The sequence below is a fragment of the Xyrauchen texanus genome, chromosome 1 (assembly GCF_025860055.1).
Source record: "Xyrauchen texanus isolate HMW12.3.18 chromosome 1, RBS_HiC_50CHRs, whole genome shotgun sequence".
NCBI classification, from domain to species: domain Eukaryota; kingdom Metazoa; phylum Chordata; class Actinopteri; order Cypriniformes; family Catostomidae; genus Xyrauchen; species Xyrauchen texanus.
The window spans coordinates 17,183,609-17,301,664 of record NC_068276.1 but is presented as its reverse complement, the minus strand read 5'-3'; the positions used below and the strand labels follow the sequence as shown (position 1 = coordinate 17,301,664).

The window sequence follows — 118,056 nt, the reverse complement described above, 5'->3', positions numbered from 1 at the left end:
AAACTTTTCTTTATGAAAATTTAAACATAACATGAAACAATTTGTATAGTGTAACTCAGAGCCATGGAGAGAATGTAAAGATTAATATCTTTCCTTCATGTTCTTCTTCTCTATCTTTTTTATTTATTTTAGTTTTCAGCTCATTGTTCTTTTCTCATTTCTGATGATATTGAACATATTGTTAATACATTTTGTATATTGTATACAAGTTGTATGTCATAAAAAATTAATATCTGTATGTTTTGCGGAAAAAAAAGTTAAAATAAATAAAATAAAATAAAGTAGAATTTTGAGCTGTAAGCAAAGAGTAGAAGAACTATAAAAAAGAATAATATTACAATATAATATTATAATATTATTTCTATATACAATATATTACAATATTATTTTAATATTATAGTTTATTTATAAAAAAAAAAAAATATATATAGGCTTTCACTTCTTGTCAATATCAGTTCTTTGCTGTAAGCACGTCCCAGCCGGGTTCGTCACTTTTCCATTGTGGTCTGTGTTACTTGCAGCGCGTTTCTGTATTTGGTTGTGTTGTGAGCTTTTGCAGCGCGTTTCTGTATTTGGTTGTGTTGTGAACTTTTGCAGGGCGTTTCTGTATTTGGTTGTGTTGTGAACTTTTGCAGCGCGTTTCTGTATTTGGTTGTGTTGTGAAACTGATGAAGATGTTTTCTTAATTTGCAGGTGTTTTTTTATTTGCATGCGTTTTTTTTCTATTTGCATGCGTCTTCTTTAGGTTGCAGCACGTTGAGCTCTCTCGGCCACCGTAGTTTAAGTCTCTTGGCAGGAACAAGCGCCTCTTTCCTCTGTCCTTGGTAAAAAATACCTGGAAAGGACCTTTAGAAAACAAGCGTGTAAAAACATGAACTATCACTATTATCCTATTAGCTGTTTTTTCTTTTCTAATTACATTAATAGACGACAATATTAGGACAGGCATATTTGAACATTGCCTTGCATGACACAGATGAAAATAGAAAAATGTGGCACTTCAAAAAACACTATTTTTTTATTTTCATAAACAAATTTCACATCAGCCTAAAGTGAAACAAGTCTTTGTTTATTTTACTGATGGTCACAAAACATCGAATGCTTTATTCCACAGTTTACTAACTTATATTTCAATTGTCTACAATATTGGTAAGAAGTAAAGCATGCAACGCAACACAACACTATATGTATCATTACTTGCTGCAAGTAACAGGTGGAATTTTGCCTGTACAAATCAACCGTATGCTAAAATATGTATACATACTGCTTACATTTCAAAAAGCTAACTTGTCCTTTAAATCTGGTTGTTTACATTTGATGTGATGGTCTTTCTGGCTGAACTGCTGTGACCTCTGTTCTCTGCGGAATACAGTAATATATATTAACCATCAATAAGTCTACAATTGATAAGTAGGCTAATGACCTGTTACTGAATCTTAATAAAACAGTTAATACACTCAGCGAAGCCTCGTCGTTTGGAGTTGTTGTGATTCCTGTCATTTCAAGCATCAGCGTCATGTGACCAACGGAGCGTAACTTGACTGGATGTTGTTGGTTCCATAGATATTATATAGAGACTAGATGCCCTATTGGCCCCTTCGCACTAAGAAATACGGCCGCCATCTTAAACCGGTCGTACTCCTAGTTTCGTTGCGCTGCAGCAGTTAAGATGCCAGAGCACTGTGGAGCATTTTCCTGTTCTAATCGGCGGACCATCGCAAATAGGGCCCGGGGGATTACTTTTCACAAGTAAGTTTTAACATTACCGTACTATTGGTTGTATTTTGTGAATAGAATATTACCAGATAATTGAGGAGCAAGGATTTTTGATATTACTGTACTGAAATCGTAGCCAGCTAACGTTAGCTAGGCTATGTTTACTGCACCAGCCGGTGTTAACCCGGCTTGGAGAGGTGGGGTAAAGTAATAATTACAAGAGCTTCTCGGTTATCAAAATACAAGCATTGTATAAACATAGGTTATTTGTGTTTGCGCACGTGATATCAGGAAGCAATGTAACTTAATACACGCATGACGGCGATGCGCAAATCAAGTTACCCCTCCCACTTCTGCTAGTTTTATTGATAAACTATATTTATTATCCTGTGCGAATTGGCCATTAATATTACAGACGTCCTGTGGTAAAATTACATTATTACTCCATCTAACGTTACCATAAAGTTAATCCCGAATCCGAATAGGGCTTTAGATTACAATTGACACAATAATTATATGTAGGAATAAAACAATTATTATTGGTATAATAACAGTGGCCAGTGAATTTTACACAAGTGTCATAGACTGTATTATCAGTGTTGGCAGTCACTACTTGTAGCTTGGCTAGTAAGAGCCACAATGTTTTTCCATCAATGCTTTACAAATAACCTACATTATTTAACTAACAGTCGCCTTTGGCTTGTTCCCTGGGGACATAAATACAATAATGCTGAATAAAGCTCTTCTAATGAAGCTTTAAATGAAGTACTAAATATGGACTTTTACTACATTTTCACTGATATATTTTATCTGTTAAGCAGCTTTAAAACGATGTGCATTGTGAAATAAATTTGACTTTGACCTAATTTCATTGTACTAGTAGGCTACTAATATTTTTTTAAATCAGTAAGTTGTAATCAATATCATAGAAATGCACATGAAACCAGAAAAGTTATGGATTATGCCAAGCATGTATGTATGATGCTTAGCAAGGTGCAATACTGTCAACACAAACTGTTTCTGTCTTTATTTTAGGTGCGCCATCAGTGGACCCATGCCATCCAGATTATGTTCCATCAATTTTTGCTCATAAAAACAATCAATCACAACTTCCTAAAATACAGGTGAAACTCAAAAAATTAGAATATTGTGCAAAAGTTATAATTTTGATGATTATGGCTTACAGCTTATGAAAACCCCAAATTCAAAATCTCAGAAAATTAGAATATTACATGAAATCAATAAAAAAAAAAGGATTTTAAATACAGAAATGTCGGCCCTCTGATAAGTATAATCATGCATATATTTACTAAATATATTAATTTCACCTTTTAATTTGAATTACTTAAGTACATGAACTTTTTTTCATGAATTTTTCTAGTTTCACCTGTAAATGGTGAAAAGACCTTACCTACACTGCCATATATATATATATATATATATATATATATATATATATATATGTATATGTACTGAATCTTTTACATTAGACTAGTTGATTTGTTAGAGATATATGAACTATAACTTACTTTCAGGGCTTTAAAAAGCGTTTTTGGTGACCCATCTGGATTTTGTTTCTTTTACTGTCTATGGTTTCTACAGATGAACTCTGTTGTTATTGATTCTACCGGAAGTTAAGTTTGGGCCACTAAAGCGCGCATGCGCAGTAACGTTTGTTAATGTTGTTGCCGTTGAAACCGCCTATATTGTTGTTAGCTATAAATAGTTTCTTTAACTTATTAAAATACCGTATATACCTGAATATAAGACGAGGTTTTTGTCCTAAAAATAGGCTGAAAAATGGGGGGTCGTCATGATATACGTCGATATAGACAAAATCACGGGGGAAAAGGGAGAAAGCAGGGGGAAACAGTAGAGGGCGCCAACACTACCCCACAAGGTAGTGTGGGGCAGGCGCCACGGTGCGCTTCATAAGAAGAGAAATATGCTCGTTTTGGATGCATTCCGCGGACACTTGACGGAGCCCGTCAAAACTCAGTTGCGGAAAATGAACGGCGATCTAGTGATCATACCGGGGGGGATGACAAGCCAGCTACAGGTATTGGATGTAGAGTAGTCGTCAACAAGCCATTCAAGGATAATCTGCGCAAGAGGTACACAGAGTGGCTCCTGTCAGGCGATCACTCACTGACGCCTACTGGAAAACTTAAGAAGCCAGCAGTGCATCTGCTCTGTACATGGGATGGGATGCCATAAGGCAGGAGAGCATCATTCATGGATTTAAGAAATGCTGCATATCAAATGCCCTTGATGGGAGCGAGGATGACATTCTGTGGGAGGGGCTCGTGGAGCATCATGATAGTAATGACAGCGAGAGTGAGCATAGCGATGCAGGGGATCTCTGTGAGGAATAGGCCTAGTTTAATGTGCAGCATAAAGCTCCATTTGCACTGCTGTTCGTATTGCAACCCCACAGTTTGGTTTGTTTCAAGACTTGAATGTCAGATGTGTTTGATTAAAAGCAGATGGTTATTTTCTATTTATCTTCACAGTACGACAATTACATACATACATAGGCCTACATAATTATTGCATTTTTGTGAAAAGGTTATTCATTTTTGTCGCTCATTCATTAATTTCTGAACTCATTGACAAAGTGCACTTTATTTTGTGACAAATTAATCCAAATATTTAATGAATGGTGTTAAAATGTTTTTTCCAATGAATTATCACTAGAATTTTCAAATAAAATTATTTTCTGTTGAAAACCAGATTTTTTCCACAAAAATCTATTTTTTTCCCCCAAAATAAGTCTGGAAAATGGGGGGGGTCGTCTTATATTCAGTGTCGTCTTATATTCAGGTATATACGGTATCTTACTTTACTGCAACTATCTGTTTCTGATTCTTTATCATATTTATAGTGTGTGATTTATTAAATACCTTATATCCTACATCACATATTTTGATTTTGGACGTCTGGTCACTTTATATCTTATATCAGAATATTATATTACTGTTAAGCCTACTATGAATATTAAAATACGCCGAACCATGTGTCCTGTATCATAGCTACATGAATGACCTTTGTAGCAAAAAAAACTCTGTGTGAAAATCAGTTCGGTATTCTGTGAGGTATGATTAATTAAATGCACTGACAGTTCATTGCACCTGCCATACAGATTACACTGAGTGGAGCGGGTGACCGGTCTAAGATGGCGGCGCCGCGGCTCGTCCGCGCCAGTAGGCAGTAGCGGTCGATAGGGCATCTATATGATGTCTATGGTTGGTTCGATTTCATCCAGAATCGATTGTTTATCCTTGGTGTCCCGGATGTTTCATTTGAAATTTTTAACACCGAATTTTGAATTTGGAGGAGTCTACAATTAGAACAGCTTGGTTACATTATAACAGCAGCCTCGAGCTGAAATAAAAACAATCACGTGGGGATTTGCTGTATCTAAATCTTTCATTACAATGTTCACCCATCATACTTTATTCTTGAATGCATATTTTGTTATTTTGATTTGATAATCATGTGTTCTAAATTGATGTGGGGCATGTAAAGAAAATGTGACTATATGGAAACGTGCCTCGTACCTACATCTTGACACCAACTTCATATATTTATATATATATATATATACACACACACAAACTATATATACCGCCACCAGCAGAGGAGAGAGAGAGAGTCTGGCACAAGGCAGGCCATGGTGCTCCTGAAGCTGTTGTGATTAATCTGTTGTGTTTGTGAAGCTAATGTGTTTAAGTTACTGATCAGGCAGTTCTCATCAGTCATTGAGTCTGTCCTCTGCACTTCAGTAACTGTCTGGTTTGGTGCAGCTACAAAATCAGACATCAGAAGACTACAGAGGACAGTTTGGACTGCTGAGAGGATTATTGGTTAATTTTTTGTATTATTATCTATGTCTTGCTGCTGTTTTTGTATTGTTTTTTGTATTGTTGTGCAGTGGAAGCTCCTGTCACCAAGACAAATTCCTTGTATAGGTAAGCATACTTGGAAATAAAGCTCATTCTGATTCTGATTATTTTTGAAGACATCCTCACTATGCAGCATTTTTGTGCTTAAAACCTTTGCACAGTACTATATATATATACACACACAAACTAGATCACCCACAACATTAAAACCACCTGCCTAATATTGTGTCCCCTTGTGCCACCAAAACAGCACCAACCCGCATCTCAGAATAACATTCTGAGATACTACTTTTGTCACCACAATTGTTAAGTGCGGTTGTTAGAAATAAAAGTCTTCTAAACCATAGCAGTGCCTTTTCCCTCCATCTTTTATTGAGTCGTGAATGAATCAATACAAAGCATTGAATCCAACGTTGGGGAGCGAATAAAAATGTAGCTCAGCTTTTCCAATATGTGGCATGCAAAGATATACTGCAATAGTGAAGGGGAGTTCACATCTCTAACCAATAAGAGCATACATTACCTCATATCGATATCACATATAACAATTCCATATGGCAAAGGCTCCTCTATTCCTTGAGAGCCTGGGACCTATATGGAAAAGACTGCTTGGTCCGTGAGAGCCTTTCGGACCTTTGCCATATACAATAATACAAGGTACACACAACACAATGTATACACAGAGAAAGAGAGGAGGGGGCTTTTTACAGCTCCATGATGATATGAAACAGATGTTTGATAATGCACACACAGCATTTCTTTCTTGGACAGAGCTGAGATAGACATAACATTTCTTACAGTGCCCCCTTTGATAATGACAGTTATACTATAACATAATTATCACATTACATTATTCTCAGCATGTCCATTATTACAGAATAATACATGAAACATATTTCAATCAAACATTTCCTTCAAAGTCATTAGTACTTGATAGTTCTGTTTGCTAAGGAATATTGAGATGATACAAAAGTATTCATAGAACGATAAATCAACATCCTAATGAATGGAATAATACAGCAAACAATAAATGAAAGGATTAACAGTATAACTCCAATTGGTATTAAAGAAGATACAAGTAATTGTTTCCAACATGTAATCCAATCTCCAAACCCATCTCTATCATCCACTTGTCTTCTCTGTAATTCATCAACAATTTTTGTCATATTATTTATACCCTCAGCTATGATATGACCATCTTCATCATTTTCTGGTATATATGTACAAACATAACAATCACTCTTTTGCATTAGTAATTGTAGCAAACATGGGCCAAATAATAACATAAGTAGAATGCATACAGCAATCGATATAATGGAAGACATCCAGGGTGCGAACCACCCACACACATTGACAAATGTCCCCATATTCCCTGATGTTATCAGCTAATTCCTTATTCAACTTATCCATTTACTTTCATACCTTCATGAATTCACCATCATCATCAATGTGACCCAGGATGTATGTATAGCATTTGTCACCAAATATTTTACATATTCCTCCTCCATCTTTAGCCAAGAATTAATCCAAACATTTAATACCTCTTGGCTGTCCAACACTCTCTAGATATACTTCAGGGTCACTTGAGGCATCACATTCTATGTACCTTCGTTTCTGGGTGTTTAACCGTACCTTCATAACAAAGACATCTTCTTATAACATTACCATAAAACATAAACCATCATACATTATTTCTAGGAATTAGAATTACACTTGTGACTCCTTGCTGTTGTTTTGATGCTGAACAGGCATAGGCAGGCACGAACACCTGCCATATGCAGAGTGTCAGTAGGAATGTTTTCATGTTGACTGTTCCGGGTCCCTCCTCAGGTCCTCCTAATTCAAAGATTCCAGTTGGGCACTGGCGCTGCGTGTTCAGCTCCTCCAGTGCTTTCACCGTTCACCTTGAATCAGTAAGGCCCTCCTCTGGAGCAAGCTTCACGCGGCTTGCGTGGATCCACTGTGCTTGAAGATCAGTCAGAACACCTGTCCTTGTCACAGCGATCACAGTGGCAGGCTCCAGATAATTCGGTTCTCCAAGTTTCGTAGGTTTCAGACACCTAATCAACACCGATTGTCCTGGAACGAAAGGATGAGTTGAGGGAGAGAGAGAGAAACATCACCATTTATGCCATTTAATGTTCTAACTAGGGAATCCACATAATCCGCGATGATCACCTCCGTGTCACCTGTGGAAAGATTGCCAGCGCGACCTCTGACCCAAGGGGTCGGGAAAGGTCTATCCATGAGAATTTCAAAGGGAGACATTTTTGTAGTGGCTGACGGAGACATTCTCATTTCAGTCAGTACGGCAGGCAACAAATCAACCCAATTTCTGCCCGTATCTAGACACGCTTTATTAAGACGTTCTTTTATCGTTTTGTTACGAAGACCGAGGATGATACGGGATATGAAAATGCCAATTAATACTAAGTTCTTTAGCTAATAATTGCGTTACCTTAGAAGCAAATGGAGTTCCACTGTCGCTTGCTATAACAGTTGGAATACCAAACGCGGTATCATTTCTTTGGCAAGAACCTTCACTACCGTCTTTGCGTCTTCTTTTCCACATGGAAAAGCCTCAGGCCACTTAGTAAATCGATCAATAATCACGAGCAAATACTTGTGATTTCCACATGGAGGCATGTGTGTAAAATCGATCTGTAAATATTGGAAAGGAAGTTCAGGATGCGGTAAAGCATCATGGCTGATTGCCTTGTGCCTGTTTGTTTGCGCACACACCAGGCAAGCATCCAATATCAACAAAGTATTTCTTCGAACGTTTGCAATGCAGTATGATTGATTCAAATTTTGTATCACTTTCTCTTTCGACACATGTGATACACCATGATAATGCCTACACAGCATTACAACAGTAGATGCTGGTAGCGCGATTCTACCTTGTTTATCTCTTAAGATACCAACTTGATCTGGTTTTACTTCATTGGCTGCCCAATGAGTCAAATCATCTTGAGTAGGATTCGCTTGTAAGATTTTAACATCCAAATCATTAATCAACGATGAATTCATCATCGGCACTTCATTGTTTTGTTAATTTACATGCGGACTACGTATTGCTTCTTTTGCTGCCCATTTTGCTACTTCATCCGCAAATCTGTTTCCTTTTGCCTCGTCAGATTCACCTGTTTTATGACCAGCTACTTTAATTACAGCAAGCTTCGATGGTTGCTGTGCTGCACTAATCAGCTCGGCCACAATGTTATGATGCGAAATTGGTTTTCCTTCGGAGGTTTTGAAATTTCTTTCCTCCCACAATTTAGCAAAATCATGGACTACGCCATACGCATATTTGGAGTCAGTATATATGTTGATACACTGACCTTTTGCCAATTGACAAGCTCTTGTTAAAGCAATCAGTTCTGCGACTTGTGCTGATTTATGTGGCAGTGAATACGCTTCAATTACTTTATCAGGCAATTCAACAATAGCATAACCACACAAATATGTACTATCATTTGGCTTAAAGCAGGATCCATCAATATACCAATAGATTCCCTCCTCCAGGACAGACGTGGAAACGTCTGGCCTGCAAGCAGTCGAAATTTGGATCCTGTTCAGGCAGTCGTGATCGTCGCTCTCAAATTCACCTTGTGTCAGCAACCTATGCAAATGTACAGTAGGGCCATGAATAACAGAAGTTACTTTCAACGTTACATTAGCAGTAGCTAACAATATAGCCTCATAGCCGGAACGGCGTTGGGCAGTCATGTGTTGAGTCGAAATATTATGCATAATGGCTCCTACCTGATGAGAAACATGTACAATGAGAGGATGTGACAAAACCTTTTCAGCATCCTGTATCATGATTGCTGTGGCAGCCACTGCACGCAAACATAGCCACTGAATCAAGGGTCTTGGATAAATAAGCTATTGGACGGAAAGTGCCCCCATGCTCTTGGGCCAGGATTGCTGCGGCTGTGCCACCACTTTCATACACTTATAGATGAAAGTCTTGTGTGTAACAGGGTAGGCCAAGGGCAGGCGGCCTTAAGAGTGATGATTGCAAATGTTTGAATGCTTGATTCATCTCACTTGTCCATGTAATATCTTCTTTGTCACCCAGCGTAGCTTCTCGCAGGATTTTGTCATACATGGAGCAATTAGGCACCCACAGGCGGCAGTAATTGACCAGTCCCAGGAAGCTTTGCATTTGCTTCCGTGTGGATGGATGCTTAAATGTAGCGATGGCTTTGATCCTGTCCGCAGACAGACGAACTTGGCCTTGTGATAGTTCATGTCCAAGGTAATTGACTTTTCTCTGCACCCATTGAAGTTTGTCTTTAGATGCCTTGAAACCAGCCTCAGCCAGAACATTGCAAACAATCTTTGAGGCAGCAGCACACATGTCCTCAGAGGCACCAGTGACCAGAATGTCATCAGCATATTGGAGCAGGCAGGTGTCTGGAGGGAGTTTGACATCTTTCAGTGTATCGTGCACTACAGCGGAGAAAACAGCCGGAGAATCTCTGAACCCTTGAGGGAGACGCATCCAACTGTACTGACAGTTCTGAAAACAAAATGCAAACAGTGGCTGAGTTTCATGATCAACAGGAATACTGAAAAATGTGGAGCTTAAATCAATAACAGAATAAAATTTATGTTCTGGTACAATAGGAGCAAGTGGTTTGATCAAATCATTAATTTTCCTCAGGTCTTGCGTTAAACGCCAAGTACCATTAGCTTTCTTAATTGGATTAATTGGTGTATTATAAGGTGAATGAGTTCGAACCAGAATGCCTTTTTCCAAAAATCGAGCAATGAGAGGTTTAATTCCCTCCTCTTTTTCCTTTGAAAGCGGGTATTGTTTCTGAAACACAGGCCTAGTATTTATCAAATTCGCCCTGTAGGGCTGGATATCTATTAACCCTACATCATCCTTGTGTTCCGCCCACAATTTAGGGTTGACTCCCGAAATTTCCGGTAGCAGCACAGTTGCAGACGAATCTTCAACAAGAGCACTTCCTGTGTCGGTTGTAATGGAAAAAACTGAAGGAAACAGAAGTGTCAAAGAGTTAGAATCAAAATTCAATTTCATACCAAGTTTATGCATCAAGTCTCTACCTAACAGGCAGAATGGATAATTCGGTATGATTGCAAAAGCATGCATCGTAAACAATGTCGGTACATCCTTAGAAGTAATTGGTAAGGCGGGCGTCAATTCGCATTTCACAGGAACATTATTAATCCCTACAGAACTAATTTTCTTTCCCGTGATGGAGCCTGAGTACACATCGGAAGATAACGAGGACAACGAAGCACCGCTATCGATTAAAAACATGTATGGTTTATGGTCCACATTTAATTCAAGGAATGGCAAAACATTTGATTTATTTGGATATTGCATCGAAAGTAGTGAAAACTCAGACTCTTTGCTCTCGCACCATCAGGCGCGGTTCCATTCAGTTGGATATCTCCCTGAATCTGTTACACTCTGTCTCTGGTTAGGAGAAAACGAAGGAGGGTTTTCGTGCTCATAGCCATTAAAGTACTTACGCATCTGGTTTGTATTAGGCTGCTGCTCAGTTCTTTGTCTGAGCCGCAGCATCAACCTGTAACATTATCTGAGTTTTTCCTTTGGAGGAAGCAAAGGCTCCAGCAGAGGAAAGCTCACGTAAACGCTTGCCAATGTCATCAATCGACATCGTTAAAAAATTATTCGTGGTGATAGCTATAACATCAACAAGAGGCAACGGGTGAACCTTAAATCCTTCTGCAGTTTCCACAAACGGAAATGCAGTCGCAGCTTTCAAATCAGGATACAGTTTATTTTTCACGGGCTCACACACTAAAGGAGCCTGAAGATATTCATAACTCGGGGGAAGAGCAGTGTGAGAGAATCTTTTTTTCTCTCTTTTCAGGCTGTGCTCTGAGATCAGCCTGTGGGGGAGAGAATTTGCGATCTTTGTTTATTCCAGCAGCTTTATCTATCTCAGGTCCGCGATCCCAGTACTTTTTCATAATTTCCCAAGTTTTATAGGATTGTTTCATATAATCGAAGTCCCATTCTGGATCACCCCAATTTCCATAAATCATGTCTTTCGCTGCAGACATGTCTCTAACTTTAAAGGAACCTTCACGCGGAAACTGATCTAATTGTGTTTTGTCAACTGACCCGCCAGCTAAATTTGATAGATATGGTTCCGTAAAAAAGGCTTGATTATTTCTTTCCATAAAATCTTTCGGAGATTCATTAAATAAAGGTGGATTTATTTTATTTCCCATTTTTGAAGCCACACAAAAATGTTCTCCTCTAAACAAAATAAACAAAATTCAAATAATCAAATAGAAAACAAAGAAGAAAAATTCTGCAGTGTCAATTGTTAGTAAAGCATTTTAGTAAAGGAAGCAAAGAAAGAAGAAGAATAGAAAAAAAATCAAAATAAACTGTGCATTGATTCACTCACAAACCCCCCAAAAAACGACGGAGATTTTTATGAAATATCTCGCAACAATCCTTCTTACAAAAGTAAGGATATCACACAACGAAGAAAATTGATCACGTTTCCTTACGTTCGTCCCGTAGTTTATCAAAAACTTACGAGGTTACTCACAACAACAAATAGAGGGAATTCAAGTCTCTTTTGTGTTCTTCCCGCATCTCATTAGAAACACGAGGATAATCCTCCCGCATTTATCAAAAATACGAGGAGACCGTACACCCCCCAACGACAAATAAACTTGATCATGTCCTTTATCGCTCTTCCCGCATTAATTAAAACACGAGGAGTCACCAATCCCTGATAAACTATACGGTCTTTCAATAACGCAATACGGCGCTATCATAACATTATAATCATATACTTCAAAATTATTTCTCAGCAAACCGTAAGAATCAACCCCTCATTAAAAGGAAAATTTGATTCTTACCGTTTGGAGAATCCCGGAACGAAGCCCCCAATTGTTAGAAATGAAAGTCTTCTAAACCATAGCAGTGCCTTTTCTCTCCGTCTTTTATTGAGTCGTGAATGAATCAATACAAAGCATTGAATCCAACGTTGGGGAGCGAATAAAAATGTAGCTCAGCTTTTCCAATATGTGGCATGCAAAGATATACTGAAATAGTGAAGGGGAGTTCACATCTCTAACCAATAAGAGCATACATTACCTCATATCGATATCACATATAACAATTCCATATGGCAAAGGCTCCTCTATTCCTTGAAAGCCTGGGACCTATATGGAAAAGACTGCTTGGTCCGTGAGAGCCTTTCGGACCTTTGCCATATACAATAATACAAGGTACACACAACACAATGTATACACAGAGAAAGAGAGGAGGGGGCTTTTTACAGCCCCATGCTGATATGAAACAGATGTTTGATAATGCACACACAGTATTTCTTTCTTGGACAGAGCTGAGATAGACATAACATTTCTTACAGCGGTTATCTGAGTTACCGTAGACTTTGTCAGTTCAAACCAGTCTGGCCATCTCTGTTGACCTCTCTCATCAACAAGGCATTTCCATTCACAGAACAGCTGCTCACTGGATATGTTTTGTTTTTGGCACCATTCTGAGTAAATTCTAAAGACTGTTGTGTGTGAAAATCACAGGAATATTCAAATCAGCCCATCTTGCACCAACAATCATCCATGCCATTATCTAATCACCCAATAGTGTGGCAGCAGTGCAGTGCATAAAATCATGCAGATATGGGTCAGAAGATTCAGTTAATATTGTTGGTACCAGATGAGCTGGTTTGAGGATTGCTGTAACTACTGATCTTTTAATAAAATCTCCACTTTATCTTTCACTCAGGCACCACATGTGAATTTCAGATGCAAAAGTGAAAGTGAGATTTATAGTTAAAAAAGGACTTAAATTTTGGTCTGTTTCTCACCCACACCTATCAGACCTGTCAGTCTAAATATATCCTCCACACACAGATACACAAGAGCCATGGCACCCTGTAACACAGCAAGACACACTTTAAGACACTACACACTCAAGCATAGCTAAATGTACAAGCGTTCATGACAACGGCATACATTTTGCCAGAGGTGTGTATTTTGGGGGGAATTTTGATATTTCAGCCTCAGTTCCTATAATACACTGTGTACACAAAATAGTTACACTCAGGATTTTAAGGACAAAAATGTTCCCATTGAACCCTATTAAAATTGCAATATTTGATCCCAGTGCCATTAAAGCATAAATCTGTATTATACTTTCATTCACAAACCCAGTTGGGAAGAGAGTTTATTTATAATGTAAGTGCTTGTGACTTATGGTAAATTACTGAATGCTGGCAGTTGTGTAAAATGATTAGGAGCTCATCCTTAAAGAGAGAAGTATATATATTTGGCCAATGAATGGCAAGCGCTCTAAACAGAGAGTACTTGTGAAGAGAGAGACATGTTATGTCTAGGATGTAAAACCTTGCAAATGTGTTTTGAGAAGACTATCCTGCCGCAAAACATATATCTTGTAAGGACACACCATTTGTCCATGCCCATGAGGAGGCCATGGCTCTAGTTGAGTGTGCTTTAACACCAATTGGACAAGTCTGACCCTGCGACTCATACGCCAGTGTAATTGCATTGACAATCCAGTGAGAAAGTCTTTGCTTGGAGATGGACATTCTTTTCGTGCATCCTCCATAGTATACAACGAGCTGATCAGACAGTCTGAACTGGCATGTACGCTCAACGTATGCATGTAGTGCCCGCACAGAGCACAACAAATGCAGTGATTGTTCCTCATCCAAATTAAATGGAGGAGGGAAGAATGTCTGCGCTCCAAAGGGCATGGTTAGGACCTTAGGCTCATAGCCTTTTCTGGGTTTGACAGTGGCTTTGAAATACCGGGACCATACATGAATTGTCAATTGACAGTGCATGCAGGTAACCGACCCACTTTACTGAGGCTAGGGCCATGGGGATCCTGTGAGATTTTTTAGGAATAAAGTTAAGTTCCAAGTCGGGACTGTAGCCGGGCGAGGTGGGTTTAATCATCTTGCTCCTTTAAGGAACATTTTGATTAAAGCATGCTTGCCCATAGAGGTGCCGGCTTCATGTGCGTTTTACGCAGATGCAGTTGCCACAAACATTTAGAGTATTGATGGAGTGAGTTCTGCGCTGCATCTAATCGCTCTTGATGAAATACGAGAATTTCATGTATGGGGCAGTTTACTGGGACTTTGCCATGTGAGAGACACCAATCAGTGAACACCTTCCATTTTATAGTGAAGAAGCATCTTGTGGACGCGCTCTGGCATGTAAAATGGTGTTCATGGCTGAATATTTCAGTTCTGCCGCATTTAGCTTGCTCCGTTCAGGGGCCACACATTCAGGTTTCACAGCTGGGTCTGGGAATCCCAGATTGTGCATTACGCCTGAGAGAGGAGATCCCTCCCCAGCGGTATTTCCCATGGGGAGCTGTACAGCATATCATTTCCGGAAACCATGGCTGGTTGGGCCAATTTGGTGCAACCAATAGAATCATTTTCTTGTCCTCTCAGACTTTGCATATGACAAAGTGAATCAGGCATACCGGGGCAAATGCATATTTGTGTTTCGCTGGCCATTTCTGTGCCATTGCGTCTGCTCTCAGCGGGGCTTGTGACTTCGAGTACCAGAGGTGACAGTGGGTATTCCCCACTGAGGCAAATAGATTTTCCCGCACGCAAGGTCCGCACCATAATTCAGGCGGCCTGGGACATATGTCGCTCTCAGGGAGGTCTCAACAGTGATGGTGAATGAATTCCGTCTTGACAGTTATATGCCATAACTGTCATGTTGTCTGAGCAAACCAGGACATGACAGTTCACTATTTCTGACTAAAAAGCCTAGAAATACAGCTGATCCAGGTGCCGAAAGTCAGGCATCCATCCCACACTGCCCCCCAACCTGTGTTGGAAGCATCCATAGTCTTCCAACCACTTGACAACTTGCCCCAGTGCAACACATCGCTGGTAAAAAGCAGGCGCTGTCCATGGTGCTTAAGCAGTTATACAGCGGTGGGATAAAGCCAGCACTGAAGAGGTCTCATGTGTAAGAGACTTAATGGAATGGCGGCAAATGTCACCACCATAAATCCCAATGCTTTCTGAAACAGCTTCAGTGGAAGTGTTCTCACCAGTTTCAACTAGACTTTTAGGCGGACTCCCAAAATGGAGATTTGTTGGCTGAGGGAGAGCGTGCGCTTTGCCCAGTTAACATTGAGGCCCAAGCTGTTTAGATGCTGAAGGAGTAAGTCTCTGTGCTGGCATTACTGTTACTGCCGCAATCAGAAGCTCTGTAAATTGATGCAAACTAATTGCGTGGGCGTACGTGCAAAAAGATCTGTTTCTGAGTAATCATTTTAAACAGGTGCTTAGTGAGTGCATTATTTAAATGTCTCTGATCCAGGATGGGATGAAGGCTACCGTCTTTCTTTGGGATAAGAAAATAACGGCTGTAAAACCCTTTTTGGGCTTGACAATTTGGCACAATCTCTTTCACGCTTTTCACAAGGAGATTGTGTATTACGGCTCGTAACACTGGCACGTCTTCGAATGAAACCGTGAAAGACAGAACGCCGTTGAAACAGGGTGGCCGGCATGCAAATTGGATCGTATATCCAAGTTAAATACTTTTTTACACCCATTCTGATATACCCATTAGGGCTCGCCATGCGTCGAATGCAACGAATGCTGTATTCGTTTTTGCACTTATTGCATTTACTATTGCATTTATTTGAGTGCAAGACACAGGAACAACATTTTGAACAATATTGTGAACAACAATATTCCTTTCCTGACAAACAGTAGTTGGGAGATTGGAAACAGTGTTTTGTGTCTCCAATCGAGCCTTTTTTGGAGCAGACCCGGAAGGAACCATGGGCTCTGCTTTCCACTTCAAAGGGTTGTACTCATCAGGAGAGCTTTTGCTGCACATGCTGATGCACAGGTGCTGGTGAGTATGGGGCTTTTTAGTTGGCCACTGGATCAAAACAGAGCGAGGGCAAACCGGCTGTGATATACTCTGTTTGGGCATAAATGTCTCATTATAAATATATAACATGTGTTGTGACATCATCAGGTGACATGACCAGGAAGTTATATGGATTTGAAAATGTAAGAAATTTACAAAAAATACACAAAATCATACTTCCACAATTAAAGCTGTGTAAGATATGTAGCAGGTGTGTATAAATACATTGCAGGTGATGTGAGATCTTTAGGTAAAAAAGCCAGAAAGTTAAATAGATTTATTTCATTAAATAATTCTGTTTACATTAAATAGTTATGACCAGTGTTGGGGGTAACGTGATAAAAGTAACGTGTCATGTAATCGCATTACTTTTTTGAGTAACGGGTAATGTAAGGAGATATTTTTTATTTTAGACCATAATATTTACTTCTTAAATAAAGTCATGCGTTGCTTTTGTACATCTCTACTGTCCCTGTATTGCAAGAAATCAGGAGTAAAAATTTGCAAACTTTGGGGAGGAGACGTAGTGCATGATTGGCATTGAGTGTGAGGTAAGAGATTATTTAGCAGATAGAGATGAGTCACTTCTAATTAAATGTATGGGAGAAATACTCACTCAAGTCACTGACTTATGCAGCCGAACTGGTCCGTGTTATAGCTTCCCTTAACTGGGAGAATGGGATGAGAAAAGCTGACTCTGGATCAGTGGCTCTGAGCAACATTCTACATCAATTGTGTACGCAGAAGAAATGTCTTAGTTTCTAAAAAAGATTCTACATTTATGTTCTATAATAAACAAGTAGTTTGATTCATGAAACAAACAATTTGTATGACATTTTTGTAGCATTAGAAACGATTCCATTCAAGTTACATCAACATACGCCTTTGAAGTTGTGGTGTCTGTACGCACCGTGGATCGACTCAAAACTAGCGTGCACTGAGATGTTTTAAGTGAAAAAACTAATTTATTCATCAGACTTATTCCTTGAACATGTTAGACTGGCATTCCCCAATTAATTTTATCCTGACTATGAAAAACATCTTAAGTTGACTCTGACATTGTCGATGAGCACAGCACATGATGACATATATGATGCAGGTTCAAGTGTTGGATTTGCTGCTTTAGGTAAGACAGTGGTATTATTTATGTTGGCTGCCATGCTGATGGAAAAACAAATCATACATTTTCCAGTTATTAATTCTTTATTATAAATATGATGTGAATAACTACTTTCTAAATATATGTTTGTTTACCATGTTGTTTTGACATGAGTGTTTTACAGTAGCTAGCATGACTCTTGTATGCAATGCATGGCTTATTTTTATAGAATGCACAGCATAGCATAACATAATGTTTTGTTAATTTGGCACGATCGCCATTAGGGTGTGTAGCTGCCACGTTTTTTGTTTGTTTGTTTCCCCTTGTCCCCTTCCCTTGATAGGAGTAGACACGTTCGTCACTTCTCACCGGAGCTTACGCTACGCCTACGTCATACACCGGAACTCGATTCTCTTGTGAGTATATAAAGTTATAAATATGGATATTTTTCTTACAAAACGCATTGCTTCGCTTCAGAAAGACTTTTTTAACCCCCTGGAGCCATATGGATTACTACTTTGATGGATGGATGCGCTTTTTTGGGCTTCAAAATCTAAGGTACCATTCACTCCCATTATAAAGCTTGGAAGAGCCATTGTTTTTGGCTGAAAATCATAAACACCTAGGATGGCTTGAGGTTGAGTAAATTATGGGCTAATTTTCATTTTTGGGTGAACTATAACCAACCTTTAAATAAATGGACTCTAGGTAAATATAGAAATATAGTGGCAGTAATACAACAATCCGGATACCAACTGCCATAAAACCCAATGAAAAAGAAGGGGCTTGGAGCCATAGACGTATAAATACATAAACGCCTCATTGGCCGCTGGATCGTACGAAACGTTGTCACCATATTGGACCAGGCAACTTGCCGTAACTCTCAGGCAGCTATACTAGAGAAAGAAAACTTTAATCATTAATGGTGTAGAATGTTCTGATGCAAAATTAATAGCAAAATAAATCGCCAAATTTTATCAGAACCTATACTCACCCTCTTCATTAATTTTAGATCCTAATTCCCTTTTTGACGAAATTGGTGAATTTGTCCCTCAAATAGATGAACAATTTAATATGACATGTGATGCAGAATTAACAATTGAAGAGTTTGATTCTGCTGTCATGTGTTTGTCATTAGATAAATCACCTGGCCCAGATGGATTTACGTCACATTTTTATCATCATTTTTGGGGTTCATTAAGGGAATTTCTTTTTGAGACTTTTCAGGAAATATATAATCATTTGGTTCTACCTAGCTCAATGAGACAAGGATTAATCACGCTTATTCCCAAACCGGGGAAGGACCCTATATTGTCGGACAATTTACAACCTATAACTTTGTTAAATAATGACTATAAACTGTTACATATAACAATCGCTTGAAACTTGGTTTATCTAAAGTTATTGGGGAGACATAAACTCGATTTATTAGAGTCCAATCTATACATAATAATATTCGACTGGTTTTAGACTTGCTAGTGTATAACAAAGAAATAGAAGTTGGGTTTATTTTGTTTTTAGATTTCTATAAAGCGTTTGATATTGTCACGATTCCCTGTTGTCTGCTCATAAAACTACACTTCCCATAATTCCCTGCCCTCATCATTGCCTGTCATTTATTGTTCTCACCTGTGTCTCGTTTGATCATCAGTCTCCCTGTGTACTTAAGCCCCATTGTTTGTTCAGTCCCTGTCGGTTGTTGAATGTAGATGTTGGTAAATGTAAGGTATATGTTTGTTTTGATTTGTGTTCTCCTGCTCTCTCCGTGGATGTTTCCCCCCAGCCTGTGTTCTCCTTGGATGTTTCTCGTGTTTATGTTTTGTTTTTCCCCACGTGGATGTTTTGTTTGTTCCCCGTATTGTTCATTCATTAAAGAAGCTGCTTTTAGATCCCCAATCCTCGTCTGCCTTCGTCTGATTCCTAACAGATATTCTGGATAATTTTTTTGTTTTTTATTTTTTTTTATGTTTACAAATGTATGGGTTTGGTAAAAGTTTCGTAAGGTTATTCAGTTGTTCTACACCGATACCAATAGCTCAGTTGCCTTACCAACAGGCACTTCACCTTGATTTGACATCAAAAGAGGGATTAAACAAGGCTGCCCCATCTCACTCTCATTATTTATTATGGCTACAGAGATGTTGGACATCCTTATAAAAATGTCAAATATTGAAAGTCTAATTGTGATTAGTCAATTGGCAGGCGACTTTATATGGAAAAAGCATGTACATTACATTAAGAGCACAACTCACACAAGATTACGAGAATAGTGTTCTTAAAAAAACGAATTATAACTAATGAAAATAGTCTTTGGTTTAGCATTCCCAAAGGAGATTGGGTGGAATTAATTTCCTAATAAATGTGACATTATTATTTCAAAATTTCCAGTCAAATTATCTTCTTTTAACCAACAGATTTTGCTATACTGGAAGTTATTATATAATCACAATTTAGGACCCCATTTGGAATAACAGATTTGTTTTATCCAGATATAAGTCTCTTTGTATTATTGATTGAAAAGGGTATCTGGTCTGTAGTTCACTTTATGGATGAGGATGGGAATCTGTTATCTTTTAAAGATTTTTTTTGTACTAAATACAACCTATATTGTGAACGCAAACAATTTGAATATATTATAAATGCCATTCCAAAAACTTTCATTCACTTAGTACAAAACACTTTTGTTCACTCGCTAGATGGCTTATGTGAACACCCATCCCTTCTTTTTGATGGTAACGACCTCACAACAATGCTTCCCAACAAACATATTCATTCATCCTTTAATTCTAAATGATATCCTACACTTATAAATCGTAATATATTACAAGTTTATGATAAACCAACTGCAAAAAAATTGTGAATCCAGTATATTAGTTTTCCAGTGGCTCAAAAAAAGCAAACAAATGCAAAGGAAACTCACTTTAAACTATTTAATGGCATATATCCAACAAGTGAATTTTTAAGGCTTCGATTTAACTTTGACTACAATACTTGTACTTTTTTCAAATTGACATAGAGACAACTGATCACCTCTTTTTTTATTGTCTGCATTCAAACATTTTCTGGGAAAATATGTCCTATTGGTTGGAGACAAAAATCCAATCACTACCAACCTTCTCTAGGAACCATGTTGTATTTTGAATGTTATTAACATAATGTTGATTCTGGGTAACTTCTTTCTACGTAAATGTATAAAGACAAAACCTTATTTCTCTGTATTTAAAAGTGATTTACTTTGTAACTATTTTCCATCACTTAAATGTATGAAGACTAATCAAGCCTGCAAACTTTTTATTTTTATTATTTCTACATTTAATCTGTGTGCCATTTTATTTGTTGTATTGTTTTCATTTATGAATATAATGCCATTATAGATGTACATTTTGTTCATGTTAAAAAAAAATAATTAAAAAAAGCTGTACTGGAGAAAAGATGCCTGACTCGTGTGCAGCTTGGGGCTGTACAAACCGTCGCACAATCCAAACCAGATCTCGGGGTATTACCTTTCATATGTAAGACTGAACTAACATTGTTTAAAGCTAACTAGTTGGCCACCAGAGTCAGACTATTAATAGCTAGCGATAACGCTAGTTAGCTGTGAAAGCTGGGACTTATAAAGTTTACATGATTTCTTCTAAAGTCTCATCTTATATTATAGTTTATATTCTAAACTAAGTGCCCATAATCGAGATTTTCATATATTGCCGTTTTTTCCCAAACTGACTTTTGTGACAAGCTACTCGTTTCGGCTGAGAGACTGACATATTGTGAATCTGACTGTAGTTAGTTGGCTAGCTAATTTTTCTCAAACTTTTTGAAGGTTTCCATAAGAGTTGAGGAGGCAGTGGGAAGTAGCTTTAAAGAGGGAAGGATTTTCCACCAGTGAGTCCTCTTTGCTAAGCAGTGAGCACTTCAAGCCGGAGGACTTTGACAGGACAGGTCAGACTGTCAGGATTAGAGATGGAGCTAAACCATCTGTCTTCAGTTTACCGACTCATCTCCAAAGAGTAGGTGTATCGATAGGCTATAATGATATGATCGCTTGTCATTAAATTGTGGCTCGTTTATATATTTTTTCCATTTTAGCCAGTGGCAACCAGGACAACACAAGCCTCAAGGAAGGCTGAAGAAAGCCTGTTAGTGGACTGTTCTCTACATTTCCAAGAGTCTGTACCCCCCAAACAACTGCAATCGTCATGGCCCTGGTCTTATTCAAATCTCTCTCTCTCTCCCTCTCTCTCTCATGCTCTCTCTCGCTCACTCTCTATCTCTCACTCTCTGCCACTATTTTCAGACACATTCATGTATACACATGCACATATTGAAACATGCTGGTCTTGAATATGCTTCCCTGACACACACAAACCCAACGTGATGGCAGTGGAATTGAGGAGTGATGAGATTAAAGGATTATTATAAGTATGAATTGTGTTGTTTATCTGAACACAAATAAAGATTTTTAGAAGAAGTTTTCAGATGTGGAGGGACTTAGAATGGAAGGAGACAGCAACCAACACTTTCAAGGTCCATAAATCCCATTTATGCAGGATAGTAGTAATCCATATATATGGCTCCAGCTGCTTCCATTCTATCGATTTACCCATCCGAAAACATAGTCTAAATATCATTGTGTTCAAATCAACACCGAAAGTCATACACATCTGGGATGGAATGTAGGCGAGTAAATTATGAGATCATTTACATTTTGGGGAGGGATAATCCTTTAAGAATGTGATCAGCAACTATGCACCAAACAGCTGACACTGTGAGTGAGGTGATATAAACATTACTCAAAACATTTCTCAAAACATTTTCAACCTTCTTTCTATTAGGACCACTCCTATGCATTGCCTGCATTTCCCACTGGTCTAAAAGCCTGACTCCATGAAGCCTTATTTAGGGTGGAGAGTCAGGAGCGAGAGATGAGGAATGTGAAGGAACTAGAACGGAGGGCAAAGAACACAGTACATGATCTTCTTGAGGCTCTGAAGTGGAAGATCCTCATAAATGAAGAGGGGAAAGAGAGGCTCAATTTCTACTCTGGTAAAATTAAAATAAAACTTTTACATTTATACTGTATATATCTTATGTTTACACTTTCACATCTTTTTAAACTTTCTAGTTATTATTGCAAGAGCATTTACTAGTTAGTCTGTGCTTACTGAATTTCAGATCTTGCGACAGACCACTTGTCAAAACGGGGCCACGAGTACACAAAAGACCAGAGGGAGTTTGCCCTCACTCTCCACTTGCATGGTCCAAAAGCAATTAAATATTTGAGAAAGCCTCTCCATCTTGACCTCCCACATATATATGTGACTTTCTTTCTTCATCAGAGCAAAAAAAATCTTCATCAGATGAAGAAAGAAAGTCATATATATCTTGGATGGCCTGAGGGTGAGTACATTATCAGCAAATGTACATTTTTGGATGAACTATTCCTTTAAGTGTTGTGTGTTTGTTTTTTAGGGGGGTTGGAACAGCAACCCTTCTGCAGGCCAGTTCCAGGGCATTTTCCACCATCTCATGGTCAGATGCGATGTCTCTCCATGGACTTCAGGAAACGTGACAGCACAGGATGAGCCTGTGTCCCTGTCTGCTCTTGAGATGTCCTCTGCTCTACTCACTATTTTATTTACTATTTCTATTTTGTTATTGACTGCATTATACTACATATACTATTTGCTATTATTAATTTATTATTATATTGTATTAATATTATACTATCATATTATTGTATTATTTACTCTTTTATTTGCTATTTTCTTTTTTATTGACTGTATATTCTAACACTTATTTTATTGCTATAAAAATATAGAAAGCAGACTGACTGCCAGTGTCTCACTATTTGATTTGTGTTTGCCGATTTTGTTCCATTTTTCTCAATGTTGATCAATTATTAGTACTTAAAGTGAATGAGCAGTGTTGTGACCTGGAGCACAAGAAAAGCTGAAGACAGAAAAGGCAATTTCCACAATGAAAAAATTGTATTCACACTTCATGTACATAAAATTATATTATATTATATTAGGCACGTTTCCACAATTATTAACCAAGAAAAGTAAGCTAAATATATGCTTGACACGCTTGAGTTTTCACAATTCCTGATGACAATTGATAATTTTTCAAGTCTAACTATCGAGATATCGATCATAAACCATTGAAATCGGTTGAGAAATGTAAACGTTATTGTGCTTTTTATCCAGAATAATCGCAGCTCCTCCGTTTACTTGTATTTGTTTACAGTGCTGTCTTGACTGGTCCAATATGGCGGACGCATTGACGTATCACAGCAACGGGTCAAAGCGGCCTATGTATTTATATGTCTATGCTTGGAGCAACCGATGGAGGAGCTAAACACGCAGCACCAGCGGTGTCTTGATCCCTGATAGTCTCTGATCAGTAGATGGCGGTAATGCAATCAGCTCTCAGTTTGCGAACCGCCATTAAAAAAAGGAAAGAAGAAGAAGATTGAGTTTTCCTGAATGCATCGTGTGTGCGATGACTCTTGGTTCATTTGGTCACGTCTGAGACGCAAATTCACCGTCCGCAGAAACAGTGTCCCGATCGGACGAATTTCAACAGTAAGATTGTACTTCATTAAACACGAGGTATGTTACCGTGGTGCAACTCAAATGTTTTAGGAGTCCTCCTGGTGTAAATATTGTTTTTTGTTGATCGTCTAAAACGACTTTTTCCTCTGTAAAATGACGGATGTCGACTGCGCGAAGCTGGGCCTGAGGCCTGCAAACATCGGGATATTTTTCAAGACCGATCTTGAAGTAGTTTATACACTATTTAGACTATATATGTCCGCGTTTACTTGTCTTTATAAAAATATTGTTTTCATTTTGTATTAGAGACATGAACTCGTCAACAACAGCACGATAGACAGACTGAAACACCTCCGTTAAAATCAGCGATACTGGATTCATGAGCTTCATTAAATGTAATGAGAGGTTGTAGTTTGTCGTGTGTTTGTGTTGCAGACGGTCATTGAAAGGAAACGCTCTTATTTCTCGAGCAGTGTAGTGTGACCAGGCGTCCCCGTTTTTCGGGGATAATCCCGGTTTTTGACTGTGTGTCCTCGGAAATGTCCCACTTTTTTACTGTGCGTTCTAAATGGTCCACAACGTGTAAATACATTGCAAAAAAGCCCCTAATGAAGTCTACCAGCAGCAGGGCTAATCGTGTCTGTATAATTTCATCAACAGAGGTTGGGCTGCTTTAGCAGCTTTAAGTCATTCAGCGTCTTCCTTTATTACTTGTTCGCACCAGTTTGGCCACTAAGAACTGACCAGGAAGCAAGCGCAATTCAAAGCGAGGCGCATACAAGCTATGCTATAAAGAATTTAGAGTGTTATGTATTATGTATACATTAATGCATTTAAAATGAGAATACGGCATTAAGCAGAGGGTGAACGAACTGCATGGTATGGCAACAATTATTCTGTGGTGCCATATATTTGCCTGTTTGTTAATCCATTTTATTTCTTGAATGCTTCATCGCGGTATTTGTTTGACATATTTAAAAATGTCTGCCTCCATTTCACAAGTACAATAATACTTGCTCCGAAACCTTTCAAGTCCATTATGCTTCACTCTAGCCAGTTCCAAATACTGGTAGAGGCAGTGTATTTTAAACTTGCATATATCCTACCCTGTTTTACTGATAAGCAATGCTAAGCCTTAAGGCCATTGCACACCGAGTCCGAAATTTTCGTATGCGTTTTTTCGTGTTCATCAGCCTAAAACTTCGTCACGCACAGAAACCTTGCACACTGAGTCCGATGCGTATTTATTAAACCTTTGCGGAAAAAAACGCAAAAAATACAAAATGGATTCGTCAAGCAGTGAGGATGATTTTGTTGCCCTCTCTCTTCTTAAAAAGAGAAAAAGAAAGAGGAAATATTGGGTCCATCCAATCCTGAGATTGCGCCGAGAGGAAGGAGAGTTTCAGCTCCTTATCAAGGAGTTGCGAAATTATCCCGAGCGATTCAAAATTTTCTCAGAATGTCTGTGGAAAAGTTTGATGCTTTGCTAGCGATACTGGAGCCACACATTAAAAAGAAGACTACAAATTTCCGTGAGCCAATCGATCCTGAACAGAGACTGGCAGTATGTCTAAGGTAGCTATCACACACACACACACCCGGCGGAAGCGCTGGGCAGACAGATCAGCTGTATACAGGTTATATTTTGTACCCTAATAATACAATAGTAATCGAATTGGCTGCTCAATCACACCTAAATCGATCCGAAATTTCGATCTGATTGAAAGGGGAGGTTTATTCCTTTTCTATTCCGATCGAGAGAACATACACTTGATCGAATTGAAAACCGAAACTGAAAGGACTGCGCATGTGCAATGATGTGCGGAACGAGCTGTTCTCCCCCCGGCCCCACACACACACACACACACATTATTGAAACAACATTAAGTTGTGCTCTATAATAATATATGTATAATTTCAGGTATCTGAGCACTGGGGACTCATTCACGAAGTGTATCAACTTGTCAGACGCCATTCTGGATTTTGCCGGTCACTTGTACGGTGGCTCCGATTTGTCAAAAAACCTGTCAAAATGCTGGCTGTGGATGCGAAAAACGCAGAAAATCGAACCCGATCCGAATTTTTTTATTACGGACGAAAGTTTCGGAGGCAGTGTGCAAGCGTGATTGAAATAACGTGAGGTCGAATTTTTTTTTTAACGTGTGAAAATTTCGGATGCGAATTTCGGACTCAGTGTGCAATGGGCTTTAAGGCCATCCACAGCCAGCATTTTGAGAGGTTTTTTGACAAATCGGAGCCACCGTACAAGTGACCGGCAAAATCCAGAATGGCGTCTGACAAGTTGATACACTTCGTCTCGCAGCACAAAGTACCGTATGAAAAACAAAATGCGGATTACAAAAACACTGAATATGCGCAGTCCTTTCAGTTTCGGTTTTCAATTCGATCAAGTGTATGTTCTCTCGATCGGAATAGAAAAGGAATAAACCTCCCCTTTCAATCAGATCGAAATTTCGGATCGATTTAGGCGTGATTGAGCAGCCAATTCGATTACTATTGTATTATTAGGGTACAAAATATAACCTGTATACAGCTGTTCTGTCTGCCCAGCGCTTCCGCCGGCTGTGTGTGTGTGTGTGTGTGTGTGTGTGTGTGTGTGTGTGTGTGTGATAGCTACCTTAGACATACTGCCAGTCTCTGTTCAGGATCGATTGGCTCACGGAAATTTGTGGTCTTCTTTTTAATGTGTGGCTCCAGTATCGCTTGCAAAGCATCAAACTTTTCCACAGACATTCTGATTCTGAGGTAAATTTTGAATCGCTCGGGATAATTTTGCAACTCCTTGATAAGGAGCTGAAACTCTCCTTCCTCTCGGCGCAATCTCAGGATTGGATGGACCCAATATTTCCTCTTTCTTTTTCTCTTTTTAAGAAGAGAGAGGGCAACAAAATCATCCTCACTGCTTGATCGAATCCATTTTGTATTTTTTGCGTTTTTTTCCGCAAAGGTTTAATAAATACGCATCGGACTCAGTGTGCAAGGTTTCTGTGCGTGACGAATTTTTAGGCTGATGAACACGAAAAAACGCATACGAAAATTTCGGACTCAGTGTGCAATGGCCTTTAATGTTTAATGTGTGCCCTTGCCTGTTGAAGAGTCTGTGATACATTATTTGTTTTGTTTTGGTATGGGGGATACTGTATGAAATGTATTTGTTCAGTCTTAAAAAGCCTTAATTTAGATAACTCTGCAGCAACCCTGTTTTTTTTTTTTTGTTTTTTTTGTAGTAATTTTTGCTTGCTGTGTTTCTTCAGTGAAGACCTGGCAAGCTGTTTAAATCCCCTGAAGCTCATGAGTATTTTGAAGCTGCTGATTTGAGGGTGCTTTACTGAAGGAGAAAGTGATCGCTGCACTTTTGCCATTTTTGTAACAACCTGAAGACACCAAGCCAATAATCCTTTGTGTTTTTCCCCTATTTTTTCAGCTTTGCATTGTTATTGGAAGGTTGTGTGCCACCTGTTGCAAAAACCTTCAGCCATTTTGGGAGTCTACCACTTTTAGGCCCTGGCTCCCTTCAGTTGGCACAGATAAAGACTCAGCTGGCACTCCACCAGCTGAATGCAAGTGTCCCTCCCCCAGAAATTGCTTCACCTGCCTTGACCTTGCTCAACTTTCTTAAGGTCACCATGTCACATCCATTTTATAATCCCCGTGGGGGGACATTCCCTAATAGTCAGAGGCCCATTGTGCATGGCCAGTATGGGTCACTTGGGTCACAGCCTGGATTGGAGCTGGGGGCATCCCGTCTTGGCCCAGGTTCCATGTCCACATCGCGTGGTGGATTGATGGTTAACCAGCAGATGCCCTTTGCATTAGGACAACATCAGTCGCAGATATCCCAAGACCTTGAAGCCGCCATAGACCGGAACATTATGGGAGCCCGTGAGGAAGTTCGCCGCCTTTCTCAAATACTACAGCAACCCAAAATAGCCGACCCCCGCTTGAGAAAGGACACAAGGGATGAAGGGCTTTCCTCTGGCAGGACTAGTTACCCAGGGACTGGTGGCTCTTCGAGATCCAATAAGGCAGACTGGTCTCTGTACCAGGCACCCAGCAAGCCCTTTGCCTCTTCTAGCTTGGATCGTTCTTCCTGCTCCACACAGGAGTTCCAATATTCAGGTTTTGGTGGTAGTGGAGCATCCAGCAGTTTGGACAGCCAACCTCCACCAGAACAACGACTTTCACGCTACACCCCAGAAAATGTCAGCAACATCCTTGCCAACTTTGGACTCTCAAAGGAGGACCTAGAGCTTCTAAGCCACTGTCCAGAGGATCAACTGACACTTGACAACCTCCCAGTTGTTTTGCATGAAATCCGTATGCGCAAAGCGAATAGAAACATTGCTGAAATTGATGCAAGATCCGAATTCACGGGCTCTGACCCGCGGCACGGCAAAGTTATTGACTATGGACATTTTAGTAAATTTGGCTATCCTGAGGAGAGTGGAGATGGCTATGCAAGTGAACACCTTCCTAAAGCGTCACCCAAGTATGGGAGGGAAGTCTCTGGACCCCCCTTTAGTGGCATGGGCATCACAAAGCGTCCTCAGCCATGCCAAGCAGCTTCAGGTCCGGCACGAGATCCAAGACCCACCAAGCCGTTCCCAGCAAGACCGTCTGCTTCCCAGTTTATTCTGCCATCTTCCAGTCGACCTCCTTCACAGATGATGCCTCAGCTTGGTGTTCTTCCTCTGAACATCAATGATATCTCTGGAGGTCCAAGCTCTAAATGGATCCCGTTCCTTTCATCTCCAATCAGCGCCCCTGCTTCAAAGAGACTTCCTACCCCCACCATGATGAAAGATTACGCCGCAGCTACTCCAAGAATCTTTCCTCATACATGCTCTCTATGTATCATTGAATGTGTCCAGATTAAGGTGAGTAATTTCATACCCCAAGTAGTGCCTCATTTGTCATGTTTTGCATTTATTTTGTTGTATGTAAAAGGTCACATGGGTTGTTTTATTCATTTAAATGTGTTGCCCTACATTGAACTAAAATTTTATTACATTTCAAATGTTAGAAACCTGTAAATGAAATGTTAATGTTAACTTTGATTGCTAATTAATTGTGATTGGGGGCAATGATATAGTATTGTAGGTAACTTAAGGCTGAATCTTTGAATTAATAATTAGTAGTTAAGACTACTCTTAAGCCAATCTAGTTTTGGCACCCTTGGAAGGAGACCTGCTAGTTTATTTACTGGAAACCTGCAGATGCCTGATGAAAAACATGTGATTTTATGAAACCTAATATCAGCCCCTTGAAAGCTACAGTTCCTATTGTGGAGGCAGACAGTGACTTCCTACAATGCTGAAGACAAGAGGCAGAAAACTGTCTCCTTCAAGAATTACCGTATTTGTAATGCCTGAAGCCACACTTTGAATTATTATTTTTTTGTGCTGGAAGAAGTTTTTCACAAACAACATGTACTTAAATTTGTGTTTTCTAGTAATGAGGCCATAGTGGGCTTACCAAGTCATATAGTGTCACTAATTGTGATATTTTTTTGGTCCTTTTTTTTGTTTTTAGGAAATATCTATAAAAAGATTTATGTTGATGGCTTGTGCATCTGCAGGTGCACCGTCTGTAATCCACCTTCTGAAAGCAAATGTTAAAATTAACCAAAGCAGCAGTTCTCAGTGTCAACAGACATGTAGGCTTTTTGAGTAAAAGACACTTTAATTAAAAAAAACGCACCATTAATTTTATAGGTTAAATAAATTTTGTCATTTGTTAATTGTAGCATGTTTGTTTTGTTTGCAGGACTGGCTTGAACATCAGAACACAAATCTTCACATTGAGCATTGTAGACTTCTTAGGAAACAGTGAGTGTTTAATGATTGTCTGCCAGAGTTCATTTGTGCTGTTAAGAATTTTATAAGGAGGTCTCGTTTAGCAATGAATGAAAAGCTGTATTTGTGTTGTTTTCATAGATACCCTGACTGGAATGTTGAGGCTGTCTCAGTTTCAAGGTAAGACTCTACTGTCTCTCATTTTGGACATATTGCGATGGTTTCATATATAGTGTAAGCATTTGCTAAGCAGTGGTGGATTTAGGAATGGCCACCGGGTGGCTGCCCATGTCGCCCTTATTTAAATTCGCCCAGGGCGTCAAACAAGCTACAACCACTATTGCTAAGGTTCAGTTAATGGGGTATTTTCATTTAAATTTCAGGCAACCTTGAATTTTGCAATACAGTTGTCCAGTCATTGAAAATTAGAAAAATACTTGTCATGTCCTGTGAAATAATTCTCTGTCCTGGAAAATACTTGATTCTAATAGAGCTGTTTGACTGTGTTACAAGGTTTTTGTTACATGTACTAAAACATGGTAACATTTGGGACTCTGAATAGGAGTAAAATAAACATTTGAATTGCTTTTTCACTGCCAGCGGCTTTGCATTGTGAAACTGTCATGAACAAATCCCTGTAACATACATTTTCTGCTCATCTGCTGTCATCTCTGCTTTGTGTACGGAATATAGTCATAAAAATGACATTAGCTATAAAACGCAGAATGTCATGGAAATGACATTTGGAGACAATTTTTTTTTTAAATGCTCAAATTAAAATTGTGATATGTCCTAGTAGGATAATTAAACTGCAAAAGTCTGCAAGTGATGCATGCTTCAAAACTAATATGTGAAACCAGCTACTCGTGCTGAAAACACATCATCATGATCATCATGCACGCTTTTTTGTGTGAGATGACAGAGCAGAGCACTCTGAAGTGTGCAGCACATACAGGGTGGGTTGCACCAACAAGGATTAATCTTAAATTTAGATTAAATCAAGGTTTTTGTTGCACCAAACTTTAAACCTTGTTTAAAATTAATTGAGGTTATATTTTAACCATCGATTTGATCCTGATTTCAATTTTACAGTAAATCTGAATTAACTTAATCCTGTTGCTCCAATTCTTTAAACTCTTATTTAAATATCAATTAGGGATTAACTTTAAACTTGCGACTGAGGTGGTTTATATAAACAACGGACCTGCAATTAAACCTCTGACTAAATGGTAAACGAACATTGGATGTGCCGTCAGTCCTCGAGACGTTTATCATATTTGTTTATAATGGTCTGAAATGTTTTGCCGTTGGCTGCAATGTGTGCCTTCAAAATCGTCGGTGACATTTTCTAACCTCCTTGATTGGCCCTGTGTACCAACGCTCTACAGCTTTTTTCAGAATCCACAATGCCGAACAAAATTAATTGCAGGTTTTAATCAGGGGTTAAAAGTTTAACCTCTGATTTGTTAAACCGTATTTAAAATTAAGTGGTGCAACACAACTCAAATTAAAGCACACAGAAATGCCCAAAAATAAGCTCTCTATAAATGGACGTTTATGTTTTTGCTTAAATATTACACTTGTTGGGCACTTAAAATGTCCTGGGAAATTGTGTCTTGAATAGAATGGGAACCCTGAAATCTTACTTGGTCAAGAAATAGGCTTAATCTATACTTTAAGCTATTTTTCTGGTTCTGAAAAAGGCATTTGAATGTATTTTTTACTATTTGTTAATCATCCACAGACCTGAGCCGAAGTCAGAGTACAGCAGCTTGAAGCGTCGCACCCGTTCTCACTCATACTCCAGATCCCCCAGCCCGAAGAGGCACCATGATTCATCAAGCCGCCGTGAACGGTCCCGCTCTCCGCGTCAGGATGACGCAAGGGAGAGGGTAGCCACAGCTTACCCATCCCTTAGAGGATTCCCTGTAAGGGATTTCCCTCTGGAGCAGAAGCAGGACGAAACCCTTAGGGACACCTTCAGCCAAGTGAAAGTGATTGATGGTCAATGCCTCCAGCCAGGCCTTTCACTCTCATACCCATATTTTTCTATTATAAAGGATCTGTTGTATAGAGTGACGCAGGACTCTCAGACAAAGGAGGATACAACCCAATTGTTAACACCGCAGAGCCGTCGGGAAATGTTATTCCAGACGGCTCATTGTAATCCGATGGCGGGTCACTTGGGGCAGGAAAAAACACTGAACCGTCTAATGGTGCGTTTCTATTGGCCGGGCATTCGCGGGGATGTTCGCAGGTGGTGTGCAGCATGCCGTGAATGTCAGCTGGTGAATCCGCCAGCCTCCCCAAAAGCGCCATTGCACCTGCTTCCATTGACCGAGGTCCCCTTCGAAAGAATTGGTATGGACCTCGTCGGTCCATTAGAACGGACAGCACGCGGGCATCGCTTTGTGTTGGTTCTGGTGGACTACGCAACACGATATCCGGAAGCAGTGCCTCTGCGCAACATTTCAGTGCGAAGTGTTGCGGAGGCACTCTTAAAAATTATCTCCCGAGTGGGGATTCCGAAAGAAATCCTCACTGACCAGGGCACTACATTCATGTCACGCACACTACGCGAACTGTACAAGTTATTGGGGATTAAATCGATTCAGACCAGTGTTTGCCATCCCCAAATGGATGGCTTGGTCGAACAGTTTCATCAGACCCTAAAGAGTGTTATTTTTAAGTTTGTGCATGATGACGCTTGGAATTGGGACAAGTGGCTCGAGCCCCTATTATTTGCAGTTCGAGAGGTCCCACAAGCCTCCACGGGGTTTTCCCCATTTGAATTATTGTATGGACGTCGACCGCGCAGCGTGCTCGACGTCCTACGGGAAAATTTGGAGGAGGGACCTTCAAACAGCAAAAACGAAATTCAATACATTCTTGATCTGAGAGCAAAACTCCACACACTGGGGCAACTATCACAGGAGAATTTGCTCCAGGCTCAAGAACGTCAAAGCCGGCTGTATAATAAGGATACTCAACTACGGGAATTTACACCGGGAGATAAAGTCCTTGCATTGCTCCCCACATCGAGCTCTAAATTACTCGCCAAGTGGCAAGGGCCCTTTGAGATCACACGTCGAGTTGGGGAAATCGATTATGAGGTGAAACGAATGGATAGAGGTGGAGCACGTCAGATTTACCACCTCAACTTACTTAAACCATGGAGAGAGGCGGTGCCCGTGACTTTGGCGAAGGTGGTTCCGGAGGATGAGGAAGCGGGAGCCGAGCAAACAATCCACGTAAGACTTTATTTTTAACTCTGTTCACTTAACACAAAGGTTTTCTTTTCAGCATAACATCAATGCATGCACACATGGACTATGCAGTGTGCACCCATCCCCCCCCCCCCTCCAGCGGTCTTGACTGCCTTTATACAGTTGAAGTCAGAACTTTACATACACCATAGCCAAATACATTTAAACTCAGTTTTTCACAATTCCTGACATTTAATTGTAGAAATCATTCCCTGTCTTAGGTCAGGTTGGATCTCTATTTTAAGAATGTGAGATGTCAGAATAATAGTAGAGAATTATTTATTTCAGCTTTATTTCTTTCATCACATCCTCAGTGGTCCAGATTTTACAAACACTTTGTTAGTATTTAGTAGCATTCCCCTTAAATTGTTTGACATGGTTCAAATGTGTTGGGTAGCCTTCCACAAGCTTCTCACAATAGCAAGTTGCTGGAATTTTGGTCCATTCCTCCAGACAGAATTGGTGTAACTGAGTCAGGTTTGTAGGCCTCCTTGCTCTCACATGCTTGTTCATTTCTGCCATCTGATTGAGGTCAGTGCTTTGTGATGGCCACTCCAATACCTTGACTTTGTTGTGCTTAAGCCATTTTTCCACAACTTTGGAGGTATGCTTAGGGTCATTGTCCATTTGGAAGACCCATTTGTGACTGAGCTTTAGCTTCATGGCTGATGTCTTGAGATGTTACTTCAATATATCCACATAATCTTCCTTCCTCATGATGCCATCTATTTTGTGAAGTGCACCAGTCCCTCCTGCAGCAAAACACCCCCACAACATGATGCTGCCACCCCATGCTTCATGGTTGGGATGGTGTTCTTCGGCTTGCAAGCCTCACCTTTTTTTTTTCTCCAAACATAACGATGGTCATCATGGCCAAAAAGTTCCATTTTTGTTTTATCAGACCAGAGGACATTTCTCCAAATAGTCTGTCTGGCTTTTTATGGCAGTTTTGTAGTAGTAGCTTCTTCCTTGCTGAGCAGCCTTTCAGATAATGTAATTTGTCTACCTGTTTTCTCCAGCATCTTCACAAGGTCCTTTGCTGTTGTTCTTGAATTGATTTGCACTTTTCGCACCAAACTACGTTAATCTCTAGGAGACAGAATGCATGTCCTTCCTGAGTAGTATGATGACTACATGGTCCCATGATGTTTATACTTGTGTACTATTGTTTGTACAGATGAACGTGGTACCTTCAGGTGTTTGGAAATTGCCTCAAGGATGAACCAGACTTGTGGAGGTCCACAAATGTTTTTTTTTCTGAAGTCTTTGCTGATTTCTTTTGATTTTCCCATGATGGAGAGCAAAGAGGCACATCCACTGTTAACTTGGTATATGTACACTTCTGACCCATAAACAAACTGTCTGTAAACAATTGTTGGAAAAATTACTTGTCATGCACAAAGTAGATGTCTTAAATTACTTGCCAAAACTATAGTTTGTTAATATTCTGTGGAGTGGTTAAAAAATGAGTTTTGATGACTTCAGCTGAAGTGTTTGAAACTTCTAACTTCAACTGTATCCCTCTAGAGCTCACTGCAACACAAAACAGCTGTTAGAGCTAATTTCCCACAGGTGTCAATCATTACCGCTCTTCCTCTTCCGGCCTCTCTCTCTCCACAGATGTTGCTCATCCACGCCCCCATGTCCACACCGGGAATTCATGTGAAATAAATACTTGCACAATGCAATGCAGAAATCTGGTTAGTGTGGCTAGTGCAAATGTTTACCTTTTTGGTTCTTTCTCTCCAGACCCAGTCAATGAAAGTAAAAGGTGCCAAGGCATCTCCGGTGACCAAGCCACCTGAAAAACCAAGTGACCCCAAAAAGTCGGTACAGACAGCTAAAGCTAAACCCCCTGCTAAGGGTTCAGGTGAGTGACATCAACTTCAGTATTTTCTAATATGGTCATGTAGGACTCTCTGTGTAACATTTGTTTGTGTTATTTGGCAGAGAGACCAGTTACCAAGAAGATTGAAAATGAGGTATGTTATTTTGTCTTCTCCCTCTAAACAGTTTTTTCCACAAATGGAAACCTGTTAATTTATAATTGAGCTGTAATTTACTCTCATCATTCCATCCATGCCGTGCAAATAGTAATATTTCTCTTGGTGCCTCTTGAGTAAATATTTGTTATCTACTGGATGAAAGATATATTTACTGCACTGATCACAGGGACAGATACGCTGAGCAACCTATGCAGGGTGCCATACTGATAAGAGCTCTAGGGTTAGGGCAGTGTATTTATCTTAGTTACTCTCCATTTCACTACTTTTTTATTTTTTTTTCCAGGTAATGAACCTGCCACCTAAATCTTCAGCAACCACGAGGCTACATGCCATGCATTTTTTTTAGTTTCTTCCGAAATGTGATAGTTGTTCGTAACAAACTAAAACGAACTACCTTCTTTCTTTAACTTCAGGCAATCCCCTGGAGAAAAAATATAGTTGAGATTTCTGATCTTCCAGAAGAAGGGGTTACTGAGGATGAACTCACAAAATTTGCTAAACCCTATGGCATCATCTCAACTCCTGTCATAGCAATCACTCAGAAAAGGGTAATTACAATAAACAATTATATACAAATTAATTTATTATGGCATATGATGAATTAACTTGCACTCACATATGTCCAAGAATCTCTTTTCAACTAGTTTTGATGTTTTTGTGTCTTTCAGGCCTTCCTGCAAATGCTTAACACAGAGACAGCTGAAGCCATGGTGAAGGCCTGCTCTGAAACCCCAGCTAAAATTCAGGAGAAACCGATAACCGTCAAGATGATGCAACCTATCGACCTGTACTATGTGGTGAGTATGCACTCCATATGTGTCTTAAGTTCACTAGAGGAAAAATTGATTTCATCAAAGTATTGTCTAGTTGGCTTGACCGTAAATAGCTGTAAAAATATAAAATCAGTTATTAGGTCTTACCCTGAGCTTATAAACACATTAAATGCTCTCTTTTGTCTGTCAGTTTGAGCGCATTGTATTCATGCACATTTCATGCAGTACTGACCTTTATTGGTTTGTCACTTTTTCTCTCCAAAGGAGTCACTGGTGGGCATGGAGAAGTCCCCTGTAAGTAAATCACCAAATGTTTATGCTGGATAAAATTGACTGTATGTCCTCTTGGTTTAATATCATACAAAATTAAATCATTTAAACTGAAATAACCTGTATCATACATCAGACTTATTCTGTAGTGTTTGTGATGTGTTACTCAATAGTAAGGTCCAGAATAATTTGCTTGCATTTCAACTAGCCAAACAACTCAAAGTAGCTGAAAAAGTACTGTCAGTCATGTGCATGTGTTGCCCACCTCAACACATTTGCAGATGTTGATGTGTTGCTAAGGTGGTGATTTAATAAAAAAATCAATTGACCAGGATGTTTTTTGTGTAACAGGTAATAAAGAAGCCACAAGCAAAAGGGTAAGAGGAATTTCATTTTACTCCCTTTTTTTTTTTTTTTTTTTAATTTACAAAGTGTTCTGGAAATATGGAGAAACAAATGACATGTTTAACTCTCCTCTTAGAGCTAAACCTCCCGGTAAGTCAGCAGCTACAGAGGGGAAACCTAATACCATCAAAGCACAAAAGCCAGCAGCTGCAGCAACTACTGCATCTAGAACTGATGGTGCTGCTACTTCAGAAGCAACTCCCACTGTTGGCACTGTTAGTGCCCAGGACAAGATGACTGCAGTTCCACATATCACTACAGACAAAGTTGCCCCAACTGACACTGATATTATGACTGAAGGAGAGGAAATTACTGCTAAAAGCACAAGTGATAGTGAAGTTAAGTTAGAAGCTGACAGTGTCACAGCTGCAACTGGTAATGTTGAAATCACTGCAGCTCCCAATGACATGACAGTTGATATATCTTCTAATGCAGAAACCTCTACTCCTGAGATGAAAGAAATGGATACCCACAAGGATACCCAAACTGATAATAAAACCGTGATGATGACCCCAGATACTGACTCTGTGAAAGCAAAGATTGAAGTTGCATCCTCTGTTCCCAATGCAGAACCTGCAGTTTCACACGAGTCTTCAAAAGCAAAGATTGAAGTTGGATCCTCCATTAGTTCTTCAGAATCTGCAGTTGCAGATGAGTCTGAGAAGTCACAGCTTCAATTGGCATTGTATGGTCTTTTAGAAAAACCTGCAGTTTCAGTGGAACCAGTAATTATAAAGCTTGAATTGACTTCCTCAGTTCCCACCACAGAAGACTCTGCAGATAAATTGGAAACCAAGACTGAAGAAACCATGCCATTTGCAGAGGTTGTAAAATCTCAAAAGCAGAAAGCGAACGAGCCTCAGGAAGAGAGCATGGATAACCAACTGGAAACTGTTACAGTGAAACCTGCTGTTGAGAGTACAGAGCTTTATACTCTTCTAGGATCTTCAGCTCCTGCAGAGGATTTTTCTGAAGCAGCAGATGAGGAACAGCATTCAATAGTTGAAGAAGTCCCTGAGGCACTTTTGACTGTTGATGAAGTTGTAGATGAGGAAACTGGAGGTGAAGAATACCAGTTGGACAAAGAACATCAATGCCTGGTCACACTTGATGAGATTGTTGAAGAGGAGGAGGAGCTTGATTCATTCAACCCTGAGGTCAGTTTTTGCCACTTAGCTAGGATCCCTTTTTCAAAAGTAATCCTTAAACATACCAAGCTTTTTTAAAAACATAATTAAGACCATAATGAAATCAGTACCGTGCTTTGGATTTGCGCTTTCCTGTACCTGCGATTTTAATCTGTTCAGTGTTGTTGTCATGGACTTTGTTTTATCATTTCAGACTCTTGTAACCCTGGATGAGGCCAAGGGTGATGAGGAGATTGAGAAAGGGGAGCAGAGCGTGACCAAGCCTACCAGTCCCAACTTCAAAACACCCAGGCCAGTGGAGCCTGTGCAATCACCAAGCCAAGAGGAAGATGCCTGTGACTTGGAAGATTTTTGTTCGATGAATTTTGTAACCGTGGACGAAGTAGGGGAGGAGGAAGAGGAACAGCCACCCAGTGAAGAGGTCAAGGTACAGGAGCCAGTAAAAAAGACAGCTACAAGGGCCAAAAAGAAAGCTCGCCAGACTCCAGGTGAGTAAAGAGGGAAAATTAATATTTTCTGGTTGCACCCTCAGATTATTATGTAATGCCTCAGTGAGTATTATATGGTGTAGTCAATTGCCTGTTTTGTCGCTCTGTAGTGAAAAGATCCACAAGGGGTAAAAGAGATGCAGCAAAGAGTGACAAAGAGTCAGACGAGCCTGAGACGAGTGCAGAGGGTGAACCGGCACCAACTGCCTCAAAACCTGAGAGTCCTTCTTCAGCTCCAGACCCTGTAGAGCTTGATGAGCCAGACTCCCAAAAGGCTGAAACCGTGAGAGTTCCAGATTCATCTAGCACAGAGATTGTCTCTTCCGGGTCAGATGAGAGGAATGGAGACAAAGTTGATGACTATTCGGAGTCAGAAAGAGCTGTTGTTGAAATGCCTGTTGCTGACAAAAAAACAACAATCAAAGGTACGCCAGACTGGCATGTTTCTGGCCCTTGCATGTAGACCTTATTCATTCTGCATAGTACATGGGAATCTCATTAATTCTCAAAACTATTATTATTAAGAACTATTATTTTATGTGTCCTATTTGTTGATACCATTGTGTTTTCTTACCTGAACTGTGAAATTGTTTACATTTTCAGAAGAGTCTAAACAAAGACATGAGACTGAGATGATGGAGGAACCCGAAGCCAAGAAAGTCTGTTCTCAATTTCCTGTGATTGAAGATTTCACCTTGCCCCCATATAGTCCAGACAACCCCATTGGTAAGAGATGCACTAGAAGTAACAAACAGTTGTCTTGCATCAGCACTAATGCATTTTTGCAGCTAAAAATACTTCTCTCTGTCTTCTGAATTTAATGTAGTCAGCCCACATAAGAAATGCTTGCATAATGGAAAAGCATGCTTTTTCCTTTTGAAAAGTTTCTCTAGTTTGGTTTGATAGATTTCCTTTTTTTTTTTCGGACAGATTTGGGGCAGTCTATAAATGGTATTGATAACACCGTATGTCTCTTATTTTTGTTTTATCTATGTCCTTCATAGGGGCTGACTTTGTGGTGCCTAAAACGGGTTTCTTCTGCAGACTTTGCTCTCTATTCTATGGAAATGAGGAAACTGCAAAGAAAAGTCACTGTGGTAGCCTACGGCATTACCAGAACATGGAGGTACATATTACAATTTAACAGTTAAAATTAATTGCACCTTATTTACATAAATGATGTTAGTGTTTCTCTATGAAGGAGATTAGCTGTTCAGTCTTGTACAAAAATGACTATGAATAAGCACCTTTATTTGCTAATTTTTATTCCAAATACAGTTTTTTTTTTTTTTTTTTTTTAATTCATAGAGATAGATAGATGGCATATATATATATATATATATATATATATATATATATATATATAATTACACGTTAAAATCATAAGTTTACATGCACCTAGGTTGAAGTCATTAACTTTTAACCACTCCACAGATTTTGTAGCAAATATTAGCAAACTGTTTTTGGCCTGTCGTTTAGGACATCTACTTTGTGCATGACAAGTAATTTTTCTAACTATTGTGTACAGACAAATTGTTTAACTTGACCATATCACAATTCCAGTGGGTCAGAATTTTACATAAACCTTATATTTATTTTCACAATTCCTGCCATTTAATCTTTGAAAACTTTCCCTGTCTTAGGTCAAGACCTTTATTTTATAATAGTAGATAGAATAATTCATTTCATCACATTCCCAGTGGGTTATAATTTTACATACAAATTGTTAGTATTTGGTAGCATTGCCTTTAAATTGTTTAACTTGTGTCAAACATTTTGGGTAGCCTTCAAAAAGCTTCTCGCAATAAGTTGCTGGAATTTTGTCCCATTCCTCCAGACAGAACTGGTGTAACTGAGTCAGGTTGTAGGCCTCATTGCTCACACACGCTTTTTCAGTTCTGCCCACAAACTTTGTTGGATTGAGGTCAGGACGTTGTGATGGCCACTGCACTACCTTTGCTGATGTCTTCAGATGTTGCTTCAATATATCCACATAATTTCCTTCCTTGTGATTCCATCTATTTTGTGAAGTGCAGCAGTCCCTCCTGCAGGAACATGTCCCCCCCCACAACATGATGCTGCCACCCCCATGCTTCATGGTTGGGATGTTGTTGTTTGGCTTGCAAGCCTCACCCGTTTTCCTCCTAACATAATAATTATCATTATGGCCAAACCGTTCACTTTTTGTTTCATTAGACTAGAGGAAATTTCTCCAAAAAGTTTGATTATTGTCCCCAAGTGCAATCCGTTGTCTGACATTTTTATGGTGGTTTTGGAGCAGTGGCTTCTTCCTTGCTGAGCAGCCTACCAGGTTATTTTAATGACTTTTTTTCTGTGGATTTAGATACTCGTTTACCTGTTCATCTTCACAAGGTCCTTTGCTGTTGTTCTGAGATTGATTTTCACTTTTCGTACCAAACTACATTCATCTCTAGGAGACTGAATGCGTCGTCTTCCTGAATGGTATGATGGCAGCGTGTTCCTGTGGTGTTTCTACATGCCTACTATTGTTTGTACAGATGAATGTGGTACCTTCAGACATTTGGAAATATGTTTTCTGAGATCTTTTCCTTTTTCCATGATGTCAAGCAAAGAGGCTCTGAGTTTAAATAACAATTAAGTTCTAACAAACAGCTGTGAAACACAGCTCTTCACTTGCCCACACTCATAGAAAAATCATTCAGTCAGTGAACAGGATAGTGCACACTGTAGCTTTCCAAATATAAAAAAAGATCCACCGATAGACTGTCTCTAACTTAAATGAATTAATAGTATCCACAGGAATACTATTTTACTACCAGACTAAAAGTTGTTTATTCCTAGTGCCTGCCTCATGTAACCTCTGTCAGTGCGACCTATACACAGAAGTAACCTATCTGTTTTTTTTCCCCAACTCAATTGCGACCCAGTGCAACTTAGATTCAGGTTCAAATGTATTTCTCGAATAGTGTGTGTGTGTGTTTGTTTGCCCCATCCTGATTTCTTCAGTTTTTCTGTATCTCATACTAAATTTTCATAAATTCTAACAAAATCTATCATAAAACATAGGCAGTCTTACACACAAAATACCGTTTTTAAATTAATGTTATTTATTTATGCAAAGCAGTTATCCAATACCAACTTGGCTTGTGTGAAAAAGTATTTTCCCCCTTGGTTACTAAATCCCTGAATCTAGGAAGGCCCTGTTCATTCAGTTCATCACCTAAATAGAACTTTTTCAGCAGCATGAAGTTGACTAAAAGATCTCACCCAGTAGCACAGTAGTTAACCTTCCCAGAAGTGGCTGACCTTCCAAAATTCATCCAAGAGCACAGTGACAACTCATCCAAGGAACTGCATCAATCTCCCATCAATAAAGGTCACTGTTCATGACTCCACTATCAGAAAGACACTGGCCAAAAATGCCATCCATGAGAGAGTCGGAAGAAAAAAACATTGCTAACCCAGAAGAACCTTAAGGCTTGTCTGAATTTTGCCAAAACTCACCTTGATGATCCTCAGCTTTTGGGAGAATGCTCTGTGAACTGATGAGTCGAAAGGCTTACTGTTTGAAGACAGATGTCCTGTTCATCTGGTGTAAATCAAACACAGAATTCCACAAAGATCATCATTCCTACGGTCAAGCATGGTGGTGGTAGTGTGATGGTGTGGGGATGGTTTGCTGCTTCAGGGCCAGGGTGACTTACAATAATTGAGAGAAACATGAATTCTGCGCTCTACAAAAAAATCCTAAAGAAGAATGTCCATATTCTTGTACAAGACCGAACACCCGATCAACATTATAGAGAAACATTTAAAGGAGTGTTCATCCTGATTAAATACAAGATGAGCTCTATCATCCTTTTTTTTTTTTTTTTTTTTTTGGCATGTTGATTGCCATAAAAAAGAAATTTCAACTCGTCCCTCATCCCTTTTTAAAAAAGCTAAAGTTTCATGTACATTAAGTCACTTAGAATGGAAGTTCGCAGGGCCAATTAAATAAAATGTAGTAGCGTTACCTTGACTTTTTACAACAAACATTATGCAATAAATGTTGTCGATTTATGCCTTATTTGTATTGAACCAGGAACATTGCTGTAAATACCATGTAATTTTTATTTATTGCCTTTCATCATTGTTATGAATAACATTTTTCTCAGCTGACTTGTCTGTGTGCGCATGAACATGATCAGATATTTTGAGTTCAGCAGTTCATTTTTAATATTGACTGTAAGCAGAAATTGCTAAATTGCAGTATAGTTGTAACATTCATCCCTTTACTTTCTCCTCCAGAAATATTATAAGAAGCTCAAGTCTCAGCAGCAGCGTGGCAAATCAACACTGACAACGTCCAGTCAAAGTTCTGCATCCGAGTAGATTTGCATCTGAATTTTTGTTTGTTTATTTGTTTTATTATTAATGTTAATGGATGGGTCCAATTAAGTCAGTTTTAAAGTTGTATTAATTTTTCTTGTTTTGAATGAAATACAAAAAGTCTCTTGCTAAATAAAGACAATGTAGAACATGTACTCCGTTCACAATGCCTCTGTATGACATATGATACCTATTGTGTCTCTAAACAGTATATGCATTTAATGTCTGCAGAGAATGGACACTCTTCTGGAACCTTTTTTTTTTAAGCCAATCTCGTGAGCCATAAATACCTTAAATTACTCTGGAGCCACAGAAGAATATTGACCTGACAACACTGATTGGCTGATGGTATCACTTGAACCTGCACTGTCAAGCCCTTCACTAGCGTCTATCGTGCTGATACATGAGCTGTGACATTAAAGTTGTACGTTTAAAGGATAGTAAAAATGTACATTTGTTTGTGTTTCTGTGAGAGCGGAAGGGCTTGCACCCCCTAACCAGTCATTTTAAGGGTGATGCGCAGTGAACAATATAGAGATATAGAAAGTATTTTGAATTTAATCAGTAAAGTAATGTGATTAAAAATTTTAGAGAAGTAATTTGTAGTCGATAACTTTGTAATTTACCCAAAACTGTTGATAACAGAGGACGGTATGTACTTGGCTCTGCCAGTAATGCTGCTTTTTGTCCTTTAAGGAGCTTGACAACCCCAGTTACTAATCATATCGTGAGTGTTGAGTTTTTATTTTTGGGTGAACTATCCCAAATTAGCTTCTCTGCCCACTTGTATTGATCTCTTGTTATATCAGAACACATCCAAGTATGGAGAACACATCTAAGTGAGAGATACTGAAGATGCAGAAGAAATGTTTGTGTTTATTGTAAATTCATTATAACCTATTCTTATCGCAAACGTCTTAAAAGCTTAGCGTAGCTAGACCCTGGCTGATGGGGCTGAAGACCCAGATCTTTTAATAATTTTTATGGAAAAAAGTAAAACATTTGGAGCTATTAACAAAAGGCTTAATATTCATTACATCAGGGTACAAAACATTAAGGCATGCTGCAAATTTGGCTTCAAATGTTAATTAATTGAACTAAACGACGGTTTACGCTATGTGGGAGTTTTGTTTTCTCTTACGAGGGTGCAGCTTTTCTGTATCAGAGGTACTGATGTTTTATGTAAACCTTATTTCAAAATATAAAATCTAGAAGCTTAATAATCTTCGTTTGTTTTTAGCAACCCACACACCAAGTAGATTTTAATGCATGCGTGTGAATTAAAACATTCTCAGGAGAAAGAACCAGACAGATTTGCGCAGTCCTGATCGGTGTTGGGTTTTCCTCTACTGTAACACTAACTCTAACACTACTGTAACTGAGGGGATGTTACCACATCTTGATATGGACTTGTATACACCAATCAGCAGGGCCATAGAGGGGCATTCTGGGCCCCCGGACCATGTTGCTCTGGGTCCCTTTCCTATTAAAATAAAATGGTTTTGAATTTCTTGTGGGCCCCTAGAATCATTACCACCTTTCACCCCACTAGCTACGGCCCTGCCGATCAGCCACAACTTTAAAACTACCTGCCTAATATTCTGTAGGTCCCCCTCATGCTGCCAAAACAGCACCAACCCTCATCTCAGAATAGCTGAGATTATATTATTCGCACCACAATTGTAGAGTGGTTATCTTAGTTACCGTAGACTTTGTCAGTTCACTGTTTTGCGTGTAAATCCCAGGAGATTAGCAGTTACAGAAATACACAAGCCAGCCCATCTGGCACCAACAATCATCCATGCAATTATCTAATTAGCCAATCGTGTGCAGCAGTGCATGAAATCATGCAGATAAGGGTCAGGAGCTTCAGTTAATGTTCACATCAACCATCAGAATGGGGAACACAATTTATCTAGTGATTTGGACCATGGTATGATTGTTGGTACCAGATGGGCTTGTTTGAGGATTTCTGTAACTACTGAACTTTTAATAAAAATCTCCTTTTTAACTTTCACTCAGGCACCACATGTGATGTTCAGATGTAAAAGTGAAAGTGAGATTTATAGTAAAAAGAAAAAGGACTTGAAAATTAATCTGTTTCTCACCTATCGTTTCTGAAGACATGGATGTTTCCTTTTATATGATTTTTGGAGCTTCAAATTTCTGGCCACTTGTATTGTATGGACCAACAGAGCTTAAATATTCTTCTGAAGACCTTTGTTTGTGTTCAGCAGAAGAAAGAAAGTCACACATCTGGGATGGCATTAGGGTGAGTAAATGATGTGCGAATCTTCATTGGGTGAACTATCCCTTTAAATTTGAACAGAAAAAATTGAATTTATAAAAGCTTGCGGTTACAGTAAGGCACGTACAGTGGGAGGGAATGGATCCAGTCAATAATTGCTAAAATACACATTGTTTAAAAAATATAGCCTCCAGACGTAAACAATGAAATTATGTTAATATAATTTGTGTCGTCACATTCAAACGTGACATCACACGCATTTACATCACACGCATTTGCATTAAGTCGTCATGACAACAAAATTGTAACGTTGAATATAACAGAACGTATTTTATCACACAAATCATGTTGTCTTGTGGTTATAAACAGTGTGTATTTTAATGTTTATGTACTGAACCCATTCACTTCCATTGTAAGTGCATCACTGCAACCCAAATTTTTCTTCTTTTAAATAATTGAGGAATGAGTCAAAATCATTTTTTTGGATAGTCGGTATATTATACCACAAAACTGTAGATTGCGCTTGACTTACATTGAACATGGAACATTTCTTAAATCATCACCTCAATATTACAAGCAAATATATTTTGTCTGAGATTTGTCCTCCGCCACCCGAATTGAGGTGAGTCACTACGACACCACAAGCATAGGCGGAAATCGCGGGGGGGTCAGGACCCCCCCATCTGAGGGTTGTCCCCCCCCTAAAATATCATTAAAATATGTGTATTGTAAATAATATAATGATATATTCTTAAAATAATTGTTTAAGAAATAAAAGAATACAAATGCAAAAGGGGCAACAACAAAAAAACCTTCAAAAATTGCTCTTGAGAATTGTTTTGTTTATTGTCCCCCCAACAATTTGATGACATGTTCGCCCCTGACCACAAGGACTTTGAACACATTAGGAATTGGCCATTCCAAATTGGGTTACGGTTGTGTTGATAGATGATGGTCAGAGTGATCGGCAATAGCTGATGCCTTTCACGATGTCAAGACGATATTTGGATTGTTTTCCCAATTCCCATTAATGTATTACAAATCTATTTATTTTTTTGATGTAGGGAACAAAACAAATATATTCACACACGTATTTTCCTGGACAATGAAATACCCGGCCGGTAGAGAATGCACAGATGAAGTAGGTTATTTGCCAAAGAGATGTTGCCATTCACAACACACATTTTAATGGCACTTAATTTTTTTCCAGTTTCATTTGAATTTTTTGTTAAAATCATAAAAAATTACAGTTTGAAGTTTGAAATCAAGTTTGCTTCATTGAGTAGGCTTAACCTTAACCCTGCTTAATGAAAAATAATCCCATAACTACCATCCAACCAGCGGTAATACCGTGTTCGTAAAAAAAAAAAAAAAAAAAAGTTAGTAAAAAAACACCGCACTGGAAAATTGGCTAAAGATACAGAGTTTTTGTAATGTTGCAATTGAGTGAGAAAAGATTTCATGAATTTTGAAAGATGTGGCTAATATGCATGTAGTCTTCATAAAAGGTGTTGCATTATACCATTTATCAATATATCCACAGACACTGCCTATTGATGATCACGTTTTACCTAATCCTTTGAGATATTATTAAAAAAGCTTTTCTGTGAGATTCTTTTAATAATTTTTCGAAAGATGTCAATATTATCTTGTAATGTGATGCTACAATATTGTATATGCTATTCCATCTACCATTACCATTTTCTTCTAATGGTGTGAGACAGGTTTGTAGTATCGCATCAATTCTGGATTTGGGTGGAGGAGGCTGGTCTTTCATTATGTCAAAGGAGTTACTTCTACCCAGAGTCCCAAATGCATTAGTTCTTGGATCGTTACTGCAGGAATGTTGAATGTTGTCACATGACCTGAGAAATCCACAAAAAGAATGTGACCCAATCACATGTTTGCTGTGTTTAATTTGATGCTCATTCAATTCAGTGAATCAGAGATCAAATTTTTGGAGGAGGAAACTCCATTTTCCTTATTTCACACTTTTCCTGAAGTGTGTAATTTCTGTGCCACCAAACAGAATAGCAAAACTAAACAGAGTTTTCAAAACAGCTTTTTGAAAATAGTCCCGCCCCCGACTCACACCATTGGTCGAGTGAATATTGTTGTCTCTCTTGTCTCTATTTTTTACTACCAAGTTGTTTATATTGATATGTTTATTGTTTATACATATACAAGTTGTTTATTGTTGATATGTGAAATTGGACTTTCAACTTGCAAGAAACTAATTTTTGATATCAATAATTGCGTTTTGAATAAGATTGAATGACATGTCTGTATGGCAAGCAATTTTAGCTTTTATTCATTTGCAGGATATTAAATTTTGATATCAAATATTCAGTTTTCACTAGTTAAAATTCGAATTCTTTATATCAAGAATGTAATTCACTAGTGGAAATGCCAATTGTTGATTTCAATCATTTCCACTAGTGAAAACGTGAATATTTGATATAAAAAAAAGACCATCACTCTCACAGAAATCACATTCTTCATATCAAACATTTAAGTTTCACTAGTTGAATTTCACAATGAGCTCTGATACTGTGCAAGCCATACTGACTTTTATTCATTTACAGGATATGAATTGTTGATATCAACAATTACATTTTCACTAGTTAGAATGCTATTTCTTGATATCAGGAATGTAATTTTCATTAGTGGAAATGGCAATTGTTGATATCAGTAATTACATTTCCACTAGTAAAAACGTGAATTCTCGTTATAAAAAAGACGTCGTCACGCAGGTAGACCCTGAAGGCCCAAAAGCACCACGGAGAGAACCCATGAGGGGAACAGGCATGGCCTGGGAGGGTCCAGGCCTCCGGGCGCCTCTAAGGAACCTGATGATCAGGTCGTGCTTCCCTAAGGACTTGCAGTCCACCAGCCTCTCCTGCAGACATGAGAGCACTGACCCGACTGCGCATCTCTGTGGGTCTTCAGATCGGGAAGAACACCAATACGCGAACAAGCACCACTTCGGGGCGTAAAGCTGACTGGTAGAGGGAGCTCAGGCTTGGTTTATTGTGTCTACGACAACAGGTGGTAGGCCACTTGGATCTTCCACAGCCCATCCGAGGGCCAGACATGGAGGTTCCAGAGGTCTGGGTGCGGATGCCAGAGGGTGCCCCGTCCCTGAGAAAGAAGGCCCTTTCTCAGGGGAATCTGCCAGGGAGGTGCTGTCACGAGGAGCGTAAGATCCGACATAAGGTAAATTGTTCCTCGTCCTCCCTGGATTGCACAGCACCTGTGCAAGTAGGCTCACTGTGGGAAATGCGCATTTGCGCACCCCCTGGGCCAGCTGTGTGCTAGCGCATCTGTCCCGAGGGAAGCCTCCATTAGGGAGTACCAGAGTGGGCAGAGGGAGGTCTATTGGGAAGCAAACAGGTCCACCTGTGCCTTGGCAAACCACACCCAAATCAGCTGGACCAGCTGGGGGTGGAAACTCCACTCTCCGCTGAGCATTCCCTGTCGCGACAGCACGTCCGCTGCCATGTTGAGGCTGCCCGGGATATGAGTGGCGTGCAGCGACCTGAGTCACTGCTGACTCCAAAGGAGGAGAGGGCAAGCAAGTTGTGACCTGTGACCAAAGCGTACACCGCCATGGCGATTTATGTATGCCACCGTCGTTGTGCTGTCTGAACGGATCAAGACGTGCTTGCCCTGGATCAGCGGGAGAGACCTCCGCAGGGCAAGAAGTACAGCCAACAACTCTAGGCAGTTAACGTGCCAACGTTGGCGCGGTCCTGTCCGGGAGCCAGCAGCTGCGTGGCCGTTGCACACGGCGCACCAACCCAGTTTGGAGGTGTCTGTGGTGACCATGACACGTCTGGACACCTGCTTTAGGGATACTCCTGTCCGCAGAAAACAGAGGTCTATCTAAGGATCTTACGCTACTTGTGACAGCACCTCCCTGGCAGATTCCCCTGAATCTGCCGGGCTTCCAGCTGTTCAGAGCGGATCGCATCGCGGAGTTAACAGGGAAAACGAGAGGCAGTGGAACATGCTTTTACATCAACGAAAGTTGGTGTACAGATGTAACAACATTAAAGAGGATGTGCTGCCCTAATCTGGAAGCACTCTTTATTAACTGTAAGCCGTTCTACTCGCCGCGGGAGTTTTCTTCATTTATTTTGGTGAGTGTTTACATTCCTCCAAACGCGTCTGGGAAATTAGCGCTGCAACAGCTGGCTGATCAAATCACAGACACAGAACAACAATACCCGGACTCAGTTATTATTATTCTTGGGGACTTTAACAAAACAAATCAAGACAGCACATTACATGCCCCACCAGAGACAGGAATATATTGGATCACTGCTATAGAACATTAAAGGATGCATATCGCTCTGTCCCACGTGCAGCTTTGGGACTCTCTGATCACTGTCTGGTTCATCTTTTCCCATCCTACAGGCAGAAATTAAAATCAACAAAGCCAGTTGTAAGGACTGTAGGGAGATGGACTAATGAAGCAGAGCTGGAACTACAAGCCTGCTTTGACTGCACTGATTGGAGTGTTTTTGAAGCTGCAGCTACAGACCTGGACGAGCTCACAGATACTGTTACATCATACATCAGTTTCTGTGAGGATATGTGCATCCTTACTAGGACATTTTTATCATTCAACAATGATAAACCATGGTTCACAGGAAAACTCAGACAGCTTCGTCATGCCAAAGAGGAGGCTTACAGGGGTGGGGATAGAGTCTTGTATAATCAGGCCAGGAACACACTGAATAGGGAAATCAGAGTGGCTAAAATAAGTTACTCTGAGAAGCTGAAAAACAAGTTTTCAGCTAACGACCCTGCATCAGTGTGGAGTGGCCTGAAACAACTTACTAATTACAGGACTCCTACCCCCAACCCTGTGGCGGACCAACGACTGGCTGACGACCTGAATGTGTTTTATTGCAGATTTGAAAGGCCCAATTTCACACCCCGCATGCACTCGGACCTTCATTTCACACAACCATTAACACCTCCTGCAACCCCCCTCCTACCCTCTCCTGCTACACTACCTGCACTCAAGATCTGTGAGGACGATGTGTGCCATGTCTTTCAGAAGCAAAGGTCAAGGAAGGCTTCAGGTCCAGATGGCATCTCACCAGCGTGCCTTCGTTCCTGTGCTAACCAACTGGCCCCCATCTTCACTCAGATCTTCAATAGATCACTGGAGCAGTGTGAAGTCCCATGCTGCTTCAAACGCTCCGTTATTATCCCCGTCCCTAAGAAACCCAAAATCACAAGACTTAATGACTACAGACCTGTCGCCCTGACATCTGTGGTCATGAAGTCATTTGAGAGACTGGTGTTGGCCCACCTGAAGGTCATCACTGGACCCTTTCTGGACCCCCTTCAATTTGCTTATCGAGCAAAAAGGTCTGCGGATGATGCAGTCAACATGGGTTTGCATCACGTCCTGCAACATCTGGACAGACAGGGGACATACGTAAGGATCCTTTTTGTGGACTTCAGCTCGGCTTTCAACACAATCATACCAGATATACTCCGGACTAAGTTAAACCAACTCCCTGTTCCCACCTCTACCTGTCAGTGGATTACCAGCTTTCTGACGGACAGGCAGCAGCTTGTGAGGCAGGGAAAATTAACTTCCACCACCTGTACCATCAGCACTGGTGCCCCCCAGGGATGTGTGCTCTCCCCACTACTCTTCTCCCTGTACACCAATGACTGCACCACCAAGGACCCCTCTGTCAAGCTCCTGAAGTTTGCAGACGACACCACTGTCATCGGCCTTATACGAGATGATGATGAGTCTGCATATAGAAAGGAGGTTGAACGGCTGGCTTTCTGGTGCAGTCAAAACAACCTGGAGCTGAACACGCTCAAAACAGTGGAGATGATTGTGGACTTTAGGAGGAACACCCCAACATTGTCCCCCCTCACCATTCTAAACAGCACTGTGGCAGCAGTGGAGTCATTCAGGTTCCTGGGCACTACCATCTCACAGGACCTGAAGTGGGAGATACACATCGACTCCATTGTGAAAAAGGCCCAGCAGAGGTTGTACTTCCTTTGCCAGCTGAGGAAGTTCAACCTGCCACAGGCGCTGCTGAAACAGTTCTACTCAGCAGTCATTGAGTCAGTCCTCTGCACTGCAATAACTGTCTGGTTTGGTGCAGCTACGAAATCAGACATCAGAAGACTACAAAGGACAGTTCGGTCTGCTGAGAGGATTATTGGTTGCCCCCTGCCCCCCCTTCAAGAACTATACACTTCCAGAGTGAGGAAAAAGGCTGGTAAAATCACTCTGGACACCACTCACCCTGCCCACTACCTTTTTGAACTGTTGCCTTCTGGCCGGCGCTTCAGAGCTCTGAACACCAGAACTGTCAGACACAGGAACAGTTTTTTCCCTCAGGCCATCCATCTAATGAACAATTAAATTGCCCCATTGAGCAATAATGATGTGCAATACACAGTTTAATTTTAATTTATATTATCCAACATATCCACTTCTGCCATTACTTACATTGCTCTGTACATAATCTACTGATTTTTGTTCTTTATATACAGATTGTATTAGATTTGCACTACGTGTATGTATGTGGGTATGTATGAAGGTGTGTGTATGTACGTATATGTATAATTATTTATTTTGTGTTCTTTTTTGTTTTGAATTACCTATGTCTTGCTGCTGTTTTTGGTATTGTTTGTATTGTTGTAGACTGGAAGCTCCTGTCACCAAGACAAATTCCTTGTATGTGTAAGCATACTTGGCAATAAAGCTGATTCTGATTCTGAATGTATGGCGGCAGAAAGAGGTGATGAACACATGGTATGTGCCACGGCGCCATGCCCATCTGAAGCAAGTGCTGCAGCGGTCTAATACGCATCAACCTGAGTGGCACGGCCACTGCTGAAGATGTATATGCCCCAGGATCTGGTAACTCCATGCCGAGAAAAGAGATGCTCTGAACCAGGGAGAGATTTCCCTCTTCCTTTCTTAAATTTGTCTTCTTTACCCTGAAGAATATAAGTTATCTTTTCCATTGAAATGCATGAAGATATTTCTCTTATCCATTTAGTTATAATAGGCCTTTTTATATTTTTTTTAAAAAAATGGTGATGAGCAATTTGGCATGTAGAATACACATGTCTATCAATACTTGAGTATCCTTTTTAATATTACAGTTATCTGGATAAATACCAAGAATGAAAAACCCAGGATCCAGGGTAATCTCACCGAGATAATATGCCATATAATATTATTAATTTCTTTTCAGAACTCTTTTATTTTATCACATTCCCACATACAATGAATTAAAGTGCCTTTTTTACTGCTACATTTAAAACAAGTCTCTGGTATATTGCAATAAATGTTATTTAATTTTACCGGAGTTATATAAGTACACATAAGCAAATTGTACTGTAACAGTTTTAGTCTGCTGTTACCTGTCTGTGTTTGAGCCTTAGCATATTTTTGCTCCCATTTTTCCTTATCTATCTTCAATCTAAGGTCCTGTTTCCACATGGCTAATCTGGATGCAGATGACTCCTGAGAACCTAATAATAACATGTTGTATAAACAAAATATGTTTCCTCCACCTTGGTTTAGTTTAGATATACATTTCTCCAGATTAGTTAGTTCTGGCTCAGCAAGTCCATCTTGGCTATCTATCTACAGACGTAGTAATTTAATTTGTTAGGGCATTGTAGTTCAATGCGTTTTTTTTTTTTATATATATATGCCATAATCTGAAGTCCTAAGTATGGAAATTCATCTGTAACATTAAGACTGGAAGTATGATCATTTTGACTTTTCCTCTTGATTAAGAAATAAAATAGAGGATTTAGACGGGTTTGTCTTATAGCCAGAACATTTCCGGAACCTTTTAATAAGATTGAGTAAAGCTGGAATAGATTAGCTGAGTTCGGCAAGGAATAATAAAATATGTAGTGTGTAGTGTCTATTTACTTTGAAAGGCCTGGAAATGATTCAGTTGGTCAGAACCTCTGCCGTAACGTGTGTATACAATAACTTAATCCATGAGTAAAAAACTTCCCCAAAGCCAAACCTTTGTAGAACCTCCCAGAGGTAGGGCCACTCTACCCTATCAAAGGCCTTCTCTGCATCTAAAGATAAAATTGCTGTGTCTGGAGAACCCTTTTTAAAATGTAAAATGTGAAACAACATCTGGACATTGTGAAATCCCTGCGGCCTTTCACAAATCCATTCTGATCATGGTCCAAGCCCGTAGGCAGGGGGGGTTCGGGTGGTTCGAACGAACAGACAGAAAGCGGGAACTTTTTATTTTTGACAAGAGAAAAACATACAAAACTCTCTTAGTGGAGAAATAAGAAATATACATCAATTGGAACAATACAATTATTGTCAGTGTAAATGAAAGAAAAGTGTCCCCTACACAATACTGAACAACAAAAAGCAAACAACAAGGGATATTGGTTTAAAAAAAAGTCTTGAGATCAAAAGGCTTGAGAGAAAATGTAAATATTAAAGATAAAATTTAAATAAAAGCATCCTTTAGACGTAGCATACAAGTGGATATTTATAGAAACAATTGTCTGGATATATCACTACACATCTTTCTTGCAATTTTAGACTGTACTTATTTCAGTGAGGAAAATACAATTTATAATCGTTCATAAACCATGAAAAAGAAGGATTCGAATATCTCCACTTACTATAATGAATGATATTTACCCATGAGGACAATCATATTAACCAAATCAGATAGGGATGAATCTACATTATGGATCCATATAAAAGAGAATTTGTGATAAGTCAAACATCAGGATGTCATCAATCTTAAATGACATGTATGTAAATCAGACCAGAAGCTTTTGGCCATAGGACACACAAAAGAACAAGTGTTCCAGAGTCTCATCAGCAGCCTCACAAAATACACAGGGATCTACTTCCAATGTAAACCTCTTTCTAAGAAAGTCAGCAACCGGATATATTTTATAAATTATTTTAAATTGAGTCTCTTTGACTTTAAGGCAAATGGGCCATTTGATGAATTTGAGATGTGGTTTATCAATGGACAAGGCATTCATATTTGGAATTTGTACACACAATCCTCTATTATAATCCAAAAACATTTTGTTATATAAATACATTTGTTATAACATTTTCTGTAATGTAAATTACATTCATTAATTACTAGATTTGGTACGGTTGGTGAAAGTCTTATTCTAACATACAACAATGTGTTTTGGATTAACGGTAATAACGGTATTGATTTACACATTTTATTATATTCTCTATAAGTGCGGTTAAGATTATACTTGAGCAAAAATGCATCTAATTTATCATTCACAAACACAATACCCTTCTCATACCAATCACTTTTAAACAATGATTTCATATTAATTATAATGACACTGTTATTCCATACGGTTGATCCATGGGGAAAAAAGTTGTGGGTAAATATAATTTTACAGTATTGGAGAAGTTTTTTGTGGAAGTTTGATAATTTAATAGGAATCTTAGATACCTCAATCACATTTTAAAAGAAATTCAGGCCCACCTTTTTTATTAAATAAAAATCTAGAGATCTATCACATAGAGTAAGTATGATTTCAACCATTTACACATAAATGCCCCAAAAAATGTATTCAAAGTCCAAGGCATTGATACCACCCTTATCATTCTCTTTCACTAACTGTGATTTCCTAATATAATGGGTTTTATTTTTACAAAGGAGGGAACTGGGAAGATTGGGAATCGGATGATGGCAGACAGTAAAGAGGTTATGGTTTCTTTCTAAATTCCTCCGTAATTTCTTTTAGCTGTAAGACGTTTTGTGCGTTTATATATATATATATATATGTGTGTGTATGTGTGTGTGTGTGTGTGTGTGTGTGTGTGTGTATGCACAAAACATCTTACAGCTACAAGAAATTAAGGAGGAATTTAGAAAGAAACCATAACCTCTTTACTGTCTGCATAATCCTTCCTATTGTCTGTCTGTTCTCGTCCAACAACAGCCAATCACGAGAGATTCGAAGAGATGCAGCCAATCAATACAGTATTTGGTCAGCAGCCAATAGCATTTGTTAACAGAAAGGATTGGGCCCGCCCCTGAGTGTCAGAACTGACTTGTGTGCAGAAAAGAACTCGCGCGTGTGTGGGACTTGTTAATTTGTGTGCACAATCATATTTTTTGTGCTCGAGTTTGTGATTTGCAAGTTCTGCCGGTTTAAATTTTACGTGCGAGCTGTGTCATGGTGCTCACACTGTTGAAATTCACTTGCGCGCTGTGTTTTTGCACTTGCGCTGTTTTGTCCAAAATTAAACGCCATACCAGTGTACTAAATCCATAAGTGTCAAGACAAATACAGCAACAAGCAAAGAGGCATTGACAGAGAGTCAAGAAATGATGATGATGAGAAGAATTATTATTAATATTTCAGTAAAGTTCATTAAATCTATTCTGTTGTTAGTGTGGTCTTTAAACTTATGAACTGTGGATGGACTGACAAAGGTGTTACATGAGGAAGCATTTGACAACAATGCAGTAAATATTTTAGGTGCATCAAAAGCGTGCTCGTTAACCAGCAGGCAAGCTAATCCAGCACAAATTAGTGCATAAAAGGTCACCAAAATGAAGTATTTGAACCTCATAATTAAATACAAAAGGAGGAGAAAAACTGCAAAAAGGTCCACTTTTTGAAAAAAAGAAAAGGCTGGCTACGGACCTGTGGTCCACTATATTTGGTAATATAGTGGACCAGGGCCTTCTTTCTCAGGGACGGGGCACCCTCTGGCATCCGCACCCAGACCTCTGGAACCTCCATGTCTGGCCCTCGGATGGGCTGTGGAAGATCCAAGTGGCTTACCACCTGTTGTCGTAGACACAGTCAACCAAGCCTGAGCTCCCTCTACCAGTCAGCTTTACGCCCCGAAGTGGTGCTTGTTCGCGTATTGGTGTTCTTCCCGATCTGAAGACCCACAGAGATGTGCAGTCGGGTCAGTGCTCTAAGTATCTTTGTATCAGAGTTTAGTAATGAAATTGGATGATAGGATTCACACTTTATTTTTAATTTGTTGAGTTTAATAAGGAGCATAATCAGTGCACCTCTTAAACATGGTGGGAGTACACCTTGTTGGTATGACACTTTAAACATATTTAAGATAGGAGAGGCCATTTTTTTCTTAAACTTTTTATAGAAGTCAATAGGAATTCCATCTGGTCAAGTTGTCCATCTGGTCTTAAATTCTCAATAGCACTTAAAACTTCCTCTTCTGATAAATCTACTTCAAGATTGTCTTTTACCTCATTAGAGATCTTAGGAACCTCTTTAAAAAAAGTTTCTTGTTGTTTCCTATCTTCTGTATATTCTGAGCTGTATAAAGAACTAAATAAATATTTAAACACATGATTTATTTTGACAGGATCCGTCGTAAAATATCTCCCCCATCTTACCGAATAGAATTAATAGCACTTTCTGACTGCAACTGTTTGATTCTCCATGCTAAAATTTTCCTTGGCTATTCAACTTGATCATAATAGCTTTGTTTCCGTTTCATCATACTGCTTGCCACTCTAGAGGCGGACGTCTCTTCATACTGGACTCTAAGAAATACTATTTCCTGATTAATTTTTGTATCATTAATTTGGTTTTTTAAATTAGTTTTTTAGTTCACTTTGTCTTTGTAATTGAGGAACTTCATTATTAATGCCCTCAGCAGTGCTTTGTCATCATCATTTGCTATACTGTGAGCTTCAAATTCTAAATGAACTCGTCCTAGTCCATTTGCCGGAAACAAACCCAGCGCATAAGGATTCAGCAGAGAGAGAAGACAAGCACAGAAAATGACAACACTGCCATCTCCTGGACTCAAAGAATGAAAACGACCCCTTAATTTCCGTTTTCAGGTAAATGCATGACACTTTTTTCATGCAATTTCATTTTTTCTTCTTATACACTGCAAAATGTCACGCCTCTCGCGAAATTACTCACATTTCATGATATGGTTGGTGTTTGGGTCCATATCACGCAGGTTTTGATTGGTTTTCCTGAATGCATCTTGTGTGCGATGACTCTTGGTTCATTTGGTCACGTCTGAGACGCAAATTCACCGTCCGCAGAAACAGTGTCCCGATCGGACGAATTTCAACAGTAAGATTGTACTTCATAAAACACGAGGTATGTTACCGTGGTGCAACTCAAATGTTTTAGGAGTCCTCCTGGTGTAAACAATGTTTTCTGATGATCGTCTAAAACGAGTTTTTCCTCTGTAAAATGACGGATGTCGACTGCGCGAAGCTGGGCCTGAGGCCTGCAAACATCGGGATATTTTTCAAGACCGATCTTGAAATAGTTTATACACTATTTAGACTATATATGTCCGCGTTTACATGTCTTTATAAAAATATTGTTTTCATTTTGTATTAGAGACATGAACTCGTCAACAACAGCACGATAGACAGACTGAAACACCTCCGTTAAAATCAGCGATACTGGATTCATGAGCTTCATTAAATGTAATGAGAGGTTGTAGTTTGTCGTGTGTTTGTGTTGCAGACGGTCATTGAAAGGAAACGCTCTTATTTCTCGAGCAGTGTAGATGGGCTGTGACGCATCGCGATACATCTATAAATGTGTATTTGTTGTTAGTCTCACGATATCAAACGACTCGTGCTGTACAAGTACAGAACATGTGCTCAAGTCGTGATATAATATGGGTCTAATATCACCATGTTTGTCTTAATGTTTGTATGACTCTTGAAAGAGCGGCTCCATCTAGCCTCCATAAACAGTGGCTGTGATTTAATACATGTGAAGGCGAGAGCTCGTATCAGAAATGTCTGATGTGAGTCGGCCGATCACTGTTGTTCAATGGACATTTTGCGTGCAGTCGCTGGATGGCGCCGCAGGTCTGAGCCAATGAATGTCATTTTTTCTCATGTTTTGTTTTGATTTTAAAGCAACAATTTCATTTGATTTATTTTGTTTCTTGGATTGTTTTAAATTAGTACACTTTTGAGCACCTTAATAATAGCATTTTGAGATGATATTCTTCTCACAACAGAGCGGTTATCTGAGTTACTGTAGACTTTGCACAAGACCTCAAAAGTGAAGCCAAACATGGTGAGGCGGGGTTTATGACCTATACTAGGACCAGTCCATATCGGGACACTGGCGGCTTCAGTTCTCACCAATGGAAAAGAGTGAAGGGGCGTCATCCATCTTTTTTTACAGTCTATGGTGCAAACCAGTCTGGCCATTCTCTGTTGACCTCTCTAATTAACAAGGCGTTTCCATTCACAGAACTGCCACTCACTGGATGTTTTTGTTTTTGGCACCATTCTGAGTAAAATTCTAGAGACTGTTGTGCGTGCAAATCCCAGGAGATCAGCAGTTACAGAAATACTCGATCCAGGCCATCTGGCACCAACAGGCATTCATGCGATTATCTAATCAGCCAATCGTGTGGCAGCAGTGCATCAAAACATGCAGATACGGGTCAGGAGCTTCAGTTAATGTTCACATCAACCATCAGAATGGGGAAAAATGTGATCTCATTGATTTTGACTGTGACATGATTGTTGGTGCCAGATAAGCTCGTTTGAGTATTTCTGTAACTGCTGATCTCCTGGGATTGTCACACACAACAGTCTCTAGAATTTACTCAGAATGGTGAAAAAAAAAAATACATCCAGTGAGGGGCAGTTCTGTGGACAGAAAAGCCTTGTTAAAGAGAGAGGTCAACTGAGAATGGCCAGACTGGTTCAAACGTACAAAATCTACTGTAACTCAGACCGCTCTGTACAATTGTGCTGAAAAGAATATCAGCTATTCTGAGATACCCGCTGGCACGGTTCTGGCGGCACAAGTTGAACCTACACAATATTAGGCAGGTGGTTTAATGTTATGGCTGATCGCTGTATAAGACGAGACACCTTTTCTCTGTTGGTAGCAATGGACAAAATTGACAGTCCAGACTGCCCCCCCAGCGGTTATTAATCAGTCATATTTGTTTTACTTATATGGATTAACAGTCTGGCCTCTCATTTTGTCCTGTCTTGAGGTTTGTTTGTCCCTCCTTGCTTGCTTTTCATTCTGGCTAAACGTCTCTTACCACAGTCTTGCAAAACAAGAAAATCACTAAAACAAATGCATGCAAGTTGTGTGAAAGTAGTCCTGAACTGTAATATTATTTTACTTTGTCTTGCCCTTTTTGCTTGCCCTTTTCCTCAGTGAAGACATGGAAAGCTGTTTAAATTCCCTGAAGCTCAGGAAGATTTTGAAGCTGGTGATTTGAACGTTTTACTGAAGGAGAAAGTGATCGCTGCACTTTTGCCATTTTTTTGTGACAACCTGAATACACCAAGCCAATAATCCTTTGTGTTTTTCCCCTAATTTTTTCAGCTTTGCATTGTTCTTGGAGAGTTATGTGCCCCTTGTTGCAAATTCCCTCAGCCATTTTGGGAATCTGCTACTCTTAGTCCCTGGCTCCCTTCAGTTGGCACAGATAAAGACTCAGTTGGCACTACCAGCTGAATGCAATTGCTGTCACAAGTGTCACTCTCCCTCCAATTGCTTCACCTACCTTGACCTTGCTCAACTTTTTTAAGGTCACCATGTCTCATCCATTATATAATCCCTGTGGGGGGACATTCCCTAATAATCAGAGACCCATTGTGCATGCCCAGTATGGGTCGCTTGGGTCACAGGCTGGACTGGAACTGGGGGCAGCCCGGCTTGGCCCAGGTTCCATGTCCACTTCTCGTGGGGGATTGATGGTTAACCAGCAGATGCCCTTTGCGTTGGGACAACGTCAGTCACAGATTTCCCAAGACCTTGAAGCCAACATAGACCGTAACGTTCGGGGTGCCCACGAGGAATTTCGCCTTCTCACTCAAATACTACAGCAACCCAAAACAGCAGATCGCCGCTTGAGAAAGGACACAAGGGATGAAGGGCTTTCCTCAGGCGGGGCTGGTTATTCAGGGACTGGTGGCTCTTTGAGATCTGATAAGGGGGACTGGTCTCTGTACCAGGCCCCCAGCAAGGTCTTGGCCTCTTCTGGCTTGGATCGTTCTTCCAGTTCCACACAGGTGTTCCAGTCTTCTAGTTTTGGTGGCAGTGGAGCATCCAGCAGTTTGGACAGCCAACCTCTGCCAGAACAACGACCTTCACGCTACACCCCAGAAAGTGCCAGCAGCGTGCTCGCCAGCTTTGGACTCTCAAATGAGGACCTAGAGCTTCTAAGCCACTATCCAGATTATCAACTGACACCTGACAACCTCCCAGTTATTTTGCGTGACATCCGTATGCGCAAAGCGAATAGAAGCATCACTGATATTGATGCAAGATCCAAAGTCATGGGCTCTGACCCTCGGCACGGCAAAGTCATTGACTATGGACATTTTAGTAAATTTGGCTATCCTGAGGAGAACGCAGATGACTATGCAAGTGAACACCTACCTAAAGAGTCACCAAAGTATGGGAGGGATGTTTCTGGGCCCCCCTTTAGTGGGATGGACATAACAAAGCGTCCTCAGCCCTGTCAAGCAGCTTCAGGTCCTGCACAAGTTCTAAAGCTTCAGAAACCTCCACCAGTGGATCCAAGACCCACCAAGACGTTTACAGCAAGACCATCTGCTTCCCAGTCTATTCTGCCATCTTCCAGTCGACCTCCTTTTCAGTTGTCACAGCTTCAGATGCCGTCACTTTTACAGATGCCACCTGCACAGTTGATGCCTCAGCTTGGTGTTCTTCCTCTGATGACCATCAATGATATCTCTGGAGGTCCAAGCTCTAAATGGATCCCGTTCCTTTCATCTCCAATCAGCGCCCCTGCTTCAAAGAGACTTCCTACCCCCACCATGATGAAAGATTACTCCGCAGCTACTCCAAGAATCTTTCCTCATACATGCTCTCTATGTATCATTGAATGTGTCCAGATTAAGGTGAGTATTTTCATACCCCAAGTAGTGCCTCATTTGTCATGTTTTGCATTTATTTTGTTGTATGTAAAAGGTCACATGGGTTGTTTTATTCATTTAAATGTGTGTTGCTATAATTTTAACACAAATTGTATTAAATTTAAACAATTAAATAAAATTTCATAAACCTGTAATGGAATGTTAATGTTTTTCAACTTGCTCATTAATTGTGGTTGGTAAAAAAAAAAATATATATATATAAGTACATATTTATATTTGGCAATGGTATTGTAGATAATACAGTAGGTAGACTAAGGCTGAATTTTTTTTATTCATAATTAGTAGTTCGACTACTCTAAGCCAATCCAGTTTTGGCATCCTTCGAAGGAGACCTGCCAGTCTGTTTACTGGAAACCTGTAATTTTGCTGAAACCTAATATCAGCCTCTTGAAAACTACAAAACTACTATTGTGGAGGCAGAGTTAAGAAGACCTGATGACTTCCTACAATGCTGAAGACAAGAGGCAGAAAACCGTCTCCTTCAAGAATTACCGTATTTGTAATGCCTGAAGCCACACTTTGGATTTTTTATTTTTTTTGTGCTGGAAGAAGTTTTTCACAAACAACATGGACTTAAATTTGTGTTTTCTAGTAATGAGGCCATAGTGGGCTTACCAAGTCATATAGTGTCACTAATTTTGGTCCTTTTTTGTTTTTAGGTAATATCTATTTTGTTGATCTTTATGTTGATGGCTTGTGCATCTGCAGGTGCACCGTCTGTAATCCACCTTCTTAAAGCAAATGTTAAAATTACCAAAGCAGCAGAAAAAACCATGTAGGCTTTTTGAGTAAAAGACACTTTAATTTAAAAAACGCACAATTAATTTTATAGGTTAAATCAGTTTTGTCATTTGTTAATTGTAGCATGTTTGTTTTGTTTGCAGGACTGGATTGAACATCAGAACACAAATCTTCACATTGAACGTTGTAGACTTCTTAGGAAACAGTGAGTGTTTAATGATTGTCTGCCAGAGTTCATTTGTGCTGTTAAGAATTTCATAAGGAGGTCTCGTTTAGCAATGAATGAAAAGCTGTATTTGTGTTGTTTTCATAGATACCCTGACTGGAATGTTGAGGCTGTCTCAGTTTCAAGGTAAGACTCTACTGTCTCTAATTTTGGACATATAGGGCTGGTTTCACAGATAAATTTGCCCAGGGCTCCATACAAGCTAGATCTGCCACTGATGCTAATGCTACAGTTAATGGGATATTTTAATTTAAATCTCGGTTCCCACACGTCATGGAAAACCTTGGATTTTGCAATGAAGTTTTCCAGTCATAGAAAATGTATTAAATTAATGGCCTACGAAATAATTATCAGTCTTGGAAAATACTTTATTATAATAGAGCTGTTCGACTGTGTTGCTTACAAGGTTTTTGTTGCATCAGAACAGGAGTCAAATACACTTTCGTATTGCTTTGTCACTGCCAGCGGTTGTGCATTGTGAAAGAATATCAACGATTAACTCATGAACAAATCCCTGTAACATACATTTTCTGCTCATCTGCTGTCATCTCTGCTTCGCAGATGGATTCAAAAATTATATTAGCTCTAAAAAGCAGAATGCCATGGAAAGGACATATTTGGAAGAAATGTTTTTTAAACGCTCAATTAATCAAATAAAAATTGTGATATGTCCTAGTGGGATAATTAAACTGCAAAAGTCTGCAAGTGATGCATGCTTCAAAATGAATGTGTGAAACTGGCCACTCACGCTGAAAACACCTCATGAATATCATGTGCGCTCTTGTGTGTGAGAAGACAGAGCAGATCATTCTGAAGTGTGCAGCACATACAGACTATGTATTTATTTAATTAAATCACAGCTTTACAGATGTTAATAATAACACTGGGCAATGTAGCGAACTGCTTATCTGGAGGTGAGAAACTACTATAAAAGGCACACAGAAACGCCAAAAAATCAGCTCTATTTAAATGGGCACGTGTGGTTTTACACTTGTTGGGTACATAAAATGTCCTGGGAAATTATGTCTTGAGTGGGGGAACCCTGAAACCTTACGAGATCAAGAAATAAGCTTAATCTATTCTTAATGTATTGTTCTATTTCTGAAAAGGCATTTGAATGTATTTTTTACAATTTGTTAATCATCCACAGACCTGAGCCGGAGTCCAAGCACAGCAGCTTGAAGCGTCGCACCCATTCTCACTCATACTCCAGATCCCCCAGCCCGAAGAGGCACCATGATTCATCAAGCCACCGTAAACGGTCACGATCGCAGAGCCCTCGAAGGTACCTCCCCAATAGGAGGACTCGAGTCAGCCCTTACAGACGAAGGTCCCGTAGTCCGCCATCACATCTGTCAAAGTCTCCAGGTTACTGTAGTCATTACAGTAGCAGTAGACGTTCTCCTACACGTCGATCAAGCCCCCGTCGGAGCAGCCTCTCCCAGCAGAGATCTAGTAGTAGTGAACGACTGGCCAAAAAAATCATGTCATCAGGTAGGATCAATTATTGTAATGCATTTTTTACAATGTATGAAAGCACATTTTCATAGGCCTTTTTGTTCTTCTTTCGAATCACTAAAAATACTAATGCATCAAGTTAATTTCCCACAGCTGAGCTTTCCTCAATCGCAGATAGTAGTACTTTGAAGGCAGTAGTGGAATCCTTGGCACCAGCCCTACTTGCAGAACTAGCTAAGAAGAGAAGCAGCTCGACTGCTTCCTTGTCAAAGGGAAGTAGCAGCAGTTGGAGACGGTCTTCCTCTCCTTCTAAGAGAAGTGAACTCTCCAGGTCAAGCAGACACTCCACCTCAAGCAGACACTCCACTTCAAAGACTACCAGCTCATTAAAGGTATAGCCTCATACAGAAGTTACAGGAAGATGTAAATGTGCTTGTTTCTCCATTATTTTGGACATTTCCATTAGGTGTGTCCGTGCTTATAATTGTGTACAAAATCGGATTTATATCAGTTTTTGTTTGTACAGGATGCAAAGCCTAAAAGCAAGGATGCCCCAGGCACTACCTGTTTACTGAGATTCTTGGGAATTCCTCAAGGCACTACCAGCAAAGAACTGACAGATGCCATTAAACCCTTTGGCAAGATTTATACTGCCATCCTCCTCAAAGCCATTAATGAGGTAGGAATACTCTGTTTATCTTGTTTTTTGTTTTGTTTTTAACCGGATGTAACAGATTTAAGATTTTCTCATGGAGGAAGCGGGAGCCGGACAAACAATCTTAACTCTTAACTCGGTTCACTTAACACAAAGGTTTTCTTTTCAGCATAACATCAATGCATGCACACATAGACTCTTCTGTGTGTGTCTCTCTCCATCTCTCACTGCAACACAAAATAGCTGTTAGAGATAATTTCTCACAGATGTCAATCCTTACCGCTTTTCCTCTTCTGGCCTCGCTCTCCATAGACGTCGCTCGGCCACGAGTCATGAGAAATAAATACTTGCAGAATGCAATGCAGAAATCTGGTTGTTGTGGCTAGTGCAAAGGTTTTCATTTAGGTTCTTTCTCTCCATCTTTCAGGCCTCAGTGTGTATGGAAAGAGAGGAGGATGCCAAAGCTTTGCTCAACTGTAAGAATCTGACAATTCATGGGCAGGTCATTGAGATCTCCATGGAGAAGGTATATATGCAGTTGTTAAGTCCATAAACAGTCTTGGAAATGTGAGGCATACAAAGTCCTCAAATTAAATCTTATCTGTGTTCAACTTTAGGATGCAAGAGATGCTGACAGTAAAAAATCTGTGAAGACTGAAAAAACTGTTATGAAGTAGGTTGCCATCCAATGCAGTGAATTGCTGTTTCTACTTATTTATTAAATACTTAGATAATATAGAAATTTGTAAATCTTTAAAAAAAGTCCTGTTAATATATTTGTGTTTTTACATAGAAAAGAGGTGACTACAAAAAAGCCAACCCAGTCAGTAAATGTAAAAGGTACCAACACAGTCAAGGCACCATTGTCAACTAAAGAAAAAGAGTCGACAAGTGTCAAGACATCTCCGGTGACCAAGGCACCCCAAAAAACAAGTGACCCTAAAAAGAACATACAGACAGCTAAAGCTAAACCCCCTGCTAAGGGTTCAGGTAAGTGACATAAACTTCCATATTTTCTAATATGGTCATGTAGGACTCTCTGTGTAACATTTGTTTGTGTTATTTGGCAGAGAGACCAGTTACCAAGAAGATTGAAAATAAGGTATGTTATTTTGTGTTCTCCTCTAAACCATCTTTTCCACAAATGGAAACCTGTTAATTTATAATTGAGCTGTAATTTACTCTCATCATTCCATCCATGCCGTGCAAATAGTAATATTTCTCTTGGTGCCTCTTTAGTAAATATTTTTTATCTAATCTATTAATTTTATATATGTATATTTTACTCCACTGATCACAGGGACAGTTACGCTGCACAACCTAGGCCAAGCGCAATTCTCAAAAGAGCTCTAGGGTTAGAGCAGTATAGTTATCTTAGTTGCTCTCCATTTCACTACTTTTTTTTTCTGGTAATGAACATGCCACATTTACATTTTCAGCAAACATGAGGCTACATGTCATGCATTTTCTTTCAAAATTTGATAGTAGTTAATAAAAAACTAAAACAAATTAACAACTACCTTCTGTCTTTGACTTCAGGCAATCCCCTGGAGAAAAAATATAGTTGAGATTTCTGATCTTCCAGAAGAAGGGGTTACTGAGGATGAACTCACAAAATTTGCTAAACCCTATGGCCTCCTCTCAACTCCTGTCATAGCAATCACTCAGAAAAGGGTAATTAAAATAAACAATTATATACAAATGAATTTATTATGGCAGATGACGAAACATGCATACACTGGCAGCCAAAATTTGGAATAATGTACAGATTTTGCTCTTTATGTAAAGAAATTGGTACTTTTATTCACCAAAGTGGCATTGTATAGTCAGGACATTAATAACGTGAAAAATAATAATAACTTTTTTTTTGTGACATTTTTCAAATAGTGATGGTGCTGTTTTTTACATCAGTAATGTCCTGACTATACTTTGATCAGTTGAATGCCACTTTCTTGAATTAAAATACCAATTTCCTTCCAAAACCGTAAAATCTGTACATTATTCTAAAGTTTGGCCACCAGTGTATGTCCAATAATCTTTTTGAACTAGTTTTGATGTTTTTGTGTCTTTCAGGCCTTCCTGCAAATGCTTAACACAGAGACAGCTGAAGCCATGGTGAAGGCCTGCTCTGAAACCCCAGCTAAAATTCAGGAGAAACCGATAACTGTCAAGATGATGATGCAACCTATCAACCTGTACTACGCGGTGAGTATGCACTCCATATGTGTCTTAAGTTCACTAGAGGAAAAATAGATTTCATCAAAGTATTGTCTAGTTGGCTTGACCGTAAATAGCTGTAAAAATATAAAATCAGTTATTAGGTCTTAACCTGAGCTTATAAACACATTAAATGCTCTCTCTTTTGTTTGTCAGACAGAGTGCATTATATTCATGCACATTTCATGCAGTACTGATCTTTATTGGTTTGCCACTTTTCTCTCCAAAGGAGTCACTTTTCAGAGTACTGGTGGGCATGGAGAAGTCCCCTGTAAGTAAATCACCAAATGTTTATGCTGGATAAAATTGACTGTATGTCCTCTTGGTTTAATATCATTCAAAATTAAATCATTTAAACTGAAATAACCTGTATCATACATCAGACTTATTCTATAGTGTTTTTCCCCCCCGACTACTGATGAGTAGACATTGCCAGAACGTCTACTCATTGTTAAAAATGTGCCAAAAACACTTGATGCAGTCAAGGAAGTAGAGACCCTGATTCAGCGCCATGGTACCTACAAGAAGCATTTGCCTTTAAATGGCAGGGTAAGAAATTCAAATTCCACTCTTGTATCATTTACACAACCTTACATGTCTTGTATACTATCTCTAGAGGGAACAGAAAGCACAGTGGTTTCAGTGTAATGTTATATCTGCTTGAGAAAAGGTTAAAGGCTCAAGTTTTCTAACAAGATCTTAAATTTGAGATCTTTGCTTATCTCTGTATTCATATTCTTTATCTTTTCAATCAAAGGTGATTTTTGAAATGGAGAGTGCTGCTAATGCCAGGAAAGCCTACATTCAGCTCCTCAAGATTCGTTCTATGGTCCAGAACAATTTGCTTGCATTTCAACTAGCCAAACCAATCAAGGTAGCTGAGCAGTTACTGTCAGTCATGTGCTGCCCACCTCAACACATTTGCAGATGTTGATGTGTGGCTAAGGTGGTGATTTAATAAACTGACCAGGTTTTTATTTGTTTAACAGGTGAATAAGAAGCCACAAGCAAAAGGGTAAGAGGAATTTCATTTTACTCTGTTTTTGTTTATGTACAAGTTGTTCTGGAAATATGGAGAAAAAATGTCATGTTTAACTCTCTTCTTAGAGCTAAACCTCCCGGTAAGTCAGCAGCTACAGAGGGGAAACCTAATACCATCAAAGCACAAAGTCCAGCAGCTGCAGCAACTACTGCATCTAGAACTGATGGTGCTGCTACTTCAGAAGCAACTCCCACTGTTGGCAATGTTAGTAGTGCCCAGGACAACATGACTGCAGTTCCACATATCACTACAGACAAAGTTGCCCCAACTGACACTGATATTATGACTGAAGGAGAGGAAATTACTGCTAAAAGCACAAGTGATAGTGAAGTTAAGTTAGAAGCTGACAGTGTCACAGCTGCAACTGGTAATGTTGAAATCACTGCAGCTCCCAATGACATGACGGTTGATATATCTTCTAATGCAGAAACATCTACTCCTGAGATGAAAGAAATGGATACCCACAATGATGCCCAAACTGATAATGAAACTGTGATGATGACCCCAGATACTGACTCTGTGAAAGCAAAGATTGAAGTTGGATCCTCCATTATTTCTTCAGAATTTGCAGTTGCAGATGAGTCTGAGAAGGCAGAGCTGGAATTGGCATCATTGGGTCTCTTAGAAGAACCAGCTGTTTTAGTGGAACCAGTAAATGTAAAGCATGAATTGGATACCCCAGTTTCCACCACAGAATCTGCTGTTTCAATTGATACAGCTGATCAGAATAAGGTTTCACCTGTGGACAATCAGAATATTCCAAAGGATGAAGTTATTTCCAAAGAATTGGTTCTTAGATTTGTAGAAGACAAAGAAAAGTTGGCAAAAGACAGTGATGTTGAGTTGAAGTCAGAAATGGAGGTTGTTGCTACAACTGTTAGCAGTGGAGAAACTCAAATGGAGGTCATGGAGACTCAGAGTCAAGAAGAACTTGCCAATATCCCTCAACAAATAGATGACCATAAACCAACTGAACCTTTTGAAAGTGAAATTAACACTCAACCTAGTGATCAAATCCAACCTGGTGAGAAGATTGTCCAGGCAGCCACCGCATCTGATGCTATTCCAAGCTCAGATCCTTCCACTTCCGATCAAACTGCCTCAAACAGTCCCCAAATTGTGCCTCCACTCTTTGATGATATGAGAGTGGACTTTCCTACAGTAACACAGGAGATTTTAAAGGAATTAACTGTTCATCAGTGTCACATGCCGTCTTCATTAAAACATGCTGAACAGGAAGCCAAAAAAAAGGCTGAAGCAGAGAAAAAAGCTGCAGAGAAAACCACCAACAATGTTCCATCAAGCTCTAAGAAGCCACCCTCATCAGATAAAGCGGATAAAGCTGTGAAGAAAGCCACCCAATCTGATAGAAAAAGTGTGCTGTCTGAGAAAGAGAAAAAGCCTCAGAACTCCAGAACTAGAAGCAGGAAAATGGACACATTGTTCCCAGAGATTGCAGCAGCTGCTAACCACAGGAGCAGGGGGAATTCTGAAGATTCCCCTTCAAGGCATTCCACACCGCCATCAGGGTCATCCTCCCGGAAGAGCAGGCGTAAATCTAGCCCCCCATCAAAGAGATCAAGGGGGCATGTTGATGATCGCAGGGTGAGAAAGACCAAATATATCAATTAATGGAGAAGTTTCTTGTTTCTTTTTTCTAAACTGGTGGAAAGATCGCTTTCACATTTGAAAGTTTTGACCTAGTTTGTATTATGTGCTTTTCATAGAGTCATAGTAAGAGCTCACAGCCCTCAAGAAGTCACACAAAAACAAGTAAAATCGAAAAGGTAAGCATCAACAGACATGTAAGTCATTGGTTTGTCTCTAGTCTCAGTCTTATTACTGAAGATATCTGTCGCTAACTAAGTATTTGTGCTTTCCAGGCAAAAGAGGAAGAGACTAAATGGTCTGAGGAACCATTTCCCTTTAACATTGATGAGTTTGTGACGGTCGACGAAGTAGGGGATGATACAGAGGAAACTGTGACCTTAAGCTCTGAGTCTTTAGCCAAGGACGAGAAAGTCCAGGATGATCCCAGTGCTCTCTCCACCATCTCTTCTAATGCAAAGTCTACTCCAGCTAATGAACCAAAACAAAAGTCAAGGTCTAGATCTACTACTTACAAGACTAGATCTTCTGAGACCAAGGACCCTAAAGTTATTGACACTGCAGGTAAAATTGAAACAAAGTCTGAAGAAACCATGCCAGTTGCTGAGGTTGTAGAATCTCAAAAGCAGAAAGAGAATGAGCCTCAGGAAGAGAGCATGGATAACCAACTGGAACCTGTTGCAGTGAAACCTGCTGTTGTTGAGAGCGAGAGTACAGAGCTTTATACTCCTCTAGGATCTTCAGCTCCTGCAGAGGAGAACCCCAGTTTTCCGACACAGACCTTTTCTTCCACGAAAGAAAGCACTGGCATTGAACCAACCCAGCCTGTTTCTTCCTCCCCTGTCCAGAAGGAAGACTGTCAGACAACTTCTACAAAAAAGTTAGAGAAATCAGAAAATGGCAATGCCGAGCAGTCTGAAACTTCTGCTCCAGACATGGAAGATAAAGATGAGGCAACTATGATGTCTGACCTTCCCTCCCGTGATGCTATGGTGACTCTTGATGAGGTCAGTGAGGGTGAGGAGGATTTTCCTGAAGCAGCAGATGAGGAACAGCATTCAATGGCTGAAGAAGTCCCTGAGACAATTTTGACTGTCAATGAAGTTGTAGATGAGGAAACTGGAGGTGAAGAATACCAGTTGGAAAAAGAACTTCAAGGCCTGGTCACACTTGATGAGATTGTTGAAGAGGAGGAGGAGCTTGATTCATTCAACCCTGAGGTCAGTTTTTCCCACTTAACTGGACCCTTAAACATACCAAGCTTCATCAAAACATCATTAAGACTATAATGTAATTAGTACCATGATTTTGTTTTGTTCTTTCCTATACCTGCAGTTAATCTGTTTTCAGTGTTGTTGGCTTGGCCTTTGTTTTATCTATTCAGACTCTTGTAACCCTGGATGAGGCCAAGGGTGATGGTGATGAGATTGAGGAAGTGGAGCAGAGTGAGCCCAAGTTTACCAGTCCCAACTTCAAAACACCACCCAGGCCAGAGGAGCCTGAGCAATCACCAAGCCAAGAGGAAGATGCCTATGACTTGGAAGAGTTTTGTTCGATGAATTTTGTAACCGTGGATGAAGTAGGGGAGGAGGAAGAGGAACAGCCACCCAGTGAAGAGGTCAAGGTACAGGAGGCAGTAAAAAAGACAGCTACAAGGGCCAAAAAGAGAGCTCGCCAGACTCCAGGTGAGTAAAGAGGGAAAATAAATATTTTGTGGTTGCACCCTCAGATTAATATATAATAATAATAATAATAATAATGGCCTCAGTGAGTATTATATGGTGTAGTCAATTGTCTGTTTTGTCGCTCTGTAGTGAAAAGATCCACAAGGGGTAAAAGAGATGCAGCAAAGAGTGACAAAGAGTCAGATGAGCCTGAGACGAGTGCAGAGGGTGAACCGGCACCAACTGCCTCAAAACCTGAGAGTCCTCCTTCAGCTCCAGACCCTGTAGAGCTTGATGAGCCAGACTCCCAAAAGGCTGAAACCATGAGAGTTCCAGATTCATCTAGCACAGAGATTGTCTCTTCCGGGTCAGATGAGAGGAATGGAGACAAAGTTGATGACTATTCGGAGTCAGAAAGAGCTGTTGTTGAAATGCCTGTTGCTGACAAAAAAACAACAATCAAAGGTACGCCAGACTGGCATGTTTCTGGCCCTTGCATGTAGACCTTATTTATTCTGCATAGTACATGGGGAATCTCATTAATTCTCAAAACTATTATTATTAAGAACTATTATTTTATGTGTCCTATTTGTTGATACCATTGTGTTTTCTTACCTGAACTGTGAAATTGTTTACATTTTCAGAAGAGTCTAAACAAAGACGTGAGACTGAGATGAGGGAGGAACCCGAAGCCAAGAAAGTCTGTTCTCAATTTCCTGTGATTGAAGATTTCACCTTGCCCCCATATAGTCCAGACAACCCCATTGGTAAGAGATGCACTAGAAGTAACAAACAGTTGTCTTGCATCAGCACTAATGCATTTTTGCAACTAAAAATACTTCTCTCTGTCTTCTGAATTTAATGTAGTCAGCCCACATAAGAAATGCTTGCATAATGGAAAAGCATGCTTTTTCCTTTTGAAAAGTTTCTCTAGTTTGGTTTGATAGATTTCCTTTTTTTTTTTCTGACAGATCTGGGGCAGTCCATAAATGGAATTGATAACGGCGTATGTCTCTTATTTTTGTTTTATCTATGTCCTTCATAGGGGCTGACTTTGTGGTGCCCAAAATGGGTTTCTTCTGCAGACTTTGCTCTCTATTCTATGAAAATGAGGAAACTGCAAAGAAAAGTCACTGTGGTAGCCTACGGCATTACCAGAACATGGAGGTACATATTACAATTTAACAGTTAAAATGAATTGCACTTTATTTGAGTAAAGTATGTTAGTGTTTCTCTATGAAGTAGATTAGGTGTTCAGTCTTGTACAAGAATGACTATGAATAAGCACCTTTTATTTACGTATTTTTAAACCAAATCCAAAAGGTCCTGTAACTTATAGTCCGAAGGGACTTGTATACATAAATTTTGGGCTATATAACCGGCCAATCAAACACACTCCACAATAAAACACCTGCTTACACACAAACAGATGAAAACAGCAATCTTAGTGATGGTAGTAGTGTTTTAATGTTGCTTTCTTCTGCTCTAACTTTCCCAACTCTTAGGATTGCTTTCTTTGCATTATTCGAGGTCTGAAAACACTGCATCTTTTTTGTTATTTTGACCAGTTGTCATTTTCTGCAAATAAATGCTCTAAATGACAATATTTTTATTTGGAATATGAGAGAAATGTTGTCAGTACTTTATAGAATAAAACAAAAATTTTAATTTTACTCAAACGCATACCTATAAATAGTAAATCCAGAAAAACTGTCTCTTGAAGTCCCTCTTGAAGTCCCTCTCCAATCACTGTTTTAATCCCTAAAAACTCATATTTGTTATTCAAAATGACATATTTAAAAATCAGTATACAATTAGTTATATTTAAATATAAAAAAATTATATTATTATATATATATATAATTATTTTATTTTATATGTGTAAACACATCTTGAGATCCCTTAGATCGCATTTGCGCTCCGAGTGTTTTCTTCACTGTATAAACTGTGCGTTGCTCATACAGCTGGAATTTCACTTACTGCCCTCTGGAGTAAACAGGTGGTACTACAAGCTTGCATTTCTCAGGAATCTTCCTTATGGTCCGGGGGCATTGCGATTTAATTGCGTAAATGTTTTTAACGCGTTATTTTTGGTAAAATTAATCGCACTGAATTAACGTGTTAAATCGACAGCCCTAATATATATATATATATATATATATATATATATATATGCACATACACAGTGCTGTGTAAAAGTATTTGCCCCATCCTGATTTCTTCTGGAACACCCAAGCCTGATTACTGCCAGCCCAGTTCATTCAATTCAGCACTTAAATAAAAAAATTTCAGCTAGAGACCTTTTAGCAAACCTCATGCTGCTGAAAAAAGCAATCAACAAGATTAATTACCTGAACAACATTATAGAGAACAGTGTTGGGTAACATTACTTTTAAAAGTAACTCCTTTGAATATTGCGCTACTCCTTAAAGTAACTTGGAATGTAAAGCATTAAATTACTTTTGCAGTACTTTTGAGTTGCTTTTTCCTCTTCTGTTATGCTATGCATTCCATACAAATAAGCCATGCATTGCAACAAGAGACATTACAGGTCATGCCAGCTACTGTAAAACACTCATATCAAAACAACATGGTAAACAAAAAGATATTTAGAAAGTAGGTCTTAAGTAATAATCAATAACTGGAAAATGTATGATTTGTTTTTCCATCAGCATGGCAGCCAACATAAATAATACCACTGTCTTACCTAAAGCAGCAAAGTCCAACGCTTGAACCTGCATCATATATGTCATCATGTGCTGTGCTCATCGACAATGTCAGAGTCAACTTAAGATGTTTTTCAAAGTCAGGATAAAATGAATTGGGGAATGCCAGTCTAACATGTTCAAGGAATAAGTCTGATAAATAAATAATTTTGTTTCACTTAAGACATCTCCGTGCACGCTAGTTTTGAGTTGATCCACGGTGTGTAAAAACGCCACAACTTCAAAGGTGTATGTTGATGTAACTTGAATGGAATCATTTCTAATGCTACAAAAAAAAGACGGATTGTTTCATGAATCAAACTACTTGTTTATTATAGAACATAAATGTAGAATCTTTTTTAGAAACTAAGACATTTCTTCTGCGTACACAATTGATGTAGAATGTTGCTCGGAGCCACTGATCCAGAGTCAGCTTTTCTCATCCCATTCTCCCAGTTAAGGGGAGCTATAACACGGAGCAGTTCAGCTGCATAAACCAGTGGCTTGAGCGAGTATTTCACCCTGTGTACCATGTCATGGCCAGTGGAAGAGTAGTCTTATAATCCATCTGCCTAAACGCATTAACTGATTTTTGAATACAGCGTGTATTAACACTAAATCAACCACGTTTCACTGGAATGTTGTTGATCTCATATTATGTTAAAACAGGAAATGTGCATGCATGTTCGCGAGTTGATTGACAGGTGATGTCTGTATGCAAAAGGTGATTGGCTCTTTTACCTGCAAGGTGGGACTTCCTTTCTATATCCATTGACTGTTGGGTGCTAGAGCTTCTTGGTTGGGAGAAATTGGAATGCCCATACATTTAATTAGAAGTGACTCATCTCTATCTGCTAAATAATCTCTTACCTCACACTCAATGCCAATCATGCACTACGTCTCCTCCCCAAAATTTGCACATTTTTACTCCTGATTTCTTGCAATACAGGGACAGTAGAGATGTACAAAAGTAACGCATGACTTTATTTAAAAAGTAACTCCAATATTATGGTATAAAATAAAAAATATTGCATTACTTGTTACTTGAAAAAAGTAATCTGATGATGTAACATGCTTTACTTTTATCACATTACTCCAACATTATAGATAAACATTTAAAAGAGTGTTCATCCTGATTAAATACAAGACAAGCTCTATCGTCAGTTTTTTATGGCATGTTGATTGCCACAAAAAAGCAATTTCAACTCGTCCCTCATCCCTTTTTAAAAAAAGCAAAAGTTTCATGTACAGTAAGTCACTTAGAATGGAAGTTCGCAGGGCCAATTAAATAAAATGTAGTAGCGTTACCTTGACTTTTTACAACAAACATTATGCAATAAATGTTGTCGATTTATGCCTTATTTGTATTGAACCAGGAACATTGCTGTAAATACCATGTAATTTTTATTTATTGCCTTTCATTGTTGTTATGAATAACATTTTTCTCAGCTGACTTGTCTGTGTGCGCATGAACATGATCAGATATTTTGAGTTCAGCAGTTCATTTTTAATATTGACTGTAAACAGAAATTGCTAAATTGCAGTATAGTTGTAACATTCATCCCTTTACTTTCTCCTCCAGAAATATTATAAGAAGCTCAAGTCTCAGCAGCAGCGTGGCAAATCAACACTGACAACGTCCAGTCAAAGTTCTGCATCCGAGTAGATTTGCATCTGAATTTTTGTTTGTTTATTTGTTTTATTATTAATGTTAATGGATGGGTCCAATTAAGTCAGTTTTAAAGTTGTATTAATTTTTCTTGTTTTGAATGAAATACAAAAAGTCTCTTGCTAAATAAAGACAATGTAGAACATGTACTCCGTTCACAATGCCTCTGTATGACATATGATACCTATTGTGTCTCTAAACAGTATATGCATTTAATGTCTGCAGAGAATGGACACTCTTCTGGAACCTTTTTTTTTTTTTTTTTAAGCCAATCTCGTGAGCCATAAATACCTTAAATTTCTCTGGAGCCACAGAAGAATATTGACCTGACAACACTGATTGGCTGATGGTATCACTTGAACCTGCACTGTCAAGCCCTTCACTAGCGTCTATCGTGCTGATACATGAGCTGTGAAATTAAAGTTGTACGTTTAAAGGATAGTAAAAATGTACATTTGTTTGTGTTTCTGTGAGAGCGGAAGGGCTTGCACCCCCTAACCAGTCATTTTAAGGGTGATGCGCAGTGAACAATATAGAGATATAGAAAGTATTTTGAATTTACGGAGTGAAAAAAGTAAACTTTTTGGTGAAATCAGTAAAGTAATGTGATTAAAAATTTTAGAGAAGTAATTTGTAGTCGATAACTTGGTAATTTACCCAAAACTGTTGATAACAGAGGACGGTATGTACTTGGCTCTGCCAGTAATGCTGCTTTTTGTCCTTTAAGGAGCTTGACAACCCCAGTTACTAATCATATCATGAGTGTTGAGTTTTTATTTTTGGGTGAACTATCCCAAATTAGCTTCTCTGCCCACTTGTATTGATCTCTTGTTATATCAGAACACATCCAAGTATGGAGAACACATCTAAGTGAGAGATACTGAAGATGCAGGGAAATGTTTGTGTTTATTGTAAATTCATTATAACCTATTCTTATCGCAAACGTCTTAAAAGCTTAGCGTAGCACATTCTATTTCATTTCCTGTACACTTGACAATTTCCCTTGTGACTTCAACAAAATATTTTAAGACATTAATTCAAAAGTAAAACTAGGCTATAACTTGCCATGGGAAATTTGGAAATAATATCCAGGACAAATGTATAACTTAGTTGTAAATAAAAGTACTTTAATCGGCTGAAATATTACGCAGTGTGCTTGTTTTCTCTGTAAAATACCGATAAAATTCTGATGCAAACGCCAATTGTCAGATTGAGAGCATTAGGATGCTATTTATATTTTAATGCAAACTAATTTAATTCACTATTTGAACCTGGATGGCTAAACGTAATTTGCTTTAAATACATTCAAAATTTGCCTCAAAATGTAATTGCATTTACAAATCATCCAACAGGAGATACAAAAGGTACATAATAAATGTTTGGATGAGAAAACCAGCTTGGGCTACACATCATAAAAATTGGCAAGTGTGTGCCAATTGTTCTTTAGCCAAAATTGGTATACGTTGACCAAATTTGAAAACACCTCCGTTTTCTAAAATCGCTAAAGCGGTAATTGTTAAAAGCATATAAACAAGTGTGACATCCATCTAAACTCAGCAAAAAAAAGAAACTTCCCTTTTTCAGGACACTGCATTTTAAAGATAATTTTGTAAAAATTTAAATAACTTTAAAGATCTTTATTTTAAAGGGTTTAAACAATGTTTTCCATGTTTGTTCAATGAACCATAAACAATTAATGAACATGCACCTGTGGACAGCTTACAGATGGTAGCCAATTAAGGTCACAGTTTTAAAAACACTAAAGAGACCTTTCTACTGAATCTGAAAAACACCAAAAGAAAGTTGTCCATGGTCCCTGCTCATCTGCGTGAACACCACACCTTATGCATGCTGCATGGAGGCATGAGGACTGCAGATGTGGCCAGGCCAATAAGAAGACGAATAATCCTTTATTTTGGTGGCGCATTATAAACAGTTTTTTGCATATATACAGTGAAATGTATTAGTTTTCACATATCCCAGCTAAGCTGGGGTCAAAGTGCAGGGTCAGCCATGATACGGCACCCCTGGAGCAGATAGGGTAAAGGGCCTTGCTGAAGGGCCCAACATTGGCATCTTGTTGGTGCTGTGGCTTGAACCCCCGACCTTCTGGTCAGTAACCCTGAGCCTCAACTGCTGAGCCACCACTGCGCAGCGCTACAGGAAGGACAGCTGATTGTCTTTGCAGTAGACCATGTGTAACAACGCCTGCACAGGATCAGTACATCCAGGTACAGACAGGTACAGGGGTGGCGGCAACAACAACTGCCCGAGATACACCAGGAACGCACAGTCCCTCATCAGTGCTCAGACTGTCCGCAATGGGCTGAGAAAGGCTGGACTGAGGGCTTGTCTGGTAAAGACCTGCTTTACAACAGGCCTACATCACCGGCAACAATGTTGCCCATGGGCACAAACCCACCTTCGCTGGACCAGACAGGACAGGCAAAAAGTGCTCTTCACTGTCGAGTCATGGTTTTGTCTCACCGGGGGTGATGGTCGGACTGGCATTTATTGTTAAAGGAATGAGCATTACACCAAGGCCTGTACTCTGGAGTGGGATCGATTTGGAGGTGGAGGGTCCATCATAGTCTGGGGCGGTGAGTCACAGCATCATCTGACTGAGCTTGTTATCATTGCAGGCAATCTCAACGCTGTGCGTTACAGGGAAGACATCTGCCTCCCTCATGTGGTACCCTTTGCAGGCTCATCCTGACATGACCCTCCAGCATGACAATGCCACCAGCCATACTGCTCGTACTGTGTGTGAGTTCCTGCAAGACTGGAATGTCAGTGTTCTGCCATGGCCAGTGAAGTGCCCGGATCTCAATCCCATTGAGCACGTCCGGGACCTGTTGGATTGGAGTGCGAGGGCTAGGGCCATTCCCCCCAAAAATGTCCGGGAACTTGCAAGTGCCTTGTTGGAAGAGTGGGGTAACATCTCACAGCAAGAACTGGGAAATCTGGTGCAGTCCATGAGGAGGAGATGCACTGCAGTACTTAATGCAACTGGTGGCCACACCAGATGCTGACTGTTACTTTTGATTTTGTTCAGGGACACATTATTCCATTTCTGTTAGTCACATGTCTGCGAAACTTCAGTTTATTTCTTGCTGAAAATAAAAGCAGTTGAAAGTGTTTTTTTTTTTTTTTTGCTGAGTTTATATCTAGTAGAGTTTGCCAGAAGCCAGTTGTAATAAAAAAATAAATATAAAAATTCAGCTGAATGGTATAAAACAGTGAAGAGAAATGCATATTTTATTCAATCTACCCAACCAAAACCCAAATCTAACCTTAACCATTAGTAGAGACAAAATGCAACCTCCTTAACACGCACATTACATTGGAGATTGAACTGTGGTCTCCCATGCAACTGACGCAATGCGCTACCAGTCGACACACGAGGAAAAATAATTGTTGAGCTGTTACAAATATGTCTGATTGGAGACCGGGCATGTCAGTGAGTCGGCATACTGTTGCTGATCCTCGGGTAACGGAACTTTTGGAAACAGCGTGCTGACTTCCCATGTGTTAGTTGAAATACCTACTTTACCAAATAGCTTATCATGAGGAGACCTGTGCTGAATCTGGTTTTCCCGACAGGTAAGTTGACTAAATAAAACATCACCACCACACATAACATGTTTTTAGTAGGCCTATTTTGACATGTTTGTGCTTATTGCGTGATGTGGCCCAGTTATGATGTGATGAAGTCCAATTTAATGGCCTGAAAAACCAAGGTGCCACCTGCTACTTGAACGCAGTATTGCAATGTCTTTTCATGACCCAAGAATTCAGACATGAAGTGGAGAGGTAATCATCATCATCATCATCAACAACAACAACATTATTATTAATATTATCAGCCTATTATTATTATTATTATGGCTCCTGCTGCTGTACTTGCCTTCCTTTATTTAGCTCTCCTTCTTTAATGGACAACTTTAATGACATTTTGACTGATCACTTTAGTTATGAGCCAGACCCGGCAGAAGACTGTGGTGAGGACAATCTTTTGCTACAACTTCAGAAGCTGTTTAGACAGCTCTCTGAAAATGTTGCCACGAGTGAAGGAATAACCAGAAGTCTCGGTATAAGAAATGGTGGGTCCTTTATTTTATTTATTATTATTAATTTACAAAGAACCTTGCCATGCCAATTGATACCAAAAATTTGCCAAGAGTTTAATGATAAATGGTTTCAATTGACAGGTTAAATGGTGAGCAAATTATACTGTATATAGCCTAGCTTGCATAAAAAAATTAAAGGTAGTCTAAAATATTTGCTTCATGTGGCAACATCAAAAATAACTGGTTTTATTCAAATCAAAAATATTATTTAAACACTGAAACAACAAAAATACATAAGGTTACACCAACAAATCTCAATTTAAGCGTTAGATCATGTAAATTAATTGGTTTTAAGTCAAAAAATGTGATTTCATCTGAAAAAAATCAAACTGACAAATTGGGTTACACCAACAAAATTAATGTTTAGGGGTTAAATCAAGTACAAATAGCTTGTTAAAGTAACAATAGCATGCTTTCAATTTTTACAGTTCACTGAAAAAAGTAAACCTGCATTTGTTACCTCAAGGATCTGTTTATACTTTATTTAATCCTGATTTAATCGGGCTATGCCGTATTTTTACACCTAATTTGTCAGATTAAATCACACTTTTGACTTGCATAAAACCAGTTAATTTAGATGTTACCACATAACGCATTTGTTTAGGCTTCCTGACAAAAATTGTTTACAGTGAGTGTAAGGTGCATCATCATTTATTTCAACAAATTTGATTTTAAAGTATGATGAACTATTCAAGGAGGGAACTCAATGATAACTGAATGTTTTTTGCCAATTGTCAATATAATCAAGTTTTATGAGCAACAAGATGCAAATAAAGATTTTTAGAAGAATATCTCAGCTCTGTAGGTTTATACAATGCAAGTGAATGGTGACTAGACATTTTTATCTCCAAAAAGCACATGAAGTCAGTAGAAAAGTAGTCCATACGACTCCAGTGGTTTAATGCATGTCTTCAGATGCAATATTATACGTTTCGGGTTAAAACAGACCAAAATGTAACTCCTTTTTCACTGTACATCTTGCCATTGCAGTCTCTGGGCACGGTCATGATATCATGCTTGATTACACGTCCTAGTGCTTGACGCACGCACAGAGCAGTAGATGTGCTGTAGGAAGTGAAATCGAGCTTGAAATCATGATTGTCAAGAAGACTGCTGATGTCAAGATTTATTGTGATAAAGGAGCAAGATTTTGGTCTGTTCTTACCCAAAATCAACTGGATTACTTCAGAATGCATGGATTTAAATACTGGAGTCATAAGGATAACTTTTATGCTGCCTTTATTAACCTTTTGGTGCTTTAAAATTTTGGACCCTGTTAAATACCATTGTTTGGACCTACAGAGCTGAGTTTGTGTTCAACAGAAGAAAGTCGTACATATCTGGGATGGCATGAGGGTGAGTGAATGGTGAGACCATTGTTATTTTTGGGTGAACTATTCCTGTAATATTTCCTTTAATTGGCAGCTCAAGACTACCATATATGCTAATGTACATAAAAGGTAATTTAAGAAATATTTTCACTCAAACTTTCCAAAAATCAAAGGCAGCATAAAAGTTTTTAAATCAATGTCTTCAGAAGTGATATCATAGGTGTGGTAAGTCCCTTTTTATTATAAATTTCAACCTTTGACCAGCCCCAACAAGTAGGAGCAGGACAAAATACAAATAGCCAAAAAAAGAAAGAGAAAGTGGAGATTTATATTGAAAATGCCTCCGTGAGAGTTTTGGACTTTAAAAGTTCTGGTCAACACTCTGAGATATGCTTTAAAAAAATCTTTGTGTTCAGCAGATGAAAGAAAGTCATTAACATCTGGGATGGCATGAGTGAGAGTAAATTATGAGAAAATTCTCATTTTTGGGTGAACTATCCCTTTAAGCCTGACTTGCATCTGTAGATAAGAGAACAAATATTTAATGTCTTGCAGACAAAATTAAAGTGTTCAAGTGTAATGTGTACAAACACTGACATACTGTGAGTTATACAGTATAAGAAAGATGAAATAGTTTGAATATTCAGAATCACTAAATGTTTTAAATTTTATTCTGTTATTGGGTGTTTCAGCTGTTATATTTTGTTTGTTTGTTTTTTCAATACAATTTTTTTTATTGATTCATAGAAATATAACAAAGAAAAATACAACATATATACATTGAATCAACAATTAACCCCCACTATTAACTCTCCCCCTCCCCAATCACCAACCCCACACTGACCCCCAACGAATACCCCTGTCACATGTAAGAATACACACACAAAAAAGAAAACGAACAAGAAAATATAATAATCATACCTGCTGGGTGCCCCTATCTATAGTAAAATAATCTGAAATTAATCCATTTGTTTGTACTGCCACTGCCGGTTGTCTATAAAGTAACTTAATCCATCCAATAAAAGTATTCCCAAACCCGTATATTTCCAAAACTTAAAAATATAAACCAATTCTACTTTGTCATAAATTTACTTAATATGTTAGCCAGACTTTTTGACAATAATCTTTTGTCTAGCTGGATCATGGGAATTGGACAGGGGAATTACACTCGCTTGGACCTTTGTTCCTTTTAATCATGGTTAGTGGAAGCTTTCCATTCTTTAATAATTCCGTATAAACTTCTAATAAAAGTGGAGCCAGTTCTGTAACATAAGATCTAAAAAATTCAGCGGCAAAGCCATCTGACCCGAAGCCTTGACTATTGGCCTTAATTACCTCATGAAGTTCCTCCAAGATTATCTCAGAAACAAGATAATTTCTTTGATCAGTCCTCAGTTTGGGCAGTTCTAATGGTTCCACAAATGCTCCAATATCTTCATCAGTAGACGAAGATGTGGAACTATAGAAATCAAGATAGAATTCTTTAAAAGCATTATTAATATCAATGGCCAAGGTCAATATTTTACCACCAGCAGATTTCACTGAAGGAATGGTAGAGAAAGACTCTCTCTGCTTTATATATCAAGCCAAAAGCTTCCCTGCTTTGTACCCCGACTCAAAGTATGACTGTCTTGCCCTGAATAGCCAAAACCTCACCATCTGCAACAAAATTGTATTATATCTGTATTTCAATCGGGTCAATTCTCTGAGGCCATCAGAAGACATTCGGCACTTCAGCTACAGTATGCCTCTCCACATTTAATATTCCCTTCCAAATCCAAGAGTTCTCGTGCTTTAGGTTTTTTGATGAATGAGGCATACTGTATGATCCAACCCCTAAGAACCGCCTTAAGTGCCTCCCAAGCCACGCCCACAGAGGACCAGGTGGTCTCCATAAACATTGATTTCGGCCTTTAACATTTGTTGGAGGTCATCTTGAGCATGTAAGTGTCTTTTAATATCACCAGAGAGACATTTTGAATTCTTTGGCATATTGTCTTCCTAGAACAGTTATGGATGTATCGTCAGCATGTATCGAATCACACCGGTTTATGACACAAAAAGCATAAAAACTAGCAAAGTGCGCAGAGCTCGCCGTTCACACATTCGAACCTCGCATGGCATCATGTGACTCATTCCATATTATGTGTTTAATGATAGTATTACAATTGTGCAATTGCCTTTTTTCCACTTTGTTTCACTTACATATTCTCGAACGCTACAATTATTCTAATTAGTCAATTATAATAGTCTAATCTAATACATTTTCTTTAATTTCCTTTGCAGTTTTTGTACATTGTTTAAAGTGTATATTGTCATTTAAAAGGCAATTTGCCATTTGGGTTCTTCATATAAAAAGTAACATATCACAATCAAAAACTTAATAATAGCACTTGAAAATTATTTTGTAAAAGTTGTAACTGAAAATAAACAACATAAGCATAAAACATCTGTGATGCTTTATCAAGAAACAAGAAACAAAACAGGCAATAAAACATTATTATAACCAGTAGAATTAGTAATTGTGTTATTCTATATAGTTAACAGATGTAATGACCAGAGGGGTTGAGTTCTGCCCTCCCTCGTATTCTCCAGGACTGAAATATGGATAGAGCTTTTCAGGAAAGGTCTGCCCAGTGAAAGAATAGATATGATACTTGGCTTCAACATCATAAAAAGAGACCAGACCCCTATAAAAATCCACAAACACTCCTACTTTCACTGGCTTCTCTTTCAAGTTGAGAGGTACAGGGGTGTCATCATTTGCTGCATACTCCTCCGTGTTCCTCAGCCATATAGTCCAATATCCATTGTCAGGGTTGAGCTCGATATCGCCTTTCCTGTTTATGGATTCTGTTGCAACACCTAAATCCCACTCCATCTTCCCACTGACTTGAACCTCATAGTAGAATTTCTGGGAGAACCCTTCCTTTCCTAAGATACATGAGCAAACATCAAACCTTTTAGGGTTTTCAGGAAGCTTCTGTGGAGTGCCTTCATTCCAAACCCGTTTCATATCGTCAGACAACATGAGTTCAGGATAAGCTGTGTCAGGGTCAAATGTCACATCCACTGAAAAAAAATAAGGTTGAAGAGTCAAATGTAACTTTTAGGTCAAGTTAGGGTCATTGTCTTCAGGCTAGTGAAAAAAAATTTTATGTTTAAAAAAATGAACTTAAAACACACTTACATGTGTACATTTCTGTAATTTGTGTAAGTCCATTTATGTTTAAAATACAGACTAGACCAGCCTGATCTCATGAAAATTGCATTACCTTGGCATTATTATTGGAAAACTAAATTACGAGCTTCATTACAATTTTGGCTGCAGATTCCCAGTAAAATGTCCAGCCTGCCGCCAAATGAGAGTGAAATGTCATAATCAGACGAGTTTTTTTTTCATGGTGCATATTAGGAGGTTTTAATGAGAAAAACATACCTCCTAGCATACAACATTTAACCTAACCAATAGTGTCCTTAAAGCAAATACAATATGTAATCAAAACAAGCAAGTATACCCCCCCCATTTATACCATGTTCAAAGGAAACATGTCAATGCTTTACACTGCAACCCAACCTCCATAAAACTCAGTTTGTAAATGTAATTATAGTAACGTTGATTCTGCTGATATTGTTAACATTATCTTACACATTCATGTCTTTCTTGAACCCATGTTGCCCAATCATCTTGTGTGCATGTTGCAAGTGCAAAATTTATGTTCAATGCAAACTGGCACTCAGGTCTTGGTAACCTGCTATCTATGGATGGGAATTTTGCCACAATTTTGAACAGCTGCTGCAAATTTTGACAAATGATCAAGCTTCATCATCAAATATACACAACCCCACCTTCCACAAGCTTCTCGCAATAAGTTGCTGGAATTCTAATTTATTCCTCCAGACAGAACTGGTGTCACTGAGTCAGGTTTGTAGGCCTCCTTGCTCGCACATGCATTTTCAGTTCTGCCCACAACTGTTCTATCAGATTGAGGTCAGGGCTTTGTGATGGCCACTCAAATATCTTGACTTTGTTGTGCTTAAGCCATTTTATCACATCTTTTGGAGGTATGCTTGGGGTCAATGTCCATTTGAAAGACCCACTTGTGACCAAGCTTTAACTTCATTGCTGATGTATTGAGATGTTGCTTCAATATATCCACATAATTTTCCTTCCTCATAATGTCATCAATTTTGTAAAGTGCACCAGTCCCTCCAGCAGCAAAACCCCCACACAACATTATGCTGCCACCCCCATGATTCACGGTTGGGATGATGTTCTTCGGCTTGCAAGCCTTACCATTTTTTTCTCCAAACATAACGATATTCATTATGGCCAAAAAGGTCAATTTTGGTTTCAACAGACCAGACAAAAGTTCAAAAATAAGATCTTTGTGCCCATGTGCACTTGCAAACTGTAGTCTGGCTTTTTTTATGGCGGTTTTGGAGCAGTGGCTTCTTCCTTGCTGAGCAGCCTTTCAGGTTATGACGATATAGGACTCGTTTTACTGTGGATATAGATACTTGTCTACCTGTTTCCTCCAACATCTTCACAAGGTCCTTTGCTGTTGTTCTGGGAAGGATTTGCACATGAACTATGTTCACCTCTAGAAGACAGAATGTGTCTCCATCCTGAACGGGATGATGGCTGCACGGTCCCATGGTGTTTATTCTTGCATACTATTGTCTATGCAGGTGAACCTGGTACCGTGGTAACTTAAGGTATTTGGAAATTGCTCCCAAGGATGAACCAGACTTGTGGAGTTCCATAATATTTTTCCTGAGGTCTTGGCTGATTTTTTTAGATTTTCCCATGATGTCAAGCAAATAAGCACAGAGTTTGAAGGTAGGCCTTAAAATACATCACCAGGTACACCTCCAATCAGAAGCTAATTGGCTAATTTCCTAAAGGCTTGGCATAATTTTCTGGAATTTTTCAAGCTGCTTAAAGGCACAGTTAACTTCTGACCCACTCAAATTGCACTGGTACAATTAACTTAGTGAATGTAAACAATCTAAGAATCAAAGAAAGTTAAACAATCTGTCTGTAGACTATTGACAACAATTCATGCATGACTATAGCAAACTACAGTTTGCTCAAAATTTGTTTTAATGACTTCCAACTAAGTGTATGCAAACTTCTGGCATCAACTGTGTGTATGTGTATGTGTATATATATATATATATAGATAGATTCTCATTATAAATAATTATATTTTTTATAATTATAACTATCTTTGTTTCTTTTCTGAAAGAGAAGATTTAGTTTTTAATTCTTGACAAATGTCATGTTTACAGCTAATAATTTTCCATACCTGCAAAATGTTGTATACTCCGCAGCTCTCTGGAAACTACAAGCAAGAGCAGTGAAATACATTATATTCATAATTATTTGTATTTATTTATTAAAATTTCTGTCTATTCAATGGGTGCATGTGAGTGAAGGTGTAATTGTTGGGTGAATATATACTGTACCAGTTTCTCTCATTTTCTTATCTAGGATGGTCTGAAGCCGTGATAAGGTCTTCCTCAGAATACTTCCATGGTCATGACAGCTGATGCTCATGTTAGTTGAGTAACTGGTGCATAAGGGCTTGTGCTGGAGGCTAAGTATCTAGAATAGAGGGAAACAGACCCTTAAGCCATGTGCACATGTGGCTTTGATGTGTTTAAAGTGACCCAGTGGGAATGACTCTGACCTGTGTATAATCCATAGGTAATGGGAGTTGTTCCAGCTCAGTCTTTCTTCTCGTTAGCTCCACGATCTCTTGATCTAGCTCTTTGATGAGCTCCTCAGCCCGCCTCTCTGTTTCTTTATGCTTCTCTTCCATCAGCTCAAGTAGCTCTGCAAGGCTCCTCTCCAACATTTCCTTGAAAAACTTGGTGTTCTCTTCAGTCTCCTTCTCTTTGGTTTGCTGTTGAAAGTTTAAAAAGAAAGCATCGTAAATTGGACGACCCAACGTACAAGTCAACAAAAAAGCATTACATAAAAGTTCTCAAAAGAGATCCAATGACCTGCTTTGGAGACAATAACCCTTACGGTAACACTACAAAATAAGGATACATTTGTTAATATTAGTTAACAACGTAAGTTAACATGAACTAACAGTGAACAATAATTTAACACCATTTATTAATCTGGTTTAAGGTTTATTTCAACATACTGTACACTAATACGTTTTTAAAATGATAGTTATATGTGCTAACATTAGTTAAGACATTATGAACAATCATGTTTTTAAAAATTACCATTAACTAAGATTAGTATATACTGTAAAAATACATTGTTTATTGTTAGTTGATGACACCTAATGCATTTACTAATGTTGACAAACAAAAGCTTATTACGATGAGCTACCACACATACTTTGTTAAACCTTGTAGAATGTTTAATTTCTTAAATTTTCCGCAGCCTGTCCTGAATTTTCAGATATACCCCAGTCTTCTCATTCTTTAGCAATCTCTGTGGAGAGAAAGGAACATTTCATTACTTGGTCACTTGACCTTTCTTTCTGTTACTGCCACTTCTCTGTGTTCGAGAACCGCCTAATGTGTGACGAGGCAGGCAAGGAATAAGGATCTAAACGCAGCTTTATTGAACTGAAAAACAAACAAGTAAGTTCGCAAAAGGAAAAGCAAAACACAGGGAACCTGGCACAGCGCATAGACAAAAACATTCATACATGCAAGAACTGACACAGCAAACAGGGAAACCAAGGGCTTAAATACACAAGGGAACAAACAAGGGAACGAGGAACACCTGGGGAAACAATCAGGGGATGAGAAATAATCAGGGAGAACCAATCAAGGAATAAAACTACAACGGACTACAAAACTAACAGGAAACAGGAATTAAACAAGAATTTCAACATAAAAGTACAAAAACAAAAGACATGTCTATTGAGAAGTCTGTGTAATATTACCAAGCTCTCCTCCTCCAAAGTAACAGTGTTATGGGTCTTGTGGTCACTTTCCGTACAGAACTGACAGACAGCTGTCTGATCATCTCTACAGTACAGCTCCAGAGGTCTTTCATGTTTCTTGCAAATGTAGTCATCAATATTCTCCACAGGGTTAATCAGTTTGTGTTTCATGAGTTTTTCGGCAGTTTTATGAGGCTCCAAGTGAGTCTCACAGAAAGAAGTTCCACAGTGTAAGCACGACTTAACAGCGAATCGCATCTTCTTTGGGCAACTATCACAGGTCACCTCAGGCTTCTTCTGGATCATTTTCCTTTTGATGCCCTCTGTGATTTCTTTTATTGTTGTGTTGATTTTAAAATCAGGTTTTTTGTCCAATGGCTCCAAGCAGAGTGGGCACTTTGCATATGGACTGCTGTCTCTATGTCTTCTGATGCAGGTCATACAGAAGTTGTGTCCACAGGACGTAGTTACGGGGTCAGTGAATACACCCAGACAAATGGCACACATGAGCTGCTCTTCAGAAAGAAAGCTACTGGGGGAAGCCATGTCTTCAGAGCTGAAATCATACAAATGCACCCATCAGTTATACAAAGTTACCGAATAAAGAGCTAGAAAGGAACAGTTAAAAGCAAACACATCAAAGATTTGCTTAAATATTTGTATTAAATAATTCTATTGATACCACTATGTAACACAGTTTTTGTTCCTGGGTAGTAAGTGTTATAACTTATTTCCTAACTGCTTATGCCTCAAAAGTATAGAAAATGGCTATTATTCCCCACAAAATTTGCTTTTGTGACCAGGACAGTGATATTTGGAAATTTACCTATTTCCAATGAGAAAACAGGCGAATTTGTGTCTTTTCCTTAACATAAAGTCAGAAAAAACAACATATGAATCCAAAACACTTCTTTATCTGTGGTCCGATGAAGACACCGGCTTTGACATTTGCCTCAGACAGCTTAGGGAAGAAGTCTTGAAGGTACTTGAAGGCTGCCGACTCCTTGTCTAGAGCTCTGAAAAATAAGGCCCCATTTGATGTGTAGTGGTGGCATCAGCACCTTCCGGGGGTCCACCTGTGGCTCCCACTTGACGTTGTTCCTCCCCACAGAGAACTCGGTCCGCTGTGACTACTCCCACCTGTGGTAGTGTGCCTTGGTGTCCCTGCTGTCTCAAAGATAGCAGGTAAAATTAGTAGAACCGCTTGGAGACCCATCAGAAATGCCACCGTTTTGAAGTCTCCTATGACCTCCCAGCCATACTCATCATACTTCAAGGCGTCCAGCAAGGTCTTGATTCTGTTGTAATTCTCTTTGAGGTGCACCGAGTGAAGAGATGGGTACTTGTTACCATTATGGACCAGCATGGCTTTGAATATTACTTTAGTATAAATACATGTGAATTTGGATTCATATGTTGTTTTTTCTGACTTTATGTGAACGAAAAGACACATTTGCCCATTTTCACATTGGAAATAGCTACATTTCAAAATATCACTGTCCTGGTCACAAAAGCAAAGTTTGTGGGGAATAATAGTCATTTTCTATACTTTTGATGCATATGCAATTAGGAAATTACACTTAATAGCCAGGATAAATAAATTCATTGTTACACAGTGTGTATGGTGTCTTTGAGATAGGACCTGGTCTGGGACAGGGGGTAAAAAGAAAATGTTATTGTTTTAAGAGACTATATTGCTTATTTACTCATTGTAATCAATAATGTTAAAGGTGTGTTTGATGAATGATTTTGAAATAATCATGAAGTCATCTGCCCTTTTGATGCCAAATCATGGGTGTGTATTGGAAGGAAAATGTCCTTCAGCTATAACCTGATTTTCAGGTTTGTCATAAAGGATGTGCTCATTGTGGCACTTTTGTATTCTTTACTAAAAAGACAAACAGTATTGCTTTTAAAAATAATTGCAAATCTACAATACAAATCTTATAGTTTTATAATAAACAGATACATTTTAAAAAATCTTGTCAGTTCATTCGTCTTCAAGATTTTTTTTTTTTTTGGTCTCTTGATTTGACGTTTGCTAACCAGTAAATTTGATAATGTAAATCTGTAATGTAAGATATATTTAATCATCCAGTTACTTCTCGCTTCATCTTCGTATTAGCCAACTCACCAGTTCCAATTTTTAATTTTGTTGCTCCAGTCGTCCATTGAAGCTAGAAATCGAGGCTCAGCTGTTGCACTGTTGATTCACTACAATCCCCACTGATTGGACACTCGTACGATCATCCGTCTGAACTTGAATCCACTATTGACGCAAGCAGATATAATAACATTGGGCTGAAAATTGTGTTTGGATGCACATGTGAAAATGCAAATAAAACTGCGCGTTGAAAAGAGAATGAACGAAGACGTCGGCGAATGACATATTGGAGCAAAAGGCAAATTTGCATTTATTTGCAAAGGTGTCTTAAAATGAATAGGATTTATGTAATTATAGCCTATATATATATATATATATATATATATATCACTGACGTGCGGTCTGGGTAGGCAAACTAGGCACTGCCTACCCTGCCAAAATTCAAAAATAAAATGTTTATTAAATAATAAACTTGTATTTGGATTTTTACTTTTTATTCTTGTGATTTATACATGCAATATGTGTGTTATTCCAATTGTTTAGACGTTATGATGACAAATGTAGCAGTTACGCATAATCAACTAAAAACAAATGGTACAATAAGCAGTGCTTTTACGGTCCATTCATTGCAGACGACAAGCGGAAAACCCATGTTGCGCATGCGCACTTCGATCCTGTATTCTTTAACATGTACGGCAAAAGCACAAATCTGCTGTGCCTTTTGACGTAAATATGTTATGCCCGTAATCATCTCCGTTACGTATCAGACATGGACCAATTAAAATCGAGATATTCCTGGACATTTGCGTAGCTAACGTCATTACACCACAGCTAGTGTACATGCCTAATCCCCGCAAAATTCAAAATGACAGCACCAGCCGTAATCACGGAATTAAGAAATTTTTCCAAGCTCGATTTTAATTCCAAATAGGAGTTAATTGCAAGAGGGAGGTCTACGCCAGCCTTAGATGGGGCCCAAAAATTATCCGATCATTTCAAACTGATTGGTATGTAAGAAAAGATTGGCTAAAAACCAATCAGTCAGACTGTTTGGACTTCAGCGGGATATTGTGATTTGAACAACCTGCCCGCAGCTTTAACCAAGCATGAAAAGTCGTCAGCTCACATCCAGTGTCAAATTACACTGAAAACCTTTGGAAAATCTCGGATCGACCTTGCACTTGAAGAGCAAAGGAAGCTGAATATAACCTACCACAATGAAAAGGTAAAGGAAAACCGAGAGGTTTTGAAGGATCTGATAAATGCATAACGTTCACTGTTTACGCGCTTGTGTGTGTGTGTGTGTGTGTGTGTGTGTGCGAGAGAGAGAGAGAGAGAGAGAGAGAGTACACACGATATACATCCTGATTTGTACATTTCTTGATATGCCGCGCTTGTGTGTAACGTTCACTGTTATTACGTATTATTAGCTTAAACAATAAATCAGGTAATCTGGCTTTCATAACTGTAACCCGAGTACACACACACAAGTTGAGACAGTCACAATGTGATGATAAACTGCTTTTATTCGTAATAAAAGCAGGCAGAAGTACAAACAGGGTTAATCCAGAGAGAATGGTCAAGGGGGAGCGTAAGGTCGGAGCAGGGGAATCAATGATATAAACAAGAGGGTCGAAGACGGGAAAACAGTTAACAACTAGGGACAAGTGGGAACGGAGACAGGGGAACAAGTTGGCAAGCTAAGAGGTAAAACAGTAGGGAGGTCAAAACTAGACGAGACTAGCAGGGCAACAATACGGGGAACTAAATACAATAACCAACCCTAAACAAACGAAAGGCTAGTGAGTTATATAGGGGCGAGTGCAGGTGTGAACAATGACAGGTGATTGGGACTGTGGCAGGTGTAACTAATGTGTGGGGATAAGAAGCGCGTGAGTGCAGGTGTTCATATTGTTCTGGCAGATTGGAAGCGCGTGAGAAGCCAGCATGTGAGTCAGAGGGGGGAGAGAGTTTACGAGCGAGAGCTCGTAATAGCAGAACGAGCGTGTGAGCTCGCGAGGGAGGAAACAGAGCGTACGAGCTCCAAGGGGCGGAGCGAGGAAGCGGGAAGTGAGAACGCTCGCGGAGTGCATGTGTGCATGCTCGCGAACGCGGAGATGGGGCAGAGGAGCGGGGTTCGTGACAGTACTCCCCCCTCTGAATAGGACGGCTCCTGACGGCCGCGCTCGGCTGCGAGGAGCGCGAGGGAACAGAACGAGCGTGTGAGCTCGGGGGGACAGAACGAGCGTGTGAGCTCGAGGGGACAGAACGAGCGTGTGAGCTCGAGGGGACAGAACGAGCGTGTGAGCTCGAGGGGACAGAACGAGCGTGTGAACTCGCGGGGGACAGAACGAGCGTGTGAGCTCGCGGGGGACAGAACGAGCGTGTAAGCTCGCGGGGGCAGAAGGCACAAAAGGGAAATGAAACAGTCCATGGGGGTCAATGGGCAGTTCAAGGCAAGGTCAGGGGGAACATAGTGGACAGGCGGGTGGTCGGGAGGTCTAGGGGGCAGCCATAGGGCAGGGACTGGGTCAGGAGGTCTGGAAGGCGACTGGAGGACAGGGACTGGGTCCGGGGGTCTGGAAGGTGACCACCGGACAGGAATAGGGTCCGGAGGCCAGGGAAGAGGCCACAGGACAGGTAGAGGGTCAGGAAGTCCGGGCTGAGCCGTGAAAGGCGGAGCCATCAGAGGCGGCACCGTAGGTGGCTCTGGAGGTGGGGTCCTGGAAGGCTCCGGAGGTGGAGCCGACGGAGGCTTTAGGGGCTGAAGGCCTGGAAGGCTCTGGAGGTGGAGCCGAAGGAGGCTTTAGGGGCTAAGGCCTGGAAGGCTCTGGAGGTGGAGCCAAGGAGGCTTTAGGGGCTAAGGCCTGGAAGGCTCTGGAGGTGGAGCCAAGGGGGCTTTAGGGGCTAAGGCCTGGAAGGCTCAGGAAGTGGAGCCCATGGAGGTGGCGCCAGAGGAGGCTCCAGAGGTGAAGCCCTGGAAGGCTCTGGAGGCAGAGTCGAGGGAGGTGATGCCGTGGAGGTGGCCAGTAGAAGGCTCCATGAGTGAAGCCCTGGTAGGCTCTGGAGGCAGAGCCGGGGAGGTGGCGCAGAGGAGGCTCCAGAGGTGATGCCCTGGAAGGCTCTGGAGGCAGAGCCGAGGGAGGTGACGCCATGGGAGGTGGCGCCAGAAGGCTCCAGGAGTGAAGCCCTGGTAGGCTCTGGAGGCAGAGCCGGGGAGGTGGCGCAGAGGAGGCAGAGCCGCAGGAGGCCTCGGGAGGCAATCTCTAGAAGGCTCTGGAGTCTTAGGGAGCAGAGCCGTAGGAGGCTCGGGAGGCGGAGCCGCAGGAGGCTCGGGAGGCGAATCTCTAGAAGGCTCTGGAGTCTTAGGGAGCAGAGCCGTGAGAGGCTCGGGAGGTGGAGCCGTAGGAGGCTCTGGAGGGGGAGCCGTAGGAGGCTCGGGAGGCAGAGCCATAGGAGCCTCTAGTGGCCGAGCCCTGGGAGGCTCGAGAGGCTTGAGGGGGGGAGCCTTGAAAGACTCGAGAGACGAAGCCCTGAGAGGCTTGAGAGGGGGAGGAGCCCTGAGAGACTCGAGGGGCGGAGCCCTGAGAGGCGGAGGAGCCCTGAGAGACTCGAGAGTCGAAGCCATGAAAGACTCGAGAGGGGAAGCCCTGAGAGGCGGAGGAGCCCTGAGAGACTCGAGAGGCGAAGCCGTAAGAGGCTTGAGGGGTGGAGCCATGAAAGACTCGAGAGGCGAAGCCGTGAGAGGCTTGAGGGGTGGAGCCATGAAAGACTCGAGGGGCGGAGCCATGAAAGACTCGAGGGGCGGAGCCATGAAAGACTCGAGGGGCGGAGCCCTGAGAGGCGGAGGAGCCCTGAGAGACTCGAGAGGCGAAGCCGTGAGAGGCTTGAGAGGTGGAGCCATGAAAGACTCGAGACGGGAAGCCCTGAGAGGCGGAGGAGCCCTGAGAGACTCGAGAGGCGAAGCCGTGAGAGGCTTGAGGGGTGGAGCCATGAAAGACTCGAGGGATGGAGCCCTGAGAGACTCGAGAGGCGAAGCCGTGAGAGGCTTGAGGGGTGGAGCCATGAGAGACTCGAGGGATGGAGCCCTGAAAGACTCGAGAGGCGAAGCCGTGAGAGGCTTGAGGGGGGGAGCCGTGAAAGACTCGAGGGATGGAGCCCTGAGGGACTTGAGGGGTAGAGCTCTGGGAGGCTCGTGAGGAGGAGCCCTAGGAGGCTCGTGAGGAGGGGCCCTCGGAGGCTCGAGAGGAGGAGCCCTGGGAGACTCGAGAGGAGGAGCCCTGGGAGGCTCGAGAGGCGGAGCCCGGGAGGGCTCTGAGGGGCGAGCAGAGGCCGGCAGAGTCGTGGAAGACTCTGAGGGCGGAGCAGAGCCCGGCAGAGCCGTGGAGGACTCTGAGGGCGGAGCAGAGCCCGGCAGAGCCGTGGAAGACTCTGAGGGCGGAGCAGAGCCCTGCAGAGCCGTGGAAGACTCTGAGGGCGGAGCAGAGGTCTGCAGAGCCGTGGAAGACTCTGAGGGCGGAGCAGAGGTCTGCAGAGCCGTGGAAGACTCTGAGGGCGGAGCAGAGGTCTGCAGAGCCGTGGAAGACTCTGAGGGCGGAGCAGAGGTCTGCAGAGCCGTGGAAGACTCTGAGGGCGGAGGAGAGGTCTGCAGAGCCGTGGAAGACTCTGAGGGCGGAGCAGAGGTCTGCAGAGCCGTGGAAGACTCTGAGGGCGGAGCAGAGGTCTGCAGAGCCGTGGAAGACTCTGAGGGCGGAGCAGAGGTCTGCAGAGCCGTGGAAGACTCTGAGGGACTCTCTGCGGTCTTGAGCACAAGACGAGACTGGGGAGAAGGGGCCCTCCTCCTTCTCTTACGTCTTCGGCCAACAGGGGACGTGGCCAAGGGGACGGTCGAGGCTACAGGCGCTGGCTCACTGACCGTGGCAGACATGGGCGCTGGCTCGCTGACCGTGGCGGGCATGGGCGCTGGCTCGGTGGCCGTGGCGGGCATGGGCGCTGGCTCGGTGGCCGTGGCGGGCATGGGCGCTGGCTCGGTGACCGTGGCGGGCATGGGCGCTGGCTCGGTGGCCGTGGCGGGCATGGGCGCTGGCTCGGTGGCCGTGGCGGGCATGGGCGCTGGCTCGTTGGCCGTGGCGGGCATGGGCGCTGGCTCGGTGGCCGTGGCGGGCATGGGCGCTGGCTCGCTGGCCGTGGCAGGCATGGGCGTTGCCTCGCTGGCCGTGCCAGGCTTCGAGATTGGGGCCGTTACAGGCTTCGGGGCTAGGGCCTTAACAGGCTTGGGGACTAGGGCCGTGACAGGCTTGGGGACTAGGGCCGTGACAGGCTTGGGGACTAGGGCCGTGACAGGCTTGGGGACTAGGGCCGTGACAGGCTTCAAGACGGGGGCCGTGACAGGCTTCAAGATGGGGGCCGTGACAGGCTTCAAGACGGGGGCCGTGGTAGGTAACGCTGGTTCAGTTTTTGCCTCCCCCACAGTAAACGAGGAACCAGTGTACAGTAGGGCGAGGTCAATAAACTGAGCCAGGTTGAGAGAGCAGCGTCCACCAGGCATTAATGATGAGGTTGGCTCATTCAGTCCACATTGAAAAATGGTCTTCAGAGCCACCTCATTAAAATTCACCTGGTACGCCAGGACACAAAACTCCTTAATATAAGCCTCCAAGGATTGGCTCCCCTGGCGCAAACCCACGAGTCGAGCCGCTGGCTCCATAATGATAAGGGCGGGGTTATGCGTTACACCACCACTGCCTTGATCGGAAAACTCTAGGAAAGCGCCCGAAGAGTGCACGGCGCTCAGAAATGCACTGGATGCATAAACGGGCTCGGGGGCAGACACAGGTGAAACAGGGTGACATAAATCAGACATTGTGCATACCTGCTGCCCCCGGGCCGTGAGCGCGTGGTCCTCTCTCCACACTGTAGCTCCGCGCACCGAATGTGACGTGCTTCTCCGCTCTAGTGAGCTGCGCGACTCCTTAGCGCGGGGCATTGTGACTGTCAACGGTGAGGTTGGTTATCCTGTAACCCGAGTACACACACACAAGTTGAGACAGTCACAATGTGATGATAAACTGCTTTTATTCGTAATAAAAGCAGGCAGAAGTACAAACAGGGTTAATCCAGAGAGAATGGTCAAGGGGGAGCGTAAGGTCGGAGCAGGGGAATCAATGATATAAACAAGAGGGTCGAAGACGGGAAAACAGTTAACAGCTAGGGACAAGTGGGAACGGAGACAGGGGAACAAGTTGGCAAGCTAAGAGGTAAAACAGTAGGGAGGTCAAAACTAGACGAGACTAGCAGGGCAACGATACGGGGAACTAAATACAATAACCAACCCTAAACAAACGAAAGGCTAGTGAGTTATATAGGGGCGAGTGCAGGTGTGAACAATGACAGGTGATTGGGACTGTGGCAGGTGTAACTAATGTGTGGGGATAAGAAGCGCGTGAGTGCAGGTGATCATATTGTTCTGGCAGATTGGAAGCGCGTGAGAAGCCAGCATGTGAGTCAGAGGGGGGAGAGAGTTTACGAGCGAGAGCTCGTAATAGCAGAACGAGCGTGTGAGCTCGCGAGGGAGGAAACAGAGCGTACGAGCTCCAGGGGGCGGAGCGAGGAAGCGGGAAGCGAGAACGCTCGCGGAGTGCATGTGTGCATGCTCGCGAACGCGGAGATGGGGCAGAGGAGCGGGGTTCGTGACAATAACTCAGTGCCTAGCCTCTTTAAGACATCACCGCACGTCACTGATATTATATATATATATATATATATATATATATATATATATATATATATATATATATATATTATACTATATACTTTAATTGCAGCTGGGATAGGCTCCAGCCCCCCGCGACCCTGTACACAGGATAAGCGGTTGACGATGGATGGATGGATGGATGGATGGATACTTTAATTGCATAATTTAAATATGCCTATAAATACACAAAAAAGATTTACACATTTCAATTTCATAACAAAATTCCATTAAATTGAGTTGAGAAAACTTAAATATATATATACACTCACCTAAAGGATTATTAGGAACACCATACTAATACTGTGTTTGACCCCCTTTCGCCTTCAGAACTGCCTTAATTCTACGTGGCATTGATTCAACAAGGTGCTGAAAGCATTCTTTAGAAATGTTGGCCCATATTGATAGGATAGCATCTTGCAGTTGATGGAGATTTGTGGGATGCACATCCAGGGCACGAAGCTCCCGTTCCACCACATCCCAAAGATGCTCTATTGGGTTGAGATCTGGTGACTGTGGGGGCCATTTTAGTACAGTGAACTCATTGTCATGTTCAAGAAACCAATTTGAAATGATTCGAGCTTTGTGACATGGTGCATTATCCTGCTGGAAGTAGCCATCAGAGGATGGGTACATGGTGGCCATAAAGGGATGGACATGGTCAGAAACAATGCTCATGTAGGCCGTGGCATTTAAACGATGCCCAATTGGCACTAAGGGGCCTAAAGTGTACCAAGAAAACATCCCCCACACCATTACACCACCACCACCAGCCTGCACAGTGGTAACAAGGCATGATGGATCCATGTTCTCGTTCTGTTTACGCCAAATTCTGACTCTACCATCTGAATGTCTCAACAGAAATCGAGACTCATCAGACCAGGCAACATTTTTCCAGTCTTCAACTGTCCAATTTTGGTGAGCTCTTGCAAACTGTATCCTCTTTTTCCTATTTGTAGTGGAGATGAGTGGTACCCGGTGGGGTCTTCTGCTGTTGTAGCCCATCCGCCTCAAGGTTGTGCATGTTGTGGCTTCACAAATGCTTTGCTGCATACCTCTGTTGTAACGAGTGGTTATTTCAGGCAAAGTTGCTCTTCTATCAGCTTGAATCAGTCGGCCCATTCTCCTCTGACCTCTAGCATCAACAAGGCATTTTCAGCCCACAGGACTGCCGCATACTGGATGTTTTTCCTTTTCACACCATTCTTTGTAAACCCTAGAAATGGTTGTGCATGAAAATCCCAGTAACTGAGCAGATTTTGAAATACTCAGACCGGCCCGTCTGGCACCAACAACCATGCCACGCTCAAAATTGCTTAAATCACCTTTCTTTCCCATTCTGACATTCAGTTTGGAGTTCAGGAGATTGTCTTGACCAGGACCACACCCCTAAATGCATTGAAGCAACTGCCATGTGATTGGTTGATTAGATAATTGCATTAATGAGAAATTGAACAGGTGTTCCTAATAATCCTTTAGGTGATTGTATATATATAGTATATAGTACAAAAGTAACCCTCCCAACACTGTGTGTGTGTGTATATATAAATCCAACTTTACATCTGAGTAGTTACAATGACTTATTTCTGGACTCAAGGTCAAATATCCAACTGGAGAAAGAGAACACTTTTTATTATCAAACACAGCAGATCAATCATATTGAAAGGTCAACACAAAAAACAGTTTTCCATAAAGAACGTTTTGATCCTAATCTTATTTCAGACTGCTGTATAAATGCTCTGCTTAACATCAAAAACAAATTATTATGTACATTTGATTCTCTCTTAATTGAGCCCACTTTGAAAGATAACTGTGCATTCAGTTGCTTACTTTTTATATTCTTGATATAGCCATATTTTTGACAAACTATTAGGATAATTGCAGTAGTTTAATATCTAAAAATTTCAATCTTTAAATTCAATGCTTGGACATAATGTATGCAATTCTTAAAAATTGAGGCATCTTTCTTTGCATGGCATTAGATTTTTTCTCCTTCAACTTTTTAAGAACATGTTTAATAAATGAAAACTTGGTAAGGTAAATTACACCTAATTACACATAACGGGGAAAAAAAAAACTAAAAAAAGAAACGTTTTTTGCAGTATTCTATACTTTGTAATATAACACTTACAGCTGCACTACAAAGGTACAACAGAAATGAACAAAATGCCATTATTGATTGAATACATTAAAAAAGTGTTAAAAAAAAAAAAACCATTCAAAAAACCATTCACCAATGAAAAAAGTCATTACCTACCCCCAATTGACTATGGTAAGCCAATAAAAATGATCTGTATATTTGTCGTTCATCCTAGCGTCATTACAACATGTCCGTAAACACAGGAAAGAAGTATCGGCTATCACATTAAATGACAAGGCTGGGGAAACTATGCTGTTCAGTCAGTCACTGTCACACAGTTCAGGACAGCATCACTGGAGTCTGAATGCATGTTTATCTGTTAACTGTTTGTCGAATTTGTTTACCTTTTATAATGTTTGGATTTGTTTTCTGGTAGGGTTGTTGAAGCTTGTCATGCTGACTATTCTGACTATTTTATAACATTGCTATAGTTTTCAGGTTGCCAAAGAGTTTGTGGCACTGGTTTCTTTAGCCCCAGTCGCAGGAATGCACAAGCTTTTATTATTGTCCTTTTAGCCATCTGTGTGTTTACAATGTATAATCATCTCAAGTTGATTCAAATGTACCGATTTCATTCCACAGTAATGTTGTTTTGTATGTAGGGTCACTGAGGGAGATATTTGTGCTTTAGCATCATGGTCCACACCATGTACATTTACGAAATGTTACAGAGTTGATGTGACTTGTGCAACACCTGTGAGCAATGCAGTTCTGATGTCTGTTGCACAGCGTGGTCCTGATCATGTAGATATTGTGGTTCCTCTCCGCCCTTTTGATATGAGTCATCCTATTTAGACCGTAGTGATGGTCAGAGTGAGGTCAAAACAGATCGTAAGTAATGAATGTAACTATGGATCTGTGAGACCTAAGGATGACCGTCACTATCCTTGTCGCTCGGAACACTGTGGCGTTCAAGGTAAGAGGACGAGCCGGAAGATCAACCCGCTTTTATAGAGCGGGATGCACTATAATAGTGTTACGCCTCCGGGGTCATGGGCATGACTTTGTTTACATAAGGTATTGAGGAAAGGTGGAACGAAGGTTATCATTCTATTTAGACCATAGTGACGGTCATCCTTTGGTCTCACAGATCCATAGTTACATTCATAACTTACGAACTGTTGTATCTAAGCAATATCACACTCGTAATCGTGCTATATGGCCCTAAATCAGCACTGCTGTGAGGTGAAAAATAGAAAATATGTTTCTATAGAATAGTTTGAGCATTATTTGAATCCAGGAAAATAAGGATGAGACTGTAAGGTCTTCGTGACCTTGCTGAGAGAAACCTGGGCACTCAGCCATGACATAAAAGTACTAGGGAGAGAATACTCTTCAAAGCACTGAATGGCACAGACAATAGTTAAAGATTACCACAGCCAATAGTCAAAGTTATTGTATACTTTCATAATAAATGAATTTAAAAGGTTAGTTTAAAAAATAGACTAACTGCCAGAATTTCACCCTTAAAAAGAAGTCAAGGACGGTGGAGAAGCACGCTTATTGGTTAAGATAACAGAAGGGGTGTGCTTATGAGGTAATGTGTGAACAGAAGTGAACAAGTAAGCTTCAAATGAGAGGATCAGATGATACAGCTGGCATCTCGGCTTTGTTGTTGTGCTCAATAAAATCTAACCTTTGACATCTGGCACCCCTGACTTTGAGAGTTTTCTTACTGAGAGGGAAAAAGGCTTCAATATTCTACTACACATGTTAATGTAATTATTAAACAAATATTGCTAAAATTCATACACACTGTGCCTTTTGCATCAAATCCATCAAAGGTAATTGAAAGAACACAGTTTTGGGCTCAGTAATGTTATCCAACATTTTCCTAAACACAGAAGTGTTCCAAGATTCAATCCATGCTTCAATTTCCGGTCTCCAATGTTTTCACTCACATCGGCGAAGCTTAGCACGTAATTTGATGTTCAAAGTATTACATTTGTACAAATGTAAAAAAGAAATGTGGCTCTATAGTGCCGATGCTTCACAGAGTTGAGATTTTTATTTGAAAGTGATCTGAGTGCAGGGCTGGACTGGTAATCTGGCATACCAGGCATTTTCCTGGTGGGCCGACGCACTTGGGGCTAATCAGGGGCGGACTGGCCATCGGGAGAACGGCTGCCATAATCTAAAATGAGCCTGCCACGTTATGCAGAATGGACCACAAATCAGCGCCGCGATATTCAGAAAAGGACAGTGACTACATTACTACATTAAGCATTAAGAATGTTTTATCTGGAGTGGAGGATCTAAAGCAGCAGTCTTTTTCACTGTGCTCTTTTCCTTAATTGTACGCTAGCACACTGTCCTGGACTGCCATCAATATCTACAGCATTTGTTACCTTTCCAAGAACTGTGTGGGGAACTAACACATCAACAATTCTGTAATGTACTAAAATTGAGATTAACACCCAGTTTGTATTTTTGTATATCATTTTTTTATTGTTTTATTATGCTCATATGGCTCCTTAGAATTTCATTCTATTTTTGGATAGTTGTGGGCATACCGTTTAACTGTAAATAAAATGTCTATTACATCAATTGTAAAAAATAGTTCAAGATTTTTATTTATTTTTATGCACAAACACTAGATCTGTAACTCACCACCTCTATGCCCCATTAGAATTCATTATGTATGAAGTCCCACAGATTCCACTAGCATTTCCATGGACAGGAGGACCACAAAGCAGCTGTCTGATTGGACACACTCCTCTCACTGGAGGAAGTCACGTATGGCAGCACTCATACCCTGACCATCAACAACATGCTGGGTAGTATTCCTGGTGTAGTATAATACTGGTATAGTATTCTTAAGTGCACATAGTATTAAATAGTAGGCAATACACAGTATATATACATACACAGTAGATATATATATATATATATATATATATATATATATATATATATATATATATATATATATATATATATATATATATATATATATATATATACATCTTTTTTGTTTTGTTTTAAGGGCCTATAGGGACCTGGGCAGTGTGAGTGTCACCACAGTAAAACCCAGAGCATCCAGGAGTTTTTCCATACTCAACTGTTTTTGAGGACATAATGATAGCAAAATTCAATACAGAAAAAACAGGAGTGTTCCAGCTTTGAAGTCAAACAGTCTTCTAGCAGCAAGTGCAGCAAGTTCTCACCTAAGAATTCCCTTTGTGTGGCCGTCAGTGGAATCAGTCCACAGATTTCCTGATAAGACAGATTTGATCCACAGGTTTTCCTCTCGACCTCATTAAACTCAGGGTAGGTAAATACAGTCTTTCTCTAAAAAGCAAGAACTAGTTAAAAGCATAGTTCACCCAAAAATTCACTCACCCTCATGTTGTTCCAAATCCATATTACTTGCTTTCTTCCACGGATCATAAAAGGAGATGTTAGAATGTTAGCCAAATTCCATTCACTTTCATTGCACCTTTTATTTCCATAGAATGAAAGATAATGGTGACTGAGACTGAACATTCTGCCTAATGTCTTCTGTATTCCATGGAATAAGCAAAGTCATACGGGTTGGGAAACAACATGAGGGTGATTGAATAATGGCCAAATATTTTTATTTATTTTTTTTGGAGTGAAATATCCTTTAAATTTCAGGCAATATGTGAACAGTGTACGGTGACCCGCCTTTTTAATATTATACTTGAACCAGGCGACAACATGGTCTGTCAGCATCTAATGACCGCAGGGCAATGCAACTGATAACAACAATTTGTTTTTAGTTAACTTAGTTATGTAGTTTCATACATGATACAAGTCAGCAGTCTTTTGCGTTATAAGCAGGTTAGCTATTTATAAAGGTTAACAGTTAAAATGAAAATGATCTCATCATTTACTCACCCTCATGCCATCCCAGATATGTGTGACTTCTTTCTTCTGCAAAACACAAACAAATATATTTAGAAGAATATTTCAGATCCATACAAGTGAATGGTGACTAGACCGTTGAAGCTCCAAAACTCACATAAAGGCAGCATTAAAGTAATCCATAAAACTCCAGTGTTTTAATCCAGAGCGGTGTCTGGATTCGAAGGCTAGTGCTAGGTAGGACGCGCCCTTTGTAGGCAGTGGTAGAGCATCCTCAACTTCTAATTAAATGCATCTAAACAAGACAGCCTTTGTAGGACAAACAGAAAAAGAATGCACCATGGTTGCTATGACCACACGCATCGCTCTCAATGTGCATGAGTGAAAGTGAGAGAGGAATCTCATTGTAAAATGTTGGAGTTATAACAATGTAGAGAGAAAATAAAATGGATTTTGCATCTGTGACATATGCAGCCTACAAATACGACCTCTGGAGCACACAGCCTTCGAAACGAGACACATCCCATGTCCAAAGGAGATATATTTTGGTCTGTTCTCACCTGAAATCCATTGGATCGCTCTAGAAGACATTAAACCACTGGAGACGTATGGATTAGTTTTATTCTGCCTTAATGTGCTTTTTAGAGCTTCAAAGTTTTAGCATCCATTCACTTGCATTTTAGAAACCCACAGAGCTGAAATACTGGTCTAAAAATCTTTGTATGTGTTCAGCAGAAGAAAGAAAGTCATACACATCTGGGATGGCATGAGAGTGAGTAAATGATGAGAGGTTTTTAATTTTTGGGTGAACTATCCCTTTAAGATCAACAACTCCATTTCAATGTACACTCACCACCAGAGTCCACTCCTCCATCTGATGCTTTTTCTTCAAATTACGATCTGTGTTTGTTGGATACCTTGGGTTAAAAATGAATAATACACATTAATATTCACTTTTATATTTATGAATCCCTATATACACACATACTATCCATGAAAAGGATAGAACAGGAAGATGGCAAATAACATTCAAAGAAATGTTGGTAAAGGTAGAAACAGTCATCTCTAGATTTAGATTTGGTCACACAGCACTTAATATTTCTTTTATAGAATAGGGAAACATGTAATCAGAAAGAAACAGTAGGGCACGTTATGATGATCTGTCCGAGGTATAGTAATGAATGAAAGATATGTCCCAATCCGCTCACCGTACCATTTGTTTGCTCTCTCAAAGATGGCTGCGCTCCGGGGCAGAATGGTCACAGGATCACTTACATGTTTGTTTCGACAGACAAGCACAGCGAACATTTCCACAGATCCTATCGTAATGACAGGTAACAAGGTAAGTCGAGCAAATGTTGTAGTTTATTAGTTGTTTATGTTTCCCCCGGAATATTCTGCGATTATCAGTACTGCACAATACATGACTTTGAGAGATGCTAAATAGATATTGTAGAGCAGTGCTTGTGTAATTAGTGCATCTTCATGTCTCTGAACATTATCTTTACTATACTTACCTGTTTTAACGCCGCATTCAATGGTAATGTAACGCTGAATTCTGAAACAACGTTTGCGTGATATTGACTAGTTGTTGAAATAACATGCTGAACTTAAGTGTCAAGGACAGTTACGTTTTCTTGGTTCAGAAACACATTTCTTTTGCTTCTTTTAAAATATCTGGCATTTTTATTAACATCATCTTGTCACAGTCACTGTCCCCTTACTGATATCTGAGTGATCTCTTTTAGAGTAGTAGCACATTGTGTCATTGCGTTATAAGGGTCCGGGTATCGTTCGTTCATTTGTTTTTGCTTTCATATATAAAAACGAGAAAACAACTCCTTTTTTCGTTTTTTCGTTTTTTTTGAAAAACGAAAAAACTAAATTATGACTTGATTTTTGGTTTTCCCGTTCTTGCACGGAAATCAGAAAAACGACTTGATATTCCGATTTTCCCCTGTGGGTGGGGCTAAACCTGATTGGCAGGATATGCATTCATTGTTTTTCAAATTAAGAGTTTTCCAAACACTGTATTTGTTAGCCTGTAAAATTAATAGTCTATATGCATGCTATTTGTCACCCAATTATTTGGCTTCACTGACTGAAAAAATCTATTGAAATAGCCTAAATTCAAGCCTAAAAGCCTGTTCACGACTGACAGTTGTCATTATACAAATTTAAATAATACATTTATTCTTTGTTTTAGATGTTTTTATGAACTTAAATTCTTATGAATAATATATTTTCTATAATGTCTATTTGTTATTTATGGCCTGTATGCACATACACATAAATATGCTTTGAGGTTCCTAGTAATATGCCACATGCAGGCTATAGTCAAAGTTTAGTGCTATATTACATCGTCATTATAATACAATATAATGCAGGATTGTCATCTGTCCTCTTATGTCAGATTCTTAAATTTAGTCAACAAATTCAATCAGAATGCAAAGACACTGTGTTTGGTGTATGGTTACTATGACCAAATAAAAGGAAGTCGGTATCAATATAATACATTTTTGGATTGAGATTTTGGATTGAGATTGACCCAGGCTGTTTAGCCTGTGTCATGTGGATTTACACATACACAGCAAATTATAATTGCATAAATTATGTTAAGAGATTAATGTTTTAAATGTAAAAAATTGTATGTAGAAATATGAAATTATTGGAAAAAAAATGAAACGCCTACTTTTTAACTATATGAAACTAACACCGCCATTAGGTGGCTGCAAGTCTCTAATGAGGGAGTTGATTCCTTTATTCCAGGGGTCGACAAGTAAGGTTGGCATCGGGCCAAAAAATATTTTTGACACTAGATGGCTGGCCAGAACATAGTCAATGGATAATTTAAGAAATTAATTGATGAAAAATGCAACTAGAATTGCATGTGACAGACTGTTACAGTGTCTTTTGTAACTGGTAGTGAGCTGTTACTCTGTGTTAAATCCTGTAGTAGGACAGTCATTAACAAAAAGCCACATTTGTGTGGGGGTGTCCAGGTTTTACACTGAATACATTAATAAAGCAGTAGGGATGAGTCACGATTTTCGAATATTCGATTTGTTGATTTAATTATAGAATATCGAATAGGTCGATGCGATTATTGTCTAAAAAAAGATTGATGAAGTGTTTCTGCCAAATGCCTCTGTTGCAGCAGATATGTATCATCAAGAAGTTGGGTCAACTCTGACCAGGTTGTCCATGTCTGGCAGTAATCCCATCACATCAGTAGAGGACAGAGCCAGTGTGGAACAGCACTTCACAGAACAGTGGCCTGACATTTCTGTTCTTTTTGATGAGGCAGTGAACTACAATGGCACACCTTTCAAAAATGCGTTGATGTGTCTAATAAACACAACAAAAAGATTTGCCTAAAAATTGTTCATGTTTTATTGATTATCTGATGTTTCAACGATTTACTTAATCAAAATAAATGCATGTAACAAGCTAAAATTTCTGTAAGTGTTTCCATGCATATTGAAATATAATTTCATTTACATCTTAGTGAAAGCTACCCTACATTTCAGATGACAAATGTGGATATTTGTAGGCCTATGAGATTATTAATTCATGATTCAAAAGTGTAACAGTTGTTACTTATTTTTATATATTTGATATAGTCTATTGGTGAAGTAGCTTTTTTAATATAGAACTGCTTTTGAAATTATTATACAAATGTAAAGTCATTCTGTTGGATAATATTTGTTCCTTAGTGTAAAATGGAAGTATATGGTAATTTTATTATATGAGCAAAAAACTATGCTGTAACGGTTTTAGAACTAGACAAATCTCTGCATTAATAATATGGTATTAAATGCATTAATAGGCTAATATAAAAATTGCTGTGTTTGCTCGGGATTTGAACCCGTGTCATGATCGTAACGTAAGTTCTACCACTCGACCATGAGTGTACTCGCTGAGAAATGCCCAAGCGTTGGTTTCTCCAGTGTGTGTTCAGCTCACATGAGCGAGAAGCTCTTCATTCGTTTCATTCCTCAATAGAATAGTAAAAAATATCAGCTTAATTGCACCTAATTTATTTTTGTTTGTTTATTTGATTTTTTTTGTTATCGCGCTGCTCCCGGCCCGGGAATAGGCTTATGTCAGCCAACCGACGTCAAGATAGGCCTACAATATGAAATATATAGGCTATATATTGTTCTTGTCTCTATTTTTTCTATTTTTCTGGGCTAAAAATGTTTTATTCTGTTTACCATAGTTGTAGTATTTCATCTTTACTGTTAATTGACATTAACCCCACTTACATTTCAAAATGCGGCAATTGCTGCTGTTTTGCACAATATCCATTTGCGCCACCTGGCGATCATTTCGCGAATGACTTGAAATGCGACTGGTTTATTTTTTCTGCGGCGATAATAGGCATTTTGGTTGACTACTGTAGGTGTTTGCCAATGACTGTCTTGAAAGGCATCCTCAAAACTGTAGTGTGCAGGAGTATAGGTTCGGCAAAAGTAACCTATATTGCGATGGAATGCAATATAAACTATAAGAAGCGCCTTCTCTCCATTCAGCCTTTTGTCTGATAACCACCGTGACAACTTCAATGCGTGAACATGTTTACATTTAGGCTATTTCAATAGATTTTTTCAGTCAGTGAAGCCAAATAATTGGGTGACAAATAGCATGCATATAGACTATTAATTTTACAGGCTAACAAATACAGTGTTTGGAAAACTCTTAATTTGAAAAACAATGAATGCATATCCTGCCAATCAGATTTAGCCCCACCCACAGGGGAAAATCGGAATATCAAGTCGTTTTTCTGATTTCCGTGCAAGAACGGGAAAACCAAAAATCAAGTCATAATTTAGTTTTAAAAAGGAGTTGTTTTCTCATTTTTTCGTTTTTATATATGAAAGCAAAAACAAATGAACGAACGATACCCGGACCTATAAGATATTCTGTCTGAATCTTGCATGGTTTCAGTGGGATGTACCAAGGTTGCGTCTTCACACTGTCAGAGGTAGTAAAGGTCCACTGGTTAAGGCCCTGGTTGGGTGTCAAAGTCATGGACAGTTCCTGCTGGTCAGTGCTGTGGCAGTCAGACACAACAGCTCTCAGGTGGGTTGCTCTAAAAACTCTTTCATATGTTTGAGTTGTGGCAAAGGGTTTCTGCTGTAATAGTTTGTAGGGGTGTGCGATATGACCAAAATCTTACATCTCAATACGAGTCATTTTATTCACGGTATTGATATACAGCTCTGGAAAAAATTAAGAGACCAATGCAAAAATTTCAGTTTCTCTGGATTTACTATTTATTAGAGTAAAATGCAAATGTTTGTTTTATTCTATAAAGCACTGACAATATTTCTAGCCGGCAAGTGCTTTCTTACACAACCTTTCATTTCCGAAAACCATAGCTGAGTGGGCCATTTTGCCGCAATTATCTGAACTGTTTCCATGTCCAACCGGACTTTGCTGATGACAGAATGAAGGAGGTGCACTGGGAAGCACATACTTGCGTTTGGCTGGCCATACGTGGGCCAGCTTGTCATGGCAACATATACACGCCACTGTTATATTGTCTGAACGAATCAGAATGTGGTGATTCACATTATCGGAATTAAATACTCTCAAAGCTAGAATGACAGCCAATAGTTGTTGGCGGTTGACATGTCAAGGCAGTTTCACACCTGTTTCCAGGTTTTTTATTTTGGTTGGATGCATTTGCATCAGCCCTTTCTTTTTGAACTTGACCCAGCATAACATCTTGTTGGTAAAGGGCTGGCGCTGTCCACGGTGATAGAACAGCCAGACAGTGATGAGTTACCGCAATCCACAGGAAAATGAAAAGAATGGTCTGTACGCCATATGCGTTAATCAACGCAATGTCAAGTGTACCGAGTTGTAGGTGAACGTCTCTGTGATGTACGTAACCTCGGTTCCTTGAGGCGAATGGAGCAAGACATTGCAAACGCCACCTGGTCATCTAATGGTTAGACGGAGACCTGGAGAGGCCTTCAAGCCGCAGTGTCTTACACCCACTGTGGAGGATTGGTGATAATCTGGGGGTGCTTCAGTAAGGCTGGAATTAGGCAGATTTGTCTTTGTGAAGGATGCATGAATCAAACCACTTAAAAGGTTATCCTGGAAGAAAACTTGCTTCCTTCAGCTCTGACAATGTCCCCAACTCTGAGGATTGTTTTTTCCTGCTGGACAATGCTCCATGCCACACAGTCAGGTCATTCAAGGTGTGGATGGAGGACCACCGGATCAAGACCCTGTCATGGCCAGCCCAATCTCCAGACTCAAATTGAAAAACTCTGGAGGTAGATGGATGTCCACAAGCAATCAAACAAAGCCGAGCTGCTTAAATTTGTGCACATTGAGTTGCATAAAGTCACCCAATAGCAATGTGAAAGACAGGTAGAGAGCATGTAGCTGTGATTGAAAATCAGGGTTATTCCACCAAATGTTGATTTCTGAACTCTTCATAAGTTAAAACAGTCGTATTGTGTTGTTTAAATATGAATATGAATATGAATTTGTTTTCTTTGCATTATTTGAGGTATGAAAACACTGCATCTTTTTTGGTATTTTGACCAGTTGTCATTTTCTGTCATTTATTGTCATTATGCTCTAAATGACAATACTTCTATTTGGAATTTGGGAGAAATGTTGTCAGTACTTTATAGAATAAAACAGAAATTTTCATTTTACTCAAACAGATACCTATAAATAGTAAATCCAGAGAAACTGATAATTTTGCAGTGGTCTGTCACTTCATTGATTATTGCATTACAATTTTTATATTTAGTGGTTCTTGATTTGATTAATATCTCACATACTTCTCTTTCTCATTCCTCCACACAAAATGTTGCACCTTACTCTTTCTGCAATGTTTGTCGCACACACATGACTTTTATAAGCGTCGTGCATCTCTGGATCAGAATGTCATGAGACTTGGGGGGGGTTGGATCATTTGACTCAGGCCAGCGAGCAGGCTTTAAGTATCACCCTAGCAACCATCCAGAGTACTCTTGCAAATGCCTAGCAATCACTTAATGCCTTGGCAACCAACCAGAACACCCTAGAAACTGCCTGGCATCCACTCCGAACACCCTGGCAGTTTCCTGGCAACCATTCGAAGCACCCTAGCAACCGTAAAGCAACACCCATTTCTCAGCACCAGAACATCGTAGAGACGTGGGGGTTGGCTCTTTTGACTCAGAAAAGTGTACTGTGTCCAGAGGTGGGACATTGGGGTGACAAGTTTTGCCACAGCAAGCACCACTCACATTGTCTTCAGAATCCAGTTATATACTTCTCTTTCTTTTCCCCCATTATTCCTAATTAGTACAGAAGGGTCTTTCATCTTGTGTTATTTCACTTGTAATGGGTTTTTGTGATATGACAAAGTATTTTGCTTACTTAACAGGCAGCAGAAACAGTTCAGAGTGTGTCCACTCCCAGTGAACCTGTAGATGCTACTGCATCAATCCCAGTCTCCATTCCAAGCCCTAGTGCTGACCCCGCCCTAGCAGTCACAGAGCAGTTGGCCAAGGCTCCTCTTACAGCATTAGATGTCTTGCAGGGGGTTGGTGCTGATTCCAACCTAGCAGAGCTTGGCCTGGGCAGCAGCACACCTGTGGGCTTGATCCAGAATCTGCTTGAGTTTATGCACATTGGCATTGGACTGCCGTGGTGGGGTGCCATTGTTGCAGGTAACACAAATCACTGTGCAATTAGTTAGTAGCTGTAACAATAAACATAACAATTCCCTAGAGCAATTTTTGAAGGGGAAACCAAGGTTTTTTTTGTTGTTGCCCCATTTGCATTTGTATTATTTTATTTCTTAAACAATTATTTTAAGAATATATTATTATATTATTTACAATACACATATTTTAATGATATTTTGGGGGGGACAACCCTCAGATAGGGGGCGATTTCCGCCTATGGTGGTAGAACAGCTTAACGATTGGCCTGATTAATTGGTGAGTATTTGGCCATTTTTAGATTACCTGCATTGGCAGATAGGCCTACTTTTATTTCACTTGTATATTTCACAGTTCTATTCTATTCAGTTCTATAATATAATTATTATTTGTTTTTAAATATACTGTAAGTTAATTTTGAGTAGTGTAGATTGCTGTGTAGTTTTAATAACATGGAGGCTTTCTTTACTCCTGTTCTCCACAGGTACGATTATTGCTCGGTGTGCTGTGTTCCCGGTCATTGTGAAGGGACAGAGAGAAGCAGCCAAGCTGAACAACGTCCTGCCAGAAATGACCGAACTCACCAACCGCATGAATGAGGCCAAGCAGAGTGGTAACACGTTTGAATGTAAGATTGTCATCTCTTTTAAATCATATTTTTTCTACATAATTATTTTCTATCCGCTCTACCTTTTGTTATATTGTCACTTTTGTATAAATTATCTCGTCCATTGCTTCACTATTCTATCTGCTGTTTTGCTTATTCTAGTCTGAAAGTTATTATCAGCAGCAGATTATACTGCAGTTTGAAGGACTGTTTACAGACTGTCCTGTGGTCTAAAACACACACAGGTCTGTGAAATGTTGACGTTTATTGCCATTCTCTAGTTTCAAAGGCGTACACCAACTTGATGATGTTCCAGAAGAAACATGACGTAAACCCTTTACGTGGGCTCCTAGTGCCCTTGGTTCAGGTCATTTACATATTACCTTGATAATGCTTTATGAGCATCAGTTCACTGCGTATGTGTCTTAATAGTTTGATTAATCTGCTGCTGTTTAGTCATCATATTAACCTTTTTATCATATATCTCCTCAGGCTCCAATCTTCATCTCTTTCTTCATTGCCCTGCGTAAGATGGCGTATCTGCCTGTACCCAGTTTGCAGACTGGCGGCCTCTGGTGGTTCACAGATCTAACAGCATCTGATCCATTTTACATTCTCCCCATTGCTGTGACTGGCACTATGTTTGCTATCCTAGAGGTGAAGTATTACCACCTTTTGTGTACTTCATTTTTAGATATTGTTTTTTATATATTGTATTTAAATGTAACGTACTGAGTTTAAGTGGAGTTTGGTATTGTTTTTGAGGTAGTACAATGTTTTTTAATTTTTATTCTGTCACATTGTGTTTTTAGTTGGGAGCCGAGTCTGGTGTAGACAGCCCCAACCTGAGGGCAATGAAGACTGTCTTCAGAATCATGCCCTTTGTCATCCTCCCTCTGACGATTAATTTTCCCACGGTTAGCCTCTGTCTCTCACCCTCTTTTTCAAAGGAATATTAACATTTTAGTGATTTAGCAGATGCTTTTATTCAAAGCGACTTAAAAATGGGAAACATAGCAAGCAATTTGTCATGCAAAGTTTAACAACATCTGCAGTATAGGACTGCCAACTTCTCACAGTTGCTGGAGTAGTAAAGATGCTAGCACAGATGAGAGACGGACAAGTATTTATTTTGTATTTTTTTGTACATTAAGTGCAATTAGTGTGGGTTGGTTAAGTGCTCACGGAACAGATGTGTTTTTAGCAGGTTCTTGAATGTTGAGACGGTAACAGCAGATTGTGTGGAGGTTAGTAGTTCATTCTACCACAGTCAGAGGAGCAGAGAAAGTGAACGAATGTGAAATAGACTGTGAGCCTCTTTGTGATGGGACCACCAGGCGTCAGTCTTTCATAGACCGCAGAGTGCGAGTTGGAGCATAGACCCGAAGAAGCGAATTGACGTAAGAGGGTGCGGTTCCATTCGCTGTCCTGAAAGCCAGAGTGAAAGCCTTGAATTTGATGCGGGTAGCTACAGATAGCTAGTGGAGTGAAATCAAGAGTGGGATGACATGAGCCCTTTTTGGCTGATTGAAGACCAGATGCACTGCTGCATTCTGGTCCACTGCTGCATTCTGCAGTGGTCAATTCTTGAGGAACCCCAGTGGACAGCTGGTGTCTTGTACATCTCTCTTCTCTAGGAGACCTTGAAGGTTCTGCCAGTGAGATATGACTCAAACCATCCAAGCGCAGTTCCTGTGATGCCCAAGTCAGAGAGAGTGGACAGGAGGATCTTTTGGTTCACTGTATCAAAGGCAGCAGATAAGTCAAGGAGTCTGAGGACTGATGATTTGGAGTAAGCTCTCGCCAGTTGCAGGGTTTCAGCTACTGACAAGAGGTCAGTCTCTGTTGAGTGTCCTTTTTTGAAGCCAGACTGATGTCTATCGAGTAGATTGTTCTGTGAAAGAAAAGCAGGCAACTGGTTGAATAAGATTGATGAAGAGGGAGCTCGCAGAAGATGGGAAGGGATAGGTTCAAATGAACTGTGGCTAGGATGGTTAGAAACACTTCGGAGACCTCAGTCTCGGAGAGAGGAGAGAAAGAGTAAAACAGAGGATGGGATGTTGGATGACAGTAGCTGTGTGGTGTTGGGTGTAGAGAAGTAGTAGGATGTGGTAGAGGAGGATAGAGAAGAGATGAGAAAGTTGAAAATAGTTTACAGGAATCTGAAATGTTACTGATCTTGTTCTGGTAATAATCAATTTTAGCAGCAGAAATTGTAGCGGAAAAAGAGGAGAGAAGTGATTGATACTGTAAGGGGGTTAAGATGGGCATGGAGGAGGCTTGTCAATATAAATAATCATTTAATTATACTCAAAACAAAAGCACAAACATGAACACACACACATGACGGACATGCCCATAATTCTCCCTCTCTCGAACCGTCGTCACCAGCTGCCTTTATCCCTCACGCGCCCCATCAGGCCGATTGGGGACCGGGCGTGCGACATTCTAGCCCGGCCCCGACCCCCTTCGCTCCACAGATACTTTTACAGGTCAGCAGGGTCTTTTGACTTGTGCCACTTTCTCTCTGCAGCCCTCAGCTCAGTTTGGTGATCACGAAGTGTCTCTGACAGCCAGGGGCAGGAGGGTGTGGCACGTGCTGGCCTGGAGGTAAGAGGACAGGCACTATAAAGGCAAGAATTTTATGTTGAGCATGTGTAGCTTCATTTAAATCAAGTGAAGAGAAATGGTTAGTGGAGAGAAGTAGAGGTCTGCAACCTGACCTGCCCCGATGTTCGGGTCAGTTTTTCAAGAAGGACTTTGTGTTCGGGTTTGCAATTAATGAAAAAATAATCAGGCTAACCAAACTTATTTCACGCACACGCTCTTCACTCAGACAAGCGCAAACGGACGAGTTAGGGGCTGATCACACCTAATGTGTTTTTGCGCGCGTCTGTTCTGTTTTCCCATTTTTAAACGCATGCTGGAAAAATGTCTCGCTTTTTGCATCTAGATTGTTTTCAGCACAGTTGTCACAAAGATTCAACAATCTGATCAAGTTCCTGCTGCATAGAGGGGACTGTTGCATTTTCATATTATTCCAGTTTGTTCTGCACCAAGTGAAGTTTTAGCACATAAAGGTTAAGGTTCTAGTGTACTAAGGGGCTGCTGTTCCTTGTTAAATCTGTGGATGTTTACTGTTTCAGTACAGTTACGAATGTTCAGGTTCGGGCTTAAAATCTGACGGTACCGTTTGGGCCGGATAGGGTCGGGCCACACGGTGTTGGTATGGGTCGGGTTCAGGTTTCATTTTGAGGCCCGTGCAGACTTCTAGAGGGAAGGAATGCAGAGACGATGCAAGAGAAGCAAGCGGGTGAGAGTTAGCGATGGAAGGAGACCATAGGTTGGGGTACGATGTAAAGAAGGGAGAGTAACAGAAAACTGGATGAAGAAATGGTCAGAGATATATAGAGGGGTAACAAGGAGATTATTGGTGATACAATTACCTGTAATTATGAGATTATGAGAGCACGGATTGATGGTCTCAGATGCGGAGGCAGCTCCATGTCTCGGTCAGAGCCAAAACATAGAGTTTTGACTGACTGGCAAAGGTCGGAATGAAGTCAGCTTTGTTTCTGGTAGTTCCACAGTCCAGCAGAGATGGGGAGGGTCTGTGGAGAGGCAGTGCTAAGTGATCTAAGCTGCTCTGGTGTGCATAGTCTACAGCGTGTGCTTGTAGATTTTCACCTACCTGAGACAACAGGAATGCGCTGAAAACACAGTACGTGTAGATTAAATGTAAATGGTCTGCACTTATATAGCGCCTTTTTAACCTTAACGGTATTCAAAGCACTTTACACTGTGACACGTTCACCCATTCACACACACATTCATACACCAATGGCGGCAGAGCTGCCATGCAAGGTGCTAGCCTGCCATTGGGAGCAACTTGGGGTTCAGTGTCTTGCCCAAGGACACTTCGGCATGTGGAGTCATGTGGGCCGGGATTCGAACCACCAATCCTGGGATTTGTGGCCGACTCGCTCTACCAACTGAGACACAGCCACCCTTTTAAATAATAACTATGAGGGGGAAAAGAGTTAAGGGGCAAAGCTTAGCTTAGTGGCTGTCTCCTTGTCAGTGTCCTTGCTCTGTGGACAGGTAGACTCGCAGGTCTTAACCCAAGATAGGTTTTCACATGAAGAGGGCTGCACACAAGGGCTGCTGCTACAGTTGTCTCTCTACTGAAGTACTAATTGATGTACAGCTTATTCCAGCCCACAAATTCAAAACTCAAATTCAAAAAGTACCAAAAGCCTTAAACTGAAGCAGGATTGCCCAAAAAAGCTCACTTTTTCAGCCAAAAATGAAAATTCTTTAGTCATTATTTACTCAATTTTATGTCGGTCCAAACCCATATGCTGTTATTTTTCTTCTTCTTCTTTGGAACATGAAAGGAGAATTTTTATTTTTTTCACATTTTCAAACTGCCTCCCAATGGCCAAGGCTGGAACTACAGTCACGCACCGTATTCTTTCACTTATGGTCCTAATTTGAATGGATATGGTGTAAAAGACACAGCGCCTACAATTATTGGAAATATTTGAATAAATTACATTAATGCTAATTAATTAATAAAAACATACCCTAAACCTAAACACTACCTAAACACTAGTAGTATCAAAAGTAGTATCTCACTATCCAGAGATCAAAAGGGATGTGACATCGAAGGAACTGAACGGGTGATTTTTGGGGCATGAACATCATGAATCATGTTGACTCTTCAAGGCCTATAATTAACCAGAAACTAGAGTTTGTTTGGTTTTTTTGGCGATTAATTGGTGCTTTTTGGAATTCTTCTCCATCATACTTTATCCTCACTTGAATGCATATTTTGTTATTTTGATTTGATAATCAAGTGTTTTAAATTGATGTGGGGCATGTAAAGAAAATGTGACTATATGGAAACGTGCCTCGTACCTACATCTTGACTTCACATCTTGTAAATAATAATAAACCTTATGCCTTATTAAACCTCATCTGGTGAAATCTGTCTATCTATCTCTTCTAAAAAAATTAATTAAAAAAACGTACGCTTAATGTAGTACATGCTTAATACAGAGCACTGTTGAGGCATCTTTACACAAACGAGTTAATTGTGCTCTATGTCTGCTTAAAATTCTGTGTAAAGACACAATGCAGCATAAAACCAGACAAAATTTGGCCTGCTCTAATCCACCTCAGAGCCACCTGTTTTTTTATTTTTTATTTATTTGTATCTTTTTATCTGAACTACAGCATTGTGTTTATGACAGTATCAGTCTTTTCTTGACATGCAGTAATGATTTCCATCAAAGTAACTCTGTCTGTGTGTTTTCCAGGCTGTGTTTACCTACTGGATGACCTCTAACCTCTTCTCGCTGGGTCAGGTGGCCTTACTGAGGCACCCAGCAGTGAGACAGAAGTTCAGCATCCCAGAACGCATCACGCATCCATCATCAGCCCTACCTAAGAATGAAGGTTTCATCGAAAGTATCAAGAAAGGTGTGGATGAATTTGAATGGACCTTTTTGGCTTCTCTTCCATTATGCCTGTTTTGTGCTTCCTGTTTAATGTTTCTCTGGGTGTGTTTACCTCAGGATGGAAGAATGCCCAGTTGGCTCAGCAGCTGGAGGAGAGAGAAAGGAGAATTAAAGGGCATCTTGACATGGCAGCCAAAGGTGAGCTTCCACCCTGTAGTTCTTTTGTATCTATATTGTTTAGTACAAATGGGAGCCTGGTATGTTTTTTTGTTTATCATCATATATCCTTTCTTTCCAAGGTCCCCTGAGGCAGACGTTTACCCACAACCCTCTGCAGCAGTCAACAGCACCAATGTCAACAGGGAAAACAAGTAGTCATAAGCAAGATGAGAAAAGGCCCTGGGAAGAGACAATCAGCTAAAAGCTCAATGGAGAACTGTGCGTTTGCGTTGAACCCGTATGCATTGCAGACTAAGGAATGTGTATTGGAAAAGGTGTTGTGCTGTGCGTTCTTAATGTTAAAGAGCAATCCTATTGCTTTCCCGCTCTCTCCAGTCTTTTAGGCAAAGGCCTACAAATTAACCTCTGTCTTATTACACAGCTCTCTGAAATACTTGATTCCGATTGGTCGCATTCTGCGGTCCAATATATTAGTATAATGATTGCTATTGTGTATTATTATTGACTGTTGTCCAAATCAACCAATTTCCTACATAGCAAGCATCACTCTTTGCTCTCTTCTCATATAATTTAATAAAACTCATCAATAATTTATTCCAAGTTCTTTGGTCAATAGCTGTTTAATAAGCAGGATAATTTACAGTCATCTGAAACATTGTGTAAAATAAACTGCTTTAGGATGATCACCCTATCAGGGTTATTGTTCGATAATGGTTAATTTAACATTTAATTATCTTATACTTATTTGTCAATAAAGTACATAAATACTGTACACTCACAGACTAAATGTTAACACCAACATTATAACAGTGTGTTTATATGTCCCAAAAACAGAAATTGTGTTGGTCTTTATTTTTATATTACAAATCCACAGTAACACTGCTTTTGTCATTTCAGGAATATGAAAACATTGAAAATACTGCTTTATATTCTGATGTGAATCTGTAAATTATTAGAAAACATTGTAGTGACAATTCAAAAAAAGTTTTCAAAATGCAAAACAAACCCGCTATGTATTTGACTTTCAGTGTACAGTCATCTTAACGTGTATTGAAATAACATCTTTGACAGTATCACCAAAAATGTGTCCATATTAAAAAACAAAAATCACAAGTAGTTTTACAGTTGTTTCAAAAAAATGGTACAAATTGCACCAAATAATTCCTATTTTATCAGTGCTATCATTTCATCAGCTCGCAAAGTCCTGTAACACCTCAAAGCTAGTTTCCTCTTAAAGGAAAAATTCTCATCATTTACTCACCCTTTCTTCTGCAGAGCACACATGAAGATTTTTAGAAGAATATTTCAGCCTCTGCAGGTCCTCACAATGCAAGTGAATGGTGGCCAGAACTTTGAAGCTCCAAAAAGGACATAAATGCAGCATAAAAGTAATATATAAGAATCCAGTGGATAAATTCATGTTTTAGAAGCGATATATTAGGTGTGGGTGAGAAACAGATCAATATTTATGTCATTTTTTCTACAAACCTCTACTTTCATATTCTTTTGTTTTTGGCGATTCACATTCTTCATGCATATAGACCCCTATTGGGCAGAGAGAAGAATTTACTGTAAACAATAAAAAAACCTAACTATTAATCTGTTTCTCACACAATTATGTCACTTCTGAAGACCTATTTAACCACTTGATTCTTATGTATTACTTTTATGTGCTTTTTGGAGCTTCAAAATTTGGTACTCATTGACTTGCATTATATGGACTTACAGAGCTGAAATATCCTTCTAAAGATCTTAATTTGTGTTCAGCAGAAAAAGTCATACACATCTGGGATAGCATGAGGGTGAGTGAATGATGAGAGAATTTTCACTTTTGGATGAACTATTTCTTTAAGCATTTATTGTTACCCATCATTTTAAAACCAGTGATAAACTGATCAAAAAGACAGCTCTTCAACATAAATATAAAGGACTTGCTTTGACTTGGAATCAGAGGGCAGTTTTTATTCATTATCTGATGGATCTAAAGCGATATCCGTGTAAACC

General features: G+C 40.0%; 3 protein-coding genes across 8 annotated transcripts; 2 read left to right on the top strand and 1 right to left on the bottom strand.

Annotated features, from left to right (window-relative positions):
* Window positions 1-24,120: 24,120 nt before the first annotated feature.
* On the top strand, window positions 24,121-75,066 carry LOC127643423 (zinc finger protein 638-like). 6 transcript variants are annotated; one of them, XM_052126531.1, is made up of 25 exons: window positions 24,121-24,266; window positions 27,655-29,107; window positions 29,997-30,058; window positions 61,987-62,025; window positions 63,050-63,393; window positions 63,511-63,749; window positions 63,884-64,036; window positions 64,440-64,538; window positions 64,630-64,685; window positions 64,806-65,002; window positions 65,083-65,114; window positions 65,552-65,686; window positions 66,086-66,217; window positions 66,459-66,500; window positions 66,656-66,778; window positions 66,987-67,103; window positions 67,219-67,244; window positions 67,337-68,876; window positions 68,999-69,058; window positions 69,155-70,099; window positions 70,264-70,564; window positions 70,694-71,008; window positions 71,188-71,310; window positions 71,589-71,710; window positions 74,831-75,066. In XM_052126531.1, the coding sequence occupies exons 2-25, from the start codon at window positions 27,857-27,859 to the stop codon at window positions 74,912-74,914; spliced, it is 6,537 nt and encodes a 2,178-aa protein (XP_051982491.1). In that variant the 5' UTR covers window positions 24,121-24,266; window positions 27,655-27,856; the 3' UTR covers window positions 74,915-75,066. The 6 variants fall into 6 exon arrangements, with proteins under 6 accessions (XP_051982491.1, XP_051982420.1, XP_051982168.1 ...); XM_052126460.1 differs by lacking the exon at window positions 61,987-62,025 and adding an exon at window positions 30,167-30,205; XM_052126387.1 differs by lacking the exons at window positions 24,121-24,266; window positions 27,655-29,107; window positions 29,997-30,058 and adding exons at window positions 57,049-57,126; window positions 59,182-60,896; window positions 61,817-61,878 and having other exon boundaries at window positions 63,532-63,749.
* Window positions 75,067-81,240: 6,174 nt separating this feature from the next.
* On the bottom strand, window positions 81,241-89,523 carry LOC127645044 (zinc-binding protein A33-like). The gene is made up of 8 exons (XM_052128564.1): window positions 89,433-89,523; window positions 87,299-87,854; window positions 86,789-86,838; window positions 86,416-86,422; window positions 86,075-86,290; window positions 85,851-85,989; window positions 85,691-85,726; window positions 81,241-83,450 (listed from the first exon to the last, which is right to left on the bottom strand). Exons 1-8 carry the CDS (start codon window positions 89,468-89,470, stop codon window positions 82,906-82,908), a joined length of 1,587 nt encoding a protein of 528 aa, XP_051984524.1. The 5' UTR covers window positions 89,471-89,523; the 3' UTR covers window positions 81,241-82,905.
* Window positions 89,524-103,341: 13,818 nt separating this feature from the next.
* LOC127644229 (mitochondrial inner membrane protein OXA1L-like) lies at window positions 103,342-117,285 on the top strand. The gene is made up of 10 exons (XM_052127309.1): window positions 103,342-103,463; window positions 107,072-107,206; window positions 109,524-109,809; window positions 110,288-110,431; window positions 110,692-110,777; window positions 110,903-111,067; window positions 111,223-111,327; window positions 115,732-115,894; window positions 115,990-116,070; window positions 116,172-117,285. Exons 1-10 carry the CDS (start codon window positions 103,356-103,358, stop codon window positions 116,291-116,293), a joined length of 1,395 nt encoding a protein of 464 aa, XP_051983269.1. The 5' UTR covers window positions 103,342-103,355; the 3' UTR covers window positions 116,294-117,285.
* Window positions 117,286-118,056: the final 771 nt, after the last annotated feature.

Excerpts from the sequence above, each read along its gene's own strand:
- LOC127644229 (XM_052127309.1), top strand. The coding sequence starts at position 103,356 with ATGGCTGCGCTCCGGGGCAGAATGGTCACAGGATCACTTACATGTTTG. Across the intron at positions 103,464-107,071 it reads TCGTAATGACAGGTAACAAG|TGGGATGTACCAAGGTTGCG; the intron begins GTAAGTCGAGCA and ends GCATGGTTTCAG. Across the intron at positions 109,810-110,287 it reads GTGGGGTGCCATTGTTGCAG|GTACGATTATTGCTCGGTGT; the intron begins GTAACACAAATC and ends TGTTCTCCACAG.
- LOC127643423 (XM_052126208.1), top strand. The coding sequence starts at position 27,857 with ATGTCACATCCATTTTATAATCCCCGTGGGGGGACATTCCCTAATAGT. Across the intron at positions 35,162-35,241 it reads ACCCCCTGCTAAGGGTTCAG|AGAGACCAGTTACCAAGAAG; the intron begins GTGAGTGACATC and ends GTTATTTGGCAG. Across the intron at positions 71,009-71,187 it reads CAAAAAAACAACAATCAAAG|AAGAGTCTAAACAAAGACGT; the intron begins GTACGCCAGACT and ends TTACATTTTCAG.
- LOC127645044 (XM_052128564.1), bottom strand. The coding sequence starts at position 89,470 with ATGGACGACTGGAGCAACAAAATTAAAAATTGGAACTG. Across the intron at positions 85,727-85,850 it reads TAAGAAAATGAGAGAAACTG|TTTCCAGAGAGCTGCGGAGT; the intron begins GTACAGTATATA and ends TCTTGCTTGTAG. Across the intron at positions 83,451-85,690 it reads GAGTATACAACATTTTGCAG|TGGATGTGACATTTGACCCT; the intron begins GTATGGAAAATT and ends ATTTTTTTTCAG.